The 111,380-nt window shown below is 35.7% G+C and overlaps 3 protein-coding genes across 3 annotated transcripts; 1 reads left to right on the top strand and 2 right to left on the bottom strand.

The window, feature by feature from the left end:
* Positions 1–419: 419 nt before the first annotated feature.
* LOC117323001 (maleylacetoacetate isomerase-like) lies at positions 420–8,142 on the bottom strand. The gene is made up of 7 exons (XM_033877980.1): positions 8,057–8,142; positions 7,845–7,896; positions 6,362–6,413; positions 5,632–5,699; positions 4,920–5,000; positions 4,027–4,104; positions 420–575 (listed from the first exon to the last, which is right to left on the bottom strand). The coding sequence occupies exons 2-7, from the start codon at positions 7,854–7,856 to the stop codon at positions 435–437; spliced, it is 432 nt and encodes a 143-aa protein (XP_033733871.1). The 5' UTR covers positions 7,857–7,896; positions 8,057–8,142; the 3' UTR covers positions 420–434.
* LOC117323000 (C-1-tetrahydrofolate synthase, cytoplasmic-like) lies at positions 8,061–34,847 on the top strand. Its single transcript, XM_033877979.1, has 23 exons — positions 8,061–8,193; positions 9,729–9,813; positions 10,681–10,794; positions 14,602–14,661; positions 17,258–17,334; positions 17,779–17,879; positions 19,122–19,258; positions 20,701–20,812; positions 22,267–22,436; positions 22,935–22,993; positions 23,408–23,581; positions 25,314–25,450; positions 25,909–26,138; positions 28,076–28,178; positions 28,661–28,878; positions 29,328–29,396; positions 29,983–30,094; positions 30,492–30,673; positions 31,412–31,512; positions 32,104–32,281; positions 32,492–32,599; positions 33,030–33,182; positions 34,148–34,847. The coding sequence occupies exons 1-23, from the start codon at positions 8,159–8,161 to the stop codon at positions 34,235–34,237; spliced, it is 2,805 nt and encodes a 934-aa protein (XP_033733870.1). The 5' UTR covers positions 8,061–8,158; the 3' UTR covers positions 34,238–34,847.
* A 1,641-nt stretch (positions 34,848–36,488) lies between these two features.
* On the bottom strand, positions 36,489–87,147 carry LOC117322999. Its single transcript, XM_033877978.1, has 10 exons — positions 86,261–87,147; positions 57,500–57,648; positions 57,065–57,194; positions 55,344–55,577; positions 52,883–53,098; positions 52,437–52,677; positions 48,395–48,573; positions 46,945–47,238; positions 42,110–42,285; positions 36,489–37,456 (listed from the first exon to the last, which is right to left on the bottom strand). Exons 1-10 carry the CDS (start codon positions 86,493–86,495, stop codon positions 37,427–37,429), a joined length of 1,884 nt encoding a protein of 627 aa, XP_033733869.1. The 5' UTR covers positions 86,496–87,147; the 3' UTR covers positions 36,489–37,426.
* Between the last annotated feature and the right edge of the window lie 24,233 nt (positions 87,148–111,380).

The following is a 111,380-nucleotide window of genomic DNA, read 5'->3' as shown; positions in this document are numbered from 1 at the left end:
AGACCATTAAGTGTATAAATACTTGCTGTGAATAAAGTGAAATCAATGGTACATGATAAATAACTCTACACAGTATGACATTTTACCATCTGAGACAGACGATATACAAGGCTTTCTCCTGATACACCGGTGTTTATGGGAGTGTGTGATGGACAGACAACTGCAGTCATTTGGATCCTAGCGTAAACTATATAAAGCTAGTAGATTAATATTGCTCCAGAAAAACTCACAGAGAGGCAGATAAAGTGAAGACCTATGCTCCCTATAAAAGAAATAATGGTATGCTCCAGATAAACAGACTAAAGGGCAGATGGTGTGAAGACCTAAGCCCCCTCCCCCCAATAGAGTTGGTGGTATACCCCAACTGCTTATGAAAGTTCAGTAAAGAAAAAGAAAAAAAAAGAAAAAAAGCACTTCATTTTGAAAGTTTATGATCAAATAAACTTACCGTGGAATCCCTTATCTATCCAGAACTTGCCCCACTCCATTTTACCCTCATCTCCAATTTTCTGAAGCACACTGAGATTCTGAAGAGGCTGAATTCCTCCGGAGATCACAGAGACGATCTCTCGCACCTTTGAAAAAGATGATCAAATTTTCTTTTTCATGTACATGTATATTTGAAACAACTTTAGAGCTCAATAGTATAAGTCTCTGTCAGGGATTCAGAAATATCCCCCTCTTTTCAGAAAGGCACCTGACACCTGTTATCAGGTATAGGAAGAGTTAAAAAAAAAATAGAAAAAAGGAAATATGACATTACATAAAGATCAAAAAATAAAATGAATAAATAAAAATAAACAAGAGGCCCAGAGGGCCTGTATCGCTCACCTGGATTTCATGAGATATGAAACAAGAATGATGATTAAGTATATTTGTCACTGGTATTGCTATGTCAATATATCATAGGCATTTCATATGGGTACGTGAGGATTTGATGTCAAAAAATGCATTTATCCATGAAATAAAATTAACTTTTGGCACAACCCCATAGGGATGCTACCACACAAATGTGAGTGATATCCATTGCTTAGTTTCAGAGAAGAAGTTGTTCATATCAATTCAGCCAAATTGACCCCTCTTGGCCCCGCCCCTCAGGCCCCCGGGGGGTCAGCCTCACCATTTGTACAATTCTGAATGCCCACCCAATAGTGATGCTACCAGGCAAATATGAGCAATATCCATTGCTTGGTTTCAGAGAAGAAGTTGCTAATATCAATATAGCCCAATTGACCACATTTGGCCCCGCCCCTCAGGCCCCAGGGGGGTCAGCTCCATCATTTGTACAATTTTTAATCCCCACCCCATAGTGATGCTACCAGGCAAATATGAGCGATATCCATCGCTTGGTTTCAGAGAAGAAGTCGTTTATATTAAGAAAGCCAAATTGACCCCATTTGGCCCCGCCCCTCAGACCCCTTGGGGGTCAGCCCCACCATTTGTACAATTTTGAATCCCCACTCCATAGGGATGCTACCAGATAAATATGAGTGATATCCATTGCTTAGATTCAGAGCAGAAGTCGTTTATATCAATTCTGTAAAACTGACCCCTTTTGGCCCCGCCCCTCAGACCCCAGGGGGTCAGCCCTGTCATTTGTACAATTTCAAATTCCTACCCAATAGTGATGCTTCCAGTAAAATATGAGAGATATCCATTGTTTGGTTCCAGAGAAGAAGTCAATTATATGAATATAGCCCGATTGACCACATTTGGCCCCGCCCCTCAGGCCCCTGGGGTGTCAGTCCCATCATTTGTACAATTTTGAATCCCCACCCCATAGTGATGCTACCAGGCAAATATGAGTGATAGCCATTGCTTGGTTTCAGAGAAGAATTCGTTTATATCAATATAGCCAGATTGACCACATTTGGCCCTGCCCCTCAGGCCCCTGGGGGGTCAGCCCCATCATTTGTACAATTTTGAATCTCCACCCAATAGTGATGCTACCAGGCAAATATGAGTGATAGCCATTGCTTGGTTTCAGAGAAGAAGTCGTTTATATCAATAGCGCAAAAATGACCCCTTTTGGCCCCGCCTCAGAGGCCCCCAGGGGGTCACTCCCATCATTTGTACAATTCTGAGTCCCCTACCCATAGGGATGCTTCTGACCAAATTTGGTCAAATTCTGATGTGTGGTTATGAAGAAGAAGTCAATTGTTGACGGACGGACGGACGGACGGACGGACGACAGACGACGGACGCAACGGTATGGCATAAGCTCACCTTGGTCCTTCGGACCAGGTGAGCTAATAAGAATAAAAAAAAAAAATAAATAAAAAATTATAAAAATTTACTTGGTTCTCAGGTCCACTCTTATCTGTTTTTCATCAATAAAATGATAGAAAATATTATAAGACTCTTTCATATGTGTATATGTAGGATAGGGATATTCCACCCGAGGGGTCACAAAATGTGGTGAAACCCGAGGCTTGCCGAGGGTTTTACCACATTTTGTGATCCCGAGGGTGGAATATCCCTATCCTATATACACACATAATGAAAGAGTCTTTTTCTCTCATATCATTACCGAATTTCTGGCGAAAGTGTCCCTCAGCCATCCATTTTCTTCATTTTTTTAATTTCTTTATTTGACGTTTTTACTAAATATACTTGTGATATTCTGAAAGATCATATCCTATTTTTGCAAACTATGTTTGACCACAAATTTCATTCATTTTGTGGTTAAGTGATGAACGAATGGACAATTCGCCGATAAAAATTACCGTAACTTGACCGACTTTTACGTGGCCGTGATCAAATTGTCAACATCCGAGAAAAAGAAGTTCTATCAACAATACTGAAAGCCAACGCTGAAATGAGTTTTCCAACTTCACATATAATTTGATTTGCACCTCGACATATTTAATCATTTCACAGAAAACACTGTACTTTTAAATGTCAAGTCAATTTTTTTTTTATAAAATACTACGTCACTGCATGACGTCACGACTGTCATTGGAATTCCATTCATAGTTCAAGGATATTGAGAGTGATGTCGATCTCGATCGCCATGACGCGGCGATGTTTCGTGGCTTGTAATTTTAAATTCACTGTGATTTTGGCAACTTCGTGTGTGAACCAGCGAACAGTGACTCTGTACGAGTATTCGATCTTTTCTGTGACATAGGATTATATGTGTTTAACCGGTTGTCTTGATGGAATGACGAAGGTAGGTCAGTCGATAGGCTAACGATGATCATATTGAAAGGCTAGGATGGCAGTTAGTTTTCATGGTTACACAAATATAGACTCTGAGTTACAATTAAAATAAATATTTTTATATGAACATCGAGGGGTGTCATTTTTACCGAATGTTCGTTCATTTAAGAGCCAATTCCCAACTTCCAAATACACAGGTTACTGAGTAGACCTAACAGTTACTGACAGTACAGTAGAGTAAACAAATTCCAGGGCCCCCTGCTGACGCAAACGGAACCATTTCATAGGTTGTGACGTTTGACATTTTCTTTTTTATATTTTTTGATGTATGGCTTTTATTTTACTTCCTGTCATTGCCAGGTGATTGTGTGTTTTTACATGTTTTTAATGACAAATGACAAGTATGTCGGGTAGGCCAGTCTGTACTGTACTGTAACTGTTACAACAGGCCTGTAGGCGTAGTCTAACTGTTTGTTACAGTAACGGAGTTATATGTTCGCTCAGATGAAATGTCTAATCGTTTAACCGTGTAGCCCTATTGATTTACTGCTGATATGATATATATTTATCTAAGAATGCATGTATTTTTATAGTTAAGTCCAACGTTTCAAAACCGACACCGAGGATAAGGACTGTCGGATGTGAACACAAGCAGACGACGTTGTGAGAGTTGTCCCCCTTGAACGCAGATTAATCCGCGCGCGTGAAATGCTATGTAAGATAGATTTATCTTGCATAGCTATCTTACATGGGAAAACTCTATCCAACATGGCGAGATATGAGAGAAAACAAACGCCCTAACCTCATTTTAGAAAAAATTGGCCTGAGAACCAAGTAATTAATTTAATCAAAAACCCTAATTACTTTGACTCTTTCCAGTGGATCTTTGGGTAAAAGAGGCTTTTCTGGATGGACCTCTTCTAGGTATTCCAACATTGCTACCTGAAATAATACAAAGAAACACATGTGGATTTATGAAAATCACATGATAATCATTATTATTTTGTGAATACATCAAACTCATATTTTTACTTATGACCTCATAGATATATATTGTGACATCATCAAAATGGCAATGAAATATGCCAGCACACCTGTTGAACATAATCCACATAGATATGTAATAATGGAACAATAGAGGCGAAGATGTCAAGAATGACATGGAAAACCATAATATTGTCTTCAATATTATTCACAGTTAAATAATTCTTCACGATGAGACAGGAAGAATCTTATTTTGGACTCTGTCATGGAGGCCAAAGCCGAAATGGATGGGAAAATCTAGGGATGGTCTATCTATCAACGTGATCTATGCATCCCCCACTACAACAATTTTTTTTAAACACAATAAATGCGTAAATTACACAGGTTTTAACGGTATACAAATTAATGCTGTAAAACCATATTTAGCTTATGAAAATCATAGTACACAGTGAAAGGTAGTTGATTAACCGTCTGGAATTCTAGGTTAGAAGCTATAAGGAGTGAGCCCAACATTCAGTTTTCTGAATATCCGTTGTTTATTCATGAGTGCCGTTCACATGTTTCAGCTTTAGGCGTGCGAGAATTCTGTTAATTAAGCTTAGAAGGGAAGGACCGGAGTATGTGCCGGTCTAGCTCTTATAACGAAGCTCAGGACAACAATTGGCAAATTTCTGACAGATGGTCATCACAGAGCAGTGTAGGCAGGGTATGAATATTCATTCTAGTGCTATAAGTCTTGCAGCATGCATATTAAAACAACAAGAAATACTCACAGACTGTGTCATTGTACTGCCATTCATCACTAATGCTGGTACTTGTTTCATTGGATTTATGGTGGAATAATCCTCCTTTCTCTGTACAAGAGATAATATCAGATAGGTAAATCATTAGATATAAAGTTTCCTATACATGAACTTTTTAATATTTTTATTTACCAAGCGCTTTTAGTTAATACCTCATACAAGCTATTTACTTCCAGTTACAGAACCTCAGTCAAAAAAAGTAATATTAACTTTCACATTTCTCATAATCAGTAACAAAATAATTTCCAAGTTATATAATTAGATAATGTTAATACTGTCCTTCACACAAGACAAGCTGAGTACTTAATAATATATTTTCCAATTAAATTAATGAAAAATATTTAATTTTAACTATCATTAATATTACATGAGCAGGCTCCTTGTACTGACGCTTTTTTATTTCTTTAGTGTCTTAGATACCGCTATAGCTACTAGTACATCTACTGTATATTATTACCAGGTCCAGGGTATGAGCCCATGCTTAAGAATACCCCCCCCCCCCCCCCCTCCCCCCTTCTCCCATTTTTCCTATTTTTCACATTTTCTCTGCACAGGACCATGAATATTTGGGAATAATCCCGTCCTACGTTGAATGTCTTATCCACAATCAATTTGAAAATTAAAAAAAAAAAAAATACAATGAAGAAGCTATTATGAAAATGATTATTGTACCACTTCTCACCTGTTGTCCTCCATCTTTCACCAAATTCACATATTGGGATTCATACTCAATTCCTTTCCATGCTAGAGCTGAAATATACATTACCAAGTATGTCATAATTGATTGTACCATCAAATCACTTCCTTTTCAGGTAGTCACCTTGTAAGTTTTCATATCTCTATAGAATTATTCATACTCATAATTATATGAAAATATTTAAGATGAAATCAACCATATAACTGTCAAGGAATTAGAACTATATGATATCTCCAGTTTGGAAATTCCTTAGTCATAGGATATTCACTTGAAAAATGTATGTCCAGTTTAAGTGAAATGATTTTCAATGTAAATAAATATATTTAGAAGTGCCTCACATTGTTTTAATTGTAATTAAGGAGATATCGTTGAATGTTTCCTGCCAACTCATTATTATCGTAAGGATAATTTTTACCTGCTCATTTTCTACATACAAAATGACACTTTTCCTGCGATATTCAAGGTAAAAGAAAGTTTCATACTAGGTTTTTTCCTTACAAATCATATAGGTCTAGTGATATCTATGACAAATGTTATATTGCATTCAATCAAATTCAATCATGTTGTTGCTTGCAGATTTATTTACAACTAATTGTACCATTATCAAAATAGTTTTGATGATAAAACACAATAGAAAATGGAAATTACAAATTACAAAAGCTTTTTTTCCCTTATTTCCAATTTCATGTAAAACAAACAAAAAACAAAAACATACCAATTCTTACTCTCCAGGAACAGGAACTCCGAAAGTAGGTATACAGCACTGGCTAAATACAGAAAAGTCAAATATTACTGAGTACGTAAAACAGGATATCTAATAACTGATATGTGTTTTTACTGTGTTTATTAGTTGTACATATGGAGTGTTGCTTCTGTAGTATGAGGGGAGATAAATCCTACAGTATTATTACCATTGGGTAAATGTACAAAGCAATGGTTAACAAAATGGTAAGGTTTGATCAAATAAGCATTGCTATCAACATTGATTGGTTTACAACACTATAGTTTCATGCCTGGATGAAGAAATATTAAAAAAAGGAGAGTGCAGCTCCCATACATCACATAAAACTGAAATAGAAAAATAAATTTGGGAAACAGGGAAGCAAATAAAATAGTCTCATATTTTTATATATGGAAAAATTTCTAACATATTTATTTGTTTGGATAAACGGCCTTGAGTAATTGAAACAAAACTTTGAAAGTATGAAAACTTCTTTTTGAAACAAAGAATGCTATATAAAATGAACATGTAATTTGCATGTACTTTATTTGCCTATGCAGACATAGAAAAGTGCTAATTATGAAATACTTTTCTGTCATCCAGCTTATTAATTCAGCCTCAGGGACATGTTTATAGGCCTTACCTAATGTGGTAAAATCAGGCAGCGTTAGGCCCTCGAGTCTAACGTTCAGACTTTTGGCTCTATGATTGGAACGCTCGCCTACCAAGCGGGAGGTATCATGTTTGATTTCCGGTCCGGTCACAATACTAACATATTTTCGATTTTGGTTTCTTTTGTTTAATGACCTATTAACAGCAAGGGTCATTTAAGGACGTGCCTGGTTCTGGAGGTGGAGGAAAGCTGGAGTACCCGGAGAAAAACCACCGACTAAAGGTCAGTACCAGCCAACTGCCCCACGTGGGTTTCAAACTCATAACCCAGTCGGGACACCTTACCACTATGCCACCGCGGCCCCACATACAGTACAAGCACAGGTGCCTGACTCGTTTTATATGTACTTTATATGTTATTATTTTATAAAACGAGTCAGGCACCTGTGGTACAAGGCAGCAGCTACATGTATAGACATCTACATTGTATATATATTATACCGGTACATATGATATATTTTTATTTATCCTGTAACTGGCATCCACATTGTTGAAATACACCCAATACATATAGATCGCTTGTCAGATGTTTTACTACCCACTGACCCCCGTTGTTATGTCTCACAAACTTGTGTAACGTTATGAATATATGTATATACATGCAAACTTTCTTTCCCCAACGCAACCTGTTGATTTTGTCAAGGGTGATAATAATCCACCAGTTTATCATAAGATTAAATGACGTCATTGAGTTCTAGTTCTTGAGCGAGAGGACAGTGACATCATATGGTAGGTTAATATGGAAAGTGATCTCTGACTATCCACAGTGCATTCTAGATCTGCCGGCTAACGTGTACGTGCTTACCTTCGCCATCATTACGTTTTGTTATTTTCAGAGAAGAGGCGCTGTTTCGTACCTAGGAGTAAATTTGAAGAAAAAAAAAGTTACATTAGCTTATCTATGTAAGCAATCAAATGTATAATATAAACTGCTATTGATTGCATGACATAATAATTTCATGACTTTATACGAGAAAGATATTTCTAATGTTTGTTCTGAAATCCGAAACTACATACTGAATGAGGCGATATCCTTGACCGACATCAAAGTTCAAGCCCCAGACTGGAGGACACCCAGGAACGCAGCGAAACGTCTCGTTCAGCTGGAAATAAACGATAATGGCACAAATTCTCAGCGGCAAGGAGGTGTCAGAGTAAGTTGTACTCATCTATAGTATTTGCTGAAGTGAATAATGCTAACTGACACTTTTGTTGTTTTTATTTGAAGCATGCATACTTTGCACATGTATATCGACGGGGGGAAAAGGCCGGGCTGTGTAAATATAGGTTATCGAACGATCACCGTTTTATTTACTCAAAGTGGCGTATCTGTCTGTGTAAAGGACTTCATGAAATAGATCTAACATTGAAATTTTCTTTTTGTAACAATATAATTTATATATATATATTTCGTGCATTTTGATAAATTTTCAATTCGTTTTGAAATGGGATTTATTGAAACTTCACATACATGAAGATCGTCATAAAATTCGGGCTGCCGTAGTAGAGAATTATTTGCGCATTCCTCTGATAAAATTTTAAATAAATTTTCGTAGTTGATTGCTAGAAATATTCAATGTTATTTTTTTCTGAAAAAAGAAATAGCATAATATTAAGTAAGATTATATAAAGATCAAAATGATGTCACACGTTACATTTCTATATTAAACTATTCAGGAAAATTAAACAGTTGAAAAGTATGTAAAAATAATACTTGTAGGAGAATCAACTAACAATTGTCTACTAATGTATGGAATTTCACGAGAATGCTCTGCAAAACAAAGTCATACAATTCATTGAAAATTTGTCGAAATGCATGAAATATATATATATAGTAAAAATATTTCGTGACAGATTACTTTTGGCACATCACTGTAGCTGTGGATGACAGACAATTCATTTCTGGCAGCTGAATTGACAACAAATAGGACTTACTGACTACTTCCACAAACCTCAAACATTATACAAATGATTGAGCAAGGTCACATATTATTAGCCAGTCAGATTGTTTTCTGGAGTAATGGCCCTTGATTTGTGCAAAATGTGCCTGGTTGATCAATATATCTAATAGTATTATTACATATGACTAACAGTATCTCTGAGCTTTTTTCGACGTAATGTGCCTCCATGCAGTTCCACGCTTTGAATACTTTCATTTCTTTGATGTTGAAACTTCCTCAACTATTCTTTTAGGCCAGATCTGAATTTAAAAGGGCCACCATCAGATAGCCTTTTGATATGCATCAGTTACAAGTTTTCCAAATCATTATGTTATTCATTATTATGTGTCGTAAGTATATTGCCTGCGTTGTGCCCTCCGCCATCTTGTCCTTCAAGTTGCAATATGTATACATATTATATGAATACTGTGTTATCCTATATGCTGTGTTGCATTTGGAATAAATAAATTGAAATTGAAATTGAAATTGATAGGCCTACTCATTACACAAGTAGTCCTTTTACCTGTATATAAAAAGTAATTTGATCAAAATGAGCATTATTCATAATGTAGGCTTCAAAGACTATAAATTAACCAGGAATTTTTTCCTTGTTTCAAAGTTTTGAAAGAGGCTTATTTGTAAGATAGTATTTCTTAATTTATGAGAGTAAAAAAAAACAAAACAATTTGCAGTCAAAGAGAAATATGTAGTACATGTGTTGTGATTTTTTTCTTATTGACATTACATAGAGACATACGAAATGGACTCAAGAAAGAGATAGAAGAACTACAACAGAAATATACTGGATTTCTACCTGGTTTAGCCATTTTGCAGGTAAGAAGACTCTTTACCCTAATTGCACTTGTTGTTAGTGAGGTAGCCACCAGCTACTACAAGGTGACTCCTCCTCAAAATGACCCTGGCTGTTCATAAGGGGTCAGATAAACCCATCAAACAAACAATAGCTATTATAAAAAACCAAATTTGCCTAAACATACCTACAGTAACAGCTTGCATTGACAGCAGTCAGATTTTTAAGATTAAATGAATCAAGTACATGTATACTAAAAACTTAAAAAAAAAACTTTGTCTGACTGTCTATGTGAATACATTAACTGGTATACCTGAGGCCCAAAGTAGTCAATTTTGCTATTTGCTTGAAGAGAAGTGTGTTTAATTCAATGAGTAAGGCCAGTTTATGGTTGCTCACAATTTGTTACATCCAACTGCGAAAAGAAATGCCCACATTTACAAATACTGTTTTGCCTGCAGTATGGCTCAGTTACGATCAAATTTGTTTTAAAAATATGTTGATCAACTTTGGAGATTACAGAGTTATGGTTTCTTTGGCAGTATGCTTCAGTGAGGTAGCACTATAAATCGGCAAAAGATCCGGCCTATCACAAGGAGACATAACACATACATACCACAGCCTTCCAAAACATACATACGCACTCACCACACGCATGCATGCAAATTGCCCGCATGTGAGGCCATCCTTAAATGACCTCAGCTGTTGATAGGACGTTAAACAAATAAAACCAAACCAAATACAGTTATATGTTATTAACCTCTATGCTCTTCTTTGACCATGGCCCATGTGTCTTTGGCAATGAAGTTCAGCGTTTCTCCTTAGTCTGGAATATATGAAGGTATCCAATTTTGCAGTCAGGTAATTTGTTGCATATATCTTCATTGTAGGTTGGAGGCAGAGAAGATTCCACTGTATACATTGGCCAGAAAGTAAAGAATGCTGCTCTTGTAGGGGTCAAGGCTGAACACATCAAGCTTCCACGAAGTTCTACCCAGGAACAGGTACAGTAGGTCAAGGTCACTCAAGTCCATTATAGTGTCTGAATGTTAATTGCATCCAACTCCCAAATGCTTCCACCCAGGACAGGGTAGGTCAAGGTCACTTATATTCAGCTCTTATGGACTTCCTCCAGACCAATCTAGGTCAAGGTTGACTAGCTATGTCTAAACCCCCTAGACTTCAACCCGATGTGAGGTACTAGACAATAGGCTAGTCACTTAACCAGTCCACCAAATATTAGGCAGGTCAAGGTCACTCACAGCTTTCAAAGACCTCCCCCAGGCCAATGTAGGCAAAGGTCACCCATGTCCCTCCAGGGCAATGTCATCTTTGTCCAAGTCCCCCAGACTTCCACTCAATATGAGGTAGGTCAAAGTCACTCAACTCCGATTCTAACAGAAGTAATTTGGTGACTCGCATCCAACCCCCCAAAATAAAAGCCAAAGGTTATTCAGAGAAACTGAACTTTTTGCCTGTTTATTGTTCTTTCCAACATATATTGTCTGTCTGTTTGAGGCATAACTCACAAAACTTTTCACGTTAATTGAAAGAAAGGTGGAATAGAGGAGTGCATGTAAAATGAAGTATAATGAATTAATTTGAATATGAGCACTCTAAAACGTGGTGTAGGGTTTCTTACTGATAGGTTCTGCCAGGTCTGTGTTACTGAAAAAAAACATACTGCTGATCCTGTAGGTGTTTTAGCAGTTAGCTTATAACTGTGATATCTGAAATAACAAATCATGTCTATATACCGGTAGATACATAATATATAGTCATGTACAAATGAATGGGTCTGTCGGCATTCCACACTGGACAGGTATTTTTTCATCTTACAGCTTAAGGTCAACATGATTATACTTGTGTATGTATGTGGTCACAGTTTATAATTGATTATCTTTATTATTTGATAATTAATTATAGCAGCTAGATCTAATTAGCCTTTAGAGATATATTACAGTACTTACCTCTCTTCCAAGAATGTGAGACTTGGCAGTTTTCCTTCAGATCAATGTACTACACTAGTGAATACATTTCATCCATTGTGTTTCATGAATAGATACAATTGTATGTAACTCATTGAATCACAAATGAAGAAGAAAGACAATTTTTGCCCGTATATTCATGAACTCCACCTATGACAGAGAGGAAAAGGTGACACAATTAATTTCAGTGTTGTTATGTATGACAGGTGACCTCAATGTGTCCCCAGCTGAATACATTAACAGCTGAAACGTACAAGGTAGACACTGATCTAGATACCGGAAACATCATTACAACAGTACAATAAAAAAGAGTGAGAAGGGGATTTGTTTCTGGGACACAATACTATATTGTCCTACGACAACATTAGATACAATTATTATATATATTATCATAATTCCAAGCCAACATAGTCATACCCCCCGCAACGAAGTTAGGGGGGGTATACTGGAATCAGGTTGTCCGTCCGTCCGTCTAGACACCACGATGTACCGGCTACTCCTCCTAAACTACTGATCCGATTTCAACGAAACTTCATGGCAATAATCCTTATACATTGTAGATGTGCGTTATCTATATCACGTTGTAATTTTCTGGTTACCATGGTAACCAGGGCACAAAACTTAGTTTTTTGGGCGAGTTTGTAGATGCAACGATGTACAGGCTACTCCTCCTAAACTACTTATCCAATTTCAACGAAACTTCATGACAATAACCCTTATACATTGTAAATGTGCGTAATCTATATAACATCATAATTTTTTGATTACCATGGTAACCAGGGCACAAAACTTAGTTTTTTGGTCTACTCTTATGGTTACCATGGTAACCAGGGTACAGAACTTAGTTTTTTCATGACAATTATCCTTATACATTGTAGGTGTGCGTAATCTATATCACGTCGTAATTTTTTGGTTACCATTGTAACCAGGGCACAAAACTTAGTTTTGTGGGCGAGTTTGACGCAACGATGTACCGTCTACTTCCCCTAAACTACTTATCTGATTTCAACGAAACTTCATGACAATAATCCTTATACATTGTAGATGTGCGTAATCTATATCACGTCGTAATTTTTTGAATAAATCCCATTCACACTTTACCTTTCTCATAATCTTTTTAATTTTGTCTTTGTTATAAATTGATCAATTGAAAAGATTTTCTCATGTGAAATCATTTCATAATGTCATGTACAACAATTTATTCATAATATAGATAAAAAAAAAGAATAAGGGTAACCAAGAAAACTGAATACGACTAAGTGAGATTTAACTGTATATCTCGTTTATTGTATAAATGAACACATAGTAACGATGGGGGTTGCAGGAGCGGGGGGTATGAGTTGGCCCTCTGGACGACAGTTCTAGTTTTGTTTTAATGCTATATACATTTAGTTATAGCTTGGTTTCTTCAATTAGGAGTGGTAAAAATTCCGTTTCCTAAAAATAGTTTCCTTATTTGCTACAATCCATTAAGGATTTCAATTGCTTAATATGCACAATACCTTATCCAAACTTCCCCATAATGTAAATGGGGTTTTTTCTTGTCATGATGAAGGAGTGCAAATTTTGATGATGATGCTGAATCGTTAATGATATCCCTGTTGGTTTCTCAGAAAGACCATCAATGTAAAATGTATTACAACAACTATATACTCGGACCACATAGGGTGTTCAATGTCATATGACAATTTTGTACAATTTTATCCTATTTCATTTTTGGGGTGATCATGAAAAGCAGGGATTTGGGGTATTTTTTTTTTATATATTGATGATGTTAACATCTTCGAAAATGAATTTATAATTACTTCAAATTATGTTCACACCTCCAGAAAACAATATATTTTACATGTTTTTTTCAGCTTTATATGGCCTGAACCAAAACTTGTTTGGGGGAAATATTGTTGATAAGGACTTTTTCGATTTTTTTTTAGCTCAAGTTGATAAATATCACAGCAATTGCATTTCAACAGTTGTCATTTTGTACTTCATGAAAATAATCATTATAATCTTGTAAGCTATGAAATGGAAATCTGACCATTGAGTCACTTTAAATTGACCTCTAAAATTGTACACACTTTCATTGAGCAATGTAAGTTACCATATTATGCCTTGATTAACTCATTTGATGAGAGCATGTGATGATATTTTATTCCTGTTTTGAATTTCGGTGGCTGAGTGGTTAAGGTGTCCCAACACACAATCACTAGCCCTCCACTCCTGGGTTGCGAGTTCGAAACCCACTTCGGGCAGTTGCCTGGTAATGACCGTAGGGCAGTGGTTTTTCTCCGGGTACTCCGGCTTTCCTTCCACCTCCTAAACCTGGCTTGTCCTTAAAAACTGACCCATAAAAGGACGTTAAACAAAATAAAAGTATTTTAACTGTACGTTTTATTCCAGTTTTGTATTTAATAACTTGCTTTAGATTTCTTATAGAACAGTACATCCTATACATATACACTGTAATGTCTTAATTTATTTGATGGCTGATGAATTCTATTTTCATACTTCTACATGTAGTTGTTATTTTTGAGATTGTGCTGCAGATTTTGTGTAGTTTTGAAATTCCATTTTCATGTTATTTTCATTAATTTAAAAAACATAGATTAATCAACTGTCATATGTGACCTAATTTATTGCCTCCATTGGAAGTTTACATGTGACAGAATTGACTTTACTTTCATATTAACGTAAATGATGTTCTCTTATTTATGGAGAATGTTTTTGTGGGATTCAATATAACTACTGGCATTGGTAGATATTTGTTGTTCGTAGCATTCAAAATGTGTGCTGATCTGTATATTAATTATTTCTTGTTATATATAGGTGCTACAAGCTGTCGATAAGCTCAACAATAACCCATCAATTCATGGTGTCATTGTCCAGGTAAGTTCATCAGCTCATCAAATATGTGTACGTGGTATACTGTTAAATTATCATTTTTTGTGAGTTTTCGATTTTTACTTACAGTAAATCACTTAGATTTCTTCTTGAATACTTTATTTCGCGAACTAACTTCTTCAAACATATTTGGCCTCCGTCCAAAGGTGTTATTCTCGTACAAATAATCATAAAAGACTTGGATTCACGATTTACTCTCCTCACATATTTATGCGAAAAAAAAACCATAGGAAATATAAGTGATTTACAGTATATCATGCTTATTCTTAGCCCAGGTGTTCATATGTCCGCAAATTACCTTTGCCACAATTTTTTATAGCATGAAATTAATTATTGTACAGTTTCTTGTTTCGTAAATGCACGTTATATCCCCATGATTTCCATTAAAACAGTGCTGATTTTGATCACAGACTGAACAACTTGCAGTTTGAAATGCTACTGTGTTATACTTGTATTGTATATGAACATTCTCAGAGCTATGTCTTCAGTTTAATTTCAGTGCATCTGTGTCAGTTGATTTCAAATTCAACGATACTATATTCGGTGAAATAAAGTACCTATGAAATAGAGCGTTTTACAAAAACAACAAAATCTAAGTGCCACTAAAATACCAGATTGGACAGTAAAGTTCCCTGGTTTTTCACCATTAGATTACTTTTCAGATGTAATTTTGACGTCAGATCAACTTTTAGATCTAATTTTGATGTCAAATCAACTTTTTAGCCCACCATCATCAGATGGTGGGCTATTCAAATCGCCCTGCGTCCGTGGTCCGTCGTCCGTCCGTCCGTCCGTCCGTCCCTCCGTCCGTCCGTAAACAATTCTTGTTATCGCTATTTCTCAGAAAGTACTCAAGGGATCTTTGTCAAACTTCATATGTAGGTTCCCCTTGGTGCCTAGTTATGCATATTGCATTTTGAGACCAATCAGAAAACAACATGGCCGACAGGCAGCCATCTTGGATTTTGACAATTGAAGTTTGTTATCGCTAATTCTCAGAAAGCACTAAAGGGATCTTTCTCAAATTTCATATATAGGTTCCTCTTGGTGCCTTGTTATGCATATTGCATTTTGAGACCAATCGGAAAACAACATGGCCGACAGGCAGCCATCTTGGATTTTGACAAATGAAGTTTGTTATCGCTAATTCGCAGAAAGCACTGAAGGGATCTTTCTCAAATTTTAAATATAGGTTCCCCTTGGTGCCTAGTTATGCATATTGCATTTTGAGACCAATCGGAAAACAACATGGCCGACAGGCAGCCATCTTGGATTTTGACAATTGAAGTTTGTTATCGCTATTTCTCAGAAAATACTGAAGGGATTTTTCTCAAATTTCATATGTAGGTTCCCCTTGATGCTTAGTTATGCATATTGCATTTTGAGACTAATGGGAAAAACAACATGGCCGACAGGCAGCCATCTTGGATTTTGACAATTGAAGTTTGTTATCGCTATTTCATAGAAAGTACTGAAGGGATTTTTCTCAAATTTCATATGTAGGTTTCCCTTGATGCTTAGTTATGCATATTGCATTTTCAGACCAATCGGAAAACAACATGGCCGACAGGTAGCCATCTTGGATTTTGACAATTGAAGTTTGTTATCGCTATTTCTAAGATAGTATTGAAGGGATCTTTTTGAAATTTCATATGTAGGTTCCCCTCGGTGCCTAGTTATGCATATTGCATTTTGAGACAAATCGGAAAACAACATGGCCGACAGGCAGCCATCTTGGATTTTGACAATTGAAGTTTGTTATCGCTATTTCTCAGAAAGTACTGAAGGAATCTTTCTCAAATTCCATATATAGGCCCCCCTTGGTGCCTAAATCTTAAATGTTATATAGGTTTCCCTTGGTGCCTAAATCTTAAATTTTATATATAGGTTTCCCTTGTTTGAAAAGTACTAGAGGTTTCTTCTGAATTTACACAGATTAGTAAGACTTAGAAGAAGAGAAAAGTAGGGAAAAGATCAATCTGACATGGAACCAATGAAGAACATTCAATGGTGGGCGCCAAGATCCCTCTGGGATCTCTTGTTAGATCTAATTTTGATGTCGAATCAGCTTTTCAGATCTGATTTTGACGTCAAATCAACTTTTTAGATCTAATTTTGATGTCAAATCAACTTTTTAGATCTAATTTTGATGTCAAATCAACTTTTCAGATCTGATTTTGATGTCAAATCAACTTTTTAGATCTAATTTTGACGTCAAATCAACTTTTTAGATCTAATTTTGATGTCAAATCATCTTTTTAGATCTAATTTTGACGTCAAATCAACATTTTAGATCTAATTTTGATGTCAAATCAACTTCGTAGATTTAATTGGACCTCAGATTAGTATGCAGGCACTTAAACAGACAATGCAATTGTATATGTGTGTATACATATTATAACACCAAGGTGATACATACTGTATATTTTAGGGAAAAGAAAACTGTATATTCTAACAGCCTAAGGAGAAATCACTGTATAATTAGTGTACCATTGTAGTAAACTAGAGATCTGTTTTGTTTTATAATCCAGACTTCAGTGTATAGTTACAAAAATTCAGTGTTTAATTATCAAATTTTCAGTTACCACTGGACTCAGAGAATGATATAGACGCCCATCAGGTGACCAACACTATACTGGAGTGTAAGGATGTAGATGGGTACGTCATTGACAGACATTTATCATAAACCTGATATTCTAATGACAAAATTTTGTTCTCAGGCAAACTTTTGTTAAATATTTAACCCAATTCTCTGTAGACAGAAAATATCATTCTCTGTCAAACTTTTGTTTGTGCAACTAAACTTAAGACTGTAGACAAAATATCAGTCTAACTTTTGATCGATATTCAATGCCATTCACGTTACTAAATTTTACTAATTACTTATTAAAAGTCAGCAAGAGAGGTAAAATTTTGTCTATAATGATTATTATAGACACAATTTTACCTCTCTTGCTAACTTTTGATAAGTAATTGGTACATTTCTTTATATCAGTAGGTCTGAAGTTAAAATACAATACTTCAGTCGAGCAATATAAGATAAAACCCCTGTGAAGTAAAAGTTTTTACGATTTAAGATTTATTTATTGTTGTTGATATAAGGTTGCACCAGGTAAACGCAGGAAAGCTTGCCCGCGGTAACCTTGATGGCTGTATACTGCCTTGTACGCCGCGGGGATGTCTGGAACTTATCAAGCGTTCAGGTATAAAAAAAATAGTCTTCAGGTTCCTAAAAGGTATTTATCAAACACTCTAAAACGTTATTTTTTTTTACCGTGAGATATTTTATCAGTCTTCAGCTTGCAAAATGAATCGATCAAACATTTCAAAATGTTATTTTTTTTACCAATAGATAATTTGTGATGAATTGCCAATTCATCACAAATTATCTATCGGTAAAAAAAATTATTGGTGTTTGTATACCACTAAGTGTGTTTAATGTTTTAAGAGTTATGGGTTGATAAGATTGATGTATTATATACCTGTATAGTTTAGGATTAAATTGACACCAAGAGGGAGACTTTATTAATAGCAGGCAGGCAGGCTGGCACACAGCTAAGGAGTTGACCTTAAAGGTCACGGGACCTGTCACTGTTACAGGGCTGGCCTCCCATACATTGTACACCTGAAATTAATGGGTGAGGGTGACCAGTGTTACGTACAACGTGGAAAGGGAGTGTATCTGTAGGATTGAAACAATTTGGTCCAAAGTTTGTCTGAAGCAATCTTGATTGTAGGAAAAACAATGGGACCTGACCCACCTCCCCAAAATGGCAAACTCTGTGAAATCCTTTTTCTTCTATAAAAATGTAGAGTGTACGTTTTATAACAATATCGAGAAGGTGGGTGATACAGATCCTCTAGGCCTCTTGTTTCTGAGGTAAATAAAATCCCTCCCAGGTGTTGTTATGGTTATGACGGACGGTGCCCGGTGCAGATTTGAAACGGTATGTTGTATATAAAGTGGAAAAAACTTTTGAATAGAAAAATCAAATGGCATGTTTTGTATTCTGGAAACCTCCGAGTCACATTACAGTTTCAAGCATAGTTGATTAAGATCAAATGAGAAGATGACTATATTTTATAATCTACCGTCAAGGTCAAAGACAAAGGCAAAGGTCAAGGTAAAATGACTAACCTCTAATTAATTAGGCTGATTTCAAATGATGATGGCTTGAATTAGAATTTAGATCTTACAATCGTTGCATTACCATTACATGACCAAAAGTCAAGGTCACTTGCAGGTCAAAGTTGAACGATCAATACGTTGTTATGATACTATGAAGCACAGTTGATAGGACTCGAGCGAGGAGCTGCTCAACCTAAGGTCAAGTTACATTGCTTTACTTCCTGGTAAATGATCCTTCGTCCCCGATTAAATCTTGCGACTATAAGATCTGGAATCTCTGGTAACACAATATATGTTTGATTTATTTCATCACCAGGTCAGAGTATTGAGGGTAAGACGGCTGTGGTCCTGGGCCGGAGTATGATCGTGGGGTCTCCCATGTCCAACCTCCTCACCTGGAATCATGCAACTGTTACTGTGTGCCACTCAAAGACAAAAGACCTACCAAATATTGTGAGTATATCTTAAACATATTATTTCCCCGCCATGAAATGGGGGGGCATATAGTGTTACCCATGTCTATACTGTCCTGTCCCAATGGAATGTGTATCTAGCATGATAATTCAGTTGGTAGAATATATGGACAAATGTAACCTAAGTTAAAGATCTGAGGTCTGTAGGCAGGATGGTTGATAACATCGACTATACTGTATATGCTGTGGTGTTTGTAAGACAATTGCTTTTCATAACTTATGATGATCTGCCCTGATGTTGTTCAGTGAGGTAGCCACCTGCTACAGCAAGGAACATGTTGCCACAAAACTCACCAGCTATTGAAATGACTGTCAATATACAGATCATTAAAAAAGTTTACCAAGAACTTTTTAGGTCACCTAAGACAAAGATGTCCTATATTGCGATCCCCTTTTGTCTGGCGTGGTGCGTCGTAAACAATTTACGTTTTCAACTTCTTCTCAATTACCAACAGGCCCAGAGACCTGTTATTGGGTCTGTAGCATGCTGGGATGAAGGGCTACCTAGTTTGTTCAAATTCATTAATTACCTTGACCTTCATTCAAGGTCACAGGGGTCAAATATGCTAAAATCTTTAAACAACTTCTTCTTGATAATCAAAAGGTCCAGAGACCCAGTATTAAGTCTGTAGCATGCTGGGATAAAGGGCTACAATGTTTGTTCAAATGGACGACCTTGACCTTCATTCAAGGTCACATGGTTCAAATTTGCTAAAATCTTTAAACGACTTCTTCTTTATAACCAAAAGGCCTAGAGACCCAATATTAGGTCTGTAATATGCTTGGATAAAGGGTTTACCAAGTTTGTTCAAATGGAAGAACTTGACCCTCATTCAATGTCACAGGGTTCAAATATGCTAAAATCTTTAAACGACTTCTTCTTTATAACCAAAAGGCCCAGAGACCCAGTATTTAGGTCTGTAGCATGTTGGGATGAAGGGCTACCAAGTTTGTTCAAATGGATGACCTTGGCCTTCATTCAAGATCACAGGGGCCAAATGTGCTAAGATTTATCAAAACTCAGATGACCGTTAAGGGCCATCTGCCTCTTGTTTATTGTTAAGATGATAATTCATTGAATTGGTGGTTATATTAAGATCCTTTTGGGATCCCTTTGTTTTTAAACAAGACATGTCTGTCCCGTCATGTCTCGTTGTGTCCTGTCCTGATCCAATGTAACTTGCTATTCTCAGGAACTGCTGATGCGATCCTCACCAAATTGTGTGTCATGGGGGTGTCAAGTGGCACCGGGGCATCAATGTCTTGCGGCCATTTTCTAGTTTTTGCATATTATGACAAGAACTTGTTTATTATGTCCATTGATTCAACAGATACATCATGTGGTGTTATTTCGGGGAAAAGAGCTAAAGAAAATGCAAATGGCTGAAAATTTCTTGATGTTATTTGTTGATATTTGTTCAGGTCAAATCAGCAGACATTTTGGTGGTTGCTGTCGGAAAGACTGAGTTTGTAAAAGGTGACTGGATAAAACCAGGAGCCATTGTGATAGACTGTGGCATCAACTCAGTGCCTGGTAAGTCCTTAGCATCTACCAATATAGTACAGTCAAACTTGTAATAGCGGACACCTTTATATAGCGGACACCTGTCCATAACGGACACTTCCAGGAATCCCCAATGAAAATCACTATATAAATATCATGTATATAGCGGACACCTTCCTAATGCGGACAGCGGACACTTATTTTTGTCCGTAAAGTTGTTAAAAATTCCGTATAACGGACACGTGAAACCATAGCCGTGTTGATATTTGTGTGTAAAACGTTTCTAAATAACAAGCAAAGCCTTAATTACTCAACTCCCCTGGCAGCAATGCTAACTTAGGAAGCCACTTCATCAGTCACTAATTGTCCTGTTACCTGTAAGTTGCTGTAACAATGGGCAGTAATTACAAGACAGTGACCGATCGCCATCGGCAGAGGTGTTTGTTTACTCAACCGGTGACAGCTAAGCTTAGCCATTCAACCATAGCCTAGACAACAAGAATGGTCAGGGGGTAATTAAATCATTATCAAGACCAACAAAAGAGGGACAAAGCAATAGTGATGTCTGTCATAATTGTTTCACTTACAAAATCAACCGTATGCAAATCTGACAGGGCAGGCACATGGTTGTCAGCCGCCATTTTCTCACACTCGGAACTCCTCGGAATATGACTACGTAACCTATCAAGAACAGCCGAAGAGTTCCGAGTGTCTTTGTATACACTATACTAATTTACTGAACCAGAAAACGGTATTTATTAAATTAAATCCCTAACATGGATTTCAGAAAATATGTCTCAAAATAAATGCTTAGGGATTATAATTATCAGAGGAAAATGCACTTTCATTTATAAAGAGTTAATGTTGTAATAGAAAAGATATTTCAAACATATTTATTTTCCAAAATATTGAGGATTAATGAAAATTGTTTTACTATGATAAGAATTACCTTTACATTTTTGACTATGTTGAGTATTTGTCTGAATAGATATTCAGTATAGTATGATATTGTGAAGATTGGTTTAAAAACTATAGGCTTAATATAAATTATTAAAAATATCAACTTCAATTTTTGTGTCAGATGAATGATTGAAAATTAATTAAGCATTTATCTTTAAATATTTGTCTTTTATTCATTTGTTTAAGTGTTTAAATATAATAAATCAGGAGACATATAGTGTACTATAAACAGACTTTGGTTTGTTTCTTCGTTTATAAGGGACATAACTCGTTGAACCTCTATATAAAGGACACCTCTCTATAAAGGACACTTTTGTCTTGTCCCTTAGGTGTCCTTTATAGACAGGTTCGACTGTAGATATATTATAGTTTAATTCCTGGACTTAGTACTTCGTAATGCACTTTTGTGAAGATAAAGATGATGGCCTCTAACTTATGAGAAATCGTTAAACAAAACACTGCACATTGGGAAACTCTTGTTTTAATTATTTACAATTTTATACTTTCACATTATTTTTCTGAAGATGAAACCAAGAAGTCTGGGAAACGCCTGGTCGGTGATGTCGAGTTTGCCACAGCTAAGGAAGTGGCAGGATGGATATCTCCTGTCCCTGGCGGAGTGGGACCCATGACTGTCGCCATGTCGCTCAAGAACACTGTTGACCAGGCCAGAAAAGCTTGGGAGAAGGCTGAGGTGAGATTACAGTTCAAACTGATCATAAACTGTGTCTTGTATCTGTCTCATGGCCAAATGTCCGGGTATATATCTTTAGTTGCATGAATGAGAATAAATTAGTCTTGTAACAACAATTGATAGAGAGTAGGGTTATGGAGTCTGTAGGAATGAAGATTTGTGTTCCCGTTATATATTTAAAACAGCGGAGTGTTACATGGCCAATGGGTCTCTTGCTTTTTTTTGCTTTTTTTCCCCTTCTTTTGAAAAGAATGGAAATAAATTAAATATGAATAAGCAGTATTTTAATTAACTCAATATAATATCATATTTATCAATACATAGTCAGTCATTATGAAATTTCTAATTAACTCATCATAATATCATTTTATGCATATATTTATCAATACATAGTCATTGTGATACCAAAAGATGAATCACTGTATTTCCTACCTATGATACTGTAGACCCATGGTTCTTACAGAAATAAACACCTCTTCTCATTTCCTTGTGTTGTAGAATGCCAGGAAATGGTCCCTTTCGCTCAATCCACTGACGCTAAAGAGACCTGTCCCCAGGTAGGCATTCCAGTTTTTACGAATTTCTCTATCATGTAGTTCCTTCACTATGATGGAGTACATATATGTACAGTATCTTCACTAGGATTAATGTGCAATCATTCTTAAGCATTGATGTCAATTTTTTTTAGTTTCATCGGGGTATGAACAAAATTTTGTTTGCAAACTGTATGAATCCGCATAGCCGTATTGTGACGTCACATTTTTCGTGCCATTTTCAGATTTTTTTTTCATAGAGGTATGAAAAAAAAATGTCAACCAATCAGAAAGCCGCATTTGGCGTACAATGAATGGAAAATTAATTCGCATTTGGCGTACAATGAATGGAAAATTAATTATTCCTGTTTTGAAACGAGTATCGGTAGATCATTTTGGCACGCTGTTAACACTGTGTATAACTCCTTTATGTTTTAGTGATATAGAGGTGGCTCAGTCCCAGACTCCAAAGAACATCGAAACAATCGCACGGGAGATAAACCTTCTGTCAGATGAGGTGGATCTGTACGGCAAGAAGAAAGCCAAAGTTTCACTACAAGTTCTTAATCGGCTTAAGGACCAGAAAGACGGCAGATATGTGGTAGTAACTGGGTAGGTGTCTCTGTGTGTACACTGTGTATGTCACCTCCATGTATGTACAGCTGCTAGTCATTTTGCAGCAAGGGAGAAGCAGACGTCCCAATATAGAATCTTCCATTTGTATGTACAGTATTTTTTTATACATACATTATTCACCAAAATTATCAGTATCCTACTCTAAATTTTATATTTCCTATATTGTATGTTCTTCACGGCTAGTATTACTGAATGCACATTTATACATATAATCATTGTCGTAGGTTAATTATCTTGGAAATTTGTCCTGTACAAGCCTGCTTAGGGGGAAATTTCCTAAAACATTGAAGAAACATATACAGAGGCTATTGTGATCGATGACCTTAATTTATCTGGATATTTATTATGTAGGGTTTTGGTACAGAACTTGGTTACAGATTGTCTCAGATTAATATATGGAACGAATTCTTTATAAGTCACCCTGAGTTTTCCTGTCAGTTAAAGGTATGATATATCCTTAAGTCTCTTTTACAGTAAGGCGTAGTAGACAAATATAGATATACATCCCTCAGTCTCTATAATAGAAAGGTACAGAGTGCACATCATTAAGTCTCTCGTACACAGTAAGGTAGAATGTATCCTTGATAGCATATATCTTTAAGTCTCAAGGTTGCAGTAATGTAGCATTAAAATTATCTTCCTTCTTCATTAATGTAGCATACATTCTTAAGACTCTGTGTAATGTAGCATACATCCTAAAGTCTTCCTTTAAGGTAAGATACATCCTTAAGTCTCTCTGTCAAAAGTAACATACATCCTTAAGTCTCTCTCTCCTTGAAAGGTAACATACATCCTTAAGTCTCTCTCTTTCCCTGTAAGGTAACATACATCCTTAAGTCTCTCTTTCCCTGTAAGGTAACATACACCCTTAAGTCTCTCTTTCCCTGTAAGGTAACATGCATCCTTAAGTCTCTGTCAAAAGTAACATACATCCTTAAGTCTCTCTTTCCCTGTAAGGTAACATACACCCTTAAATCTCTCTTTCCCTGTAAGGTAACATACATCCTTAAGTCTCTCTCTCCCTTTAAGGTAACATACACCCTTAAGTCTCTCTTTCCTTGTAAGGTAACATACATCCTTAAGTCTGTCTTTCCCTGTAAGGTAACATACATCCTTAAGTCTCTCTGTCAAAAGTAACATACATCCTTAAGTCTCTCTTTCCCTGTAAGGTAACATACACCCTTAAATCTCTCTTTCCCTGTAAGGTAACATACATCCTTAAGTCTCTCTCTCTCCCTTTAAGGTAACATACACCCTTAAGTCTCTCTTTCCTTGTAAGGTAACATACATCCTTAAGTCTCTCTTTCCCTGTAAGGTAACATACATCCTTAAGTCTCTCTGTCAAAAGTAACATACATCCTTAAGTCTCTCTCTCTCCCTGTAAGGTAACATACATCCTTAAGTCTCTCTTTCCCTGTAAGGTAACATACATCTTTAAGTCTCTCTTTCCCTGTAAGGTAACATACATCCTTAAGTCTCTCTGTCAAAAGTAACATACATCCTTAAGTCTCTCTCTCCCTGTAAATTAACATACATCCTTAAGTCTCTCTTTCCCTGTAAGGTAACATACATCCTTAAGTCTCTCTCTCACTCTGTAAGGTAACATACATCCTTAAGTCTCTCTCTCCCTGTAAGGTAACATACATCCTTAAGTCTCCCTATCACTATTACTGTAAGGTAGTATACATCTTCAGCATTTCCTATACAGTATTACTCCGACACCACTTGGAGAGGGCAAGAGTACCACTACCATTGGCCTGGCTCAGGCCATCGGCTCACAGCTGAAGAAAAATGTGTTTGCTTGTGTCAGGCAACCCTCACAGGGACCCACATTTGGAATCAAAGGTAATTTTACCCCAGTTTTGGTAATGTCAAGATTATGTTTAGGCTAAACTTGTCATCAATCTATTTAAATTTCTTAACACCCCAAAAAAAATTTGATTAAAAGTCCCAGCCATTTGCACTCTTTGTTTTCTATCGCTGCTTATATTAAAGATAAAACATCTTTTGAAATATCCAGAATAATGTAATTAAGGGTTTTTCTGATAAAATATATATCTGACCCCAGATGACTCGTAGAAGGGTCTTCAGAAATATTGTGTCAATGCATGAGTGGTCCTAGTAGATGAAAACTATTGCTTCCGCATCAGGGGGTTTCCTGTGAAAAAAAAAAATCTATTTGTAGTCCCTTTAAAAATAATAGGAGTCCTGGGATGAGATAAAAAATTTCTTGAATAGCCCTGATAAAAAAAGTCAAGAAATAAGAGTCAAGTCAAGATGATGATTTCAATACTGATCACCAGGTGGCGCTGCCGGAGGGGGATATTCCCAAGTGATTCCCATGGAGGAGTTCAATCTCCATTTAACTGGTGACATTCATGCCATCACCGCTGCCAACAACTTACTTGCTGCCCAGATCGAGGCCAGAATGTTCCATGAGAGTACTCAGAAGGACGAAGCCCTGTATAATCGCCTTGTCCCAAATAACAAAGGAAAACGTGCCTTTTCTAAGATCCAGCTTGGTCGACTTAAGGTAGGTTTTCACTGTTAACAGTTTTACATCATATATTAAACATGATCAGAATATTGTATTAACTTTCATCACGGTACATGAACTCAAAAAAGCTTATACTTCTACAGTGCTGTAACATGGTTGCGTCCCTACCTAAAATGTATCTAAAAAAAATTCATTTAAGCTTTGTTAGGTCATCTGACCCAAATGGGTCAGGATGACCTATAGCCATCGTGCTTCGTCCTGTCGTCGTCCGCCGTGCGCCGTCCGTAAACTTTTTCTTTCAAAACGCTACTCCTCCTTAACCCTTGGGTGGATTACTTCCAAATTTGGTTTGAAGCATCATCTGGGAAGGGCAATCATATTTTCTATAAATGAGGCTGGTCTGACCCCTGGGGTCTGAGGGGCGGGGCCCCAAAAAGGGAACTTTGGTGAATATTTACTATAAAATCCTACTCCTCCTTTACCCTTAGGTGGATTACAACTAAATTTGGTGTGAAACATCATTGGGGGAGGGCGGTCATATTTTATATAAATGAGGCTGGTGTGAGCCCTGGGGCCAGAGGGGTGGGGCCCCAAATATGGAACTTTTGTGAATTTTTGCTATAAAATCCTACTCCTCCTTTACCATTGGGTGGATTACAACTAAATTTGGTGTGAAACATCATTTGGGGAGGGTGGCCATATTTTATATAAATGAGGCTGCTGTGACTCCTGGGGCCTGATGGGCGGGGCCCCAAAAGGGGAACTTTGTTGAATTTTTGCTATGAAATCCTAATCCTCCTTAACCCTTTTGTGGATTTCAACCAGATACGGTTTGAAACATCATTGGGGGAGGGCGATCATATTTTATATAAATGAGGCTGGTGTGACCCCTGGGGCCAGAGGGGCGGGGCCCGAAAAGGGGAACTTTGATGAAATTTTGCTATAAAATCCTACTTCTCTCTTACCCTTTGGTGGATTAATACCAAATATGGTGTGAAACATCCCTTGGGAAGGGCGGTCATATTTTATATAAATGAGTCTTGTCTGACCCATTGGGACAGAGGGGCATGCCCCAAAAATGGGAACTTGGCTAAAATTTTGCTTTAAGATGCTGCTCTTCCTGGATAAGCTAAATGGATAAAAACCATAATTTATGGTAATAATGCTGGATAGAGGGGTGTGTCCCTGCTGTAAGTGTAAGTGTTTGTCAGATGACCGTTAGGCCCATGGGCCTCTTGTTCTCTGTAAAAGACGGTTGTTACCAAAATTCCTTGTTATTCCTTGGTATTTGACCCAGATTTGTTTCAGTATATATTACATCATTTTAATATGACCATAGCTGTTTGTTGTTCAGATATTAAAAATGCAAAACTTTTTTTTAGTATTCAGCCAAATATTATCAAAACCAACTTCAAGTTTATAGGTTTTGTTGATCGGCTGTAGTTTTTGTAGAAACATGCATTTACCCATACTGGTGAAGGTCCACATAGTAAATATGTATGTCCAGATTTAAACGTAACAAGGATCCACATTATGTCTTTGTATATGAGACAAGTATACAGCATTATTGTTACATTCATTAAAGGGCCGCGGTGACTGAGTCGTTTAGGTGTCCCGTCACTTTATCACTAGCCCTCCATCTCGGGGTTACGAGTTCAAAACCCACGTCGGGCAGTAACCTGTTACTGATGGTTTTTCTTCAAGAACTCCAGCTTTCCTCCACCTCAAAAACCTGGCACTTCCTTAAATGACTCTGGCTGTTTATAGGATGTTAAACTAAATAAACCAAAATCATTAAAGATGTCTCTACTCTGTGGAATACATACTTTTTTCACCATACTGTTATGTCTAAAATTGATAGAGAACTTTAAATATCATTAGAATGATACAGAATGGATTCTTTCATTTGTGAGGGGATTTGATTCCAGAACTAGAATACTGATCAAGGTATTGATATAATGTTTTTATTACAGCGACTTGGAATTGACAAGACTGACCCAGATAGTTTGACCCCGGAGGAAATCACCAAGTTCTCCCGACTTAACATTGATCCGTCCACCATTACCTGGCAACGAGGTATTGATTTCCACTGCCTCAGTATCGATGATAGTTTGATATCGGTGAAATTATTGATAGCTATATTAGTAATGATTGTGATCTACTTCTCCGGATTGAGACACGAGATATCGTTAAGAGTCTTATCATCCGGCAATAAAGCTCACTCCAGGTATTAAGTCCACCCCTATATATTACAGTCAGTTAATTAGAACAGCCAAGAAAATAAATCTCTCTACCCTAAAATTTATACACATCCTCCTACATTGAGTGACAGAGATGATTGATTTAAGGATAAATACAATTTATGAAGTCCTCAAAAAAAATCCTAGGTGCGTGGCCTGTTGCTAGTTAACAAATGAAATGATCATTTTTGACCGAGAGGTAAATTGGTCTAATATGATAATTTACAATAATGTACTCTGTCAGTTTTTAAACTTTCGAATGATCGAAAGAGATTTAAATTTGTCAAAATTTTCAAATTTTCAAAATATTCCTGTCAGTACTGGACACAAATGACCGCTTCCTGAGAAAGATCACCGTCGGTCAAGGACCGAACGAGAAGGGCCACACACGAGAATGTCAGTTTGATATTGCTGTGGCGAGTGAAATCATGGCCATTTTAGCTCTAACTACAAGTCTACTTGACATGAGAGAGAGGCTCGGCCACATGGTGGTGTCCAGCGACACTGAGGGTAATCCAGTCAGCGCTGATGACCTGGTAAGTAGGGACAGGGGGTCCTCAGGATGTGTAAAACTTAATTCTGAGTTATCTCCCCTGATTTCTATTTATAGATTTTCCAAATCAAGGCTGCTTTGATTATCACCTTTAAAATTGTGGGACCAGAAATATTTATTTATGAAATAAGGATGGATCTAGAGATTGTGTGAAAGTCTTCAAAAGTCTGACTTAACATTTACAAAATCGTCAATATTTAGTGGGCATGAAAGAACCTGATATACATTCTCATTTGACATACTAATTTGTCCTCATGAATGGAAATGTCACAATTTTTAGCTTGAAGAATAGATTGCAAGCTGATACACTGTACTAACAATAAAAAAAAGATTGATTTAAAGGAAACACTGACAGAGATTTATATAGATGTCTTTATATATACATGTAATGTCCATTTGTCTATTAATAATTTGAATGATTTACTGCACTAGGGTGTGAGTGGGGCACTGGCAGTACTGATGAAGGATGCCATACGTCCTAACTTGATGCAGACACTTGAGGTAAAGTATTTGGTAGCGTTCTTCCAACTTTGTCTTAAAATGTCTCTTCAATTTTACAAACTTTTCACAAGGAAAATTCCTTTAGATTGATTGTTCATTTTTTAATCTGCATATCAAGTGTTAAGGAATATTGAAATAATATAAACAAAAATATTGAATTATTTTACTGATATTTTATTGTAAATTGCTATTTAATTTTTAAATATCTGAAAATCTTGACATGAATAAGTTAAATGTACAGTAGAATGCCACATATCTGAAACACTCAGAGGATATGCAGATATTCAGACATGTGATTGCATAATAACAGGCAATGTAATGTGGTGAACACAGCAGTCCTGGAGAAAATCAAAAGTTCAGATAATATAAAACATTAGGATATTGTGTATATTAATAACTGTATTTATGATTTTCAATTTCAAAAATACTGACAATGTACTGTAACTTCTCAATTGATTAATATATATCAGTAATGACAAAAATGATATTTCTCCTCATAAAATTAGCAAAAATAATTATGCATATCATATTTTATTGGAAAGGTGGCCTACAGTAAATTTAAACAAGCAAAATATTATTTTCTCAGGGAACACCAGTATTCGTCCATGCTGGGCCATTTGCAAATATTGCCCATGGTAACTCCTCCATATTGGCTGATAAGATTGGCCTAAAACTTGTCGGAGAGGACGGAATTGTGGGTAAGCAAGCTATTCGAGTTCTAAGATGATTGAATAACAACATCATTCTTATGGTTGAAGGATTAAGGGTTATTCCATTAAAATATCTACCTGACCCAAGGACTCCACATTAAATCACTTCTATATACATGGTTGGATTGCCTTCCTATTACTTCTATGTAAATTATTAAATAAATTCTATAGGTGGTACCCCTTAACCAAACCTGGAGTCCTGTGGTAGCTATGGGTAAATGTTTTATTGGAAAAGCCCTAAGTGATATATAGATTTAATCAGATTTAATTACAAATTTATGATGATAGGTCTATTCTTGCAGGAAATCTTTGAAATGAGATTTCAAGATATTTAGTATTTCAACATTATCTTTAAATTGTCTGATTGGCTTTTCATCTCTTTCAGTCACCGAGGCTGGATTTGGAGCAGACATTGGGATGGAGAAATTTTTCAACATCAAGTGTCGGTATTCTGGCTTAGTTCCCAATGCTGTTGTACTGGTAGCAACCGTTCGTGCCCTAAAGATGCACGGAGGAGGCCCCACAGTGACAGCTGGGGTACCCCTCCCCAAGGCCTATATAGAGGAGGTAGCTAATGGCTAGGGTTAAAAAGATGTATCAATTAGTATAGTTGATTATAATAGAATTTTATCTTGTTTTAATACTTCACATCCTTCTATGTAAAAGTGTCTTTACTTCTTAATATGAAGAAATGTCAGGCTGCACAGTGGTAACACACTTGCCTTTCACCTAGGCAACAGAGGTTCGATTCCTTGATTGGACATTAAAATGTATATGGTAACCTGCGGGACTATGTGGGTTTTCCCTGGGTACTCTGGTTTTCTACCACAATAACACCCCTTGTGCATTTTCATCCAGGCCAACATGTGTGATTAATATAAGTTGATATAACTTGTTTCGTAATTGTTGTAAAATAGATATCTAAATATGCAGAAAAAGTACCATTTTTTTCTGATTTTGTGCAATATTTGTGCAAGCTCATTTAAAGTTTAGAAAAAGGGTGAATATATGTATAAGAGGTGTTGTTGATCCACATCATTGTTTTGTTGGCTTTAGGCCATGTTATGACTTAACATCATTTAAGACCTTCATCTTTGGTCTAATTACAACTATCCCTCTAGACAACCAGGCAGACTGGTACCGATGTATGGCCTTTACAAAGGTTTTGGAAGTCCATGTTCAATGACCTTGACCTTGGAATGGAGATGTCACTGAAGGTCATGTTGAAACAAAACTAAAAATCCATCAATTACTTTAATTCTAATTAAAAGTGACTTGATCATAATTAACCCTCTTCTGTTGCAGAATTTGGAACTTTTACAAGCAGGTTGTCTTAATTTAGGAAAACAAATAGAAAATGCAAACAAGTTTGGAATTCCTGTTGTAGTAGCCATCAACTCTTTTGTGTAAGTACTTTAACTATCTTTTTAAATTGTGCCATGTTAGAATACCCGGCCAAATGCAAAATTACCTGGCTCAAATAGCAAGGTTAAATTGATGCTATGATGGTTCATTGTTTCTTTTATCAATTTTTTCTGCTTTAAACGACTTGATAGCCCAGACGTATAATGTCCTGATAAGGGGCCATTAACAAGCTGTTATGAATAGATATGAATTTCATTCAAACAACTGGCTTTTGACTTACAATCAAAATAATATCATATGTACATGTGTCAAAACCTGTAACAACTGATATTTAGCCAGTAGCATGTTTTGATGAAGATTTAGGAAGTTTGTACAAATTAATGACCTTGATCCAGTAAATGATGTATAATATGTACCAGTTATAATACAATGTTACTTTGAAGGTCAAAAGTTGAATAAATTTGCCAACAGGATTCAATAACAGGTGAATGATAAAGGCCACTTGTTTTATGAAATAATGATGCATTTGACACTGCAACTTTTCATCCTCATTAATAATTGATATTAATAATTAATTGATTATGTTGTGTAAAATTTTGGTAAATTTATAAGATATATTTTTCTTTGGACAGGACCGACACACCAGCTGAGGTTGCGTTAGTCCAGAAGTTTGCTCGTGATAATGGTGCCTTTGACGCGGTCATTTGTAGTCACTGGGCGGATGGTGGCGCCGGAGCCGCAGACTTGGCTGCAGCAGTCGACAAGGCAACAAGGGAACCAAGCAATTTTAAATTCCTGTATGATGTTAAGGTCAGTATTCATGGTCAATTCATATTCTCCAATTGTCTGATGTAAACTTGTTTTTTTCTTTAAATCTTTTGTCAGATTTACTGATTTCTTTAAAATTTTATATGCTGTCCTGTCAGGAAATGTCTATTCTCCCCAAAAAAGGAAATAATTTTTAGAAATTTTATCTGAAGTTGGAGTTACCTCTCTTGTCTCTGTGCTTCAATTTTGTAGTTGTCTATTGAAGAGAAGATAGAAATCATTACCAAGGAGATATATGGTGCAGACGGTATCGATATCCTACCTGCTGCTCAGGAACAGATTGACCGTTATAAGAGACAGGTAAAAGACAATAGAAGTATGGTTTAAAATTTAACATGATGTAACTTTTGAAAAATTCTTATACAAACGAAATCTCGTCGACAGTATTTTCTATATTGAAATTTCATTCATGCAATTATTTGCTGCCTGTTCAAGGGAAAAATTGACCAGGAACAAATGGTATAACAGAAAATATGATTCTACTCAAAATTTATATACAGAAAATGGAATGGGGCATTCTAAATCAAGGTTAAATCAGGGTAATGTCATGTTATTAAAGTGAGAACTGGGGTAATGACTGAAGAATCATACGATTAGATGAGTCTTCCTACTCATATATATAAATTTGCAGTAATGTCTAAAGTACAATAATTGTGTTACTTTATTATTATTTTCTAAAAAAAATATTTTGTCAGAAAGTTTCCTATATAACTCTTTTGTTTGTAACTAGGGATTCAACGACCTGCCAATTTGTATGGCCAAGACTCACTTGTCACTGTCACATGACCCAAGTAAGAAGGGGGCCCCCAAAGGGTTCACTGTACCAATAAGGGAGGTTCGAGCAAGTATAGGAGCTGGGTTCATCTTCCCTCTTCTTGGAGCTGTAAGTTATAATTTCAATTCAAGTTTATACAGACTTTTGTCATGTACTACTAACAGTCTTTGTTTTCGGTTAAATTCCGACTGAAAATTGACATTAGTTCAAAGCTATATTCTGTTTGTTTCTTATTTCTAAAATTTTAATTTCTTTGAAAATAACTATAACATTAAGTAGTCTAAGCTATTCAGTAATCTTTAGCCTGATATCATCATATGATTTCATGTTCAAGTTTAATACCCATAATCCATGGTTCATCTATCATTTGCAGGAGAAAAAAAAACAATAAGTTTTTTTCTTTAAAAATATTTATTAAAACTTTTTAACAATACAGCTTGAAGACAAACAAATATGAACATAAAATATGATTGTAAAATGTAAAATATTATTACTTGATTTTAGACCACAAACAAACAATGAAAAGTGAGCTTAATGACTTAGTAGATAGATTGATGTGCTTTAACAGGGATTTCAAAATCTGGTCTTTAATGAGACATTGTGATGTATATCCTGATTACAAGTGATGTTCTTCAATAATGTGGCTTGGTTTTCTTTCACATACATGAAATATTATTTTGTTCTTTGTTCTCCCGAATTTTTTGTTTGAAATTGATATATTCTTCTGCTGGAATATTAACAGCAGCTATAGACATCAGTAGAAGATGATTTCTTATGCGTTTCTATATAAGCATTTTGAAGCCTGTGCAAAAAGTGGTCAACTAAAATAAAAATGCTAGATTATCTTAAAAAAGTTACTGTTAACATCGTTGAACATTTGGAAACTATAATGCAGTACAGCACATAATTTTGAAACAGACAGAAAACTCCTGTGTTACAAATGTGTGGAAATTTGAAAAGTCCAAATCGAGGCAAAAATTATAAGAATTTGAAGAGCAAACATAACACTTTAATATGTACAGAATATTTACAGATTCAGTGATATTTGATAAAAATAACATTTTGTCCTGTAGATGAGCACCATGCCCGGACTCCCCACACGTCCTTGTTTCTATGACATCGATATTGACCCTGATACAGAGGAAATTCTTGGACTTTCCTAGTTAAGTGGTCTCTAGCCTTAAAGACTGGACAAGCTTACTATGACAAATGAAGAAACTGACATATTGATATCATCGGAGGCAGGAAAGTAAAGAACTATCATTCATCGGATACATTTGTACTTGGAATATATCTGGATACAGAATGATAATTTTTGTCCGCTTGGTCATTTTTGTGTTGGAATTATTGATGTTTAAAATATTAGCATTTACTTTGAAGTGAATTCAGGACAGTTGGCATTGAACCCATGAGTTTTCAATTTAATGTAATTCAGATGAGCCAGGTTCCACCTGTTTGAATAATTAACAATGACAAGTGTAAAATTAAGTATGGCGCGTCGGGTTATCTCTCAGGGAAACATTTTCCTTAAGTTGTGTATGGTTATACGTAATACTACAGCTGATGATTAATATTTATTTTGTGTTATGTTTAAGGGAGAGGTATGTAATCATGTCTAATGCTGTATAAGCAGAAATTAATTCATTTCACATTCTGTGATTTTCAGCCAGAAACAAAATGTTTTGCTTGTTGTTAATTATCGTTTAATTCAGTATTATTACATTAATATGCATAATCATGCAATTGTTATTAAATAAAATTGCATCAAATTAATAAAAAATGTTTTATCTTTTTTTTTTTTTATATATATATATGAATTTCTCTATCATGTAGCATATACCATTGATATATTACATGTACAGTAATATTATTTTTGATTCCAGTAACTAATTAATTAACTAAATTTGAAATATCACACAATGGAAGTTTTAACTTAGGGTTAAAGCTATGACTTGTTGATTTATAGATGTAAAATTTGTCTTACACATTTTTTATCACGAATTAAAAAATACTTTCTAAACCAAAAACAAATCAACCAAAAAATATTACCCATCATTACTGTGAAATATACATTAAAACAAATGAGCAAAATATCAAATCTATCACAGTATAATGTGTATATATATTGCTTTGCTTTTTGAAGCGGCAATATATCAGGATAACGAACTTGTATTATTACTTGTTCCATGTGGCAATAGATGGGCCTATATCAATCTTCTCATTTAATTTCGACAGAACAACTAAAGCAGGTTTATGAGAAATTCTTATCTGTATACAGGGATTACATACTGAAGCAAGATAACATCTTGAAGAGTGATACAAATTTAGAATTTTAAATTTAAAAAAAAATGATTAGATTAATTCCTAATATTTTGAGTTAATTAATCCTTGTTTTTATCATCGACCAGGAAATGAATTTTACAACTAAGGAAAGGAAAAAAATGATCCCAAAAAACTTGTTAAATGTTGAATTAATTGATCAAATATTTCATAATTGAAAAAATGCTAGTCAATAGAATAACGTTGTATATAATTAAATATGATTAAATGAACCAATATTACATTTAATGTAAAGTTAATATGAATCCAAAATGTAACTTCTGATTTCAATGCAAATATAAAATTTTCGATTTCTGATATATTAATCACAATACAGTATCTGCATTATGAAATTCTGAAAGTTATATTAACGCATCAAATATTAACAAATATGCTTCAAATTCGTTAGATATTTCACTAATAACTTTTACATGTACCAGGAGCGTAACTATAAAGCCACATATACGAGTATAAATTTAATTGCGACGTTTCAAGAAATTCCATTTAAAACAGTTAAAACAACAAACAAAAAATTAATAAAAAAAATTGTCAAGATGTATAAAATAGTAAACATATTTATAATTATGTGTCCCAACACTTTTTTTCCGTCCCTGCATAATCCATATTATGCCGATATAACTTGAAGAAAAGACATGTGTATAAGCCAAGCCTGATCTCCCAATAAATTCCATGGATATATTGAAAGCCATTGATATTAATTGATAGTGCTAGAGCTAAGGTCATGACACAGGGGCATGTCTAGTCTTAGCATAGCCGTATAATATTCTTTTGGTCCCGGATATGACGCGACAGGTGACATTGGTCAATGTAGCGGTAAATGCAAAATGCAGATATGCAGTTAAAAACGAAGCAAAGTTAAGATTGAATGCAAGCTGAATAAGTGGTTGTATCTTTTCAAATGACACATTGATGAAATTATATTCCTGATTCAAATGCAGTTTTATTTTCACCAAAAAAATGATTCAAGCTGATATAATTTTGTTCTCCGTGCTGAAACGCATTTGTTCGTTAATTTATTTCACCAGCAGTTTTACATTATAACCACCAGAATTTAAAAAAAGATAAACAAAAACTATGCCGTTTATCTTTTTTTAAAGATATTTCTTGTTTTATATAAGACTAGACATGCCCCTGTGGTCAATACGTATACTTAGCTAAATGACCGCTATATTTAGCAACAAATGGTACATGTAATAACGAGCCACAGCAGAACAAATTTACTGATAACGTTCAAAACGTATATCCACCAAAAACATTGCTTTAACGAAAATGCACCTTTTTAAATCATCGGTATAAAATATAGTCACACCAGTACCGGATTCAACCAGTTACAGTCAAACACTTACTATTTCAATAACTCTTCTGCAAACGGTAGCTGTAGGAATTCTCCTATAGGTGAATTTGTTATAAAATAGCTTATATATATAACAAAATAATAAACTCCAATTGGATGCAGTAAAAAGTGACATTTATACGACAGTCTTGGGTTTATGTCAGATAACTGCAGTTCACACAAATAACTCTGTATTCCTCTAAAACTGACTTACGCAGTTGACTCCAAACCTCGGCCTGCGATTTTCCTGTGTAGTTACTACTTCATAGAAATGATATTTGTTTAATTTTTTTCAAGAAATTTTATTTCCTATTTAATGTCATTCAAAACATCAGAGACATATATACAGACACTTTATTGGCACACTATTCCGTTTAAACTTTTTATCACACACAACGCGCTCTCGAAAATCAATGTGAAGAGGTTAAATTTGTTCTACACACGAGCAGGTTTGCACTGAAAATGTCCTGGTTATTCAAAGCCTTTGCACTCATTGACTGAAAAGGGTCATTTTTTTTGGAAGGACGTGTTGTTGAATTCTTAGATGTGCCATTTGTAAGTTTGATAGCTCCATACACAACTGCATGTAACTTTAGTATTCGAACATCCGGGTCTTCAGCACGCAATCGCAGTTTATCAACAATGAAGTTTCGAAACGTCCAGACTGATAGCGACCTGGTCAATATGCTCCATCTTCTCTGACCCGTATCTGTAAGACAGGAGGCATAAAACATAAACTATATATTGTAAACCACCTCGGATACATGGTATATTAAATAAGTACAACTTGAAAATATTTAGATAGGCTAAAATGAACTGATGCTATTCAGACAAAAATAAAGGAACATTATTATGCAAAAGACATATACGGGCTACATTCAGATAAGCTAAAATCATTGGATGCTATATGGGCAAAATATACAAACAATTTTAGATAAGCGAGAATGACGTGATGCTATTTAGACAAGAAAGTAACATATATATATATATAATATGTATATAACATATTAGGATAAGCCGGAAAGAACAATATGACATTGTTAAGATAAAACGGTACCATCCATGCATATGTTAATGTCCCTTTTGTGAAGTAAAATCCTTGCGAATCGGTTTCAAAAGAATTTCTGTGATTTACAGCGGCTTTAATCAGACAGAGGTGTACCTCTTATTACATTACAAAATCAGATTTACGAGCACGAAACTTTATTCTATTTCGGTACCTTGCTAACATCAATAATACCAATCGTGTCCATGGTATTGTACTCAAAAGGGACGTATACATTGTCATGGTAGAATAATTAGTTTAAATGGAGGCTTCAAGGCATCGTGAGATTTTTCGCATAGTCACTTTACTGAAACTCACAAGTATATGATGTGAAGTTAAACGATACCAAAGAGATGCCGAATTGAAAAAGTAAGGAGTAGATATTATATAGCACTAGAAACTGGTGTAAAATGCCTCTTATCTCTGTCGAAATGTTTATTTTTCCCATACCAGGTATATACGCCTATTATGATTGAAGTCTAAATTTTCAAGACTTTTTATCTGAAATTTATACTTTGGAGCTCGATTTCGTCAATACTGTTGATTCAATGATGATAGCAGACATACCATTCCATGCATTAAAATCTAAACGGATATACATGTGACATGTGAACAATTGATCACTATTTACTTGAATATGGTTTATGCATCAACAAGGGCCCGTCGGAGGGCCACAACATACGCCCGCCGCAATATTTGACACTTGGAAGTAGGTAGTTTCACAGGTTGTAATGCTTTAAAATGAAGTATCATTGTTGGAAAGTTGGAAGGAGATATTGATACACATAATGGTGTGTAGTCGAAACCGAAGGGCAACTTTAAATGATGAGATGTATATATGTTGCAAATATGGGAAACCTTGGTTTAGACACAACAACACAAAAATTAGTTCACATGTTTTTATACAGAATATATACATTAAAAGAACCTCTTTGCAAAGAATCAGCCTCCTAATACCATTATTAAGTGAATGGTGAGCAATTACAAAATTTTAACCAGACAAGTAAAATCATCAAAGGGGAATAACTCCACAAATAAGGGGGTAAGGGGCATGATTTTGGTATGCGACACTCCGGCTTATCAAGATGTATATTTGTGTCAAGTATGGAGATCCTGGGTCGGGTAGTATTGAAGTTGTGGTCCGGATAAGTAAAATCATCAAAGGGCAATAACTCCGCTAATAAGGGGGTAAGGGGCATAATTTTGGTATGTGACACTCCGACTCATCTAGATGTATATTTGTGTCAAGTATGGAGAGCCTGGGTCGAGTAGTATTGGAGTTATGGTCCGGACAAGTAAAATCATCAAAGGGCAATAACTCCGCTAATAAGGGGGTAAGGGGCATAATTTTGGTATGTGACACTCCGGCTCATCTAGATGTATATTTGTGTCAAGTATGGAGAGCCTGGGTCGGGTAGTATTGGAGTTATGGTCCGGACACCATATGTGCCCGCCCGCCCGCCAACATGATAACATAATACGTCCCGTCTGTCGTCGGGCGTATAAAAATGAGTGAAACAATCCCTGTTTTGTCAATATAAAATTGCGACAAAAACGAATGTCCAAAACAGCACCCTGCTGGACACAGTAGTATTCCTAATCAATAAGTTTGTTAACACACCTGTGTACAAATGGAACTACCCACTTTGAATATCCCACGAAAAGGTCAACGCGACAGGTCATTCTGGTTTGACTATACTCCGATTTCGTTTGAAAAATGGTATTCAAGATATGATGTAAAATGACAATGTTGATTATACGTTTTACTCCATTGCAGTCAAAGACATTGCAAACTCTTCTACGTTTAGCAGTTTATCACTGCATCAACGGACAACTTGACCGGTGAGGACAAAACATGTGAATTTTCAAATTTCAAATTTTCGAATGGCCTTTTTCGAGATTTCATTTGATTTAAACATATTTTTATTGCCATAAATCAAAACAAATAGGATTGGACACATTTTATAACAACATTATTAAAGCCCTTTCTCAAATAAGTACAAAGGTTCAACATTTGGCAAAAAGTGAAGGTCATCAATTGAATATTTTTGTAGCATTGTTCTCCGAAGATTCAAAAGTAAGGAAAGTACTGAAGAAAATAAATTTATACATAATTAAATCTTTTGGTGGTTTTACAAACATGTGCACGTTTCTGAATATAAGTATGTTTGTGTCTAAGGGCAGATGTTTATTTCCACAGAGAAGTAACTCTTAAGTTAATGGCTTCATCTTAATTTTGGAGACTAAGAAAAAGTAAACACCTCTATTCATCATAATGTGGACTATTGAAAGAAAAAATGAAAGGCATTTTCACAAGGGTTACCGCAAGTGCATTCTGCATTTTCTACCAGGTTTACTCGACATTAATCATATTTGAGAGAACAGTTTTGGTACCTTAACTTCGTATGAATTATATTAATTTTCCTATCGCCGAAGCAATAACAACTAGGGGATTTTCATGTATTTAAATCTGGAGAAATATAATTTTTGAATATCCTCAATGAAGGTGGAGATCTAGTAGTATGATCTAGTTCATTTCATGGACGAAGACTTGAAGTGAAAATGGAAGATTTCCTACTAGAAAACCTATATTTTGGAACAACAAAATCATTTCGTTTTCTCAGTACATAAGGGATATTTTGACCAACCATTTCATTTAATATAGAATTAAAAAAGTCTAGAGTAAAATTATTTTTCATCTTGTACAGTAGTTGTAGTTTGCTTCTTTTTAAGTCTATCCAACAGTAACTCTAGAACAGACTCAAACTATCAAGAATTGCTACTAGCATATGAAGGTAAACCAGTTATAATACGTTAGCTTATCCTACTTTGACCTCACACATGTAACTGCAGAACCCTTCACTGCGTGATGGATGTAATTGTTTGTTTGCTGGGTTTAACAGCCAGAGTCATTTTGAGGCGGGGTCTCCTTGTAGTAGTTGGTGACTACCTCTCTAAACCGCATATATATATTTGGAGGCGCGTCGCATGCCACCTATACAGAAGATAAAGTGTTGTTGTCAAGGCTTTGATTCGCAGTTAAAGAATGTGGCATGCGATTAATATTCACAATGCATGTTTCGTTGACGAAGCCTCTACATAATACTCGATCCTGTTTTCCTACATGTACATTTTAATTGTCTTTTGCTTTGTTCATTTTATCCATTGTTTCATCAATTTTCAATATGATTAACAGCTTTGTTTACACTACAGTAGTTTACGGGATTGGCGTAGTTATATTTAGAAAGAAATTCCCTGGAAACACAAACTATAAAAATATAATTATAAATGTGCTTCAACTCACTATAACGATGTGTTATCAAATTCACATGATTTATTTAAACTACGGGGCTCATTTTCATCGGAAATGCTTGAATTAGATTAAAAGTTATAGGACTCATTTCCCTCGAATGTGACTTTAATATTCCGTAATTACTCGTAAACCGCATCTTAATACGCATCGCGAAATAATCCGCAGATCAAACGGGATTTATTAACCAATTTACTTCCACACTGCTCACGTACATCCGCACTATTAAGCATTACTGAAATTTAACGGGAAACCTTTATACTTCAGAACACGTGAGAATGAATGTTTGGAAATAACAATTTCCACCACATTTAAAATTATTCAATAACTGAACGAATAAGAATCACGCCGAGTTGGTGAGTTTGTTTACCCAATAAGATGATACCATTAATCGGGAGTGTACTTTTATTATAGCGAAAATTATGCATTTAAAAGAACAGCATTCTTTCTTTTTTATTTCGAGAAGGATTCCCATACTAATCAAAATATGATTTCTTAATTAGTGTTAATTTAAAACAGCCCGATAACAGTTTTTATCTAGTAGAAGACAAATTGAATCGACAGAATTAAACATTGTGTCATCCCTAATCCCTGATCCGGATAAAACAAATATATCTTCGCTGTAAAACGAACAAATTAATACTATGGAGAGACTGCTGAAATATTGGAAAAGGCGCAATTATGCAATTCATAATGTCATCTTTCAAGGCACCGTTGTAAATTTCCTTTTTACTTGACTTGGTGCTCTAAATCCACCGAGTATAATAACCCATTTGCTGTGGAACACACCTCCAAGCAAAACGCAAGCTTCAATATTAATTTCAGTATTGTAGTGACGTCATTGCTGTTGTTGAAGTAAACCGAATAATTACAAGTATCAATGAATGAAAAGGAAATAACAAAAAAAAACAAACAAAAAAACAAAAAAAACGAAGACAAAAATGGTGTCTTTAATAAATAATTAAAAGATCAAAACCTCAATTACCGACAGGATTCGTGTGAATTACCTCAAAAATCTTGTTCTCAAAAGCGTTTTGTTGAGGTATGTGATCCTTTTGTGTCTGCCATCGTTTCCGAATGAGGAGAATTGTCCCGCCCACTAATACGGCCATTGTGACGGTAACCATGGCGACAATCACTCCCACCAGGTAGTTTTGGTACGTTCGAGTGTCAATCACGGACTCTGTGAAATAGAAATGAAAACTATTATAGTGACGTCACGATCAAAAACATTGTTGTCGTGTACGTCATAACGTACCCGAGGTGACTATACTCGATACAAGTTTGGTGTTTGATCTTACTTTGAAGTCGAGTAGAATTCTAAGTACTACGCGATACTGTTTAAGAGAGCGTTTTATTTAGTTAATGATCTTCACTACTACATCTCAATTGATATATATTGCGAACTAAACCGAAGCATTCCGGCTATATCGAAACCGAATTATCTCGATCTAATTAACACCTCTGCACCTCGTGATATGACCAATATAGATCTACGCCCTGTCATACCGAAACCACATTATCTGAGCCCTGATGTACAGAAAACAGAATAGCTGTATACATGTACATCCTATATTTAGACATATTAGTTTTTCAGGGCATTGTACCAAATGCTGAAGTATCTTGGCATATAGTTATATAAAAACTAAAAGTTTATCGAAACAAACACCTCGACAAAGATTTTCCGGACTTCAACCTGGGTTAAATCTAAGGAACGTCACGTGAACAAAGTAAGTACCCCATCAGCGATAGTGTACCACAAGGTACATTATTATCAAAACTGCTATATTTCACAAAAAATATATTGCGTTTTCTATTATGAAGACTACACAACTGATCTATCAGATCCGTTTGTCTTGTGATGCTTGCGTTCTTTAACATTTACATTGTATTACGATACAAACACGGACACAAATGTGGTACGCGCCATTGTGATGTCTTCATTTTGACATTGATATCAGGGAAATTAATTTGGATATGATTTAGTGTTTTAATACAATTAACCGCTATCATGTAATTTAGCACTATGGTATAATTTAGCGCTATGATGTAATTTAGCACTATGGTATAATTTAGCACTATGGTATAATTTAGCACTGGTATAATTTAGCACTATGGTATAATTTAGTGCTATGGTATAATTTAGTGCTATGATATAATTTAGCACTATGGTATAATTTAGCACTATGGTATAATTTAGTGCTATGGTATAATTTAGCACTATGGTATAATTTAGTGCTATGATATGATTTAGCGCGCGTTATGATATAATTTAGCACTATGGTATAATTTAGCACTATGGTATAATTTAGTGCTATGATATAATTTAGTGCTATGATATGATTTAGCACTATGGTATAATTTAGCACTATTGTATAATTTAGTGCTATGGTATTATTTAGTGCTATGGTATAATTTAGCACTATGGTATAATTTAGTGCTATGATATGATTTAGCGCGCGCTATGATATAATTTAGCACTATGGTATAATTTAGCACTATGGTATAATTTAGCACTATGGTATAATTTAGTGCTATGATATGATTTAGCACTATGGTATAATTTAGCACTATGGTATAATTTAGTGCTATGGTATAATTTAGCACTATGGTATAATTTAGTGCTATGATATGATTTAGCGCGCGCTATGATATAATTTAGCACTATGGTATAATTTAGCACTATAGTATTATTTAGCACTATGGTATAATTTAGTGCTATGATATGATTTAGCGCTATGATGCAATTTAGCGCTATTTTATGATATAGCCTTATTGTATAATTTAGCGCTGATATTGTTAAGCGCTAAAATGTACGTGTGTGTATGTTCTAATTTAGTTTTATGATATAGTTTATTTAGCACGATCATATAATTTAGCGCTGAGACCATTTAACGCTATGCTCTAAATTTAGCACTATGATACAATTTAACACGTTCATTAAATAAAGTGTTATGATCTAATTAAGAATTTTCATTTAAATTAGAGCTGGTATAATTTAACGTTATCTTATCGTTTAGTGCTATGTTGATTAGTGCTATGATGTAATCTAGCGCTGATATAAATCAGTACTATGGTGTAATCTAGCACTATCATATAATTTAGCGCTATGATGTAATCTATCGCTGTGATGTAATCTATCGTTATGATGTAATCTAGCGCTGATATAAATCAGTACTATGATGTAATCTAGCGCTGATATAAATTAGTGCTATGATGTAATCTAGCGCTGATATAAATTAGCGCTATGATGTAATCTAGCGCTGATATAAATTAGCACTATGATGAGCTATGCTGTCTTCCTTTATTGTAACAGAGAGGGCCACACGACTTACATGTTGGACACTGTACACGCCATGTGATGCAGCCTGGTTACATTTAAACAAGGGATGCTGGATCAATTATGTACTCTGCCATCCCTGCGATGTTGTCTTATAGATGATAATGTAATGATTTATACGATGAGCTGTGTATCTGAAATGTCATCTTTCTATATCAGCGATGATAACAGAGATAGATGTGTGTAGAGGAGCGGATATATATTCTAAACTGGGACCTGGAGGCTTGCTTCTAAAATCAATAACAGTCAGCTATTTACGTCCAATACTTGTTGCACGATACCGTACAAAGTACAATGTAGTTGGATGGATGGAGCTCCCTAGCGTCGGAGATACACTATCTTCATACTAAAATACGATGTATATGGTTTCATACATAACATGATAGGCCTAAATACTTTCTCTCAATTCGATCAATTTTCCTTCATTATGTGCCTATTAAGCTTCAGCACGGATTGGCGAACAAGGTGATTGGCGCGATGACAGACTGTCTCTGGACGACGATTACTGGAATGTGATTCTGGCGGAAATAGAATCAAATGTCTGCGGACAAGTGGAACTGGCGCATGTAAATGGTATTAATGTTTACAAGTATGGGTACAACAAACACACATGCACTAATCCGACAAGCTGTTCTGAGGTTATGTCATTGTTTTGTGGAGTAGATTTTTTTTCAGAGTTGTTTTATACTGGTTACCAGGAACAAATTCCCAACCGACGATACACAATTTATATTACCGTAGAGACCGCTGTCAGTTCCCTTTACATTAATTTCTTATGAGCATTTAACTTTTTTTTTCGTTCTGCTCTGTATGTTCGTCATTATTGGTATACCCAAGTATTGCGGCTTTGTTTGATGTTGTTTTAGCATTGAAACATATATTTCTGTTAAGATTATTTTCGAAAGAAAGCATTCGTTCTGAGAGTACAACGCACTTATGTATTTATTTCTAATGGTTTGGGACAAAAACAAAATAAATTGTTCAAGTATATTCCGGTGAGCTCCTCTTTAACAAGAAAAACGTAATACAAAGCAAAAATGGTGGCAATTGTCACGAGGTTTCGGCTTGAATGGTAATTGATAGTCTTTTCTTGGCAAGTGTAGAGAAAAGAAAATATTAAGATAACAGCACAACACGGTATGCAATTGCCCCATTTGGTTGAACTCAAACAAAACATAGATTCACTGTTATGATACATATATATCAGGGAGTACCCTTATTTATGTTTTTTCTCTCCAAATGTAACTCCGTACTGCTCTGGTGTGTTATATTGAATTGCAGAGGCGGCTGTCGAGACTGAAGACCAATAATGACATTTGTAGCCGAGCGAATCAGCCCAAAAAAGATAGTCCAGACGAAGCTGTCAGACAAAGCTCGCCAGCATAGAGGTTAAAACGCCTAACAAGACAACGTTAACACAAGCTGAACATCTCCACATGGGACGAAGTGTGATTGGATTGTGTAGTGGGAATTATTTGGGTAATGAATGGGTCAAATCTCATCAATCTCGAAGGGAGGTTTCATCCTGACCTTTGTATAATGGCATAAAGCCGATGTTTTCCACAGATACGTATGTATATATATTACTGTCTGTCACTTATCATTGGTAGGTATAGTTATTCAATAGTCAGGGGAACCATTTCATGTAATTGAATAATGGACAATGATATTTCAAACACAGACGATGATCGTGGCAGTCGGGATCAATTTATCAAAGCTTGTTAAGTTCAGGTTTATTTTAGTTTTTTATCGATAGCTTAATATTGTTTATTATATTTGTTTGTCAGTTATTTTTGTATTTTATTTTTATTCTAAAAAAAAACAAATACGTTATGTCAAAAAGTGGCACTTTTAATGGTTAAAAGACATATGCTTTATTGCAAAGGGAAGCAGATATTTGCACTGTTATCACGGATACGTTTCAAATAGTTAGATAGTACATTTTGTTTTATTACACTGTGTAACATTAACATTAACATTCGGTGCTGAAACCATGAGTTTCAGAAGAATAAGCGTTTTCTGCGTTGTTGATGACACCTTACACGTGGAATTCTCAAAGCTTGTGCTTGCAAATATCACACTGACGAACTCTATGTATAATTTTAAGACGTTTGTTTCGACGAATACGTAGTATTTTTAATATCAAATTCTTTGTTTCAAACCTTACTTCTTTGTATTTCACCGTAACGAATGGCAAATGCTTTTAACTGTGTAACTAGTTCAAAAACCAATTGGGTATATAAATAGAACATGCAGTGTACAACCCAATTTATTGACAAACATACATATCCTTTGATTCCATTTTTGGGTAGACTCATTTATTACATTGAAAATTTGAATACATGTACATCTTAAATAAACATACAACTTATATTATTTTTTTTTTTTTTTTTTTGTGTGAAATTTAATATATTGAGAAATTAAATTAAACTGTAGGTTCGGGCTGCTTGAATCACATTCCATTCCTTCTTTTAACATGCCAAGCAATATATATGTCTTTACCTGCCGTGGTTAGGAAATGAATTTCCTGGAAGTGGATCCAGGTCACGTTTTGCACGAGAACGTCTAGCCAAGCTGTGTACATCGTGGAGGGATCAAGGTCCGTTATATGAACTTTCGTTTTTGTCTTGTTGACTGGAATATGTAAAACTTTGGTATCCTCGTTCAACTGCTTCCAGCAGACGACAATGCTGGTGACGTCCTCGTCACATAGCGACAAGGACCAGTTAAGAACAGCAGATCTCTCCAGAACCTGATAAATCTGGAACAGCCGACCGGCAGATTCGCTTAGGTTTACTGAAATGGTTAACGATAAAGAAATTTACTAATTTATTTACTATGAATTTTTATTTTCATTTTAATTCATTTCAGTTTAATTCATTTTGGCTTTGCTGTTTCTAGCTCTCATTTTGTTTTGAAAAGTGCTACTAAAATGTGCCTTTTGTACAATCTTTTCAAGAATATATATTTAAATGTAAATGTTATTTTCGAAGATGAATAAGAAGTAATTATCTTATAAACTTTATAAAACAAAGTTATAGTCCATTTCAGAGATTCCCCCTAAAGATCATCCCTTTGTTCCAAACGTTTGGTAAAAACCGTGAAGGTTTGAATCTAAAAAACATTCTCATTCCTCAACAAATGTAAACATTACCTATGCATTATTGCTCTAACCCATTTACCATCAACTTGGTTAATAAATGAATATATGCTGATCTAGTGTTCATAAGAAATACAGTTTTTTCCTGCAAGGTGACGTCAAACCACGAGGACGTACAATCTACCATTAGACCTTGGATGTACCTTCTCCGCAGTTGCAAATAATTTTAAAACACTCCAATGAACGACATACGCGTTAGTAAATATATCAATATATTGAGTTATACGCACACCATAATAAGTCAAGTGTATGTCAACGCCATGAGGTACATGGCTATGTATTTACTGTCATATACAACCGGGCAACATCAACAAACTCCAATTTCCATTGCTTGATGTTACAAGGTCTAATACTGTAAACTAACTTATTTTCACGGCCATTTAATTTCGAGAACTAAAATCATCAAAAGATCTAATTTACCTATAGTTTAAACTATTTCGCGGCGATTAATTTTCGCGAAATACGTGCAAATAAGCTGGTTTACAGTAGTAGTAACAGAATACTGTAAACGTAATAATTCTGGCGGACCCAAATTTTAGCGCGTCACGAATCTGGAACCAATTAGCGCAATGCTGAATTGGTGATTCCATGTACAATACTAGCCTTAGAAAACAACGGACAGAAATAGCGATAAAGGTAATCATAGTTTAGCGGAATGTTTTCAACGCCAAAATTGCTAAAGTAAGATGACCGCTAAAATACGTTTACAGTTACTGTAGTACAGAATGATAAGCTAAATCTCCGTTTAAGTGGTGATTCGAAGTTTCAAAGAAAGTTTGTATGAATATTTACCACACTTGACCCCGTTCCAGGAGAACCCTTTACAACAAGTATAAATAGGTTGTGAAATAAGGACATCTACGACCGGAAGCGTCTTGTTTCCTTCATACACTGCAGCTGACGTCATAGACTCGCTGCTGTTGTACATCAAGGTCACAAAGTTATTTAGTGAAATGTTACGACTGGTGACTCTGGAAAATACAAAACAATAACAAACCAAAGTGAATTGCTTTGAAAAGTGAGATGATCGATTTGGTATTTGTGCGATGAGATATGTTTTGGTTCGACTGCTAAGCTTCCTAACTTGGCAGATGTCGCATCTTGATTATTTATGGTGTCTTCCTTTTATTTTAATCTTTCCAGTTGCATGTTGATAAATCTTTGGCCGTTACTTTAGTTATTCGGAAAGCAAGTTATCTGTTGTCGCGGTTGGTCGGTCTTCCTCCCGTCCGTCTAACGCCAGTTTTTATTCTTTGAATTGATTTTCAATAAGAGGCCTAGAGTAAAACGGTTTGACCAGCAGTATGCTACGCGGAAGTGGTATAAAGCTATGAAAATAAGTATGCTAATACCAGACAATGTTGCAGGTTTTAATAAGTTATGTTGTCCATGAAATTGTTCTACATTTTAAAAGGCTTTGGATAATACATCGTTGGATACCAACGCCCGTGGGTCAGCTCAGCCAAAAAACCTCGTTTCGATAGATGCCATTTGATTGGCTCCGTCACAATTTCCTAGCAGAATTTTAACCAATGAGATTGAAGGTAAGATACGCTTTATAATGGCGGCGAACATTCGTGTAAACCTGTCAACTCCACCGTAGCCGGTCCCAAGCCCGAGTTGAGAAAGGAGGAGGGGAGCACCAACTGACAACATCTAACAGTCACCCCAGACTAATGTTCTAACCTAGAGTCGCGAGTAGAGGTTGTAACCTAAATCGAGACTTTAAACCAGCAACATCAACATCAACATCAAAGTGTAAACCTGTTACAGAAATTTAACATCGGTGGTTTAAAATCTGTTTTGAAGTATTTCATAGACACCCTTTTATCCGAGATAGATGTTCACCTATCAATTAAAACAGGTGGTGGAAAAAGCTACCAGACCCTTGAGCCTATCTGGACTCAGAAACACGGAAACGAAAGTTATTCAGTTTTGATCGTTTCTTCTCCGGAATCAATCATGAGAGGACAATTCGAATATTTAACTTCGTGTGGTTTTCCGTTATTTACACTGGAAGGGATTCATGTGAGGAAAATCCAATTTCATCCGAGAAGTTCCAGTTCCTATTTGCATCACCAGAATCAATCTTTTCCCGCAAAAAATGGCGAGCTTTGCTTTCTAGCAGCAACAATTATAAACTCATTGTTGTAGACTAAGCTCATATCGTTTTGAAGTGGTATGTAAAATTATTTTCTGTTAACTTTTTCTTATTGGCAATAATTGTGAAAAGGAGTCATTAACAGATCTGATTTAAAATGAACATGATGTACATGAGCATTCGATCACCAGAATTGTATACCATCCGTATTGTTTATTAGTGTTTTCCCGGATATTTCGGAAAAATCCTTAACCGAATAGGGACAATTTTACATGTGATTTAAAAGATTTACATGCTAATAATTGTTTCATGCTTACCAGTTTTATAATGCGGTTGAAATTTATATCTGTACTAAATTAATTAAGAATGGGGTCATTTTACACACCCATTTATAAAGATAGAATCACTGTATTATTATTTTTTGATGATGGGTAATGTTTGTAGCTTACAGTAATTATTACCTATTTGACATTTTTTACAGTGCTGAAGGCAACAAAGGTGAACGATCCCTTTCGTATTTGGTAAGGTTAAGTCGAGGAGAACGGTTCACTAATTAATTGCTGCTAACAGTGACAGCTCATGAATCAGCAAGGAAAGAAATGCGCAAGACATTCAGCATGAGAAACTACTTGGAGAATGATAACAATCCAGACAGGGAAAACATAAAGCTTTTTGTAGACAAATTTAAACGTACTGTAGCATTATCTGACATTTTCTTCTTTTTAGTATCTACAGTTTTCTTCTTTTTAGTATCTACAGTTAGACTGCAAAAAGAAAAATGACCCCGCTACACCATATTTTGTCCATCAATAAAGGCTTGCGGAGACATATCTACAATGTTAAGGATATAACTGGAGACAACATTAAATTTATGCAAATGTATCATTCAAGAAAAATGACAGTGTGAAAGAGGAAATTAAATTTGACAAGGCAAATTCAGATGGCCAGATATGGATTTAAGTAGCGACTAATGCTGCAGGAATGGGTACTTTAAAGGAGTTAACAATGCTATCAACGTTGGCTCTAAGACATGGCTTCAATTGTTCAGCCTTAAGGTCGGGTAGGAAGAGACAGCAATGGCGATACCGGTTTTTGTTTTTGTTTTTTTTTCTAGAAGACAGTGTCGGAACTTGGATGTTGACATGAAACGTTAAATAGAAAATCATGACGAGTATCGGAGGGAGATAATATTATCTGCATACAACTCAATACCAAAACAAAATTCTGCAGGCATATTGCGATTTATGTACAAAATATTGTAAATGTGCTAAAGAAGAATTTGCAAAGACGACCATCCATTGATGTAATTGAAATTCCAGAGTTTTATTTAAGTTCTGATAGTTATTTAGATTTGTCTTCCTCTAACACCAACTTTGAAGGATTTACTGTGTAACATTGCATCGTGTATTGTTTAAAAGGGAAATATAACAACAGTTCAAATGTGACATATATATATTTATAAATGTGCTTTTAATAATATTTCATACATATCTTACTTAATAAATGAAACCGAAATAAAGTATGCACGTTTTAAACAATAATTAACAGTTTATAATAGTTGAGGAAGTTCCAATAGTTAAAAAACTTCAGCTATAAATAAAGTCACAGTACAAATACAATTTATTTCTTATTGCTTTTAAAAACACTTACAAGGGGCATCATCAGAGACCTATAGATATGGTATCTGGACACATGCTGTAATCAGATACCTGTGATAGTTATAATCAGATACCTGTGGTAGTTATAGTCAGATACCTGTGGTAGTTATAGTAAGATACCTGTGGTAGTTATAGTCAGATACCTGTGGTAGTTATAGTCAGATACCTGTGGTAGTTATAATCAGATACCCGTGGTAGTTATAATCAGATACCTGTGGTAGTTATAGTAAGATACCTGTGGTAGTTATAGTCAAATACCTGTGATAGTTATAATCATATACCTGTGGTAGTTATAGTCAGATACCTGTGGTAGTTATAGTCAGATACCTGTGGTAGTTATAATCAGATACCCGTGGTAGTTATAATCAGATACCTGTGATAGTTATAGTCTGATATCTGTAGTTATAATCAGATACATGTGGAGCTGACCCACGGGTAATAAGCTTTGTAGTGCAATCAACCGTAGATATTCGACGTCGATGGTAACACAATTTCAGAGAAATGTATAGTGTGCAAAAGCATGGAAAAGTAAATAAGTATGATTTGTAAATATCAAGAACAGAAGGAATTGTAATAGGGTACCCTTTGGAACTCCTATAAAACACAAAATTATAAACATAAATCAACCATGTTGAGCACTTTTAAAGGTAGGTATAAAACGATTTTTTGTCTTACTTACATGTTATATGAAAGGGTTAAAGACTCAGTAAGATTATGAAAAAAATACAAAAGAAATACATGACAGAGAAGTGGGATGCTGAATTATGACTGAATCTCCCCCTGCGAAAGAGCAACGAACAACGAACTTATAAACTAACAGTTTTAAAGGTAGGTGTGAAACGATTTTTACTTCTTTTTCTTATTAAGATGTTAGTTGAAAGAGTTAAAAGATGTGAGTTAGTTTATGAAAGGAAAAAAAATAGAAAAACAATTAAATTTTTTAAAGAAAAATGGGATGCTGAATAGTGACTGCATCACCTCCTACAAAAGAGCAACTAACTACGTAAGTTATGCATATAAGTTATTACAATATTTCAATGTACAATGGAATGATTTTAAGACAGCTATGACTTACCTAACATGTGATGAAACAGAGAACATGATGTGTATACTATCCGGCCCTGGACACTGTATAAAAGTTCTGTCTACAGTACACGAAACACCGTCTGCCCTGGGGACTGAACACTCCTTTAAACTGTAAAAGTACATCAAGGAGGCGCCAGCCCCGGATAGTAGGGATAAGAGGGCGTAGTCTGCTTCATCACATTTACCTTCTATCTGAATAGTCACATTCAACGTCACTGTATGTACCTCATCTGGAAAAAAACAGGTGTAGCTATTTGATGTTAAATCTTGATATTGGAATCTATTTAGCATATTCCTTCCAAATATTCATCGACGAACTTGGCTATGTAAATCTAGGACAAATCCAAAAATGTAATGTTCTCAAAGTGTGGTATAGATCGCAGTGAGATTACTAGGCATCTTATAGCACCGATACGTAGATTATCATAAACTTACATGGCTGACAGATCCATTGATGACAACAGAGGTAGGGCTGATTGACAAGGCGACAATCCGCTCCCGACACTTCCGGCCTCGGACTGGTCGCACAAAGTGGGTAACACGTCATACCATTTCCGGTACAATTGCAGTAGCTGCCACAATCTCTATGCCATGTCTGAATACTGTGATCTCTGTACTGTGAACATGTGCTTTCCTTAGGAAGGGTTTCCACTGCAATTTTGATATTGAAATTATACCTTCAAAACATTTGTCTTGCAAGTAATTTAAAGGCCAATTGATTCGATAATTTCGATAGGCCAATTAATTCGATATTATTTCACTTTCTGACCTACATTGTCCATCAAAAATACCATAAAATAATTTCATATGGTACGTTAATTGGTTGAGTCTGTAACACAGGAACATTTTGTTATTCAATAATTGCTACATTTCCTATTATTATTGGGCTCGATTCAGACAACTTTAGGTTACATATTCTCACTGGTTGCATGATCACGGATACAAATACTAAATGCTCTTTCTAAGGACAGCCGATTTTCATTTCTGGAAATATTATTGACCTAGGGGCAACTTTAAATCAACTGAAACACTTAAATACTAATATGCCATTCTTATAGATCGATTGTGACATTCTTACTTTAAAGCATAAGCCGCTATAGCAACAAAAAAAAAATGTTTAAACAAAGACAAACATGCAAAATGAACATTCATCGACCGCGGGTGCTATCAGCAGTAAACAGCCTGCAATTTATTGATGACAAAAAATGCCATTAAACAATTTCCTGCATTTATTGCAAAATCAATAACTGAACAGATGAAAATACTTAATAATGAGATATTTCTGTTAACTCATCTTGTTGATATTTTAATGGGAAAAACATCTTCACCGTTTAAATTAATCTACATAAAAAGATTGATATATTCCAATGTTGTTATTACAGCTTCAGAAAGATAGGCTGAAGAAAACTAGGAGGCCGGATAATCTTAATTTCTGCATTTCTTCCGACATGATAGACGCTGAAATGAAATAGCAAGGGCATATCTAAAAAGAAATTTGTGAATAAAATTACGAGAATGATTACACAATTGGTGCAATTTTTATATAATTTAAGATGAATCCACTGGATTTTACATCAGAGATAAAGATACCAATGACAGACTCGATTGTATGAACCATGATCTATGGGAAATCAACGTGATCCCCTTACACTTAATGACACTGTTCCATTGCCTCCCAGGAGGTTTACATGATAGTTTCTGATCAATCTGCTTGAAATGCAGCTCTAACGAGATGGAAACTAACTACACTATCTCTCTTTTAAAGCATTGTTTTCTTTGTTAATTACAATGATGTTTCATGCTTTTGTTAACATGATTTATAGCATCTATCATTTCTGTTGACAGAGATATCGCAACCACGGGGAAATTGGAAAGCTTAGAACAATCCCTTTTCCGAATTCTAAACTTTGAAACCCTACGCAATACTCGATGGCGTACAAACAGGTTACGCCGCATGGAATTATCACGTGACGTTCATGTTTTCAAAAAAAAAAAAAAAAAAAAAATTGATGCTCACTGGATTTGTTTTCGTGATTGGTGGGTAGAGGGATTCACTTTATCCTCGTCGTAAACAGAGATACATCTGTGACGTATGGGACAAATGAAACTACTGCAACAACCAATCAGATGTAGCAATGCAGATAACAAAGTAGAACTTATCAGTCGATAGTCGAAACTATTGCCCTCAGTATCAAAATCAGTCCATTGAAGTGTTTTAATAGGCCTGCTGACTAATTAGCTATGAAGTAGTTATCTGAATTTGAATTTTCATATTGTGAACTTTATTAGAAACACAAGCCAGTCAGAGGCAATGACATCATCTCTTCTTGTTCTCACAATCTAAAATATTTACTGCATATATGTCATGTCACTTTCATAATGGGTGAACAGCCCCTTACACTACATTCAGAAACAAATGAACATCGGGTACAAGAGAATAATGTCCTGCCAGCTTTCTTTTGATTTTAACTATTTTCTTAACAGTTCGATATAATTATGTCAGTTAAAGTTGCAAGTTTTTTTTCCCAAAATTGCTTTTTATGCTTCTTTTATTGAAATATGAATCAAATAAATACAAATGTTGCTATTTTCTATTGACGAAAAAGTTATGGACATAATCTTAAATAATCTTTCGCGATCGACATTCTTTTTGCAGAACGTAAATGTATAAACTCAGGTGAATATTGATAAACTGAACCAAACTCTCTATACAACTATTTTCGGTCCAACTTCAATTACGAAAAACCTAAATACTTAACCTATCTGATTAAAAACATGCATCAGTTGTTTGGTTTAAGTCTTAAGGAATGCTAAGAAACAGACAGCATTGTATTTATATGTTACATAACGATTTAAAAAAAAAAAAATTTTTTTGTATGCTACATCATTCTCGTACCTGGTTTTTCTGTTAGAAGCGTTTTCTCGTTACATACAGTTGTAGGACAGCAACCATTCATCTCCTCGCGACAGACGAGGTTAGGAGCAGTAGGGAGGAGGAGTGACGTATCGTTACACACAGGACGACACTCCAACTCTCCGTCTGTCATACAGACACACACGTCCTCACAGTCAATTTGGAACTCCTGTCCTACTCTATACTTGTTATTGTTGTAGTAACAGAACGGGAGAACTGCAAAGATCAAAAACACATTATTTGTTCTCTTTAAACTCTCCATGTTAAAAAATTCACAAGAGGAATAAGACCTGTTGTGTTCCGGGCATCATCGAACGACTCACACAATTACAAACCCGGCCAAACCAAAAGAGGTGAAAAATTTGATCACGTTGATTTAGAATTATATTTAAATAATTTAGGTGATGTGTAAGGACTTTGTGTAGTCGATGATGAAGCCGACGCTGACCCTTACCGAACACCTGGTCTTACAGACCCTTAACTATTTCAATTATCACTTCGCCCAGTCGAACATGGCTCTAGGCGGTAAATCATTTGTTAGGTCATAGTTATAAACATTCTATCTTCAAATGTTTTCAGAAAAATCAACCAAGTTCATGAAAATTCAAAAGTGTAGATTGATATTCCTTATGTATTCATATATGAATATGGATATCTTTCCTGAACAATACACTTATTCTGAAAAGACAGTGGAGTGATGTAATGAATTATGTATTACATTTTATGAATATTGTAAACTAACTCTCACAAAAATATTATATTCTAGTTAGAAGTGTTTCAACTGTCACTGATATTGCTTTCAAATCCAAATGTAGAACTCTAGTGCTGTGTTTTATTTTCCCGGAGATTCATCGGATATTTACCAAACACATCGTTCAGTCAGTGGCGAGAAATTATTTCGTTATTTTATAGTTTTCTCTGAAACAGGCGAAGTTTCATGATCTACCGATTACGACATGGCCCTCGTAAAATGCTCGTTACTGTCCATCACCGCTTTAGAGGAACCAATCAAAATTAGATGTTTTATACATGTGTTCACAGTTAGTCCTGTATCTTAATTGTATCATAAATACTGTTATTGCGAAACAGAATACGAACACTGGATATTTGAGTAGCACTGTTCCAACTTTAAATGTTTATGACCAACGAAGTTAGATATTACACACACGATAGAAAATCAAAGTAAAGCAAATCTGCAACTAGGTGTTCTTCGAAATATGTCTAGGTTGTTCTATGAGAATTCTCTACTGGCAATGCTGATGTTTTTATATCAGAAACATGACAAATCACGGTTTACATCATTTCGAATGACATTTGATTCTGCCAGATTTGCACGCCAAAGACAAAACGGTTTGGTATTTATTGGATGATATATCTCTTTTGAAAATAGAGAATTACTTTCTATTTGAACTCATATTAACTTTGTCTGGAATAAACCCATGATCAAATCCTGCAGACGCAGACAAATGAAAAGGACTCACGAACGATATTCGGTAGGCAAGAGAATTCTATGAACGTCTCGAATAACAAAACTATCTGTTTCGTCTACTTGATAAGAGTGTAGTTCGCAATGCCATATACGCCTGTTTGTCTGCCTTTCTCGAATTATTTCTTCAGATCTATGCGGTCCCAGGAGATTTATAGAAAGTCACGCCCCTTTCTGTCACGAATGATACACGACTAATGCTACGAACTAGACGCACCTGTCGTGCTGATAACGACCACCTCTGTCAGGTTAGCGATGACATCCGGCTGTTGCCAGGTAGCCACCCTCATAAAGTACAAAGTGTTTGGTTGGAGTCCGTACATTGTGGCTATCGACATGTCCCCGTGCTGCAAAAGACGATTCCTAGTTGATATTGATGGTTTGCAATACGATTTGGTGAACCTTACACTATAAATCTTTAACACCATAATGAACATTCCAAGACATCTAAGCAAGACACATGGTTCTTAAACATCTGATATTTTTCTTCTGTCTTGTGTCTTTTTACGCCACATTGTCAGCTTGTTGTTGTAGTAATTAATTTTCTACCTAGCTAATTGGATCATCAAAGTATACGGCTGAAGCACAGGCTCAATATAATTCTCGTTAGCTGCCAGCGTTCGAGAGCTAATTAGAATAACTAAGCACTCACCTCTTCACGTTTCCAGACAGACGTGTCGTTGGAAAACATTGTAGAATAAAACACGGTATATTCAAACCTGTAGTCTGGTGGTTGGAAGTCGTCCCAGGATATAGATATGCTTGTAATACTGATATTGGTAACTGTCAAACCAAAATGACCTAGAAAGGAAAAAAAAAGAATTTATATGAAAAATACTTAAACATTATATCAAAACTAATTGTTAATAAGTTGGTAAACCGACAACAACAACCGACTCTAAGCAATAAATAGTATCTTTAATTGAAATTAAAAAAAAAAAAAAATTTAACAAGCTTATTTCTTAGGAGTACCATGAAGTGAGATTTGTTTAAAAATTGAAGCTAGCAGAATAAAACCGAAAAAAGGAGTTTTATAAAACCTGCTGGATTTATTAGAAATTTGGTTCTTCGGACTCAAATAGTTTCAATTGTTTCTATTTAATGTGTATTGTTTTAGGGTTATATTTGAGTAAATTTCCAAAAAATAAAACTTTTGAAAATGATCACTTGCTCATTAGAAAAAATCTGTTTTTGTGTGTAAAGTGAAAGTAAAGCGAAGAACAATAGTACCTGGCAGTGTGCTTAGATAATTATCCACAGTTAATTCGAATGTAACTCTTTTATAAATATACGTCAGCTATCAGCAGCGGCAATTCCAATACTTTTGGTTAGTTTTTTACAGTTCTTTTTTGAGATACCTGGCGCCACTATGGTAACTTGTCATTGATTGCCATCAAGCTTATTGTGAATGATCAAAGTTAAACGTCATTGTTTCTTTTATTAGTTCATTGAACCCCTTCGGATCCCTTTGATTTTTTTATTTTATTTTTTTTTTTTATTTTTTTTTTTATTTTTAAAAAAATGCTTACATATACATGGAAAAGAGATTGAATAACAGCCCATTCCACAAAATCTTTAAAACTAATCTGCTTCAAACCTTTGGTAAAAGTGCGAAAAATTAACTATGAAAGTCATTCTTTTTCGTTACAATACAATTAGCTTCTACGCCATACTAAAGTTATACAGGTAACATAGCATTGTAGCCATTTTAACGTGTAATTAGCTTGCTTTTCTTGGCTGACTTACATCTTGATTTTCTTTCTCTTGAGAAAGATAAATGATGAACAAATTGCTAGATGAATTGTCCGTTCTATTTTTTTTTTGAAGTTGTTCACTATTTCTGAAATAAAATGCTTCTGTGATGAATGGTAACTGGTGAAATGCAAACATTTTATTAAAACAGTGTTTGATTTATTTCAATGTAATTCTTTAGATTATCGTCCGTTTACAAACCATCACTTATTCCTTTTGTAAGAACAGCCCTGTATTTGTCAGCAATGTAATGGGTGTATTTGAACAAAATACAGCAGCAGCATGTCATACATCCATTGGTTACAAATAGGCATCGTTCAAAAAACACAGAAACATGCACGTGAGCGTCAATGATTTTGTGTTTTATTTTCCATATCGGATTAGAATAAAATATTGATGATAGAGAGCATTGCTGTATGCCGATTTAGAAAGTACTTTTCACTACCACAGAAAGTTGTGTGACAGAGTGGTAAGCCATCTAGAAAGAGTAATTTGGGCTTTATTTTCTCAGTCATCAATTTCATAAAAAGAACGGTTTCAAGACAACTACAACGGGAAAAATGAGCTAATGTCCTGCCGTTATGTAAATGATTTATGACATTAAAGTACAACGATTAACTGTTTCTTCTATATATATTTATATATATATTAATCATTATTAATAGGTAGGTTTATTCTTTACCGCGTTCAATTCAGAGTCTACTCAAGGGGTCAAAATATACCACAGCGCCAACACACCATGACAAAATATACCACAGCGTCAACACACCATGACAAAATATACCACAGCGCCAACACACCATGACAAAATATACCACAGTGCCAACACACCATGACAAAATATACCACAGCGCCAACACACCATGACAAAGTAAACCACAGCGCCAACACACCATGACAAAATATATCACAGCGTTAACGCAAGATGGCACAATATACCACAGCGTCAACACACAGAGAGAGACAAAAGATACAACAGAGTCAACACACAGGTACAAAATATACCACAGCATCAACACACAAGGACAAAATATACTACAGCGTCAACACACAAGGACAAAATATACTACAGCGTCAACACACCATGACAAAGTATACCACAGCGTCAACACACCATGACAAAGTATACCACAGCGTCAACACACCATGACAAAGTATACCACAGCGTCAACACACAAGGACAAAATATACCACAGCGTCAACACACAAGGACAAAATATACCACAGCGTCAACACACAAGGACAAAATATACCACAGCGTCAACACAAAGGACAAAATACACCACAGCGTCAACACACAGGGACCAAATATACCACAATGTCATCACACAAGGGCAAAACATACCACAGCATCAACACACAAGGACAAAACATACCACAGTGTCAACACAAAGGACAAAATATACCACAACATCAAAACACAAGGACAAAACATACCACAGTGTCAACACAAAGGACAAAATATACCACAGCGTCAACACACAAGGACAAAACATACCACAGCGTCAACACACAGGGACCAAATATACCGCAATGTCATCACACAAGGACAAAATATACCACAGCGTCAACACACAAGGACAAAATATACCACAATGTCATCACACAAGGACAAAATATACCACATGTCAACACACATGGACCAAATATACCACAATGCCATCACACAAGGACAAAATATACCACAGCATCAGCACACAAGGACAAAACATACCACAGTGTCAACACAAAGGACAAAATATACCACATGTCAACACACATGGACCAAATATACCACAATGCCATCACACAAGGACAGAATATACCACAGCATCAGCACACAAGGACAAAACATACCACAGTGTCAACACAAAGGACAAAATATACCACATGTCAACACACATGGACCAAATATACCACAATGCCATCACACAAGGACAGAATATACCACAGCATCAGCACACAAGGACAACACATACCACAGCGTCAACACAAATATTGGACATACAACTGCGTCAATTTACAGCGATTTAATGTAACACAACGTCAAAAAATAGAGATGAAATATACAACAGCATCGTCAACACAAAATGACAAATTATATCACAGCGTCAGATCAGCACACAAACAAAAACAACATCAAATGCACACCAGATCGTCAACACAGGATCAAAATATACCACAACGTCAACACGGTAACGAAATATGCCACAACGTCAACACGGTAACGAAATATACCACAACGTCAACACGGTAACGAAATATACCACAACGTCAACACGGTAACGAAATATACCACAACGTCAACACAGAGGGACAACGTATAATATGAAAACAACAAACGAAGAAAATATTTCACATTAATATATACTTCAGCGATGGTTTACAAAATACATATTCTGATATAAACATATTTTGTTTTACCAACATTTTGTGTGTCATGATAGTTAAACACACCATGTAGGAAATCAGATTGATTACAGCGAGAGCGTCCTCACAGCAATCATGTATCGACAGAAGACATTAGCAACCAAACACGCTACCATGCCCTAAAGATATTTAGCAAATTACTCCTTGATTGATTAAGGCTAAATAGATATTGACAATTTACAACCTACCTCTATGCACTTGTGCCATATATGTTTTCACGAGAATTAACAAGCATAGTCAGTTGCGAGCGTTCACAAGGCGTTTAACACCGGATGCTATGAAGGTATGCACATCATATACAGATATAAAGCTATTATCCCGAGAGTCCGAGAGGTGTATACTGGATGGTTTTAGGAATTTATCAGACTTTGAATGGTTTTCGCTGCGACACGATTCGCCAGAGCATGCATGTATACCATATTCGTATTTTGAGTTGGAAGCATGCTGCAAAACGTTTTTGGCTGTTAAGACAACATAACAACATGATACTTTCGAGAAAACAGGTCAAAAACACTGTAACTCATGATTAATAATTTGAAGGCAAGTGTGGAAAATGGCAGATTTACCCGAACACAAATGAAAGCTAAAAGAAGAGAGTAATGGAGAGGATAATACCTCTCATTTTTTATTCATAATTGTCCTTTGATTTATCTATATCTTCAGCCATGTTTAGTGTAGATCATATATTGGTCATAATCTCAAAAGAAGCAGCTGAAGCTACTTTGAATTATTTTTTACTGAATGCATATCATTGAAAGTAAAGCTTCTAAATTTGGGTTTCTTTCCTCTGGTCTCCGTTATGAGATTCATTATTAGGTGTTAGGGGGTCGGCTAAGCTGTAGGTAAAGCTATACTTTAAGCAGGTTTTACATTGATATGGAGTTAATCCGTAATTGCAGAGTGTTGTGAAGTTTGAGGCCTGGGGCCGGTTGTTCAAAGGCCCATTAAATGTCTGACGTCATTTTCAGGAAACTTTCCATTTCAAAAATGTCCAATACCTTTAATGGAAGATTAAAGCTTCATTAATGCAAGATTTATGTGAAAACTTTAATTGAGGGCTGAGGCTCCTTTAAACCAAGGTTAAATCGTCAATAATTGTAAGAGAAAAAAAATGCATGCTTCATAATGGTGATGCCATAATTGAGTTTAACTTCCGAAATCTTTGATAATCTGTGTCGGATCTATTTATGGGATCTTTTAATGGATTTAACGTCCTGTCGATGACTTCTGATGGAGAGACAGCATGTGCAAAAGAGTTGTCGCCCCTTGACAAAACTTCCGGTATTATGGTATCTGATATCTGACCTGTAAGTTTTTATGAATATTTTTGGTATCAGTTTTGTGTAAAAACATTTAAACGACAAAAGATATCAGATATCACATATAATATCTAAACATAATTTTTATTTTTGATAAATTGAGAAAAAAAAAACAAAAAAAAACCACCGGACCAATATAATTGCTATATATGTTTCTATTCCTCAGGAATACAACACAACGTATACAATATAATGGAATTCCTGTGGGATTAAAATGATGTTGGTACTGAAATACAGTCATACGTGAACAAAGGTTAATGATAAGGAGAAGAAGGCGGTGTCGTTTATTTGATTTTGAAACTCCACAGTGCAATATTGTATAGCTGGTTCAGCTTGGTGCTCACAAAGGCATGCATTCAATTTCTATACCAATTTTAGTGTACCATCTAAGCACGGTTACAGCCATATCATTGCGCTGTATATTCCATTAGCGGATGTTCTGGAATGTGTAATTTGAAAAACTCAAAAGATCATTTCGGTAACCTTGAGTTTTCGTCTCGTAATAAAAGAACATTGATTTTCTCCTCACGGTCACACCGTACAATTCTAAATATCAAAAGGAATTTTAGAAATTGAACGGCTTCCTTCCTTTACCAGGAGAATTTGTGTAATTTTCCATGTATCAATCATTTGAAAAAACAAAAACACGACAGGAAAAGGTCGTGTCAATACCCTGAAGATGAAATCGTGATTAAATTACAAGGTGATAATATTTTTGAGGTTGTCAGATTTTTTCAGAAAAAAATGATAAAATACAACAAAAAAATACATCTCTTTTGGCTTGACTTCCTTTATTTGACATGCAATATGAGTGTGTGAGGTTTTGTGTAGCTGCATACTGGCCATTTAATATTGAAGGCTAACCCTTTGTGGTTTACCAAACTAAGCTAGAGGGTCCCGGATAAGCCAACCTGTCTAGATACTTAAAAAGCAAAACGACAGTAATGCATTAATTGGTTTTTTCCCGATCATTCCCCCAAAGTTCCTGTGATCAAGAGGCATGATGCTATGCCGTCAATTCAATGGTGGACAAACCATCACAATTGATTAAATTTCTCTAGGTGTTTACGCAAACAATGCTTTTCAGCAATAAATTTACTTTGATCTGATAGTAAAAATGATGTTAAATGCTTCATTGTATTGGATTTTATTGTTGTTTGGTATGCTGCATTGCAACATACGTAAAAAGTCTGAACTTCAAAGTCAACAAGTGCATGAGAGCAAGCGTATAAAAGTCCACTCTATTTAGGTTTTTTTCATGTATTCCACATGAATCTATTTACAAACTTTAAAAGTACCGACTCGGAACGGGAGATGATTCAGTGTTTGACACCAAACATTCAATTTCCATAACATCATTATTTTATAACGCTCTTTAAGTAATGAATTTTCTCTTGTGGTTATTGTAGAGGAAGCTAACACTAAATATGAAAATTAACACCATAAAACTGATAAAGCATTTACATAGATAGAAGCTGTTGTACTACATATCATTGATGTTTTCTAACTTTACTCTTCTTGGCCAAAAGCATCTTCGACAGCAGCATTTCATTTTACCAACCTATCATCCTTTTAGAAAGAGACATTGCCTTGCGAATTGAGCATGAATGAATATCAACATTCAAACTCGCTTGAAAACCTCAACTGAGGAAAAATATGAACAAAATGCAGTTTAGCAACAATACCTTGGAAACGATCAATATAAGTTTGACTTTCTCGGTAAATCTAAGGACTAAGCCAATCATCGTTCTTGCTTCAAGTAAGGGACTAAAAAGCATGGATACCTATAAATACAATCATACTCTAACGTGTAAGTATTGGTAGCTGGTTTTCGGTATAAAAACAACCACATATCATATGCTTCCTAGTGGTTATGACGAAGTACTTTAGATAATTTGGTGGTGAGCATGCATCCATTGACCAAGACTTGTAATAGTCGCTGTACAATTGTAGTTTATTTCCTTATATTTACATCTCCCTTCTTCAGTTAGTGCTGTCTGACTGCGAATAAATTAGCGTATACGCAGTGGGAAAAAAGGCTCAGTGAATTAATAAGAGCGGGAATCATTAACATAATTATGACGTCGTCTATTTGTGACGTTACACGAACGTCAACTTGACGGTGCCGTTTTGAAATGACTGATCAACACAATTTTAGCGTTTTCTCCTGTTACCTGATGATTTCTGCACAAAAAGTATTTTGTCAAACACAACTGGATATTGTTTAAATGAGTGCATATCTAGCTTTTCCATGAAAATATCAATTAATCAAAAACGTAAAAGGTATTAAACAAAAATGTTAAGTTGTTTCTTACAATTATTAACAATACTATTGTCGTTACGTAGATCCACTAAAACTACATGTATATTATCTTAGCAACCACAGCTGCCGTAGGGACGCGGTGGCCGAGTTGTTAAGATGTACCGACACTTTATCACTAGTCCTCCACCACTGCGTTGCGAGTTCGAAACCTACGTGGGGCAGTTGCCAGGTACTGACCGTAGGCCGGTGGTTTTTCTCCGGGTACTCCGGCTTTACTCCACCTCCAAAACCTGGCAGGTCCTTAAATGACCCTGGCTGTTAATAGGAGGTTAAACAAAAACAAACCAAACCAAACAGCTGCCATGGTTACAGTACCACCGTCGCAACACACACTGAGTTTATTTTCTTCACACTGTGTTTATATATATATATAAGGATTGTACCTGATTTTGACTGCGTATACGGTAGTATGCCCGCAGTTGGCAACGAACATAACCTATGGAGCGCTAACGCGCTATCCATAGGGAATGTTCGTTGTCAACTGCAGGCATACCACCGTATACGCAGTCAAAATGAGGTACATTCGTTAAATGAATAACTATTCCATGTACATCATACACTGTGTTGCCCTCTATTCTAGAGACAACTTTCGTTGTAGTATGCATCTTCGTCAGTTCCAGAAACAAAATACATTTTATTTCATTATCTGCCTTCCTCAACTCCAGAGTCGATCCTCATATTAAAATTTGATTAACTCTATTCCAGAGACGAGTGATATTATATTATCTGTGTTTCACCATAAAACAAACGGTTTTGTATTTCTTGCCTTCTATTGCAGAGACAAGCAATATTGTATTGCTTCTCTACGATAATGTCGCTATAAATATAATCTTTGATAACGTTCATACATGTAAGTGCATGAGGAACAGATTCGTTTCACCATCATAAATTTGACACCAATGTTTTATTAAGGCTTTGAAAGTACAGATTCTTTAAAAATGTCGAACAACTTTTTTCTTCTTTTATATCTAATATTACGTTAAACAAGTATCGTGTAAGGTCAATTACACTGTAAATATAGCAATATACCTCGTGCACGACCCACAAGTATTATAAATGCAGATAACTATTAAGTCTAAGGCAAATGTTTAGTCTGCTACACATTGTTACGTACAATAATTTGTTGTACGATGCGGGTAATGTGGGGCATTTTCTGGCGCAGTTATCTTATTGACAAAGTAGTTGCAATGATTGAATATTTCCTCGATACATTTTATAAACTCTCATTTTCCTTGTTTTATTATTAAACGAATTTCCGAAAGCCCGTTGATGAGCCAGTATCTGAGTATCTGTTAACATTGCATAGGTAATTGTTTTACCCAAAATTCACATATCTTTATTCTCGCTTTGATGGTAAAAAGACAAACAATCTCATCACGACTTGATGACGTTTTCAATTTATGAGGTATAAGCATTTCAACATTGGACCATGTCATTAGTTGATGATGACACGGTGCATGCAATTGCAATAATCTACGATACTGTAACTACAAATATGATCTACGATAATGTTATTATAAACATAATCTACGATAATGTTACTATAAACATAATCTACGATAATGTTACTATAAATACAATCTACGATAATGTTACTATAAATATAATCTACGATAATGTTACTATAAACATAATCTACGATAGTGTTACTATAAATATAATTTACAATAATGTTACTATAAATATAATCTACGATAATGTTACTATAAATATAATTTACAATAATGTTACTATAAACATAATCTACGATAATGTTACTATAAAGATAATCCACGATAATGTTACTATAAATATAATCTACGTAATGTTACTATAAATACAATCTACGATACTGTTACTACAAATATAATCCACGATAATGTTACTATAAATATAATCTACGATACTGTTACTATAAATACAATCTACAATAATGTTACTACAAATATAATCTACGTAATGTTACTACAAATATAATCTACGATAATGTTACTATAAATATAATCTACGATAATGTTACTATAAATATAATCTACGATAATGTTACTATAAAGATAATCCACAATAATGTTACTATAAATATAATCTACGTAATGTTACTACAAATATAATCTACGATAATGTTACTATAAATATAATCTACGATAATGTTACTATAAATATAATCTACGATAATGTTACTATAAATATAATCAACGATAATGTTACTATAAATACAATCCACAATAATGTTACTATAAATATAATCTACGATAATGTTACTATAAATATAATCAACGATAATGTTACTATAAATACAATCTACGATAATGTTACTATAAAGATAATCTACGATAATGTTACTATTAATACAATCCACAATAATGTTACTATAAATATAATCTACGATAATGTTACTATAAATATAATCAACGATAATGTTACTATAAATACAATCTACGATAATGTTACTATAAATATAATCCACGACAATGTTACTATAAATATAATCTACGATAATGTTACTATAAATATAATCCACGATAATGTTACTATAAATATAATCCACGATAATGTTACTATAAATATAATCCACAATAATGTTACTATAAATATAATCTACGATAATGTTACTATAAATATAATCTACGATAATGTTACTATAAATATAATCCACGATAATGTTACTGTAAAGATAATCTACGATAATGTTACTATAAAGATAATCTACGGTAATGTAACTAAAACTTTAATCTACCATAATGTTACTATATAAATATCACTAATTAAGATATCAAGATGCGACTTAATAACAATTGTAAACCATATAGCTATCGAAAACTTATAATCACGCTCATAATTGTGCAATGTAAGTAAGGTTCTTTACGATGGAGGATTATAACTTGAATCAACCGTCAACGTATATTGATTGTGGCTTCTTGTGTAGCTCATCAAAGCGTAACAAACAAGATAAACACATTGTTGGCAATTTATGTCATGTCTCATTTTACTTTGGTTCCTACACGATATGTCGTTTATCTTCTGAACGTAGAAGACAGCGTTACGCCACCGTATCTGTTAATCTCGTTTTACTACTTCTATATTAGGGTGATGTTAAAAGTAGGACCGGGCCTGATCTAGAACAACTTGGTTGATGGTTTCATGGGTGTCAACATCTGCCAAGGTAGCTCTGCACATGTACGTCATTGCTGATATTATTCGCACACTGGCGGAGAGGTTTATTCACTAAAGGTGCACTTTAACGTTACAAAATGGTTCAAACTTCCAGATAAGTGCGTACAGAACTGATTCGTTTCATCATCATAAATGTGACACCAATATTACATTAAGGCTTTAAAAGTAAAGGTTCTTTAAAAATTTCGAACAACTTTTTTTTTTGAATTTTTAGGATGCAATAAACAGGCAACGAAAAATGTCATTTATATATATATATGACTAATATCCAGTTATACAAGTATCGTGTACCGCAAATTACACTGTAAATACATCAATATACCTCGTGTACGACTCACAAGAATTATAACTGCATATAACTACTTATTCTAAAGAAAATGTTTAGTCTGTCACATATTGTCACGTACAAGAATGTGTTGTACGATGCGAGTAATGTCTGGTCCAGCATTTTCTGGCGAAGTCATCTTATTGACAAAGTAGTGGCATCAATTGAATGTTTGCCTCGATTGCATCATCGATATATTTCATAAACTCTCATTTTTTTTTTTTTTATTGTTAAACGAATTGCTGTATGCCCTTTTGATGAACCAGTGTTTTACCCACAATTCACATCTTTATTCGCCTTTTCGCTGGTTTAAAGACAAACAAGCTTATCACGACTTGATGACGTTATCAATATATAAGGTGTAAATAATATCAACATTGGACCACGTCATCAGTTGATGATGACACGATGCATGCAATTGTTCTTTATTCAAATCATTTTGAGGAAGAAATGTTTGTCGGAAAAAGTATATACCCCTCTTGTGTTATGCAATTAAAAGCGTCCAAACTCGAGACGTTTTCCCAAATGCTGAAGCATATCCCGATATCTGTTTCTGGTTGTTCAGAAAGCCACAAACAAACAACATATATATACATGGACAAGTTCAGCTGAGGTGTAATCTTTCGACATACCAGCTTTCAATTTGTGACGTCATATACTTTTATGATATTATGTGTTTGTAGATGTCCTATTCAAATTGTTTATGGCAGATAAATTACATAAATATATATTATAGCGTAGTAAACAAACTCCCCGTCAAACTACCAAGAATGTCTCTTAACTTTTTTACGAATGAACGGCAACAGTGTTAACTTTGTTGTGGCGCCAATTATATATATTATCTGTATAAAAAGTCTATGAACTTTCTCAAACGGGGTTTTAGTCATTTGCCATTTATAAGGTACAGTAACTCAACAAAAGAAATACACTGAAATCCTTACATCATATATGTAGCATATTTGCTAACCGGTCAAATACACTCCGATAATTAGAGTTAATTTCTTTTGAATCCACACGCCTTTGACTCTAAACCATTATTGAAGCACAGCTATTGTTATTTCACATTCATGATTCATAATATGGGTTATCTAATACTGGTGTACTTAGTGGTTTTTTTTTGTATCATCCTTTATTTGTTCGCTTGTGTGTATCCGTAAAATCCTTCTTTTTTATAATTTACTATAAAAAACCTGCATACAACTTAACAGAAGATACTACATTGGTGTTGATAATCTAGAAGAGCACTCTCTTTTCCAGACACGATGACAGTTTGATCTCATGAGGATATTACTATATATATTGGAACTTCCAGAGAAGCAACAGATCCATTTGATCCAATCATCGTCAAAGTTACAATGATCCAATCAGCGTCATAGTTACAATAATCCAATCACGAGATAAACTGGGACCAATAATGTGAAAAGACATACATCAAAGCGAAAAGAGAAAAAAAGGATAATACATTTGTGAGGAAATTGTTATATAATCCCTGCACTTCATGGGGCGTCTGTCTTAAAACTAATTCCTTTGACAACGTGCTCAACCAAATCCTGCAATATGGAAATCTGAAATGGCATGTTCAGTCATAAATATTCTTTCCTTTGATAATGTCTGTCTCCTATAAACACTTTACAATTGTAATATACTTCTATTTTAGACGTAACTCAGCAAAGAGGAACAAAACAATTATCCTCCTTCATTGGAGAAAGGAAATTAATTAAATAAGTTTCCCTTCATTTCTTGTTTATGAACATTTCAAAGTCACTTTTATTATATGGAAGACGGAAATCGATTATTCACCAAGATCCTGTAAACAGGATTTGTACCAATAAAGGATTTCATTTCAGACCTTGCAAATGATTCTTCTAAAATTGTTTATTTCAAAAGGAAATCAATTTGTCAACATACTGATTATGTTGATCGGGACAATTTGTTCAATGTACTTGATGGAAATCTTAACTTGAACCACCTTGGAATAATGCTTTTTTTTTATTAAGAAATTATTTAGATTAATTAAATGATTAAATGATTTGTTTAATTGATTAATAAATTCATTGATTACCGACAAAATATCAAAGCATTAACTTGATTACATTTTCATGTTATGGAGATATAACACCTAAAACCGGACTGTACTCTAAATAAACTTATATATGTATTTAAGGTAATTGCCATATGTCGTGCGAAAATGTATACAGATATTTTATGCTTGTGCAGCGCCGAGAACTTGCGACGAATGAATCCTGATATATGACTTCATTATTTCTATTGCTATTTTAAATGCATTTGTATATAATGGAAGATGATTTTAGTTAGTCTGTTATTGAATTAAATTAAACTGGAGCAGGCATTGCCATACTTCCGTATTCATAAATAAGGCCCGCACTATAAAAATACAGTTATTCGTATAATTCTAACTGTGTTAAGCCTCAGGAAAATGACGATGGCCGCATTTAGATGGCGTTTTTCTATCTGGTGCAATCAAAATGCAGGAAATTGGCGTCGAGAAACTTAATGTCTAGATATAAATGTAATTAAATATACATTTAAATGAATGTTTAATAGACAATCCCTACATATATTTTAACTACAATTATTCCTAACTTATTAACGTGAAGGCTTTTAGAATGGAAAAGTCCTTGCTGAATAAAATTGCTTTTATGGACGGTGTCTGACATTATTGTAATGAACTTTCTCCTCACAATATATAATATAGTATCCTCTCGAAATAAACTATTTGATATTAATAACAAGTACAGATATGAAGTATTGGCTGGGAATATATTTCCATTTTACATAACACAATGAAGCATTGGTGGAATCAAAAGAGAGACCACTATATACCAATAATATAAAACGAAACAAAAGAACCATAAAATGAACACCATAGTAACGTTATGCAATTGAAACATGCAAAAGACTGTTGTAACCAAAAGGACCAATTCTGGAATCAATTTGCATGCAAGAAGCAGTTTCCATCTAGTAACAGCATGGTTCAATCGTGGCAAACACGTGTACATACAATTTTCACACATACAGTATTTGTAAAATCTTCTATGTCAATTTTATTAACATGTTGTGGTTTGTTCGATAACAAATGGCTTTGTCGTAATATAATGTTAGCCGTGAAAGCTGCTGACGGTTGACGGATAAAAAATCGCCCGTGTTCCATGAGACGCCGGTTGATGAAGATAATACGGAAGATTAATGATCACTATCATGATCTCATCAAGAAATATTATATTTCCTTGTGCCACGTGTTTGATGCTCGTTAATATGGCGAGTGATTTTAATGTCACTGCTACAATTTCGATTTGGAGAAGTAGTCATTACATGGATTTGAGTGAAATTGATATAATGGATGTTGTTAATGTTGCAAAACCGTTACAGATCAGCTGGTTTTACAATTTTGTTCTTTTTTTTAAATTTTCTCTGCATAAAACATATAGAGAAAAAAACGCATAAAAGGAGATAAAAAATGACCGCGTGAAAGCGTGAATGGAGTTAACTCTGCGTCGTGAAAAGAATAGCTAAATCTTTGTGAAAGGAGTAGTAACTCAGCGTGAAAGGAGTAGTAACTCAGAATGAAAGGAGTAGTAACTCAGCGTGAAAGGAGTAGTAACTCAGCGTGAAAGGAGTAGTAACTCAGCATGAAAGGAGTAGTAACTCAGCGTGAAAGGAGTAGTAACTCAGCGTGAAAGGAGTAGTAACTTAGCGTGAAAGGAGTAGTAACTCAGCATGAAAGGAGTAGTAACTTAGCATGAAAGGAGTAGTAACTTAGCGTGAAAGGAGTAGTAACTCAGCATGAAAGGAGTAGTAACTTAGCATGAAAGGAGTAGTAACTTAGCGTGAAAGGAGTAGTAACTCAGCATGAAAGGAGTAGTAACTTAGCATGAAAGGAATAGTAACTTAGCATGAAAGGAGTAGTAACTTAGCGTGAAAGGATTAGTAACTTAGCGTGAAAGGAGTAGTAACTTAGCGTGAAAGGAGTAGTAACTCAGCATGAAAGGAGTAGTAACTTAGCATGAAAGGAGTAGTAACTTAGCGTGAAAGTAGTAGTAACTTAGCGTGAAAGGATTAGTAACTTAGCGTGAAAGGAGTAGTAACTTAGCGTGAAAGGAGTAGTAACTCAGCATGAAAGGAGTAGTAACTCAGCATGAAGGAGTAGTACCTTAACGTGAAAGGAGTAGTACCTTAACGTGAAAGAAATAGTAACTCAGCATGAAAGGAGTAGTAACTTAGCGTGAAAGGAGTAGTACCTTAACGTGAAAGGAGTAGTACCTTAACGTGAAAGAAGTAGTAACTTAGCGTGAAAGGAGTAGTAACTCAGCATGAAAGGAGTAGTAACTTAGCGTGAAAGGAGTAGTACCTTAACGTGAAAGGAGTAGTAACTTAACGTGAAAGGAGTAGTAACTTAGCGTGAAAGGAGTAGTAACTTAGCGTGAAAGGAGTAGTAACTTAGCGTGAAAGAAGTAGTAACTCAGCGTGAAAGGAGTAGTAACTCAACAGTGAAAGGAAGTATTAACTTAGCAGTGAAAGGAGTAGTAACTTAGCGTGAAAGGAGTAGCAACTCAGCATGAAAGGAGTAGTAACTTAGCGTGAAAGGAGTAGTAACTCAACATGAAAGGAGTAGTAACTTAGCATGAAAGGAGTAGTAAATCAGCATGAAAGGAGTAGTAACTTAGCGTGAAAGGGAGTAATAACTCAGCATGAAAGAAGTAGTAACTCAGCATGAAAGGAGTAGTAACTCAGCGTGAAAGGAGTAGTAAATCAGTATGAAAGGAGTAGTAACTTAGCGTGAAAGGAGTAGTAACTCAGCATGAAAGGAGTAGTAAATCAGCATGAAAGGAGTAGTAACTTAGCGTGAAAGGAGTAGTAACTCATTATGAAAGGAGTAGTAACTCAGCATGAAAGGAGTAGTAACTTAGCGTGAAAGGAGTAGTAACTTAGCGTGAAAGGAGTAGTAACTTAGCGTGAAAGGAGTAGTAACTTAGCGTGAAAGGAGTAGTAACTTAGCATGAAAGGAGTAGTAACTCAGCATGAAAGGAGTAGTAACTTAGCGTGAAAGGAGTAGTAACTTAGCATGAAAGGAGTAGTAACTCAGCGTTAAAGGTGTAGTAACTCAGCGTGAAAGGAGTAGTAACTTAGCGTGAAAGGAGTAGTAACTTAGCGTGAAAGGAGTAGTAACTTAGCGTGAAAGGAGTAGTAACTCAGCATGAAAGGAGTAGTAACTTAGCATGAAAGGAGTAGTAACTCAGCATGAAAGGAGTAGTAACTCAGCATGAAAGGAGTAGTAACTCAGCGTGAAAGGAGTAGTAACTTAGCGTGAAAGGTGTAGTAACTTAGCGTGAAAGGAGTAGTAACTTAGCGTGAAAGGAGTAGTAACTTAGCGTGAAAGGAGTAGTAACTTAGCGTGAAAGGAGTAGTAACTCAGCATGAAAGGAGTAGTAACTTAGCATGAAAGGAGTAGTAACTCAGCATGAAAGGAGTAGTAACTCAGCATGAAAGGAGTAGTAACTTAGCGTGAAAGGAGTAGTAACTTAGCGTGAAAGGAGTAGTAACTTAGCGTGAAAGGAGTAGTAACTCAGCATGAAAGGAGTAGTACCTTAACGTGAAAGGAGTAGTAACTCAGCATGAAAGGAGTAGTAACTTAGCGTGAAAGGAGTAGTAACTTAGCGTGAAAGGAGTAGTAACTTAGCGTGAAAGGAGTAGTACCTTAGCGTGAAAGGAGTAGTACCTTAACGTGAAAGGAAGTAGTAACTTAGCGTGAAAGGAGTAGTAACTCAGCATGAAAGGAGTAGTAACTTAGCGTGAAAGGAGTAGTAACTCAGCATGAAAGGAGTAGTAACTTAGCGTGAAAGGAGTAGTAACTTAACGTGAAAGGAGTAGTAACTTAGCGTGAAAGGAGTAGTAACTTAACGTGAAAGGAGTAGTAACTTAGCGTGAAAGGAGTAGTAACTTAGCGTGAAAGGAGTAGTAACTCAGCATGAAAGGAGTAGTAACTTAGCGTGAAAGGAGTAGTAACTTAGCGTGAAAGGAGTAGTAACTTAGCGTGAAAGGAGTAGTAACTTAGCGTGAAAGGAGTAGTAACTTAGCGTGAAAGGAGTAGTAACTCAGCATGAAAGGAGTAGTAACTTAGCATGAAAGGAGTAGTAACTCAGCGTGAAAGGAGTAAGTAACTTAGTGTGAAAGGAGTAGTAACTGAGCGTGAAAGGAGTAGTAACTTAGCGTGAAAGGAGTAGTAACTCAGCGTGAAAGGAGAAGTAACTTAGCGTGAAAGGAGTAGTAACTCAGCATGAAAGGAGTAGTAACTCAGCATGAAAGGAGTAGTAACTTAGCGTGAAAGGAGTATTAACTCAGCATGAAAGGAGTAGTAACTTAGCGTGAAAGGAGTAGTAACTTAGCGTGAAAGGAGTAGTAACTTAGCGTGAAAGGAGTAGTAACTCAGCATGAAAGGAGTAGTAACTCAGCGTGAAAGGAGTAGTAACTCAGCATGAAAGGAGTAGTAACTCAGCATGAAAGGAGTAGTAACTTAGCGAGAAAGGAGTAGTAACTTAGCGTGAAAGGAGTAGTAACTTAGCGAGAAAGGAGTAGTAACTTAGCGTGAAAGGAATAGTAACTCAGCATGAAAGGAGTAGTAACTTAGCGAGAAAGGAGTAGTAACTTAGCGTGAAAGGAGTAGTAACTTAGCGAGAAAGGAGTAGTAACTTAGCGTGAAAGGAATAGTAACTTAGCGTGAAAGGAGTAGTAACTTAGCGTGAAAGGAGTAGTAACTTAGCGTGAAAGGAGTAGTAACTCAGCATGAAAGGAGTAGTAACTTAGCGTGAAAGGAGTAGTAACTCAGCATGAAAGGAGTAGTAACTTAGCGTGAAAGGAGTAGTAACTTAGCGTGGAAGGAGTAGTAACTCAGCGTGAAACAGAGAACGTCCACACAGGTCTCATAGGCCTTTTCACAAAATTGTCCCGAACGTGTCGCAACTTTGAAAAGATATGGTCCATAATTTGAACTAAACGCATTTTAGTTTTACCCAACAAAAATATACATGCAGACGATTAACACGGTAACACGTTTCACTAAACGAGAAGTAATTGTAGAACCTTAAAGAAGAAAGATAATCCCATTGTTGAGGGACAGACATATTATCCAATAATACGTCCTGTCGAAATTGGACGAGCGCATAAAAACCAGAGTAGATATACATGGAAGGAAAGAAAGAAGAAATACGAGTAAGTTTCGTTGATGCGATATATTTCAGCAGTTGATATCGCATGCGGACAAAATGTTATTTTTCTTGTATCACATATCAGTGAATGTTTGTTTAGACGTTAGCATGCAATGCGACTATGCCAATGCGTGTTTAACACTAGGAAGACCATCTTGTCAATCATTGTTGTATTTCCATAGAGCATATCTAAGAGTGTTTTCGCCAGGGGATCAAACGTAAGTGAACTGGATATAAACAAAATCCTCAAACAGTATTACATGACATTTATATTCAGTATCAATAGCCATACATGATATTTACTCGTATGCATAAGCAATTTGAGGTGAAGCTCTCCACCATTTGGCATCGCCTACGGGTTTCTGATGTTCCAGAACATCACTGGAAAATTTACATATCTTTATATTTATCTATAAGTAATGAAATTGCTTCCCTGCAAAATCGTTTTGCAGATTCGGATATACAACGGCCATAAATGTCCCAGACATTGGCTCTTGTTTCAGTTAATAATGTTTTCACTTAATGTTTTCTAAATTGTAAGACCTGGTATGCTAAGAAAGCACGCATGTAAAAAAGAAAAGTGCTCTTGACTCTTTTTCAACGACTAATTCCTTTGAATTTCACATTTAATGTACATTGTATGTAAAATAACATGGAGCAAGACTATTTCTACTGACTTTAACTAAGAGGATATTTGCTTCGGTGCTTTGTTGGAGGACATACATGGTCTCAGGGACTTAATCAAGGCTTGTATTTAGCTTCAGATTAAAATCGACCAGTATATCACTGTTTTAACATTGTCGTTATCTAGATGAGGACAGTCGATGTTTACCCGGCAGTAACGATTATTCGTAATCAATTGAATAATGTCAATCAGTTTCTCCTGAAAGATCATGCTGCCTTCATCCATAAATCGAATCATTAACTAGAAAAGTTATTATACTAGAAAGGATTTTAATTGTTTCCATTGCTATTGTCATCGAGTGTCTTACTTATTTAATACAGATTTTCAAGGGGTTATATTTTCGTGGTTTTCATTTGTATATGGTATAATGTCGCCGCGAGAGCTAATATGAAGACGGGTGTAGTCAAGGGAGGTGCTTAGCTGCGGTAACGTAGCTCTGGACGGACGATTTCTGATAGAAGGTCGGCCAAGAAAGATAGGCCAAGTATGTAAATTCGTGCTTGGATATGTCAACAGCAAGAAAAAACAAAAACAATAAACAACCCCCCCCCCCCCCCCCCCCCCCCCCAAAAAAAAATAAAAAATAACGACGACAAAAAACACTCACGCACACACAAAAAAACAAAAACAAAAACATAAGGTCATTTTCGCTGATTGTACAAGGATACACAAGTGCATGGAACTTTTATTTGAAAATAAACATGAAGCTTCACAATAGACCAGTTTTCTTCTTTCATATCACGCTCCTCGTAATCCACGCCATGTCGAATGTTTGATTATCGCTCGCACGGTATATATATGTTAAATTCAACGCTTTAGCGTATTTACATATATCATAATGGCAGATTAACGCGTGCTGATAATCAATATGAATCTCCGGGGTTACCGGGATTCGAACTTCTTCATAGAAGCTCGTGAGGACTTTTGGATATTTGTTTAGCCTTCATACGGAATTTAACCATTCAGTGTTGTTACACCGTTTTTCGTGCCGTTCCTGGATAAGGTTAGTTTAAGAGCTATATACACTTTAATGTCAAACGTTAATGCTTATGTACATACTTAAAATAATTATAATGAGTTTTCATCAAACTGATTCTAATTTCTCTCTGTCTATGCACTACAAATCCAAAACAATATACCTGTAAGATGAAAGAGTAATGGGAAATATATTGTCCGCGTTGGGACTCGAACTAGCGACCCCTTGCTCTCAAGGTAAACATCCTACCACTAGGCTAAGGGGAAATTCTCGTTATCATGAGCTTCAAAAGGTGACCCACACTCTCGACTTGTACACTACTCCCTCCTTCACAAAGTCATCACCCCCGAAGACAACCACAACCCAGGTTTTACAGCTCCAAGGGAGCCACTTCATCTCATATAACTTACAATATCAACGGAGTTATTAAAGGAACCAAATCTGTAATAGGAATGAAAAATTCATATAGTATTGTACATTTTTTTGTATATCCCTATCGATCAGCAAAAATAACCTATTTTTTTTCTGCTATTATCCAAGTACGAATTTACATACATGGCCTCTCTGTCATGGCCGATAATCTATCAGAAATCGTCCGTCTGTCGTCCAGAGCTACGTTCTCGCAGTTAGGCACCTTCCTTGACACACCTGTCTTTATATTAACTATTGCGGCGACATTATACAGCATACAAATGCGTTGGGGCTCGAACTAGCCAACTCTCGCTCTCGAACTAACCAACTCTCGCTCAAAAGGCAAACATCGTACGACTAGCTAGAAATAAGTTCGCGCTTGCCTGAGCTAGTTAAGGCAGTATATATTCCCTAAATTTATGTACGGAAATTGTCATTTTGATACAGTTCGATATAAATGTAAAAGCAACTATTCTAAATAAGCGTCTGATTATCCACCAACAACTTGCGAGGATATGTTATCTACATAGGGGTTAAACGAAGTGTGATTGTTGTATATGGTTATCATTATATTCTCGTCAGTTATTCAATGAAAGCAACAAAAGAAGCTCGCTAAGTGACGTCGAAACGAATCCTGGTGATGTCAACAAAAGATCACGTGACACGAAGCACGCTAGGACAATAAGTTCAAAAAATTCAATCAATCAAAAGACCATAAGGTTAGTTATTCAATAAAAGCTCCAAAAGACACTCGCTGAGTGACGTCATAACGAATCCTGGTGACGTCAACAAAAGATCACGTGACATGACGCACGCTAGGAAAAAAAGTTCAAAATTTCAATCAATCAAAAGACCGCAAGGTCATGTACAACAAGCTGTGTATCCATATTTAATTCAGCTGTCAGTTCGTTTACACAATGGTCCGAGAGCAGAATCACACTGCGTATTGTGGTAGAAATTGGATTCACCAATCAAATCGGCCGTTAGATACAGCTTGCAATGTATTTTAACCTTGTTCCGTAAAGCACAGTTATAACGGAAGTGTTTCTCCAGACAAAATATGCGGCGGTAAGCACAAGACATAACCAGTTGCGTGATACATATTTTATGACGTGTTTTATTGACTGGGTATGATATTATCCTATTGTGTAAGAATGGTATTTTAGTCATATCGCCTCTAGCGATATAGACATTTTATACATATGGTCGCCCTCTCCAATACACTGGATAAGCTTAAGACAATAAAGGATTTTCAAGGACAGTAGTAGAAGAGCAACACGTAAATGAATGCCTTACGCCTCCCTTCGCCATTCTGTAACCTCTAAGGAGTGACCAATCATTTTCTACAGCAAATAATGGTGTGACTACGTTAATTCCGGAAAACTATCCCATTTATGACTCCTTCGTGGCCATCATGTGGTAGACGAAATCGGATATTCAAAACCCTATGTTTACATAGGACCTACGTCTTCCTCTTGTCGAAAGGGCTAGTTTTATGTTCTGCCGATTCGTCCACTAGTCTAGTCTATCGCCGTGGCGACACAAACCCTCATTAACGCCCATGTGTGTGGTTTATGGCGGAAGAACACAGGCAGGATCTGTATTGGCAGTCTATCGTCTAAAACGTCTCCGTTTGATTAATATGTTGACATGCATGCGCCGATGCTCAACGAAAACCGTTACGGACGTGTTTGCTTTTGTTTCCCACAAGAAATGATGACTACTCGGTTTTTTATTAACAGTGGATTGGTGGCCAACAAACGATGTAAAAGCTATATTCTTGAAACAATAACAGTTGCAGTATGTGAAATCCAGCGTTATTTTCGTGCCAACGATTTTTACATTTTGCGCAATTTATTTGACATCCCGAGTCGCGTGTACTGACGGAAAATAGATATTGTATCGGTTATAGAGACAGGTTTGATGTCCATAATGATTGCTTCTTTCCAAAATACTCTTCCATTTCTCAAAAAAAAAAAAAAAAAAAAAAATCAATGGAAGGTCCTCCCACGAAGCACATCACTAGAAGAAAATGTGTCGGGGAATAGGCTGCACCGGGATTGTTAAATGGATGTTAGGGAAGACATTGAGATTTACAAATGCATCAAAGCTGCTTTCTTTGTCTGATATGCATTTAAAGACTTTGCGTTTTAAACGCGAAATAACAAAATCTTACTTATCTCTAATGATATATGATGGTATCTCAGCCTCGTAGCCCAGATGCTTTTCCAATGGTGTTGTTAGATTCTGAGATATATCAACTAATCCGATTTCACTACAAGAGCTTACAATTCCAACGCCAAAATTATGGTTGGACACGAACAATAACATATTTACCTTGCGTTCCAAATGTCATTTCGACATTAAATATCAATTTAGCAATTTGTTACGCTAGTTTAGACCTGCCATAGGAGACAGACACGAACATACAATTGTATGAGGGCATCAAATGATGTTGTGTGATTCTATTTTTATTCAAAGTTGTTCCTGGTTCTAACATGGCTTTTTCATTGAGTGTTCCGACCGGGATTGCGATACACGGTCACAAGTGTTAAAAGCCCAGACAGGACACACTGGCTAATCTGGTTGTCTTCTTGTCAGGAACATTTAAGTATACTCTGGGGACATCATGCTTTTATCGTCACAGTGAACAGCACTCCAAGTCTATAAGGGAACCCAGCATTTGATGCATATCATAGCTGAACATATTTTCTCAGCAAACATATCAAAACATTTCACAAATTAAAAATTGAGTTACTCTTGGGAGAAAGTAATGTTTCAGTAACACCATTAAGTGAAGTTTAAATAATACCATTTTGAGTGTCTGATCTTTTTCTCGATAATGCAAAAGTTCATTTTGAAATAATGTACATTCAAATTTGTATTTTGATACTATGGAAGGGAATAGTTGTAAAGACGATCTCTCAACATAAATGGTCTCAAAGTAGACTGTTAATGAATAGAAAAACATTTCGTTGGGGTGAACGATTGCGATCATGTAGGAAGAGGATAATTTAAGAGGTGGAAATGTACTTTAAAAAAAATTAATTGTGGTATTCCAGACTGTCTTTGGTGGGAAGTAGTAAAGCCATCGACACTGGTAAGGATCACTTTACATCTGTAGGTATGCGTAACATAAGTAAGTTTATGGAAAAGTAAAGGAGATAGTTCTATCTTAGTTCGTCCAATGAGTTGAAAGGTAAGATTTGAACGACCATATATTTCAGGATCCATTGACACACATTTAAGGAAAAGCATATTTAGTACAACAAAATGAGTAAATATGCATTTTAACCAATTAGTAAATTAAAATGGATAATACATCGGGAACGTTTAAAAATGAGGATCCGATGCAAACGATGTTCCAAACATAACTAAATATTGAGAACAGGATGGTCATTAACATCCATACTTCAGCATTCAGTGTTTTTTTTCTTTGACTTAGTATTAGATTAGTATGGTGGATGTCGTCAATGAAACAGAGGACGCTTACCTACCCTAAACACCTGGTCATATTCCCCTTGTACATTTCTATGATTTTCATGCAAATATATATATATTTGTTTCTATTTTATATATAATATATAATCTGTTGCTGTTCCTGGTGAAGAGGCATATTTGAAAACATCAGAGAATCTCAATATGCAAAGGAAATCGTAATTCTAACCTTATAAAGCGAGAATAAATAATGAAAAAAAAAAAAAAATAAGAAAATGGAAACCATAATTGGATCGCCTTGACGACAACCCCTGTTATATTTTGGGATGAAAGTTTAATTGAATGATTCTTTTGAACGATGGCAGTTTTAAGTTTACGTGGAAACCAACAAAATAGAAAACATAATTTTAAGACTTTCTCAAACAGAATAACATTGTTAACAAATAGTGAATGCTTAAAATGTCCAAAAGTGCAAATGTTCCTGTAATATGACGCCGTGAAATACATTGTCGTCTGAACCTTATAATGGACCTAGTAGATAGACGAGATGGACGAACAGACGCCTGCGCTTAACATTTTATTAATTCGAATCATTTAGGTGTCAATTTTAACGGTAGACTAGTCCTGAAAAGACACATTATTTTGTTATATCTGTGATCTTCTGATTTAATCGAATAGTGCCTTCTATGAAAGGATAGTGACGTCGGCCTCATCACCAGATTTCGCGGTTGAAATTGATATGCCTCAAGAAATATTACCAAAGCATAGAATAGACATCTATGATTAAAGGGGTTCAAAACTCTGCTTACCATACCCTTAATAGATCTTAGAGGTGTGTGTCCTAAAATGACATAATTTCATATTTATATATAGGCGTTTTTCTGGTTTTTTGTTTTGTTTTTGTATTTCAATGCACTCTACGAGGTTGTCTCCCTTAGGGAAGTGTGGATTCGTTAGTGTAATCTTTGATATTGATATTGATATTTCGTCGTCCATTCATAAAAATAATGACGTGGAAAACTGAATCTCATACCGAGTCAATACATTCTATTAAATCTAAGAATAACAAAATTGCTGGAAGTGAAGGTTGGATGCAACAGTTGCCTTTGCCGATACTGCAGTTTCAGTCGGAATTCGACCTAAAGGTACAAACTACACACGTATGTGTACAGCATATTAACTAGAACAAAGTGTAATTAATCCCATTAACAACTGTTCTGCACTCTTTGTTTCCGTGATGTTAGCAGTCAAAATAAATTGAACAAGGAAGTACAGAAAGCTTGATTTTGTCTCGGAGAATCTTGTCTTATCTCATAAATTTATTAATTTCATTATAATTGGTATAGGGTAATCTTTATAAAAAAATATTTACCCAAAATTATGAGTCACACTTTAAGTTGATGAAGCGCAGACAAAGTATGAATAAAGCATATAACATGTATTTAAATGGAGACTATAAAAAGTAAGACGGTAATATGACCAGGTGTTATGGAAGAAAAAGCGTCGCCAGATTATATGTCAAATGAAAATTATGTCACTTCCTCAGAACTCAAACCTGGTATATGACATTATGTTTTACACAATTATTGAACTATTTCAGTCATCCTAATGATACACAATGTCCAATGAATGACAAAATGAAGCTTGCTAAGAGCTAGGGACTTGAAGCTTTTATACAGCAGTGGAATAAATACGTCAATGCTTGTAAATAGGTGGTTGAAATAAAGGAAATAGTCAACGTCCATATACAATCAAATTAACACTGCGTCCAATCAGAAATGTACTGCAGTTGAATTGGCTACGATTTGATTAACACTTTGCAGTACGCTTTATACGATTTCCTATAAACATGGTACTGCAATTGTCATAAAAGTATCACATGTGGTCTAGAAAGGTGTTCTCAATTTTATTTAAAGCAATGCTATCAATGTGTGACATTTATTGTTTCACAGGTGTGCAGTTAGATTTGACACTTTCATTTTAAACCACATGTCACTCCATAAAAGGGGATATAACATTGAAGTAAACATTGATTTTTGCTTTCTTTTTCGTTCCGATCATAAAATTCCAATATCCGTCAACACCTTGCTGCCATTAGCCTTTATTGAGATCCACAAGAAGCAATGGAACATCACCGACAAGTACTAGAATGACGAAACAGCTGTACGATGTCCCTACCATCACTGACAAGTACTAGAAGGACGAAACAGCTGTATGATCTCCCTACCATCACTGACGAGTCCTAGAAGGATGAAACAGCTGTATGATATCCTTAACATCACTGTTATGTACTAGTACTAGAATGACGAAACAGCTGTATGATATCTCTAACATAACTGATAAGTACTAGAAGGACGAAACAGCTGTATGATATCTCTAACATCACTGACAAGTACTAGAAGGACGAAACAGCTGTATGATGCACCTAAAATCATAGGCGATTACTAGAAGGACGAAAAACGCTGTATGATATCCCTAACATCAATGATAAGTACTAGAAGGACGAAACAGCTGTATGATTTACCTAACATCACTGACAAGTACTAGAAAGACGAAACAGCTGTATGATGCACCTAAAATCATAGGCGATTACTAGAAGGACGAAAAACGCTGTATGATATCCCTAACATCAATGATAAGTACTAGAAGGACGAAACAGCTGTATGATTTACCTAACATCACTGACGAATTCTAGAAGGACGAAACAGCTGCATGATCTCCCTACCATCACTGACGAGTCCTGAAGGGAAGAAACAGCCGTATGATATCCCTAACATCACTGATGAGTTCTAGAAGGACATGATGTCCCTATCGCCTCTGGTGAGTCTTAGAAGGACAAAACAGCTGTATTATGTCCCTAGCATCAATGCCAAGTCCCAGCAGGACGATAAAGCTGTATGAGATACTTTATATTCATTGTTCGGAATGCACTGTTTCCATTACTAAATTGATACATTTAAAAGCGTCCTATTCATTTGGTTATTTTAAGAGCTATTATTCATTGTATAATACAATCAGCGACACATATGGATTTGAACAAAAATATTCAATTATTAAATTTATCAAATTTCATATTGAATTAAATTTCCATGCACACGCAGCAATTTGTATAACAAATATAAATACATTAGAGTAGATTAGTTTTAGATTATATTTATTATATTACTCGGGAAACATGCTCAAACATATTTTCAAATGTTTCTGCCTCATAACCCGACAATCTCGGACGTCATGTTTAAGGATGTGACGTCATTTATTTATGGCGTTAAAATAACGTTTCCATGTTGACAAGACTACTTTTAATGGTCATTATACAGATCATATATTTACTTGCAAAATGACTGCTTAGAGGTGAATCGACATATTTTTAAGAAAATTCAATTCGGGGGCCCCAGAAACAAACAAGCTGTCTGTTTTGTAGGTATATTGTTAAGGAACTCCTTTTCGCCTACCCTCTCCACGCTTAATAGTTTTAGCGCTTAACTTACGGCATACAACAAATTACTAATTGATCGTTCATACCATTACATCTCTTGGGGTAATTAACTTGACTCTGTGTAGGCGATGAAAACTGAAATATCTCGAAGCTTGGATGGAATATTTTCACTAGTAAGATTGTTAAGAATCCGAATATCTCCTCTAACACATTTGCTGTTAAAGTGTGAATTATGCCAATTAATCCCAAGTAATATGATATTTTAGAATTGTGTTATTTAATGATGATTCTTTGTGTGTACCCAATGCATACATTCGTATATAGTTTTTAGATATGTCATAAAGCTGTCAAGTACAAATTAGCATTCATAAAGTTAATTTACATGTTTCCTAATACGGAGCAATTTTGGGCCAGTCAATTCAATTACCACTACATCAGTATTAATCAATGGTGTTTACAGATAATTCCCGTAGAGAACATGACATGTACTTTAAGCAGACATCTCCAGGCTTCATGAACTTATGTTTTAATAATTCATTTCCAATGAAAAATATAAACATGACATTCTAATGGAACGAACTTAAGCATGCCGAACATGGGTGAAGCAATGAAATCGAACAGATGAGGGTTCGAGAAGTACACGAGACTTTACACCAGTAGAGTTACACTTCGAGGTGAAAACATTAAAAAATATGGATTTTCAGACGCGATTCAAGAGAACAAATTTCTCTGGGAGAGTCTGTACTTCGTTCTCCAAGGTTTCCAGGAAGACGTTGGAGAGCGCGGTCGCAGACAAGACACTGCAGGGCTAGACTATTGTAGGGAGCAGACGATGAAAAAACAAGATGCCGCTATGCTAGGATAACCACACTTATAGAATAGGATAGATATCAGATTCAGTCTTACTTAGGCCTCGGATGTTTCACAAGACGATAAAAGCATTTTCTTTACTTCTAGTTATAGACAAGTTATAGACAATGAAGTATATTAGAGCTGGTCTAGTATTCTATGTGAATTATGTGAGATACGGGGGAAATTATATCTCATGTTGTGATATTCTATGTAGACTCTTTAAGCCTGGTTTGGCTTGAATAATCATACTGACTGAAGCTACAGTTGGAGTGAGTATTCAATCTGAGCTAGCTCTGAGGATCGTATGTTATTGTGGCTTTTTAGGTAACCCCACTACCATGAAAACTTATTGTAAAATCTTATTCTACATTTCAGGACTAATCTATATCTACTACTCTTGACATTCCTTCTTTTCTTCTGAAAAAGACTTTGTTTTAACCATATATAAAACGAACAATTCAATTGCTTAATGTTTTTAAGACAGTAACTCGAGTTTAAGTGCAATTCAATTGTTTATTTTTTTCACTTGTTGATGAAAAACACAACAGTGCCTTGAAAGAATCCAATATGTAGTCATTGTTAACCTTAATAGTTGGAGAGTAGATAACAGAAAGGACAGGTTCTCCCTCGGGACCATTAAAGTCTATTTATTCTTCATTCTGGATTGGTTAGCTTAGTGATCGAGAATTTAAACACAATCTCCCTTAAAATGTAATCCGCTTTGGCCCTGTATACATTTGTGTGTAGAGAAAATGATAAAATCTGTTTTTATTGTTTCTAATTTCATTGTTTATATATATATTCACAAGACACTGCCAATTTTAACATTTTGAGAGACATATATTGATATTTTTGTATTGCGCAAATATTTTGAATACGTATAAATGTTTATTTTATTATGCCTTTAATAATAGATATCACTTTTAATATATCTACAGAGTTGTCCATTTGATGACAGATTGGGAAAAAAAACACTCATCTAGTTTAACGTTCACTTTAATAGATTAAAGATATCAAGAAAATCTTGTTTTCCAATGTAAAAAATAAAAAAAAATTATGACAGGCTGAGCAAACACACAACTACCCCACTATATGTTAAAATCGTTCTCACCTGTGCACTGTCCTGTCCCATCGTCCATATTTGAACATTCGTATCCAAGTTTTTCGTTACATGCTGTTTGTCCTGCACCACATTGGGCCCCTCCAAGCCCTCCACAACACGGTCTCTCAAGGAGGGGCCCTTCTCCTTGGCAGATCTCATTATCATCACAATTGAGCCCCACAGTTTGGATAACAGAAAAGCTGGTCGCTAAAATCACAAGTACGAACAGTATAGAATTGAGCATAGTGACAGTGGTGCATGCTTCTCCTTCTACCGTCCCCACTCAACTCAAATCTTCACCTCATTGTTCGACCATTTTCCAATGCCAGAGTGCCATCTTAGGCGATACAGTGATTGAATATGTTGACGCCTCTGAAGCCATATTCTCTTTAAATTTTATATCATCCTTACAGATTTTTTTGTCTCATTTTCCTGTTGAATGTTGAATTATAGCATAATCTTTAAATTCCGAAAATCGATCCTGCTTTATTATTACTTTACTACTGGGAATATTAATTAAATATGTTCACTCCGCAAATGGCCCATTCCTAGAAAATTACACGGAATAGTCTTTTCTTCTGGCAGCTCCTGAAATCAAGTGTCACGGAGACTGCCCAACTGTACATACACTGTCAAACAATTTATCATCACAGATATTTCGACAGAATATGTGAAGTTGTGATCGATCAAAGTTTCAAACTATCGTAGTGTTTCAAACGTTGAAAAGTACTCGTTGAAATGTCACAACCATCGGATTCTTCGAGTTGATTGGATGATGGGTCCAAGTCAAAACAAAAGAGGTAATGAATACTGTGTCGACGCTTGTTCCATCACGAGACCACGAGATTACCAGGCTAGAGAATGGATGTCCCGGGTTTTGTACTACTCAGCCTGATATGAACATTAAAGGGAGCGTGTGGTAGTTTACCGCGGCCATCGAATGACTAAATCACCAAATGTCAATACTGTACTATGTACACGAGACGTGGCGGGAAGCCCAAAACAAATTGACACGCGTTCACGTGTAAACATTGAGCGCTTCAATGACGGCGGCTTGTTTATATAAGCTTAAGTCATGTGTAAAGGAGGAGGAGGAGGAGGATAAATTTCTTTATACATATATTTGATTTTTGTGTTTTGATTTCACATCAAGCGGGTATATGTGTTATGTATTACAGAGGGATTGGACTTCACGAAGGTGTCTTATTTAACACATTTCTGAGGATTTAATCTTATTGAAGATTTGAATTCATTCGCAAATGCATATACGGAGATTTGACTTAAATATGCATAGACTTTACACATACATTTAACAAAACGTAGATCAATTCAATGTTTGTTAAAAAAAAAAACACCTGGAAATTGTATATCTTCATGAGATGATTTGATTTCACAATGTCCTTCGATTTCACAATGGAATTGCCATTCATGAATTCAAATAAGATTTCATTTCACGAAAAGAATTTCATTTCATATCACGGAATGGATTGTACAAGGCGGTCTGATATCCACAAAAGACTACAGGAAATGTAATTTAAACATGTTATTATTTGTAACTTAAAATACAAATGGATTATTTTTCCATTGTCACGGTCTGGAAATACATGATAGCATGAAAATAGCATTAATAAGGTATACAACTTGACCAAGCTTGAATTAGATGGATCGAACGACTGGTAACATGACAACCAAGTTTTTTAGGGAAAAAAACAAACAAAACCAAACAAAAAACAAACAAAAACACAACAAAAATTAAAAAAACAAAACAAAAAAAATCCCTAAAAACAACAACAACAACAAAACTGCATGCACATCTTCACGTATTCCCTAACACTATTGTGTAGTTTTATTGAAAATGGATGAAGTCTGTTAAGGGGAGTAGTCCGGACAAGATATGTTTCACTTAGCGGCATCAAGGGCCATAACTTGGGTAAAAAAAAATTGAGCTTTTCGACTTTCAGGGTTTGTGTGAAAAGTTTCGTTGAAATCCGTGCATAATCCTGGGAGGAGAAGATGGTACCAAATTGTGTCTATAGACAGACGGACATGCTGTACTACAAATCCAATGATATCAAAACCACAACTAGCAAACGAAAACGGATAAAAGATTGAAATTTGCTCAAGAAATTTCGAGATGTCACTTTGCCGTTAGCAAGGAATATTGACAGCACTATTGAGGCAATGTATGATACAAAATGTGTTACGAAAGAATAAACAGAGCTCTACAAATTCAAATAAAGCAATGTTTCATCAATAAATAGTATATGCAATGTTAGAAATGATTAGCGTAACGCATTCTTTGCAGAAACAGCGCCGTAGTAATATTCAATTGCGCCTTCTTTGTAAAACGTGTCAGTAGCCGTCTGTAAAATGAACCAAAACTGTTATAACGACAAATTATCTGCTATTCCGGAAACTTGGGTGCCAAGACCTATTTTAGTTTGACGATAAGTTAATGAGTTTACCAATACGTAAACGTATACTCTGTTGTTGATTACGTTGTCAAAGGTGTCGGGCCTTGACAGACAGCCGCAGCCGAAGACAAAACGCCAGACACGTAATCCAAAGTGGTGCATTTCAAAGGATACGGCAATAGCTACGTACCCCTGGGAACTCTTCGGATGGAAACATCTGATCAATGGTGTATTGGGGTACCATTATGGCGATAACGTGACGTGACTGAAGCACTTGAAGCTAAAAAGGATTACGCAGTCCCAGATGGGTAATTAGTTTCTCTGGCTTCAAATACATTAATGGTATGTATCTTCGTATTCACTCGGTTTAATTGATTAAAGACCCTAAAGGTCTGTAAAAGTAACGTAAATTAACGACTTGAGAAGCAAACGATGTTGCTATGTTCTTCTGAAAGAAGAACAAATTGTTTTCAAAATTTGTAGCTATGGACAGAAAAAATATTCAAGAAAAAACATAATTTTACTAGCTGTTTATTTAACGAATCAAATGACATGTTGCACTTTCAACACCCTTTCACCTACAAATTGTTCCTGGAATATGAAACACATTTATAATGACATTTATAGTAATGTTACAGAAGTGTTCCGGCTCAACTGACTGTCATGCAAATAGGGCATAAGTACTGCATATGTTGTTGATGTTTCAGTATTCCTTAGAGGTGACTTAAGTTGAGATTTATCATGTAATCCTCTATTGGGGTCGTGCCAGTTGTATCCAATAGGTGTGGTATCATATAACGGAACGCAGCTGTATATCAGGCGAGTTCCCAAGATGGCGACCGTCGTTCGCTTCAAACATAAAAACCGATTAGTTTCCTTTTTCGGCATAGCCGTATAATAGTCTTTTGTCCCCGGATATGGCGCGACAGGTGGCGTTACAAGAGGAAGTATATGATTGGTCAATGTAGCGGTAAATGCAAAATGCAGTAACACAGTTAAAAACGAAACAAAGTTAAGATTGAATGCAAGCTAAATAAGTGGATGTATCTTTTCAAATGACACATTATTAGAATTATATTCCCATTCAAATGCAGTCTTATTATCACCAAAAATGATTCAAACTGATATAATTTTGTTATCCGTGCTCAAACGCATTAGTTCGTTAATTTATTTCACCAGCAGTTTTACATTATAACCACCAGCATTAAAACTATGCCGTTCATCTTTTTAAGGAGATTTCTAGTTTTGAACGTAACCTCTGAATAGTTCCGTTAATCAATTGATATATATGATTTAAAATTGCACCGCAAATAGAGAGTTCCCGTATCGTTTTTAACAAAAAAAAAACAACAACAAAAACAGAAAAAAAGAAGACTTTTATAAGACAAATGACGAATCACTGTTCCGCCATCTTGGATCCAAGTGGTGCGTTCGAAATGAACGATCCACGAGAATCGGTTCGGTTCTGTTGGCACAGCGTGTTCCATTGTGAGTACAGAAGACTCGTACCGGTACAACAGGTACGAACCCGATAAAGGCATGAATGGATAATCTTTCCCAAACATCCATTTTCTTCCCAGTGTCTCCCTATAGCACTACCTCATGTTTGACCTTCAGTTGAGCATTGACCTCTGTGACGATGGTTACGTGTTCTGTCGTCTGGCTGGTGTCTACTAGAAAGGACCAATTCGCCTGCTGTCAGAATAGTGTGACTTGATTGGCTGCCGTGTCTCCATATTTACGAGTGGCATTAAAAGTCAGGGACTCTCTCATTCTTGATCTTCTTACATTAATGTATCATAAAAAATTACCAAATCAAATCGAAAAAAATAAATAGCAGTTTTAAATCATCATTGATATCATAAAACAAAGAGAGTCACCTTTGATATGTCTACCATTGTTACATATAAGTATATCAGACATTATAAGACTTTATGTCCTAATACATGTACTTGCGCGCGGTTTTGTGTATTAAATGGTAGGGTCATTTAAGAACGTGAAAGGTTTTGGAGGTGGAGGAAAGCCGGAGTACCCGGAGAAAAACCAACCGCATCCTCGCAACTCAGAGGTGGATGTATAGTGATAAAGTGTCGGGACACCTTAACCACTCGGCCACCGCGGCCCCTAGTGAAAGCAATGTTTCTTGTAATGATATTCATTTCACAAACAAAGCTTTATCAAAATTCATCGAGGCATCACCTTTCATCCCCTGTACTGAATAATTTTCACTGCAACAAAATCGGGTAAGTAGTTCCACAAATGTGCATGACTTATCTTCCGCTTTCCATAAATCGATACTTTTTTTCATTATTAACAATACTCCCAATTCGTTAGCCATGTTACAGGAACTGTTATATGAAGGGTTTGGATACGACAGTTTCCGCAGGTCCATGCATTGCTCCTAGCCTTAGAATGAAATATGTGTTTTCGATTTAATCTGGCCAAACACACGCATTGTGTGAATAGTCATATTTCAAATTGGTACAGCGGCTGAAATGAAACGCATAAATTAGTTTTACATCATCTGTTGACAAGTATACCCAAGCGTTGCAGCCATTATCTCACATCGACATGGCTTCAAGTCGAGGTTTTTCATTATCTCCAGAATGGATGTTGGATAAACCGGGAAGGTCGTTGATGATTCTGATATCAGTGTAATGGGCTGTAGTTTTCAGGATTTCTTCTACATTTACGTCTAAACACTATTTTAATGTTGTTAAATCAGACAATGGTGTCTGCAGACTGCTAGTTTGCTTGTGTATCACCTGCGTAAACGTTCCCAAGAGAACAAAGAGAGTACAAATTGCACTTATGATCGAGTTTGGTGCTCGCGGACACGTCTGGCGATTTCATTGTTTCTATCCATGTTCTCACTTTGAGTACGCAGCATTTTTTTTTTTTTAATTTTCAACAAATTTACGACAGAAATCGCTGATGAAGCAGAAAACTACGAAAGCCGGTTGGGACCATTTTCGTAGAATTTTTTTTTTTTTTTTTCGCGTAATAACGCGAAACTATCGCGTTATATCCCCTTCTATATAAATTTAGTTGGTATACGTTATATACTATTAGTAAATCTGTATTTTTTAATAGTATTTTATCAATAATCATCGATTACATGGTGCCATCAGGTTCCTAAAACATCTTCTTTTTCAGTATCTGTGTCTCAAGTTATAATATAATGACTGCCTTACCAAACATGTTGCTCTGTCTTGTAATCATTTTAATTTTAGGAATGATTAAAATCAAAGAAATCATATAAAAAAACAAATTGATACCTGTGCAAATAAAGACATTTCACTGTTGATACACATGAAGACATTAATGATATATTTCTTTTCGTGAGAATACAACATCAATGAAAATGTACATATATTGAAATTAATTTTTTTTTTATATAAAGGAGCTTTTGTCCACTTTTTGATTAGTATGAAGGGGCTTTTGTCCTAGAGGCTAATGTCTAGGGAGGGGGGGGGGGGGGGGGGGGGGGGGGAGGCTTTTGTCCGTACCCTCTCTCGCTACAGAGTGATACAACCACCCAATAACTCGAATACGCACCCAAATATAATAACAGGGACTCTCCCGCAATCCGTGACGTCAAATCCAGGGTGACATAACAATCCAACAACTCGATTACACACCCAAATATAGTAACAAGGGAATGTCCAACTATCCGTGTCGTCAAAAATGCATGCTTACATGTACGTGTAGGTATGTACTCCCGGACAGAGTTTAATAGACTGAATTTTTAGATGTTTTAGCATTTAAATTTTGTTGAATTTTAAGCAATAATAAATAATGAAGTTAAAATTCATTGTTGACTTTGACTTTTTAAATGTCATTTTGAACCTTTAGTTTAATTTAGTTTAAACATATCTTATTGACATAAAATGACAAAGGGATTGGTCGGTAAGTTTTGCAAACTTATTGATGACCTTTCCCGCATAAATGACATATGATAATATACAGTGGTCACATGATGATATGTACAAATATTCAACAATATGATAAACAAAAGATGATTTATGAATTGTCTTTCTTAAAAAATAAAAAAAAGGTTATATTTTATTAGGGATGGAAAAAGAGAGAGAGAATGAGAGACAGGCAGGAGGAGAGAGAGAGGGGGGGTGACAATAGTTTTGTATAGCTTGCAACAAGTAAAATTAATGAACTGAGATTGTGTTTCCGATCCTTCCCGACACAGACGACACTTGTTACACTATTCACTTTCCAATCTTTCAGCTGTTTCAAATGTTCATCACATCCCGTGCGTAAGTGGCTTTCTCCTGGTTCCGTCCGCTCTTCCAGTTAACTACGTTTCTCAAGTGCCGTTTGGATCCGGAAGGACCAGAAATACAACCTACATTTTTAGATGGATTCAATTGATCCATTGTTGTCCTTACACTATATATAAAGTACGGATAGATAGGACACTTTTGAAGCAAGTCATGAACTAATAAGATTAAGAAAAGGAGAGGAAAAAGGGAGGGGGAGTAAGAAACGGCAGCTAGTCGAATCTACCCGACCTTCTCAGGAAGTTTTGCACAGCTTTGGCGATTTTTACATTGTCATTTGGTGAAATATTAGGATCACCTTTACAAAGAACATCGATGTTGGCAGGACCGTACCATGATATTTCAGTAATAAGTGTTCTTCTTAAATTGGCATACAAAGGACAGATAAGGAAAAAATGATAGCAATCTTCACAGGGATGCCCACATTGACACTCGGGTGAATCTACGAGATTAGCTCTAAAAAGATCATAGTTTAGTGTGCTAGCTCGATTTCTCAGTCGACTGTGGATAATATTTAAATTCCTAGGTCCATAGTTTATAAAATGCTTACTATATAATATATTGTTTGCTGTCATAGATTTCTTTACATTTGACTTAAAAGAACTTAGAGAAGGCGAGTTTCTAATAGTGATATTCAAGTCGTTCCAGAGTTTTGACGTAGAGGGAAAGAAAGAATTGTTTGAAAGTTGTAAACGAAAGTGTTGTTCTCTCAAAAGATGTGCATTTCGCAAATTGTATGGAATTATATTTCCAATATACATTGGCAATAAGTCGACGAGAAAAGTAGGTGACAAATTATTAACTATAGAATAGAATAAAGACAGTTTCCGAGCATCCCTTCTCTTCGCAAGGGGTAACCAGCCGGTTTCTTGATATAAGAAATCTTTTTTTTGTGAATATGGGCAGCCCTGTAACTATTCTCGCAGCTTCTAAATTTATTTTTTCCAATAGCAATAAATTTGTTGTACCACAGTTGTCCCATACTTCGCAGGCATATTCGAGTAGAGGTCGAATATAAGTAAGATACATTTTTTCTAATGTATTCCTATTTAGGATAAGTTTTAATTTACGAAGTGTGGCTATATATTTATTAACTTTTTTAACCATATATTCAACATGGATATTCCATTTACAATCATTAGAAAAAACGACACCTAAGTGTTTATGTTGATTAGTGATTTGAATTGGGGTATTGTTGAATGTTAAAGATGGGATAAATGGAAGTTGCCTATTTGAGATAACCAGGGCCTCAGTTTTAGTAGGATTAAAGGACATTAGCCATTCTTTAGACCAGACTTCAAGTTTAATAAGATCTGCGTTTGCGTCTGCTTCAATAGTGTTTAAGTCATGGGACGAATAAGAAAGAGAGGTATCATCTGCAAAGAGTCTAGATAGGGAAGAAAGTTCACATGAAATATCGTTTATATAAAGAAGGAAGAAAAGTGGACCTAGAACTGATCCTTGAGGGCACCAGCATTTATAGTCTTACGCGAAGATATAGAATCATTAATAAAAACTGATTGTTTTCTGTTCGACAGATAACTAGTTATCCATCTTAGAAGAGGTCCTGAGATACCATAATTGTTAAGTTTATGTAGAAGACCTTTGTGCCACACACGGTCAAAGGCCTTTGAAAAATCACAAAAAATTAAAATCGAATGCTCATAATTTTCTAATGATGTAATTATTGAATGATATAACTCGATAAGTTGATGTGTTGTGGAATGGTTTGGTAGAAACCCGGACTGATATTTATAAATAAGGTCATTTTCGATTAAGAAATTATAAATATGTTTATGTACTACACGCTCAAATAGTTTACCTATACAACTTAGCAGTGAGATAGGTCTGTAGTTGGAGACAATGCTTGCGTCATTAGCCTTAAAAATAGGCATGACATGCGCAATTTTCCAATTGTCAGGATATATAGAGGAAGACAAAGAATAATTAAATATAAAAGATAGCGGTATAGCTATTTCACTGGACAGTAGTTTTAACATTTTGTGGCTAATTCCGTCAGGGCCAGACGCCTTATTAACATCTAGATTATTTATAATATCTTCAACTTCACTGTAATCTATATGTATTTCTGATAAAATAGAATCAGTCCGCCTCTCAAAAGCTGGCAATGGTTTATCTATATCATTTTCAGGTAAAGTACACACAGAGCTAAAGTAATTGTTTAGTAATTCACATTTTCTATCATTGTCGTATATTATTTCGTTTGTAGTACTATCTAGTAAAGGGGATATATCTGGGTTTTTTTTACTTTTAAGAATATTCCCAAGAAGTTTCCAATACGTCTTAGGACTGTTAGTACTTTTATCTATAACTGTATTTATATTATCATAAAATATTTCTTTAGCCCTCTTTTGAACCTTTCTCCAGTCGATCACTATTATTTTTTCAATCCTATGACAGGTAATGATAATCATTCTGTAATATGAAAATGTTGCAGTTTTGTCATATAATAAAGCAGTTATCAACCTGTTTTCAGGTGAATACGATGACCTTCGGCCTCGGAAAATATCATTTTCTCGAGTTGTTTATAAATCATCATATTTACCTGAAAACAGGTCGATAATTGTATAATATCAATAAACATTTGCGTTATAATGCGCAGCAGGTTATATCAGACGATGAAATGGTTTCAGAGTATCAGATACTGACTGTAAAGATGGAGGGCGAGAACCAAGATTTTTTTTCTGTCCAGAATTTTGTAATTCTTTGAGAATGAATAATGCAACATCGTATATATCCGAGAACTAATTTCCTTATTGTTAAACACTATCGTTTCAAAGTTCGTTTACGTGTTGAATTGCTTAAAACAGCACTATCCACTATTGTTAAAAAAACTCAAAATTTCAGCTTGGGATAGGCCAAGCTCAAAATAAAAACTCACTAAACTGTCGTGCCTCATGTCAATACTCTTCAAAAGTAGCCGATACTTAGTTTAAACTTTCTTTTATTCAGACATTTCAAAAACATGTATAGTTACAAAAATTGAATGTACAGAATAGGAAATAGTAAAAAAAATACTTCTTATAACTATCAATATATATTCGTGATATAACGCGTTAGTTTCGCGTAATAACGCGTAAGTTTCGCGAAAGTTTCGCGAAATAACGCGAAAGTTTCGCGTAATAACGCGATAGTTTCGCGTAATTACGCGAAAGTTTCGCGATATAACGCGTTAGTTTCGCGTAATAACGCGTTAGTTTCGCGTAATTACGCGAAAGTTTCGCGATATAACGCGTTAGTTTCGCGTAATTACGCGAATTTTTTTTTTTTTTTCTTCTACAAAAATGGTCCCAACCGGCTTTCGTAGAAAACAACCTTTTTCTTTGATGTAAATATATCTTTATTGATAGTGTGACCTCGCTTGATTGGCCTTTAATAAGAATTACGATTCTGTTTAGACGTCTGTTTTCTTATATAGTATAGGAAAACAGAAATCCTGGCAGATTACCTGTAGTCTTGGTATATGTGACGAAATACATTTGTTAAGCAAACATACAATTGTTTTTACGAGAAATATGGGGAAACTTTCGCAACGGAGATATGTATAAAAGACAGTCGTGTTATGTTAAAGAATTGAAATAGCTAAAAATACGTCATATTTGTATGCTTTTTTCAAAAATTGTACCTCGCAACAATAACCGTATACTGAATATGGTATATTGAATCGTGTCAAGTTGCCTCACCGGACTTTAAAATTGAATTATTGATTTTGTGTTATTCGTAGGTCTATCACAAGTAACGATAAACAAACTAGCTGAAGGATTACAGACCGAGAATGGTGAAGCTTTAATAACAATGATACACTTGGTTCTGACCTTTAAAACGTGTCCTTTCTTTAAGAAATGCGGTAGTAAACGAGAGATACGAAAGTCGTGTTATATACAGACAGGCTATAGAGGTAAATCTCGTCTCAAGATCCCCGGAGACTGGGAATAGTAATCACCCTCACCACCAGAACTGGTGCGAAGCATTTATGCGATCCTTTCCAGCCCTGTCAATCAATGGATAATTTCGTAGTCTATAATTAGATTATACCTTGGTCGGGATTGCCCGAGTTATACGGCCACAAATTAATCGATCATGCCGCGGTCGCTTGTTACCGGTCATATATTTACCAATTTAACTTAAATAAAATTAATGTGTCTATACTAACTTGAAATGTAGTTGGCATATAGAGGGTGTATTTACTACCAGCAGTGCAAAATAATCACTTATATTTTATGCTTTTATCAGGCTTCAAAGCAATGGGCTATATTATCATGATGAAAAACAACCTGCACTCTTATGGTACATACATGTGAATTATGTATTTTTTTGATATTTTATTTTATATTTATAAGGCTTTTGTTCTGATGAGATAGTTTTATCGGGATTGAAATTGACATAATGTATCATTAAAAGTTTCATATGAGAAATCCAGACTTTTATGGGTATCATTTGGAATCTATAGAATGAGACAGACGGGATTTTCGGAAGAGATTAGATTTTTGTCAGACACCTGAATGTCCTGTGTCATTCTTGAAGATTTGTAATTACATTTTATATGTACTATATACTATATAACTCAGAATTCGAATTTCCCGAGGTGAAAATACACTTTTCTGAAGACGTTTGTTAATACAATCTTTGAAAGTTGAAATATCTAATATTCGCCTGAGACGTTCTCCACGATTGCAAAGAAGATTTTTTTTTCTTTCATTTCTTTTTTTAATTTACGGACAAGTATAACTTTTATAATTATAAGAAAAAGAAGAAGAACACCATAGCGTCCTTGCATCATCTCATAACCGACATAAAACACACTCAAAACTAATGAAAAATCGCAACGCGAAAACAAACGAGAGGAAAACGTCTCGTATCTAACAAATCTCGACCATAAGAAAGTATAAGGAAAATTAGACCACGCGTTCCAGTAGCATTAGCGGTTTCTACTTCATCGACGGCACCCGTCATTCAAATATAGGTCAATTACGGGTTAGCTATATTCTCGATATAAGAACTAGCGTGATGGAATTAGAACCACTTTGCATAAATTCAAGCATCGAACATAATCCCGAACCGATCCCGAAAGCTGCTACTTTTAGTCGCTAACCATACACAGCTGGCATTAGGATACAGTACATTAGCTCTTATTATTGGGGTTTTCAATGTCCACTAAACACAAAACATTTGAAAGCCAAACCAGACCCATTCTGCAAAATGTGATCTCGCTGTTGTGCTCCAAATAGTCAACTCCAACGGCAAGCAGTGAAATGCAATACACCCATTGTTTCCTGCCGCTCCTGCAAATGTTTAGAAAATGGAATCCAAATATGTGATACGTGAATAGCTGTATAGCTAAACAATTACCTGCAGCCCTTAGTAGAACCACGTTACAAATACGTGTTGAATTATGCAAGGACCATTAGCAATGGTACACCAACACAGGGAGAAGCAGTTCTCGTTTTCCTTCACAAATTGATTTTTTCGTCATCAATCTGTATTATCTAATTTAAAGAAAAAAGTCTCTAGTGCGTACTTTTACATAGCTTAGCCTTGAAATTAGGTTTACCTTAGTGCTTTGTGAGTTTGAATTCAAATATAGTTCTTGTAGCACCGAAGAGACTGATTTCTTCCGTACGTTTTCCACAGTTTCAGATGACTATTGGGGCAAATAGGTAAGCGAGTTTTCTTGATCTGTCGATGTACATAATGTACTTGGAATGTTTCAGAATGTTAATAAAATAATAATCAAACTCTTCAGAAGTTCAATATCTCCGGAATATTGGCCACTGTCAAGTGCGTTGCATAGAGGGAAACATTATAATTCGTACAAGGAATATTGCTGGATTTAGTGACTTTTAGGTACGTTCGCCTCTTCCTATTAGGGCTGGACGTTCTTTACACAAATCTACCACAGTATCCTTGTTTAGCTTCAGCATGCTCATTGACTGGAAAAGATTGCACAAACTAAACTCCTCCGTAACCATGGAAGAAACCATGAGAACGGCGATCGACTGTTTTAAATTCCAGATTGTGGTCTGGCCTAGGAAGAGAGATTAATACCTTATAGGGTGGTGGGTTGGAATAGGCGGTTCCGTGGAAGCAGAGGGAGGGACGAAGATATGAACGTTTTCATTTTCTCTGTTACTGCCTTGAGCGAAGCAAGATCGCCATCATGGAACAAGATCCTCTTTACAGAAACCAGGATAGTAGGAAGAGTCGTCCTGGTCAAAATCACGAAAGAGTTTCTGTGATAACGTTTCTTTTCAAAGAGTGTTTCCAAAGACATTGTTCCATTTTCCATGAACACCAACCTGGACTACCTATGGCGTGTTAATAAATGTTTTATCTCCAAAGTAAGATAAAGGCAAACATAACTACTCATGATCTACGATATTTCTTCACAAAACATTGTCTGTTTTCATTGATATGATTATATATTTAAGCATTGATGTCATCTTTTTTTTTTTTTTTTTTTTTAGTTTTTTAGTCAATACGCAATGTCAATTGCCGTATTGTGACGTCACATATTTCGCGCCATTTTCGTATTTTTTCTTTCATAGAAGTATGAAGAAAATCTCAACCAATCAGAAAGCCGCATTCTGCGTACAAACACTGGATAATAAATTAGTGTATGATGAAAAATGTATGAAAGTTTATTTACCTTGAATATTACGCAAAAAATTTGATATTTGTATGTTGGCAATTATTATCGGTACAGTAATAATTAGTGGGGGAAAGCAATTGTCGATATCTCCCTCGTTACGATTATGAGAGAGAAAACAAAGCATTAATGTTTTATTTGCTTCCAAAAAAATGTATTTCTGTTTTTATTGTCCCCATTGACACTGACTCACATTTGGCATTTGAGTTCAGCTTTTCTCCTGTGAAGAAAACTATAGGTTCTGACCTCGTTATCAAAGTCATAAAATGTACTTAAAGTTCTACATTGAATAGAATACTGAAAACATACTAATTTTGGTGCACTCAAATTTTCGCGCTTTTCCAAATGATAATAATTTAGCGCAATAAAAAAAATAGTGTATTGTCATATTCTCTATAAGAATAGCACATAGTAAATATAATTAGCACAATGCTTCAAGAGAGGTAAGCGCTAAATATGATTATCGCTAAATTATGTACCTTTACAGTATCCAAGAAGACATAACTGCATTCGGATTGTCCTCGGAATTTTACTTCACTGCAAAAACAATAAGAATTTAGCGTGTCTTGCTGAAACACAGCCTTCTGCGGCTTGGCCGCCATTTTTGATACCACATGATATGTAACGTGACAAAACGTTACTTAAAATAAGCATTAACGTCCGAGGTGTATTAAGAAAAAAAAAACCGAGGAGTTCCGGATTGGCATAACTGATCAATTTCGATGTTACTGCGATAGACGGCCACCTGAGTACTGTCAGTGCTGTTGTGTTTGTTACAGTGACTTCAAGGGGAATATTTCCTGACGTTGATCCCTAAACGACTAGACATCGTCTTGAAGTGTCTCAATGTGGCGACAGTTATTTTAAAGCCTAACCAATCCACACTCGAAGGTCATAAAACCAAAATAAGAGACATCATGCTATATCATTACTGTCCATCACATTGAGTAATGTCCATTACATTTTAATGGCAGGCTAGGGAAACCAGGTCATTTTACGACACCAGTATATAAAGGTTAAGTTGAATATACGTATTGTGATTTTATAACATGAATATACGTATTGTGATTTTATGTCATGAAGTCATAAAATAAAAAAGTGATGTACTCTAAATTAAGCGAGGAATGGCTTTCGATGAAAGTACATTCCGATATTTTGTGTTATGGCTCCTATAAAGTTTGACAAATTAGTCTACTTTACACAATTCCTTCGAAAATCTGTTTTTATTGGCGGACACTATTTTCTCTTTTCAAATTATTACGCAGCCGTATCATCCAATCAAAAGCGAGGTTACAAACGGTAACGTAGTTTTTATGTTATGGGCTGATAGCATAAACTAATAAATTAAAAAAAAAATCTTATTACAAAACAAGATAAATTTAATATAAAGTACTGACGGTTCAGTTTAAACTTGTGCCTTCTACTAAAACCTTTCTCTTTACATGTTAACGGTTGGGCATATAGATATAACATACATGTATTTTTACGTCGTCAACAAGACCACACGTTACATTCGCTTGTAAGACCACCCGTCCTCATATGACCTGGCTGTTGGTGTCTCCTTGACACCCGTCTTCATATGATCTAGCTGTTTGTGGTGTCTCCTTGATACCTGTCCTCATATGACCTGGCTGTTGGTGTCTCCTTGACACCCGTCTTCATATGACCTGGCTGTTGGTGTCTCCTTGACACCCGTCCTCATATGACCTGGCTGTTGGTGTCTCCTTGACACCCGTCCTCACATAACGTTGCTGTTTGTGTCTCCTTGACATCCGTCCTCATATGACCTGGTTGTTGGTGTCTCCTTGACACCCGTCCTCATATGACCTGGCTGTTGGTGTCTCATTGACACCCGTCCTCATATGACCTTGCTCTTGGTGTCTCCTTGACATCCGTCCTCATATGACCTGGTTGTTGGTGTCTCCTTGACACCCGTCCTCATATGACCTGGCTGTTGGTGTCTCCTTGACACCCGTCCTCATATGACCTGGCTGTTGGTGTCTCCTTGACACCCGTCCTCATATGACCTGGCTGTTGGTGTCTCCTTGACACCCGTCTTCATATGGCCTGGCTGTTGGTGTCTCCTTGACATCCGTCCTCATATGACCTGGCTGTTGGTGTCTCCTAGACACCCGTCCTCATATGACCCTGGTTGTTTGTGTCTCCTTGACACCCGTCCTCATATGACCTGGCTGTTGGTGTCTCCTTGACATCCGTCCTCATATGACCTGGCTGTTTGTGTCTCCTTGACACCCGTCCTCATATGACCTGGCTGTTGGTGTCTCCTAGACACCCGTCCTTATATGACCCTGGTTGTTTGTGTCTCCTTGACACCCGTCCTCATATGACCTGGCTGTTGGTGTCTCCTTGACATCCGTCCTCATATGACCTGGCTGTTGGTGTCTCCTTGACATCCGTCCTCATATGACCTGGCTGTTTGTGTCTCCTTGACATCCGTCCTCATATGACCTGGCTGTTGGTGTCTCCTTGACACCCGTCCTCATATGACATGGCTGTTGGTGTCTCCTTGACACCCGTCCTCATATGACCTGGCTGTTGGTGTCTCCTTGACACTCGTCCTCACATAACTTTGCTGTTTGTGTCTCTTTGACATCCGTCCTCATATGACCTGGCTGTTGGTGTCTCCTCGACACTCGTCCTCACATAACTTTGCTGTTTGTGTCTCCTTGACATCCGTCCTCATATGACCTGGCTGTTGGTGTCTCCTTGACATCCGTCCTCATATGACCTGGCTGTTTGTGTCTCCTTGACACCCGTCTTCATATGACCTGGCTGTTGGTGTCTCCTTGACACCCGTCCTCATATGACCTGGCTGTTGGTGTCTCTTTGAAACCCGTTCTCACATCACTTTGCTGTTGGTGTCTCCTTGACATCCGTCCTCATATGACCTGGCTGTTTGTGTCTCCTTGACACCCGTCTTCATATGACCTGGCTGTTTGTGTCTCCTTGACACCCGTCTTCATATGACCTGGCTGTTTATGTCTCCTTGACACTCGTGCTCATATGGTATGGCTGTTGGTGTCTCCTTGACACCCGTCCTCATATGACCTGGCTGTTGGTGTCTCCTTGAAATCCGTTCTCACATCACTTTGCTGTTGGTGTCTCCTTGACACCCGTCCTCATATGACCTGGCTGTTTGTGTCTCCTTGACACCCGTCCTCATATGACCTGGCTGTTTGTGTCTCCTTGACACCCGTCCTCATATGACCTGGCTGTTGGTGTCTCCTTGACACCCGTCCTCATATGACCTGGCTGTTGGTGTCTCCTTGAAATCCGTTCTCACATCACTTTGCTGTTGGTGTCTCCTTGACACCCGTCCTCATATGACTTGGCTATTGGTGTCTCCTTGACATCCGTCCTCATATGACTTTGCTGTTGCGAGAACGAACAAAACAAAAAGAATGAAAATTAGGAAAATCAAAATATACCTTAAGAAGAGTTAAAGTACGGAACCTGATGTGACAAACACTGAATTAAGTCACTTCGGTAAAAAGGGACATTGGATGAATTCAAAGGACATGGACTGCGTGCGTATATTCTGAAATGTTTCACTGCTCATAGCAATGCATAAATGACATGCGGGGTAACGGCAAACTTCGATGGAGTGAAATTCCACAAGCAGAGCTCGCCATTCATCAATTGAAAAGGATTGTACACGGACACCCAAGTGAGAAGCCACATAAAATGATGATAATTATATGCCTTACATTGGCGTTTCATGTTTACGAATATATTTTCAGTTTACCGAATGAGGCTGCAATTTGACACTGAATGCTTTATAAATGCTTATGATACACGTAAAATGTATATCGGGATGATTTTTACAGACTTTGGATGACGCGACCAAACCAATACGTGTCCAATGTCTAATTGAGCCAAGAATCTCCTTCCAATGGCGTTCTCGTCAGACTGCTCACAAATAACTAAGTGCTTCATATTTGCTTTCATGAAGTGCTATTATACACCACTATCAGACTGATTTGTTCTCCCTATTTGTATCGCCAAATTCCGGAAATCACGTCAAAAGCCGGACCACTGTGTGTCCATTTGATGTTTATTAGAACTTTCGGGCAGTATGCCCCGGAGAATGACCGCAGAGAAATGTCTAAATGAGGGGAGACGGCAAATATCTGTACCCTTATGATATATAGCGTTCTGTACATGAATCATTTAAGGACGTTGCTTAGTTCAAGTGTTACTATTTCCGAAACTCTTTTAACAAACTGCCATGTCGGTAAGAGCGTCTATGGCAGCCTATATACAGCTACATTGCTGACTACTTCAAGCGGCTAAATGGCGTTTTCGGTCATCTATTGGCCCCTTGGTACTAAATCATGTCGATTCATTTTCATTTATATCTCTTCTTCGGCCATAATTGGTCATATACCGGTCGATTAGTACAACCGCTAAGAGCAGAAATGGCTGCAGTATTAGACATAACAGTTTTATCACTTACAGCGAACAGCTCCACCATACGTCTTGCGCATGCGCAGATATATTGGATGATACAAATGCGGTTCCAATTTTCAGTTAAATTCCCTTATATCTATACAATTACATTCCTACTTTCAAAGCTGATATGGAAAAAGAGACAAAAATGGGGGAAAATCGGTCCGAAAAATATGTAAATGTCGTTATTTGACAGAATGTAATGTGGTTTACTGTATAAATATGTTTTGAAGGCCAATTGTGCATCATTTTTGAACGGATAAGATAAGGTACTGAAAGCACGGTTAATTCCGTGGGGGGTTAATTTCGCGATTTCGATTTCAAAATTGTAAACTACATTGATACGCGTGGCGATCGATATTTTTTATTTATTTTATTTTATTTATTTTTTGTTGGTATTCTTCAATTTAACTGCAGAAATACCATATTCATCACTAAAAAAAACGCTTAGCGGAAATTTCCACGGTCGAATGACCTTTGTATTTATTGTAAAATTCCCTCATGTAAGTTTCTACATCGTACGGTACTTCAATATCACTAGAAATAATATTTTAGCGATCTTCTAAGACATCCACATGAAAACACTTTATTATGTCTTTGGTAGCTTTCTTACGTCAGTAACTGATTTTTTTAACGATTTCAACATATTTGATCATTAATATGTATGGTTTTTATCTATTTATAATTATGTGGACGGAATCATAAAGATCTGAAAACATTTCTTACCTGCGACATTGAATGAGTGTAAATGCAATTTTATTCAGTAAAATGAAATAGGTAAATTATTGAATTTGGTTGACCAGTCATTAATGTTAACTCTAATCATTTTACAAGAATTGCGAAAAAAAAAGTTATATTAATTTATATTAATAACTCTCTTTGGTACACAAGGGGTCTTACTGTGGGAGGAAACCGGAGTACCTGCAGGTGACCCCATAACTTTTCACGTCCGATCGGGGAATCGAACCCCGGCCGCTTAGATGAAAGGCAAGTACGTTACCACTGTGCTAACCGACCACCTAGCCCTAGCCCTAAATCTTGTCAGTACAGGTGCGAAGCTCATCGGAAATAAACTGTTTACTTAACACGTCCTTCATTTAATTTGTGACGTAACTCAATAGCTAACCAAACACTATGGTCTTAACAGTGTGAGTATAAGCTTATTTGCTCAAAATTTACGGACGTCACTCCCATAAAATACTCAAGAATTCACACCCAACCCGTATCCGAAGCGAACATACTGATTAAAAAAGGTTTATAGATTTGAAGAGGTTGTTTAAAGACAATCCCTAGCTGTGACGTATACTACACTCTAGTGTAACCTAACACCATGTGTGTATTTTCACAATCCAATCAAATACTTCGAGTCAGGTGAAATGAGTTTTTTCGAGCCTGGTAAACAGAGTCGATACGAGACAGGTGAATTGATTTACTCCGAGCCACCTGAACTTAGCTGTTTCAAGACAGGTAAACCAAGTTGTTCCGAGTCTGTTGAACTAAGTTGTCCCGAGCAAGTTGAACCAAATTGATCCGAGCAAGTTGCACCAAGTTATTGCGATGGCATAAATTCTTTGATTTAAACAACGTTGTCGAAGATTCAAATCTTATTTTATATAAAATTCACTTAATGTGAAATGTGAAAATGTGAAAATGTGAAATAATGCAAGTTTGATAGGTTATAACATATAATAAAACTGTAATATTCCAACTCAAAATAGATCAAACTTGGGCAAAATACTAAAACTCATATTTATTTGTATGGAGACCCTTGCAAAGTACAAGGAAATACGGACCATGTGTTACAGGAGGTTAAGAGTCATCTACTTCATCACAGGCGTCTGCTTCTGGTTAGTATTAAAATATTATCCCTTAAACCTACTATATCAACAATGTGTAACACTCGAAACACCGGAAGTGGGGAGTGAGCTTCGGTTCACCTTGCATTTAAGTTAAATTCGATTAAAATATCAAATGCATATAAATTTCAGTAACGTACCTTAGTTAAGAATCCTGAAATATCAACGCATGTTATTCTTTTGTCGTATGACAATGAATAATGATAAGAAGATTGATCAAAAGCGATTGGGATCGCCGACGATGCATAATCCGTGCTGAAACGCATTAGTTCGTTAATTTATTTCACCGGCAGTTTTACATTAACCACCAGCAGTAAAACTATACCGTTTATTTATTTTTTCTCGTTTAATATAATACTAGACATGCCCCTGTGCTAGGGCCGTGACAACGGAACCACTGGATATACATGTACATATCAACAAGTAGCAAACGCGTCTGATTTCATATCGTACATGTAAAGAAAAAAAAATCTATAAAGTGATGTCATATTCTTTCAACCAAAGTGTATCGGAATGTTTTTGTTTCCAATATACTGATAAATAATGACCTTTACAGTAAATAAATCTAAAATAATGGTCACCGGGGAAATCATTACTACTGACGTTCAATAAACAAAAAGGAAAACTGTGGCACAGGGTACCACTGCACCGCCGACCAATGGCTCTTTCGGTACGTCCCGCGGAACTTAACTCACCAACTGGCTTCCCAGTGCGACCAAAGTTTGTATATAGACTTACCGATGGTACATGGAGCCTGCCTTTGATGAAAGATAATATATCAAACATCACTAGGTCAAAACAATGGCTACATCATTTCTGGGATTACAAGTGGAGCATCAACTCTGTAGGTTTTTTTTTTGCTACATTTGCTTTTACAGTGTGTTGGGGAAATGTCAATAAAAAAGGGAAAAATCCTCGTGGTCGTTTTAACAGCACTCTGAACTTATCGATATGTCAATTGATAAAAAATGCGCAGGAAATAAATAAAGTCTGGTTTGAAAAGGCGTTTTATGTCTGAACTCTAGAAAAAATATCCCCTTCCAATGTTTATTTGACCACAGTGACAAAAGTACAGTTATATAGGTATCAATTGTTTATCTGACAACAGTGACAACAGTGACAACAGTGACAACAGTACAGATATATAGGTATCCAGTGTTTATCTGACCACAGTGACAATAGTACGGTTATATAGGTATCCAGTGTTTATCTGACCACAGTGACAACAGTACGGTTATATAGGTATACAGTGTTTATCTGACCACAGTGACAATAGTACGGTTATATAGGTATCCAGTGTTTATCTGACCACAGTGACAACAGTACGGTTATATAGGTATACAGTGTTTATCTGACCACAGTGACAACAGTACGGCTATATAGGTATCCAGTGTTTATCTGACCACAGTGACAACAGTACGGTTATATAGGTATACAGTGTTTATCTGACCACAGTGACAACAGTACGGTTATATAGGTATACAGTGTTTATCTGACCACAGTGACAACAGTACGGTTATATAGGTATCCAGTGTTTATCTGACCACAGTGACAACAGTACAGTTATATAGGTATCCAGTGTTTATCTGACCACAGTGACAACAGTGACAACAGTACAGTTATATAGGTATAAAGTGTTTATCTGACCACAGTGACAACAGTACAGTTATATATAGGTATCCAGTGTTTATCTGACCACAGTGACAACAGTGACAACAGTACAGTTATATAGGTATCCAGTGTTTATCTGACCACAGTGACAACAGTGACAACAGTACAGTTATATATAGGTATAAAGTGTTTATCTGACCACAGTGACAACAGTGACAACAGTACAGTTATATAGGTATCCAGTGTTTATCTGACCACAGTGACAACAGTGACAACAGTACAGTTATATAGGTATCCAGTGTTTATCTGACCACAGTGACAACAGTACAGTTATATAGGTATCCAGTGTTTATCTGACCACAGTGACAACAGTGACAACAGTACAGTTATATAGGTATAAAGTGTTTATCTGACCACAGTGACAACAGTGACAACAGTACAGTTATATAGGTATAAAGTGTTTATCTGACCACAGTGACAACAGTACAGTTATATATAGGTATCCAGTGTTTATCTGACCACAGTGACAACAGTGACAACAGTACAGTTATATAGGTATCCAGTGTTTATCTGACCACAGTGACAACAGTGACAACAGTACAGTTATATATAGGTATAAAGTGTTTATCTGACCACAGTGACAACAGTGACAACAGTACAGTTATATAGGTATCCAGTGTTTATCTGACCACAGTGACAACAGTACAGTTATATAGGTATCCAGTGTTTATCTGACCACAGTGACAACAGTACAGTTATATAGGTATCCAGTGTTTATCTGACCACAGTGACAACAGTGACAACAGTACAGTTATATAGGTATAAAGTGTTTATCTGACCACAGTGACAACAGTACAGTTATATATAGGTATCCAGTGTTTATCTGACCACAGTGACAACAGTACAGTTATATAGGTATCCAGTGTTTATCTGACCACAGTGACAGCAGTACAGTTATATAGGTATCCAGTGTTTATCTGACCACAGTGACAACAGTGACAACAGTACAGTTATATAGGTATAAAGTGTTTATCTGACCACAGTGACAACAGTACAGTTTTATATAGGTATCCAGTGTTTATCTGACCACAGTGACAACAGTACAGTTATATAGGTATCCAGTGTTTATCTGACCACAGTGACAACAGTACAGTTATATAGGTATACAGTGTTTATCTGACCACAGTGACAACAGTACGGTTATATAGGTATCCAGTGTTTATCTGACCACGGTGACAACAGTACAGTTATATAGATATCCAGTTTTTATCTGGCCACAGTGACAACAGTACGGTTATATAGGTATCCAGTGTTTATCTGACCGCAGTGACAACAGTACAGTTATATAGGTATACAGTGTTTATCTGACCACAGTGACAACAGTACAGTTATATAGGTATCCAGTGTTTATCTGACCACAGTGACAAAGTACAGTTATATAGGTATCCAGTGTTTATCTGACCACAGTGACAACAGTACGGTTATATAGGTATCCAGTGTTTATCTGACCACAGTGACAAAGTACAGTTATATAGGTATCCAGTGTTTATCTGACCACAGTGACAACAGTACGGTTATATAGGTATCCAGTGTTTATCTGACCACAGTGACAACAGTACAGTTATATAGGTATCCAGTGTTTATCTGACCATAGTGACAACAGTACGGTTAGATATGTATCCAGTGTTTATCTGACCACAGTGACAACAGTACGGTTATATAGGTATCCAGTGTTTATCTGACCATAGTGACAGCAGTACGGTTATATAGGTATCCAGTGTTTATCTGACCACAGTGACAGCAGTACGGTTATATAGGTATCCAGTGTTTATCTGACCACAGTGACAACAGTTCGGTTATATAGGTATCCAGTGTTTATCTGACCACAGTGACAAAAGTACAGTTATATAGGTATCCAGGGTTTATCTGACCACAGTGACAACAGTACAGTTTTATAGGTATCCATTTCTTATTTGACGTCATATCTTTTTGATGACAGATATTGCAACATCGGACTTTCAAAAATGAATGTTCGTTATTTGAGGTTTTTAATGATATTCCGTCAGTTCTAAGAAAAATACCAAAACGATATCTTTTCCACACTCCTCGTTCAACTCTCTTAACGTCCTCCGATATGAAATAAAACTTATCAAATGTTATTACTGTATTTCTGGCAATAAGAATCACAGACAACCAAGTTTTCGAATTTGAAAACAGATGTATGAGGCAGATTGATATTCTTGATTTTACATATAAACATATAAATATCTATTTCTTAGATTTCCTTTCGTGTTTCTTCCTTAGTAAAGACACGTACCTCCTGCAAATATACCCAGAAAATCTTTTGGGAAATCATATCCAGAAAACAATACCATCACGTCCATGATAGCGAATCCGTGTTGATACCAACATGGCCGATCTGAGAGATTTATTTTTTATTTGTATGGATCTAGCTCCAACTCTCTCGATCTTAAGCTGAACATGCGATTGTTCGCCCATGTGACTGGCACAGACACGATGTTAGTCTTATCAGTCAGCTATCCGTAAAAAAAATGAAATATTTAAGAGGAAAATCTCGGATATATTTACGATTTTAACAATTTTTGTTGACAACATGGAGAAATCATCTGAATTTATCAAAATATATATTCACAACAAAAAATTTGCAACCTTGAAATCACCTTTATGTATTGAAACAAAAGTGAAATTTTATTAAAAATTTCTATAGACCTATACATCACGGCATTGTGCCTATAGAGTTTGACTCAATCGTGCCTTCTGTCTGCAACAGTTTCCACTCCCTACAATAAACTATACACATTCTCACCAACTGTCTGGTCAAAAGCTATACTTATCCGATTTCTCAGTGATATAAGCGTCTGCTTTCTAGCCATGATCTGCAATTTGCTATTTACATCACCTACACGAGGCCATATACCTACCTGTTACTTTGCATACGAAACTAACGGTAATTGAATTATCTGACGACTTAGGTTTCCCCATTAGTGAGATGGGAAGCATTTTCGAAATTAACACTGAACGCTTGTGATGTGAATATGAAGACTCATAATATAGATCGCTGCCAAGAACACTTCCATTTTTATTTAAACATATTTATTTGCAAATTACACAAATGGCATCAGACAAATGTTTAAAAACTTCTCTCGTAAAACATAAATGATGAAATATACATATGACAACACTTCCATAATTATAATCTAGTAAATTAAGTGTTTTTAAATAATGATATATTTGGGTGTTCAAATGAATCGAATGAGTCATGGAATATTAATATTCAAACATAATTAAAAAGAAGAGGAAGCTAAACGTGGAAATACTTAGACTTTTGGAAATGTCAGACGGATGAACAGTTCTCCTAAACCATTTTTCCTGTTCCTTGGGTACTATTACCATAATACTTTGCTTGGAATGCTACTGGACAGCATATCATGCTAAATCGTATACCTGAAAGTAGTATTGATAATAAAACATCAGCTTAAAAAAGCCAAGTCAACATGTATTGTCAAAATTGTCTTCAAAATTCATTTTACTTTAAAATAACAATTACTTTAATTATATCTATAAATCAGAGAAATAAACACGGTTGTAAATCGTAGATAGAGACTTCGATAATTCTGACTCTATGGAATATCCCCTATTTCTTTTCGAGATACTTTATTGTCTGTCTTCAATAATTTACACGGTTACTATTTTGAGAACGTTACATTGTCTGGATTTGACATAGGTTTACATGACGGGTTTCGTCAAATGAGACGCTTACCTGTCAGTGCCATCTGGTGGTATTCTTCTGGTATC

Source organism: Pecten maximus, chromosome 3 (assembly GCF_902652985.1).
Source record: "Pecten maximus chromosome 3, xPecMax1.1, whole genome shotgun sequence".
Taxonomy (NCBI): Eukaryota; Metazoa; Mollusca; class Bivalvia; order Pectinida; family Pectinidae; genus Pecten; species Pecten maximus.
This window is presented reverse-complemented; position numbering and strand designations above follow the sequence as displayed.

Coding starts and splice junctions, on each gene's coding strand:
- LOC117323000 (XM_033877979.1), top strand. CDS start 8,159: ATGGCACAAATTCTCAGCGGCAAGGAGGTGTCAGA. Junction 23,582..25,313: donor AGATATGTGGTAGTAACTGG/GTAGGTGTCTCT, acceptor TTTCCTATACAG/TATTACTCCGACACCACTTG. Junction 25,451..25,908: donor ACCCACATTTGGAATCAAAG/GTAATTTTACCC, acceptor ACTGATCACCAG/GTGGCGCTGCCGGAGGGGGA.
- LOC117322999 (XM_033877978.1), bottom strand. CDS start 86,495: ATGCTCAATTCTATACTGTTCGTACTTGTGATTTTAGCGACCAGCTTT. Junction 53,099..55,343: donor GCTTCTAACAGAAAAACCAG/GTACGAGAATGA, acceptor TCAAAATTGCAG/TGGAAACCCTTCCTAAGGAA. Junction 47,239..48,394: donor CTGGAACGGGGTCAAGTGTG/GTAAATATTCAT, acceptor TAACCATTTCAG/TAAACCTAAGCGAATCTGCC.
- LOC117323001 (XM_033877980.1), bottom strand. Junction 5,700..6,361: donor TTCCTGGAGAGTAAGAATTG/GTATGTTTTTGT, acceptor TGTATATTTCAG/CTCTAGCATGGAAAGGAATT. Junction 576..4,026: donor ATCCACTGGAAAGAGTCAAA/GTAATTAGGGTT, acceptor TCTTTTTCAAAG/GTGCGAGAGATCGTCTCTGT.